Raw genomic sequence first — 138844 nt, 5'->3', positions numbered from 1 at the left:
AGGGTAGGCTCAGTCCCCAAGGAAGAAGCACAGCAGAGGGGAAAGCAAGCTGCAGTGGCCCAGCCAGCTGGATGCTTCTCCCGTTTGCAGGACGATGTTGCTGGTCACAGGTTACCAATGTCCAAATATTATTTTACTGCTCCTGTCTCTTCTCCGTGCTGCCTAGAAAGGGGATGCTCGTCCCAGGAATGTAAACTCTGCCCAAGGCCTCTGAGGAAATAGCTTCAGACCAGGAACAGGATTGCACTCGGCAATTAAGGGCTGCTCTCCCCAGCCGCACAGCTCCTGAGGGAGAGCCCTTTGCTCCAGCACCAGAGGCTGGCCTTGTCTGAGAGGTGGCCCCGAGGGACCTTCCTGCAAGGACAGCCATGAGGCCCCATGTGGTCACGGCCTTCGCAATAACAGGATTCTGTCTGTCCAGCGAGTTGGCAGCAGCTGCTGCTCAGGGCGGCCTCTGGTCCGGGTTTTCAGGTGGGAATAAACACTCCCTTCACCCCCCAGTCTCAAAATCATCCCTGGGGAGATACGTGTGTAGGTCCGCTTGGCCCGGGAGAGTCTGTAGGGTGGCAGAGGGGGAGCACAGGCACACTCCAGCCATTGTGGTGGGGAGGTTACCTGCTCCTTGCTGCCCAGCCAGGGGTGAGAGCATGAACAGGCGCCGAACGCCGCCCCAGCAGCCCCCCGGCAGCTGCCGAGTGATGATCTGCAGTGCACCCGGACCCCTGCGAGCCGGCATTTCTGCGGGCTTATCTCTGCAGCATCTCTCTGCTAATTTGCCAGGCCCCGCTCCAGAAGCTTTCTCACACGGTACCGACGCCTGGAAGCTCCAGCCAGAGCTCCGCTCCCACTGATGCCTGAGCCCCTGCCACCTGCATGGCCTGGCGTGGTGGGGGACAGGTGGCTGGCGTGTCCCACATCCCCAGCGGACGGACCCTGTGGGGCTGGGGACAGGCCACTGGCATCCTCACACCACAGGGAAGGACCTCACACAGAGGTGGGCAGGGAAGCCCCGGAGCAGCTTCCCCACTCTCCCAGGAGGAAAGAAACGTGAATCACGGCACAGACACAGCCCGTTATTTCCCTGGGACCTGCTGCCCGCAAGGGATCGTGTTGCCCGCTGGCATCTCTTCCCTCCCCACCTCCCATAGCCTCAGCTTCCCCGGCCGCTGCGGCTTAAAAATAGAACAGCAAATGCCACAGAACTCCTTTGGGTCTGCCCTTGGCAGCAGGGTTTGGCCCCAGACTCGCCTCAGGGACCCGCTGTGCCCCTTTCCCTCCTGAGCTGGAGGGAACCCCATGGCAGATCGCCAGCACTGGGCTGCTGTCCCCGGGGCTGGGAGGGACGGAACCCCCCTGCCAGGGCTGTGCCAGCGGGGGCTGGATGGGCAGCTTGGGCAAAGCGGGGTGAGCGGCCAGGGCGTGGGGTGCCGGCGTGGGGACAGGGCAGCAGCATGGGCGTGGATGGGAAAGGGGCTGCTGGACAGGCGCGGGGCAGCGGGGTGACACAGGTGGGCACGGGTGGGCACAGGGCAGCGGTGGCATGGGGTGGGCACGGGGCAGTGTGGTGGGACGGGTGGGCACAGGGCAGCGGGGTGGCACGGGGTAGCACGGATGGGCACAGGGCAGCGGTGGCACGGGTGGGCACGGGGTGGCACGGGTGGGCACAGGGCAGCGGGGTGGGCACGGGTGGGCACAGGGCAGCGGTGGCACCGGGCAGCCGGGTGGCCGCACGAGCGCGTCCCGGGAGAGGCGGGCAGGACCCGAGGAGCGCAGCGAGCCGAGCAGCCCCGGTGCAGCCCCGGCACTCGGCGGCCCCGGGGAGCCGCGGGGCGGCCGCAGTGGGGCTGGAGGCGGGGGCTCCTCCGCGTCCCGGGGGCACCGGCCGGGGCCGGGCACCTGCTCCCGCCCCGCGGCGGGGCCGGGCCGGGCGGGGGCGGGGCGGCGGCGCTGAAATAGGCGGCGGAGCGGGCGCGCTCCCATGGCCCGGTGGCGGCGCGGCGGGGCCGGGGCGGGATGCCGGGCGGGGGGCGGCGGCGGCGGCGCTGAGCCGGGGCGGCGATGCGGCTGCTCGGCGCCTTCCTCCGGGCGCTGGCGGCCGTGGCGCTGGCGGTGCCGGTGAGAGCCGGGGGGCGGGACGGGGCGCGGGGCGGCGCGGGGGCCGCCGCTCCGGGGAAGGCGGCGGGACTCCCCGCATCGCCCCCGGCAGCGCCCGCCTCTCCCTCCCCGCAGGTCCCCGAGGCGCGGGGCGCCGCCGGCGCGGAGCCGCCCGGTGAGTCGGCGGCGGGGGCGGCCGGTGTCCCGACGGGGGTTCGGGGTTCCCGGGGCGCAGCGGGGGCTCGGGGCAGCCCGGGCTTCCCGGTGCCGGCGTGCGGGGTCCCGGGCAGGAGCGCTCGGCTCCGGCTCCGCCCGCCCGGGCGTTTGGGGGGGGACGCGGGTGCCCGGGAACGGGAACGGGGAGGTGGCGGGCGGGTGGAGGAGGCGCCCATCGGGGTGGATGTGGCCGTGCGATCCCCCGCACCGCTGCGGTGATGGAGCCACGGGGGGTTCCTCGGCATCCCTGTGCCTCGGTGAGGGGTGCGGAGCGCCCGGCTGTGCTCAGCCCCTCTGCCGCAACAACCGAAAGCCCTCATCCTCATCTCTTGCAGTTCTGAGCTTCCGAGAGATCTGGAATCGTAGTTTCTGCCGGCCCCTGGAGCAGATGGTAGATGTCATTGCCGAGTACCCCAACGAGGTGGAGTACATTTTCAGACCCTCCTGTGTCTCCCTGCAACGCTGTGGAGGCTGCTGTGGGGATGAGGGTCTCCGCTGCGTCCCCGTGGAGACGAGCACGGTCACCGTGCAGGTGAGTCCCGCTGCTGGGGGGCTGCGGCGGTGCTGGGGGGCTGTTGGGTTCCTTGTCAGCTGCTGGGAGGGTAAACTCAGAGCTTCACATTCTCCAGACATCGTAAAAGCGTGGATAAGAGAGGAGGGGACTTACTCGTAACTGCTCAACTACATGCTAAACCTGGAGAGTCCCTCTGCTCACTGTTTGGGCCAGGCGACACCCCTGGTGGTACCGGCTTTGCTCCTTACTTCCCTACCCTCTCCTCTCTTACCATCGCCTTTCCAGACCTTCTCTGTTCTGCAATGGAGCTTGAGGTGTCCCAGTTGCCTGTGACTCTGCTGGGATAAAGCAGGTGCTACCCCTGAATTGTGGGGAGAAGCAAAGCTCGTGTGTGTCAGGAGATGCCTGTGGTGGTGCTGGCAGTGAATGTGGGCTGGGGGCATGGTCAGTGGGAAGGGCTGCATTTCCAGTCCCCACTGTGAGAGCTGCGTGAGGTGGGGTGGTGGTTCCCGGGCTGCAAACAAGCTGCCGGTCAGCTCTTCCCTGTGCCCCAGCAGCCTTTGTCCTCACACTGCAGCCCTTGTGCTGCCAGAGATCAACTCACTGCCACTGCAGGGAAAAGCTCTGCTTTGCTGTGGGTGGTGGACTAGAAAGCGCCTGCAATAAATTGCCAGTGATTTTGGTCCCTTGAGGACTGCGAGCGTGTTGGAAGTAGGGTGGGAGTCTCCAAAAATTCTTCACTGAGGTGGAGCAAAAGCCTGGCTTGAATGGGAGGCACAACTCTTCCTCCATGGGAAAGATCCCACTGCCATGCGTGGGGTGGCAATGCCAGGCATTTCCGTGGGGACTAGTGTGGATCACGCAAATCATGGACATACCCGGTGAAGCCCCTGGGCTGGGGGCTGACAGGTGACAGGAGGGCAAATCCTGCCCTCCTGGGCTGAGGAGGCACCGTAGTACTGACTCCAGGCTCAGCACTGTCGGAAAGGGGGCCAGGAGGAGGCACCCGCAATGGGAATAGTCTGGAAAACACAACTAGGGGGATATTTCCATCAGAGAATGGAGGTGTGCAAAGCGGCCAAATATGTGAAAGCTCTCCACAAGGGCAGAAAAATCTCCTCTATGACTGGGAAATCCCAAGACCACAGGATTTAAATTACAGCCCTGAAGACACAGGGTGACACTAGCAAAGCCTCCCAAGCTGCTGGCGTAGCCAGGCCTGAGTGCGCAGGTGGCGTCTTTGCTGCCGGAGGTCCCGAGGAACAGGTTAGACACGCGTCTGCCAGAGCAGCCGGAACCCTTCCAGCCCCATCCTACCGCCCGCCGGGAGGTAACCTTTGCTCCTCTTTCAGCTCCTGAAGATAAAGCCAAACGGAGAGGCACCTTACGTGGAGATGGTGTTCACGGAGCACAAGCGGTGCGAGTGCAGGTAGGAACCTCTGCCCTCGTTTTGTACCCCTGTGTCCCTCCAGCAAGTGCGACCCTGCCAGCTCACCCTGTGTGGAGGACAAGGATGCCCTGGGGCACCCCTGCAATACTGGGGTTTGCTGGTTCTTACAGCCCTTGCTCAGCTGCAGGCTGCTCCCCACAGCCCAGGAGGTGTGTGTAGCCTTGTCAGGCACCAGGCAGAGCCGCTGCAGCGCCGTGGCTCTGTGAGCAGGGATGTGCGTGCCCCCCGTCCCTGTGGCTGCCTTGGCACGCCGGATGGATTCTCCTCTGGCTGAAGGAGGTGCCTGTGGGTAACAGAGCAAGGCTGGTGGCTCTGAGGCAGGTCTTCAGTGTGGGGCAGCACGTCAGAGGTGGTGGCTCGGCAGGAAGTTCCATGACTCGATATATCTGAGCGCAACTGTGACGCAAAGAGAGAGCTGAAGGGCTGGGTCTCTGTTTAAGGGAGACTGCCCCATCTGGGGCTGGGGAGCAGGGGTTAACATCCAAGACAACGAATGAATGCTTAAAACGTGCAGTGTGAACCTGGCATGGTTATGCAGCACCGGCGTGGGATGGATGCACGGCACCAACTTGCCACAGACTCCTGGCACGTAGGTGACCCCTTGGGGTGCTCGCTGTGTCCCAGAAGCAGTGTGAGCTTGGGTAGGACGGGGCCTTTGCGGGGGGGCTGCAGTGCTGTGGGAGCAGGAGCAGCTAGTCCCTGCTGTAGAGCCTCCCCAGCAGTGCCTGCCTGGGGTTCCTGGCATTTGCTCTCCGTCATGGCCCCAGGGCGATGCAGTATTGCGAAAACTGGGGACTGAGCGTCCTTCTGAGCAGCTGTTAGACGTGATCCTTGCCTGGAAGAAGTGCCTGAGGATCCCTGGGTCGGTATTCCCCTGCAGTTGTAAGAGCGGCTGTGCTGGAGCAGACCCAAGGACCATCCAGCTCAACGCTTCTCTGGAGCGTCTGTTGATGGATGCAAAAGAGAGACTGGGAAGAAACATGTGTTATTTTCCCCGTCCACTTCCATCTATTTTCCATGCAGGGAATTTTCTGAGCCTGTTGTGGTTTTCCTAGGGTAACTCCCAGGGGATCTCCTATGAGTACTTGTGCAGGCTACCTTTGAATCTGTGTAAATGTCTTGCTTCTGCTTTCAGCACCTTTCAGCTTTTCCCTATGCCACCTTCCACACCTTTACATCATTCCCATTTGAAGTTTAGTGTAGGCATGGTGGATGTCCTGGCCTCGGCTCCTGTAGGGGGAGCTTAAGCCAAGTATGTCACAACTGCTGTCTGAGCACCACTACTGAGACTCTGCAGCAAATCACACACGTGAAACAGAACCTCTGCCTCCTATCCTCATGGGCAAAGCCTGGGAATCACCAAAGCCAGCAATCCCCTGCCCCAATGCTGTCTCTGCCTTTTCTCTGCTTGCTGCAGTCAGCTCCTAGCTGAGGAGTTGATAATGTGGAGAGAAGACGTACTGGGCTTGTTTTAAGGATGAATGATAACAGGTAGATTGTGCTGCATGCTGAACCACCTCAAAAAACCACCTCCAGCAGCTCAACAGACAGCACTGCCCAAGTAACCACTTCACTCTGTCCTTTTCCTGCCCTGCAGGCCCCGACAAGACCTGATGAGATTGGGAAGGTGAGTGGTACCGGGGGCGGTGTTACCGGCTGGGGTTGTGGGTCTCGTCTCCCATACATCAGACTCTTGTGGTACTTTGCTTTTGAAGGAGGAGGTCCAAGGGCCGAGGTAAGAGAAGACAAGACAAGAAGAAACGTAAAGACTGTGAACTGTAAGTGAGCAGGGGTGTCTTCTGGGCTCTTTTTTTCAGGATGAGCAGCTTCATTAAGCCTTTAGACCTTTACTGATGCTGTGAGCAGGGAGAGGTTTGTGCAAAGCAGACACGGGAGGAAGCAGGGCAGAGGGGACAGTGGGTGACTGAGGGGAAATGGGCCTTTTACTGAAGGCTTAGTAGGTGCTTGCTAGTCTCCAGGCTCAGCTGCACAAAGTTGCCCAGTCCCACCCAGGTTGGGGATGGATGAGCAGAGTAACTTGACAGTACAGACAACACTGGGTTTCCTGGATCCATGAATTTCCAGTTTCAGCCTCCTCGTGCTGCCAGCTGTGTCCTTCCTGCAGTCCTTGGCTAGTTCTTGTTTGGGTTATTCTACCCTTCCCCTCCTTATATTTGCTGACTATCTCAAACCTCTTGCTGTAACGGCAGAGGCCGCACTGTCGTTGCAGACGCTTTTGGGGTATGGTGCCTGTGGCTGGTACTTTCCTGTTGTGTTTCCCTGTTTTGTCTGAAGCTCTCTGCTTGGGGCTTAGCCAACCCCTACAGCTCCATCACCCTCTCTCCTCCGTGTGAAGAGGCTGTCTGCAGTCTCTACCCCATGGTTTGGTGCTGGAGAGGCTGAGCACAGGGAGGGAGGACCTAGGGCAGAGTGAGGGAGCCTGGAGGTCCTGGTGTGTCCTTGTTTCCCCCAACCCTATCCTGGCAGCGCTCAGCCTGTGCCGTGCTCTCTCTGCAGATGCGGCACGCCACGCAGGTAGCTTCCGCTCTGCCCCTGGCCTTGCTCCTGCTGCCTGCGTTTGAGCCAGCTGTGTTTCCCCCTGGCGTGGGTGACTTGTGGAGCCATGGCCCTCCAAGCAGTCGTGGGACTCCAGCAGGGAAGAGCTGATTGGACCCTTGCCTGGCCCTGGTGGGAACACAGCCTGGAACCAAGGACTGCCTTGCCCCATCTGCAATGCTCGCATCAGGACAAAAGGACCCATGACCAGGCCTGGGACTGACGATGAGGAGCTCAAGCAATGTGTTGCAGTTGGAGGGCATCCGGGGGCAGCGAGGAGCGGAGCTGGTGGATGTGCTGCTGGAGCTACTTGGGACAGCATGATGTGGGAGATGAGCGGAGATGACTCGGAAAGCTGCAGCTGCAGAACTGCTCTGTCCTGCCAGTGCACTGCAGCTGGTGAGGAAGGAAACCTGAGGCAGGCAAGGCTGCAGGGCTGTGTCTGTCCCAGCCTTGGCACGGGGCAGCCCAGAAGGGCGCCAGGGAGCTTGCCTGGGAAGCTGCCCTAATGGGAAGGGGGGGGGAGTTGATGTTGACAGTGCTCCTCACTACACAAAGCCACACCCCAGCCATGTCCTGCTCAAAAAAAACCCTGATGGTCAGACCCAGGAGCTGGCGGTGTGAGCACTACTGTCTGCTTTCCAGCAGCTGCGGGCAGGGCTCTTCCCCATGGGCACCCACCCAGGACTGAGGAGGGCAGTCCCATGGTGGCCCAGGGCTTGTCCACAGCACCAGCTCCTGCAGCACCCAAGGGGCTGCCCTTCGTGTGATGCTGGAGATGGACAACCGGCAGGTTAGGACCAAGCTGATCCCTAGGCTGAGGGTTATCCATGTGCTGGAGCTCAGGTGGGTACTGGGAGACCCTTGGGGGAGCTTCCCTTCTCCACACCATGGTGTGTGTAGATTCACCATCCCATCCTGTTCTCACCCCAGTCCCAAAATGTCTGGCTCAGTGTTCTGTGGCTTTCCTTCTCCCTGGCTGGGCTGATGCAAGGTGAGGGCAGCGGGGAGCAGGCTGCCTGTGGGCCTTTCTCCCCAAGAAATGCCCCAGCATGGGGGCAGGCTGGCCTCGGGACACCACCTTTTACTGGGAATATACTGGAGCACGTAGGAGTCTGGTGGCCCACATCAAGGAGGCTGTGGATGCTGCTGTTTCCTGCTTTCCCCACTCGGCCAAGTCTGATGGGCAGCTCCAGCCCTTGTTTCTTGTGTGCCTTAAACAGTCCCCGTGGGGTTCTTCATCTCCCCTTTCCTGCGAGCGTGGGGGCCGGGGCAGGCTGCCAAATGCATCCTGTGCTGCTCCGAGCGAGCCTTACCCTGTGGAGCAGTGCACACAGCTGGAAGCCCCGAGGGCAAGTTAGCCAGCAGCGTGCTCATGGGGCACCCCTGGCACAGGGTTAAAACAAAATCAAGGGCTATTCTTGAAACTTGAAACAAAAGACTGGAGGCCAAGATGTGCAAAGACTTCAACCTTACCATCAAATGAGGTGACCTGCAGTTTATCCTGCATAGAGGAAGAGTGGACTGTAACATAGCAGGTTTTGGGGTCCAAGGCGTCTCCTTGCTACGTCTGCCATGGCAGTGTGTAGCAGGGGGCAGGTGCTCTCAGAGCCGTCATGCTGGTGCCACCACAATGACGTGGGGACAGGGCAGGTCCTGTGGCAGTGGTACTCTAGCAGGGAAAGCTGGTGGTGGGTCTCAAGCCTCCGTGCTGCCACCATGCAGCATGGCATGGACTGGGTGAGTTGTACCCATGCAGCCGGATACATCCTCCAGGAGATTGCTGGATCTCTTTTAGACCCCATTTCCATTTCTGGTGTCCTGGGGCACATCCTACGTGGGCTCTGCCTCAGCAATGGTCCTCCTTGGCTGCCTCATGGATGAGGGGGACTTGTTGCCCCCCTTCCTATGCTGCTCAGGACCTGCAGGGGCCGTGTGGCACCCTGGCTCTGGGGGTCTGTCCTGCTCAGTACAGGCTTTCAGCATCCTTGTGTGCTATTTCAGCCTGGCTGGTTGCACTTTGAGGCTGAGGAGAACTGTGTGCAGCACTTGAGGGATGTATGTAATGGTTTCTGTATTGTTTTTAACCATAAAAGTTTCATCACAGTAGTATTAAGCTTTTAAAAAGGAAGTTACATAAACCCAAGGGTGTTACTTAGTAAAAATAAGTTTGTCAAGAGTGCTGATTAGAGTTTAAAAAAAATCATTCGAACTCCTGGCCCGTGGCCTTTCCTAACAGTTCCTGGTGTCTGGTGTCACCTCTTTAGCTGCTGCTTGGCACTAAGAGTTTTTCTCAGAGAGCTGCGTGCCAGCCTTGCACAGCCCCCCCATGTCATTTCCCTCTCTGCACTGCCCAAGCCCCCCTGGCTGCCATGTGTGCCTTCATCCTTTGCTCCTCCCGTGGCGTGGGCTGTCAGAGTGGCCAGCAAGGACCTGGGTGCCTGAGAGGGATGTGGCTGTCCCACTGTGGCAGTGAGGAGAGGATTGGCAGGGGACAGCACTGCCAGCATGGGAAGTTTGGAAGCTGCATCTCCAGTTTTCAGGAGCTCCCTCCAGCTCCACGTGGCGCTTCTCTGGTGAGGGGAACCCTTGCAGCTCCTTGGTGCTCCTGGGGCTGCTGCAGGCATCATGCACCCAGGGGAGGACTAGCTCCATTCCCTGCCCCTCTGTGTGCTTGCCAGAGGGGAGAGTCCTGGGATCATCCCAGGGTAGCAGGGACTTCCAGCAGGACATCACACTCCACAGTGCTATGATGGTCACGGTAGGGGCCTGATGCCCTGAAGGGGAGAGTTGGGCTCCAAGCCCTAGACCTTGTGGTCACCACCCATGCTCCTTCCCAAGAGGATCAGCCCCAGTCTGCCTGTCCCCCTTCAGTGTTGCTCCCAGTTGTGTGTCTGGACGCTTACACCTCCCAAACTGACAGTAACTCCTGTCAGCCCTCCCTGGCCACCATGGATTGTGTCCTCTGAGCACCCTGATAAGGTTAGGCTAAGTCTGCAGACCCCACATCCCCGAGGTGCTGCAGAGCAGTGCTGTAGGAGGGGACTGGTTCCCTTGTAAGGGGACCAGGACTGTCCCTAGCCCCAAAGCCAGCGGTGAGCAGAACAACCCCATACTTATCCACCCCGGACAGGCAGTAACAGCGCCTCAGCCCTGGTGCTCCCATATTCCCCACCTTTTCCTGCCTGAGTACCCCTTGCAGATGGGCAGCTGCCTCCCGGGAGCAGCGTGCTGCTGCGTTATCAGCATCCTCAGCCTCCCTGCATCTCCCAGCCCCTCAGAGCTAAGTTTTGTTGAATAAGGGTTTAGGAGCCGGAGCTGCAGCAAGTTGGTTTAGAAGGAGAGTTATAAAGGAGAAAAGAACATAAGTTGGGCTCCAGGCTGCACTAGGAAAAAAACATCATATATTTTTGGGGTGTGCCTGAAAAGGCAATATGCACGTGGCACCCAAAGCGCCTGGGTGTTGCAGAGGGAGGAGCAACATGCGGTGGCCATGTGAGGCAGGCACTAGGTCCTGCCAGCTCTGGGCAGAGCCACCTGAAAACTCTCAGTACCAAGCAGCAGCCAAAGAGGTGACGCCAGAAACCAGATCAGCCCAGGGATGCAGCACAGTGGCTGATGGATCTCTGCTGTTGGAGCTTTGCTGTTAACCTCCAGCTTCCCCTAGCGCTGCCTGCCTGCTGCATCTCCCCACGCATGCCAGCGCAGGCGTTCCGCATGATTCTGTGCAAATAAAGTGCACTGAAGCCCTAACCTCTCACTTCTGACTTACAACATTTTGCATCCTCGCAAAGCTGTGCCTAATCTTTCTGGTTGTTGCAGCCAGCAAAGTCTGCATTCTGAGAGACTCTAGTGCATCTGTTTCGGGCTGTGAGAAAAAGGGCAGCTCTCGCTTCCCTTTCTGTTATTCCTTGACGCCAGTCTTGCTTTGGAAGTTCCCACTTCACAAGGGACATGGGCTGTACAGCTGATCTAAAAAAAAAATGACCCCCCAATTTAGCATCCTCTTGCCAGCACTGACATGGGAAACTGTATGCCCACAAGGAAGGACCACTGTGCCTCAGGGCTGGTACAAATCTTCTCCCGTCGCAGGGCTCTTCCTTGCAGCCCATCCTTGGGGCACGTCTCCTTGCCAGGGCCTTTGGCTCACTCTCTTCTGCACTGCCCCTCGTCCCCTTCGCTTTGCTGGCCCTGCAGTGTGGCTGCCCAGGGCTGAGCTGTATTGACCAAACTTGGCCCTGCTTGGCTCTGCGAAGCTCCCCTGTCAGCTCCCAAAAGGAAATCAAACCACTGTCTTCCAGCTCCTCCCTCCTCATCCAGAGGGGACACTACTTTAACTGTGTCAAGCAATAAAGTCCTTTAAATACGGTCCTGGTGTGACTTTGAGTAACGGCTGGTTTATCTCTGCAAGGGCTGAAGGAGGTGTTTGGCAATGAACATAGCAAGGTTTCGTTCCCCTCCCAGTGATTTCTCTTCGGTGCATCCCTCTGTCACGATCAACTCCATATCCAAATCCCTCTACTGATACCTTATGCTGGGTTTTGTGGTTTACTTGTGTTCTGTGATCTCTCCAGGCCTATCTCGATCCGCTGAAGTCAAGCAGGTGCTCTCATCATAGTCCTTGCTTCATTTCCTGCCTGCTCAGACTTTTCTCCTGAAAGAGGACCCCCTCAGGCTCTGGTGGGAATTAAAAGAGCCTACAGACTTGTGGGAATAAACAGGCTGGGCAGAAAATAATTGGTCTCTGTTAAGTAGAGATTGGTGGAAAAAAAGAAGCCTGGAAGTGTTTTGAGAAGCAACCAGAGAGTCATGCGCATGGATTGTGCCTGGGCGGTAAGTTGAATTACAAAGCAAACCCCTTTGCACCCTACCAGACCTTCTTTCTTAGGTGTATGAGTCTTCTAGACTGTGTTGTGGATAGAGTGATAAGCTGATGCACCTTCACTTGTGAAAGAGAAGCAGCAATGGGTTTATTGATATAAAACAGCAATTTAACAGAGTTTGATATTAAATGTGATGGTGGTTTAGCATGATTCAATAGCGAGGTACAATGGATTGTTCACTGCATAGAGTACAGGGTCAGAAGTAACTCTCAGGGAGACCCTTCTGTTGAGTCACAAGGTTCAGAAAGGACCACTTTGCTTTCTGAACTCTTTCTCAGAGAGGAGTCCGGGTGTGGCTGGATCCAGACTTAGTCAATGGTTTTGTCTAAAACATCGTATAGGCACAATTAAACCTTTGTATCACTTAGCTAAGATTTCATAGTTTCAGTGCACTTATTCCCAGTTCACTTACTGAGGACCTGTTGCGGCAAGGATTGTCTCAACCTTGAGGAGTAACCTTGAGAAGCATTCCTGCTTGAGGGGAGGTCCTGACATGCAGCCCACTGTTATTTCAGGAGAGCTGAAAGGGCTCTTGGCCTGCTCACTATTTATGGAGTAAGACGACTGACTCATAGTTGCGTACTGACTGCAGATGCCAGTTTCTTCCAGATCTGGCTTGAGTCAGACCCTGACCAGCGCTGTGGCCAGGTGGGTGCATCACCATGGATTAACCATCACCATCGTGACCGTCACCAACCATCGCGATCACCACTGGTGGTTACAGCTTGATGAGGATTGTGGTAAAAGTCCAGGTTGGAGAGGGGGGAAGCACATTGTTACGCACTCCCAAGAAAACAGTCTTTGTAGGAGAGTGAGTGTTTGAATGGTGAGCGCTGCACTGAGCTGTGGGCACAGGGTTGATTTTTCCTGCTGTTGTAAACGGACTGAGCTGTGCAAGAGAGCTGCCCGGAGGAGATGAGCCAGGGGAGATCCCCTGCCATCAGTAAACACAGGGTACAAAGTCATGGGTCAGCAACAGACCGCTGTCGGCATCCTCACCTGGCTCTGGGGCCTTCGCTCTGCTCTAGGCTCAGCTGCCATCCGGTTGCTCCTTGGGAAAGGCTGCATCCAGCCCCATAGCAAATAGTGTGTCCAGCAGGGGCTGAACGCCCTGACTGTCCAGGCTGTGATGGCACGGCCTCAAGCCACCTCCTGTTGAAGTGAAACCACCTTTTGAAGTGAAACTGCCTTTTTACAAACATTTCCTGTTGCAATAAGGACACACGTGCAGGTTAGCAATGGATGGACAAAGATGCAGGTGCCTCCCTCTTCCCAACTGATCTTAGCGCAGTCTTTCCCAATTATCATTGGGATTTAATTCCAGCTTTCCTCCCTTTGCAGGTCCCCTGCCACCCCTCCAGAGAAAGGTTATTTGGACCTGGACAGAGCATCTCATTGGCACTGCAAACAAACTGGCCTGAGCCATAACTGGTTGAGCACTCCTGACGCAGCAAATCTGCGTTACTAATAAAAATTGTGGGGATCTAGCAGGCCCCGGAGACCTGGCCTTCCAAGAAAAAGCCAGGCCAGGATGCCAGGAATGCGTGCTTCTAGGTTAAGCCAAAGAACAGTGTTTTACATGTGTGTTTGTTAACAACCAGCTGTGATCTCGACTATGCTGTCATTTTGCTGAGCTCAATCCAGCTGTGCAGGTGCTCCCAGCTCTGTGTGTCTGAAATTAAGTTGGTAAAACCAAATGACTCTGCAAGAGCCGGTGAAGAGCCGGCTGAGAGCTGCGTGGGGGGCAACGACACCTGCTGCTCAGGGGCAAATCAGAGTCAACGGTGAGGGGCGGGTCCCTGGGCCTTAAATGGCCCAGAAGGAGCTGCTGGGAGCCCCTTCGAGAGGCAGGTAGAGGGAAAGGCTATTTAAAACCCGGCTAATTAGGTGCTACGGGAGGGAGAGAATACGGTAGCAAAGGCGGTACTTAATGAAAGGCAGGTTTACTCATTAAGGATAATTATTGGTGAATAAGGATGATAATAAAGCAAACAGCGCTACGCGTGGCTGCGGAGCACTTGCGGAGGGGCGGGGAGACCCCAGTCGGGACCCTCCGTCTCCGACATCCCCCCCGGGATGGGGGCAGCCCCTGCCCGGGACCCCGGGGGCGGCCCCGGTGGGGGGCGCAGGGGATGATGACCTCATCCGCAGCCAATCCGCGCCGCCGCCGCCGCCGATCCATCATCAGCGCCCCCGCCGCGCACGGAGGATGCTGGCGGCAGCCGGAGGATGCTGGCGGCTCGCCCGCGGGGGATGGGGGGGCCCGGCCGGGGGGCGATGAGCCGGGCGGAGGCCGAGCCCTGCTCCCGAGCGCTGGCGCAGGCCCGCGTGTACCTGGGGCAGCTGCGGGGCCGCGTCCCGCCGGCGGGGCCCGAGGGCGGCGGGCGGCGGGATTACCTGGTGGAGGCGGCGCGGCAGCTGCGGGTCGCGCTGGAGAGGGACGTCAGCGAGGACTACGAGGAGGCCTTCAACCACTACCAGAACGGCGTGGACGTGCTGCTCCGCGGAGTGCAGGGTGCGCGGGGAGGGCGGGGGATCCCTGCGGGGAGAGCGGCGGGAGGACCGGGGCATCCCTGCGGGGACCGCGGAGAGCATCCTGCAGGGAGAGGGGACCGGGACATCCCTGCAGGGACCGCGGAGAGCATCCTACAGGGAGAAGGGACCGGGATATCCCTGCAGGGGCTGCGGAGAGCATCCTACAGGGAGAAGGGACCGGGACATCCCTGCAGGGACCGCGGAGAGCATCCTGCAGGGAGAGGGGAGAGCATCCTACAGGGAGAAGGGACCGGGACATCCCTGCAGGGACCGTGGAGAGCATCCTACAGGGAGAAGGGACCGTGGAGAGCATCCTACAGGGAGAAGGGACCGGGACATCCCTGCAGGGACCGTGGAGAGCATCCTACATGGAGAGGGGACCGGGGCATCCCTGCAGGGAGAGGGGAGAGCATCCTACAGGGGGAGGGGACCGGGACATCCCTGCAGGGAGAGGGGAGAGCATCCTACAGGGGGAGGGGACCGGGACATCCCTGCAGGGAGAGGGGAGAGCATCCTACAGGGGGAGGGGACCGGGGCATCCCTGCGGGGAGAGCGGCGGAAGGACCGGGGCATCCCTGCGGGGAGAGCGGAGAGCATCCTGCAGGGAGAGGGGAGAGCATCCTACAGGGAGAAGGGACCGGGACATCCCTGCAGGGACCGTGGAGAGCATCCTACAGGGAGAGGGGACCGGGACATCCCTGCAGGGAGAGGGGAGAGCATCCTACAGGGGGAGGGGACCGGGACATCCCTGCAGGGAGAGGGGAGAGCATCCTACAGGGAGAGGGGACCGGGACATCCCTGCGGGGAGAGGGGAGAGCATCCTACAGGGGGAGGGGACCGGGACATCCCTGCAGGGAGAGGGGAGAGCATCCTACAGGGAGAAGGGACCGGGACATCCCTGCAGGGGCTGCGGAGAGCATCCTACAGGGAGAGGGGAGAGCATCCTACAGGGAGAGGGGACCGGGACACCCCTGCAGGGACTGCAGTCCAGGGACAGCATCCCACAGGGAGAAGGATGAGGGTATCAGGACACCCCTCTGGAGAAAGCAGTGAGGGGGCAGGTCAATCCCTCGTGGTACCTTGGCAATGGCACTGGCGCATGGCTCATGGCCTGCCCATCACACCTGCCCTCTGTGCCAACTGCAGTTGACCCCAACAAAGAGCGTCGGGAGGCTGTGAAGCGGAAGATCACGCAGTACCTGAGGCGTGCAGAGGAGATCTTCAACTACCACCTCCAGCGATCTGTGGGAGGTGGCAACCCCACTGCCACGGTGAGGGGCTGGCTGGCGTGGAGCAGCGCGGGTGGGATGGCAGCAGATCTGTGGCACTGGGACACCTGGGGGACACACAGAAATCAGCCCCCTGAGCCTCCTCGCCCACCTTTGCTGGGTGTTGTGGTAAGATGATGTACACAAAACAGCAGAGACATCAGCTGCAGAGCGTCCTGGTCAAGAGACATCCAGCTGATGTTAGGAATCAACCCTGGTGGTTGGAGAGTTGTCTCTGGATGTTAACGAACGTGGCAATACTGCTGCCTGCTCTGGAAAATGTGGGGACTTTTCCCACCCACTCTTATAGAGAGCACCTTCTCTCGGTGCCTCACCCTCTTTTTTGCTGCTTGCAGGGTTACAGCAGTCTGCGCTTCCGCCCCATCAGGACACTGAGCTCGGCAGTGGAGAACCTGAGACGGTGTAAGGTTGTTGGAGTGATCGATAAGGTAACGGCTTGATCTGGAACGGGATTGGGGAGAGGCTGAGGCTGGACATGGGGACCATAACCTGGAGGGTCCTGGCAACTAGGATGAGGGTGGCAGCACTCACCCACCAAGGAACTTGAGGGTTAGCATCCACACCGCTCCCACTACAGAAAGTTCACAGATCCTTTAGGGAAAGGAAAATCTGTTAATACCCCCATTCCTTTTGCTTACAAGGTCTCCCAAGATATTTACAAGGAGGTTATTGCATCTGGTACTTGTCCATGTGTGGAATTGTGCTTGATGCTTAGGTACCGTGGTGGTGGACTCCTATGGATAATCTAGACTTCAGCAGAAGACAAGATGTATGGATGAATCAACTGATTAGTAGTTCATGACCTTAGGGCGAAGATGGCTTACGATCCTCCTACACACATGGCACGTTGCTCTCCTCTGATGTTCCCGCATCTCAGTTTGTCAGGACTGATGCGGTCCTTCTGTCCTGCTGAGGCACAGGCTGGCAGCCCAGCACACCCCACGGAGATTGGAAGGAAGGAAGGATAAACCACGGTGTGGGAGTCACCTCTTTCTTTAATTAACCCTCTGTTCCCTCGCTCTGTGGCTATCTCATTGCTAACCTGTGTTTTGCCTTTCAAGAGTAGGGGTTTGAGCACCAAGCTCCTCTAGTTGAGTGAGAGTTTGTTGATCCAGAGTTGAGACCCTGGGTCATTCCTGTAGGCTGTGTGTTGCGGTAGGAGCATCCGCCACTTCTGACTGGTTCGGTATATATTGCTCCCAGGTGCAGATCGTCCAGGATCCTGCCACTGGTGAGACCTTTATACTTAAGGTGAGTGTTTCCAGTCTCATCTGCCTCCTTGTCCAAGCAAATGGCTGGAGCAGGTGAGAAACCCAAAAATTAGCAGATCACTGAAGTGTAAGAGCTGCTCATTGTTCATAAAGCTTCTTTTGGCTTCTTTTTGCGTCTTCTGTGATCAGAAAGGGTAAATGGTTCTCAGCCATCTGTTTTTCTGCCTTGTAATGCTGCAAGCCAAGCCTTACTCCCATGTTAATCTGGGTCAGCCCCTGAACCGGGTGATAGGTGAAGTGTGGTCAGTATAAGCCCTGGAGCATTTTCCAGTGCCCTTGGAATTTAACATAAAGGACTTTAATAAATGGACAAGGAGGGTCTGACATGACAGGGAGAAGGGAGAGGAAATAGGGCCGGGAGGATGGGCTCCCATTTGAAGGAAGTAGGGGCAGTTATGGGGAAAGGCCACTGCTCCGGACCAGCAGTGTCCTCTGGGTCCCGCAGTGCAGGTGGGGAGTGCTCTGCGGAGCTCTGCCTCGTCACAGCGGGGCTGAGGGGGAGCTGCGTTGCAGGTGGCACAGTGGGACAGCCCTAGGTGTTAGGAGATGGCCTGCTGCCTTTCTGGCTGTCCTGCCCTGCCGGGTGCTGGGTTGCAGGGAGTCCAAGCCTTTACTGTGCTGTAACATCCGTCTACCTGTAACTCCTCAGAGCCTCCCCAAATCCCACGTTGAGACCCGTGAGCGACAGACCATCATCCCTCATGGCGTGCCCTTCATGGTCAAGCTGCTGTGCTACTATGTGAGTGAGGACTCCATCTTCCTCCACCTGGAGCACGTGCAGGGTGAGTAGGGACAGCATCGCTGCCCAACGGTGGAGACCCTGCTCTTATCTCCCCCCTCCCTTTCTTTAAAGTCTCAAATATGTTTCTTCTGCTTGTTTGGGACTGTTCTTTGTATTGACAGCACAAGCTGTCTTCATAGAAGGTTGGTGGATACCAGGGCTTGGAGACTTTGTGGAAGGAGCTGTTAAACTGTATGGGGGTTTCTGGAGGTTTGGTAAGAGCTGGCTTGGGAAGTAACCCCAGGAATGGAGACCTTGCAAGGAGAAAGAGATTATGTGCATAGGAGTTTCACGTGGCCTTAGGGACCAGAGTCCATGGGAGGGAATAGTCATGCCTTGAGGTAAAGAGTTTGATGTGGTCCAGTTTCTTGAAAAGAAAAACCTCTTCATTTTACTGGTATCGTTTATCCATGACAGTAAAGAGATGGAGAACCAAGTGAGGTAGTTCACCTCGGTGTTGTTGAACAAAGCAGTCTTTTGATAAGACATTCATAAAACATATTTGGTTACAGAAGAAGAGGCCACACCGGATTTTGAGATCGGACCAAAGAGAGGAGATGGAGAACTGAGACATAAAGGGCAGGGAGCACACTGGGGTTTGGGTACCAGAGGGAGATGAGCTTGGGGATTGTTCCAGATCCTGAAGTAGAAGTGTGACAAGGTCACACTTGTCCCAAGGACGTTCTTTGGTCTCTGCTGGTTGCATGGATGTATAGTGTCCAGCAACTGGAGTCCAGCAGTGACAAACGAAGGCTGACGTGTGTTGGAGAACAGCCTCATCTCCTCGTGTGTTGCTGTAGGATGAATTTGCAGAAGGCAGCCAGCGGCTGAACGTGGTGAAGCCGGGAAGCCCTGGCGGTGTGCGGTGGGCTCCAGGGCTCCCTGCTCGGGCTCCCTGCCGACCCACGGGCTCTGTGCCATGCTGTGGGAGCTCTTTCGCATCGCTGTCACACAGGGACGAAAGGCTTTCAGGAGAAAGTGGGCATGGCGGTGGGACGAGGGGCATGTGTGAAGATGTGGCTGGCCTGGGAGGTGGAAGGGGCAGAGCTGGGATTAAGGAGACTCTGCAGAAGGCAGGGGCTGTCGCTGTGCCAGGGCCCAGGGCAGTCGTGGCATTGAGCGTGGTGTGTTTGTAGGGCTGAGCGGTGTTCTGCATGGACTTGAGCTTTGCTGCAGGGGAGGTCACAGTGCTTGGTCACGTTCCAGCACGCGGGCCTTGCCCTGTGCCTGGACGGGCTGTGTCCGCAGCGGGGGCAGGAGGGACGCTTTCTGCACTGTCACTTGTTCTTGTCTCTGCTTTCCAGGGGAGACACTGTGGTCTCACCTCCGCTCCAGGTACTGTGTCCAGCAGGGTTCTGCCGATTCCAACACCACCGAAGCCCTGGGGGATTGTGGCAGAGAGGATGGCGTGGGAAGCTCCCAGGGCATCAGCCGAGCCTCCACTTTCTCCGCTTGGACAGGCAGTGGCCTCCCAGGGTCTGTGGCCCACCAAGTATTGGGAAACACCAATGCTTTGCCCCTTCCAGAGCAGTCCCTGGACCTCATGGACCCCGGCTCAGGGAACCCCTGCTGGCTTCGCCTGGCTCCTGCCAGTGGCACGAGGGCTGCGCCTGGAGGGCAGGATCTAAGCATGACCCAGACTACGTCTGGCATGGTGGACTGTGTTCCGGCAGCATCAGCCAAAGGGCCTGAGCACCTTACCGACCAGGGCCTGGTCATCTACCCCTGGGATGCTCTAACCAGCGGCGTGGGCTGCGTATCGGAGAGAGCAGCCTCCCAACAAGACCCCAAGCCATGTGCTGGTGAAAGGCTTCTCCAGACACCCGGCCCCACACCAAAGACTGTGAGAGGGAGCCCAACACGGGCAGGGGAGCCGCCGTCTCAGCAAGTATCTGAGGTCCCCTGGGCTCAGCCTCTCCTGAGTTCTTCAAGTCAGAGGCAGCTCCATGCAGGAGTTGCCCTGTCTGGCTCTGACAAGCCCCATGGGCCTGACCCAGCGGCAGGGGAGCCCTCCTGGGGCACAAGCCTGACCTGCCGCCAGCTCGGGGTGCAGCCGCTCTCGGGGCAGCGCCCGTCTGTGGCTCCCGGCGGGTCTGGCCAGAGAGCGTGGGCTGTGAAGGAGGAGCAGGTACAGCTGTGGGCAGCAGAAATCCTCCTGGCCTTAGAGGGACTTCACCAACAGGGTGTATTGTGCCGGGACCTCAACCCCAGGAACCTGCTGCTTGATACAGCCGGTAGGTAGTGCCCCCGCACGCTGCCCGGAGGAGGAGGAGGTTGGCCTCAGCTGGGAGGCTGCCGTTTGCCCCATTTCCAGACTTCCTTGATTTTACTTTGGGGAAGGACAGAAGTTTGGGTGTTTCTGAGCCTAGAAGTATGGGTTCAGCCGGGATTTCCAAGTGGTTATTAGATGAGATGGCTCTGCAGTGGAAGAGTCAGGGGCTTCAGCCGCAGGAATGTGTTGCCTCTGCTCCCTTGACGGGGCTGTCTGCCTGGAAAACCCCGGCATGGGGGAAGCTGGGACCAGATGAACTGTGCCTGAGGTTAGTGGGATTGCAGCTTTCCCCTGCTTGTAGTTACTGCTTATGGGGGTATTCTGGGACCTGCCCAACCCTTCAGGCCACTGTGAGTGCAAGCCAAGTGCATATTCCTGCTTGGCTGGCACCAGCTGGGGCAAAATGGAGAGCTACAAATTGCTTAGGAAAAGAAAAACATGGAGAGCTTTGCAAAGGGAAAGCTAACTTTCCTCCCTTTGTCACTGCTTCACTACAGCCTGCCCTGAGATCTGTGAGCTTGGAGCCCACCTAACCAGTCCCCCCAGCTGCGCAGGCGTGGTGGGCACCTGGGGCAGCACTGGGAGGCCAGGGGGTGCGCAGCACCTCTGGGGTTAGGGCACAGTATGGACCTCGTGCCCTGGCTGTTCCCAGCTGCAGAGATATGGCTTGGCTTTGCGCTCCGACCAAAGTTCCTGGCTTTATCCTAACCTTGCTTTCGGCTCTGGTGCTGCTCTGTAGGTCATATCCGTCTCACCTTCTTTGGCCAGTGGACAGAGGTGGAGCCCCAGTGCTGCAGCCAGGCACGGGAGGACCTCTACAGTGCCCCAGGTAAGAGATACGTCCCCTGCCTTCTGCCCTCAGCCCAGTGCTCCCTGCCTGGGCAGCAGGGACTGCCGCGGGCAGTGAGATGCGCTTGGCGCTGCGCAGCCGCCAGTGCTCCCTGCTTCCAGCTCTAACGCCTGTCTGGCTCTTTCCACAGAGGTTGGGGGGATCATGGAGCCCACTGAAGCAGCCGACTGCTGGAGCTTTGGCTCTCTCTTGTACGAGTTGCTGACAGGAGTGGTAAGAGGCAGGGGAGAGGGAGGTGACCCCCTTGCACAAGGGCTTCCTGCTACACAGGGTCCGGGAGGGTGCTTTGCCCTGCTGGCACTTCACTGCTGTGCCAGGTTGTTTCAGGCATGTGATTCCTGGTGCCTGCATGTGGGTTCTGAGTGTTCCAGGGCCCTGATTTTAAATCCTGCCATGCACGACTAGGGTTGTGTGGCAGTGAAGGCTCAGCAGGGTGCTCCTACCCTCCTCAGTGCCTCTGCTGACCATCACCCTCTGCCTTCTGCAGCCGCTGTCCCAAAACCATCCTTCAGGGATTCAACCTCACACACCGCTGCATCTACCAGAGGGGCTCAGCCTGGCTGCTACGTCACTGCTCACCGAGGTGAGGGGCTCAGGTGGATGGCAGAGTACAGGGCTGGAGGCTGGGGAAAGTCAGGATCCAGGCTGGGTAGCTTTTCCAGTGTCCCCATCTCTCCATCCTGCTGTCCCATCCCCTTTCTTTGCAGCTTCTGCAGTACAACCCAAAGCAACGTTTGGGCTCTGGAGCAGGTGGCATTGCGAAGCTGAAGTCCCACTCCTTCTTCAGCACTGTCCCATGGAACAAGCTGGTGGGCTAAGGCAGGCTGTCCTTGTCAAGAGCTGGGCACAGAGCCACTGTCCTCGGCATTTGTGTCCCCAGGTGGCACTGGCAGCTCTGCCTGCGAGGGCTGCCCCGGTGTGGGGTACACATGGGGCTCTGCAGCCTTACGTGTTCTCCTGTCTCTGCTTGTTTGTGTTGGTGTCTCCAAGAGAGGAGGCGGCAGTCAGGGCCAGGCTGTCTTCTCAGCCTTCCCTGGTGGGACAGGAAACCCAGGTGCCCTCCACTGAGGAGAGGCTGTGTTCTCCTTCTGGCGCATCCCTTGCTCAGCACTTTGCCCTGGGACTCCCTTCCTATGGTTTTTCTCTTCTCTGCTGCTACCTGTGACCTTCCTGTCCTGCTGTTTTTTTGTGGCTTCCACGTGTCTCTCCTCTGGGCTTTGCTGGCCGGTGTCCAGGCCTGGGGTCTGTGCCTATCCCCAGCTGCACATGCGTGTGTGGGGGGAGTAATGCCTGCTGTTGGGGGTGAGATTGGAGGGAGCCGTCTGCTCTTCTCCCTCTGACCCTCTGGAAAGAGAATAAACCACTCCTTATCACTTGCAGAAGCGTCCTTTTGTTTCTGAGCTGGACTAGGATGCTCCTTTCTGCTGGCAGTACTGCAGCCCCCTGCTCCTGCTCTTGTTGCTGCATTTTGAGCACCGTCATTCCTGACAAACAGTGATGGTTTAAAGGGATGAACTCTGAGAACCAACACTGATGTAAGGTGGCCAAGAGTTAAATACAAGCCAGGACTGAGCAATGAGGCATGAACTAGAAGGTGTCTGCTAACAGCTCACGCCAGAGGCTGCCAAGCTGATTCGTGCAGGACAAGCCATAGGCTGGAGGATGAGCTAGCAATGCAGTGGTGTATTTTTGGCCTCTCCCAGCACGCAGTCCCATTGCTCACTCGGCCCCAGTAGTAAGGAATTAATGGCAACATTAATTGCTGCTTCCAGCAGCTGTTTGCCACTAGTGCTAACACCTGGCTCTTGGGCAGCAGCAGGACTGCTTGTCCACCAGAGGGGAGCAGAGCCTAGGAGAAACGCATTTCTGAACCCAGCAAAGGCAGGGGACACCCTGAAAGCTGTGCAGAAGCAAAAGGACTAACCAAGGAGCTGACCATGAACGCCAGGGCAGACACGATGCTGGAGGCAGCCAGGCCTTGGGCTTCCCTCAGGCAGCCTGCGCAGGCTGAACCCATCAGCAATGGGCCTTGGCCACCCTTGGCCACCAGCCTCCTAGTCCTGTGATTCAAGGGTGGCTCAGCAGGACTGACTCAGGCCTGCAGCTGGAGCCACAGCATGGGTTCTTGCAACAAAGCACCCTGGGCATCACCCAGGAGGAAGCTTCAAGCACAGCAGCTGTACGACCTTCTACAGCGAGTCCCAAGAGGAGAGCTGGGCAGTTTTCTGGGCTGCATCATTTTAAGAGTTTGACTACATTCACTTCCTGGGTAGTCCAGAGGCCTCATTTATTGCAGCTCCAGTAAGAACACAGGCATTGCCTTTTGCCTGGCTCGTGTACGAAGTCAGGGTGGGCCGTCTGTATTCTAAACCAGCATGGAGGGCAGAATGCCAGCAGCATTTTTTAATCAGAACCTTTCACTCAACACATTTGTGCAAGGGCAAACTCGACTCTTTCCTTTGCAGCATGGGAAAGGTGGTTTTTCTCCCTCTGCTCTTCATCTACTTCAACCCCAGACAGTCAGAGGAAAGCTGACTTCAAGCACGGGTATCTCGACAGCTGCCAGGAAGCTGGAGGAACCAGTACTAGGAATTGCTCTCCTCTTTGCCAGCGTGACAGCTGTGAGTGCAATCATTTTCTGTGAAAAGGGGCTGCCTTCTTCACTCGTAGTTGAGAAGGGCAAACAATTTGCCGAAGTTGATGTCAGAGCTGGAAAAACCCTGCTGTGATCCAAGAACAATTTCATATTGTTCCAACGTGAATAGCTCCTTGGGGAAATGCTCTCAGCACCACAGACAGCTTTTACTTTACAATTCTTTGATCTTGTCTCCTTCCTCTCTCTGCAGCCCCTAACAGCCTTTATCAAACTTTCATGATTTACAACCAGCCTGGCTCCACACCTTTCAGAGCCTATCCCAGTTCTCCCTCTTGGCCATCAAAGCATTTAGCAAACACTGGGATTTCCTTGGTATCTGTAACCGTTAAGTGGCTAGACCAAGAAAAGGATCATTTCCAGCCCTGAAAACTTCATCTTTGCTGGGAAGAGTCAATTCTGTGCCAAAGAGGTTTTGAGGACAGTATAGTTCACAGCCAGAGAAGCCTCAGTTTAGAACCACCAGGGATGGGTCCATCTCCCATTCCCTCTTCTTTCTCACCATTAGCTAACATAGATGCTTATGCTACACTAGGGATGCTGCTGATGCCAGAGTTCTCACCCAGGAGCTGCCGCTCACCCCTCAAACACACCTCACCTTGCAGTCATTGCCCAGTTTTATTTCATTTAAAATCCGCTGTGTTAAACATTTTAGTTACAAGTTCTGTGTAGAGGGTAAGAGTAATAGACTCTGCAGGCACTAGCAACCCCCTCACTCCCCAATACATGTGTGCGCTATCGAATTAAGGACTGCCCCCCTCCCCCCAAAACCAGCAGCCGTGGGCTGGGACATACATTACATTTAAAGACCTGGCCCTCCCCAGCTGTGTCTCTGCTGGTAGCAGGCCAAGCCCTTGCACGCAGGAAGCCAGCAGTTAGATCCACTGTCAGTGAGCCATGAATTCAAGGACAACTGCTAGGGCTTGGTTCTCATCACCGTGTTGGGCCTGTAATGGTGAAAGGGTTGTCCCCCTAAGAACAGTGCTACCTCCACAGAAGTCCCGGGCTCTGCCCACCCAGACATGAACATTCATGCCACAGTGACCAGCCTGGAGAAAGACAACTTCCAAGGGAAAGCCGGGGAGCTGCCACTGCTACATTCCTGTCTGTGGAGGGAGTGTAACTAGGGCACTGACAGGGGCGTGACACCTACCTCGAGCCCTGCTCTGATCACAACTTGTGCTGCAAGTGGCCCAGAGGTTCCCAGACTGCCCTTGCGAGACAGACGAGTGTGAAATGTTTTCAAGCAACACAGAGACAGAACAGTGGCTTTTCCTCTCCTCTCACTCCCAGAAACCTCAGTGCTAGGAAATAAAGCTGAACCCGCCTTGAAGCGGCAGGATAGGGTACCCTAGCACAGCAGCAATAAGCAGTTTCCAGTGGTATAGGACAAGCTAGAGGTGAGAGTTTGGTGCTTTGAGGGAGAGGATGCCATACAGACGGCTCTGGAAAGGCAGTGCCATTCAGTGGTTGGCCCACTGCACAGCAATCCTCGTGAGAGATAAACTTTGTTAAATAGAATAGGAAAGGAGGTAGGAGCTATCCCCACAATTCCCTCTAGGACAGCTCCGCTCACAGCGGAGAGAGGGAGACTGGAATGACCCCTACCAGTTCCTGAATGCCCTGCATTGCCCCTGCTGGTGCTGCAGCCCTGCCCTGGGCGGGTTGTGTGGGGGTGTGGCTGCTCTACAGGTCAAGCAGCAGCACGCGGGGATCCTCCACTGCTGCCTTGATCTTGCGCAAGAAAGTCACTGCCTCTCTGCCATCAATCAGCCGGTGATCGTACGTCAGCGCCACGTACATCATGGGCCGCACCTCGACCTGAAGGGAAGCAATAAGACAGGCATTAGTGAGCTGAGCCCTAACACCTGCATGCTGCCCTCCTGTGAATTCAGGGAAGAACTGGCTTTTTCCTCTCCCAAATCCAGGGCTCAGGACCTCCTGGATGTGTCCTGCCTGCAGGACTACCCACCCACACTCACTCCCCCAGGCATCGACCACCAGCCAGGCTAGGTCCACACCACACAAGACCACGTCCCTTTCTGGAGCCGTTCTCTAGCACAAAGGCTACAGCCCCCTCCTCCCCGCTACACCTAAGCAGGTTTTCCAGTTCTCTCCCGCACGGATGGAACAAGGTGCCCTGCACACCTCAGGCAAGTACCAGTGCCAGCAAAGCTGTCCTACACCCATTCCTCCCTGCTCCTTCTTCACAGTAAAGCCTTTTAGAAGTTGACGCCAACCTCCTAGCAAAAGCACATGGGCTGTGGTCCTCCTCCCACTGAGTGCTCCCCTCTGTTCACTGAAACCTCCTGTGGAGCTCCACCTACCTTGCCTCCCACCGCCACAGGCCTGTTGACGATGGCATGCATGCCTAAGATGGCAGATTGGGGTGGGTTAATGATAGGTGTCCCAAAGAGTGACCCAAAAACCCCTCCGTTGCTGATTGTGAAAGTGCCACCATCCATGTCTTCAATGGCCAGTTCATTCTTCCGTGCCTACAAAAAGAAATAAGGTCTTATGAAGCCACATAGATCACAGAAGGCAAAAGACAAGGGTTTGGACATTCACCCTCTCCAGGAATAAATACTGATGGCAAGAGCTTCACTTATTGATCTGTCCAGCTGAAAACCAGCACAAATTACTCGAAAATGAATCCTGTCTTTAGATGTGAACATTTACTGGCTTTGGGAAAGGATTCTCTTGCCTTTGCTTATGATTCCTGCTTTTGCAACAGACACAGGGACTTCTACCCCAGGGCATTAAGTCTTGGCCTCTAAAGACAAAGGTGAAGACACACCATGCCACTAAGATACAGTCTGTGGTCTTCTGAAAGGGCAACAAGGAGATAGGCCTGCCCTGTAAGGCATGGACACAGCTACCGATGTAACTGGATCACTCCTCACAGCACGACTGAGCGTGTTAGAGGTCAGTGATGACGACACAGAGGGACTGAATTAATTCATGCCTCTCCAGCACCCCCAATTCTTCCTATGCCTCCCAGCCACTTTCAGGAAAAATCCCAAATTTCCTTACCTTCTCCCCCAACTCGTAGATAGCACGCTCGATGTCAGCAAAGTTCATGTTTTCTACGTTCCTAACGACAGGGACTACAAGACCCTACGGAGAAGGAACATGCATGATCAGCAAATTCACCACAGCGACACACGGCTAACCGTTATGTGGCAGAAGCCTGGCCTCAGCCCAGCAGAGCTCCTGCCTCCTTCTCAGCACACAGCAGGTGGCTAGCAGAGCTGCCTCGTGCCCTGACAGCCTGCTGAGAAGCCTGGCACGACACACACCAAGGGCCGACACCACAAATGAGACATCATCTTTGCCTTTGTAAACCTGTTACATAAAATCAACCAGGTCCGTTTGGATCCAGCTCCATGTCCATAAAAGCAGGCAAGGCACTGGGCAGAGTGCAGCTGCCGCCTCTTTCTCTGCAAGAAGAGTGAAGTCCCTTTATGCTGGACCTCCTCAAGACTTTGGGAGCAGTGATAGGACTTCAGTCCTGGCCAAACCTCTGACACACAACAGAACCAACTAATTCATCTGTATCTCCATCCCACATTCTCCCTGGACAGGAACATCTCTTTGAAGTATTAATGTCATTTACAGAAATGGTGGAACAGCACAGCAGTGTTAGTCAAAGGACAGGACACACAAAGCTTTTGCTGTCTATGCCATATCCTCATGGATCCATGAAAAAAAAAAGGGTTTCCCTAACTCAGCCCTACTCATTAGCCAATGACAGCTAGATTGACCTTGTACTACATCTCCTAGTACAGTGACAGAATATTCTTGGTTCTCCATCTTCTCCCAAAACCCATCTCAGCAATCCACATTTAGAAGATCGGTCTCATAAGTTTCTGCTGCAGCTGAGCTGGCTCAAAGTATGTGACCACCCCAGCCCCAAGGGTGCACAAAGCATGGCCAAAGCATCCGAAGTACCTACCCGGGGAGTTGCTACAGCGACACTGATGTCCACATAGTCCCTGTATACAATCTCTTTGGTCGTGTCATCAATCACTGGAAGGAGAAAATAGCTGTGTTAGACGTGCAGTACCCAATATCAAGGGCTCATCAGGCCAGAAGTAGCCATAAAATGGTAACAACTCGCTCATCTCTAGCTCAAACATAGTCCAGAGAAGAATGAGCCCTCACTGCACCTGCAGAAGCATCAGAAACGAAACACAGTCGAGACAGGTCAAGCCCCCTCAGACATCCCCTTGGTTATTCTCCTCTTCTGAGTTTCAGCAAGCAACTCTGACATCCCCAAGGAATTGCACTACACCTACAGCAGCTACTTCTACACCAACCTGCAGGCTCTGCCCTCTGCGGGAAGCACATACATGGCCCCAGACACATTCCTGGCAACCCCTTCCTAATAAAGCCCCTCTTAGCAAGCTGTCCACTACCTACCTAAGTGGCAGTAGCAAGATCACCAGCAGCATGCAGCACTGTCCTCGTTTTTCCTATGTATTTGACTTGATTGTCCAAGCTATTAGCCCTGCCATGGACTTGACCACCTGCTTTCCCCAGCTCTGCCACATTCACTGGTCAGACGTGCAACTCACCAGCACGGGTCACCACTCACCTGCATTCACAACGGGCTGGTCCTGCAGAGCAAAAGCTGCAGCTTTCACAAAAGCTGACATGAAACCTAGTTTCAGGTTGTGCTTTTTCAGAAAGGGATCCTTGTGTACAGCTCTCATCTCCTGGATGTTGCTGCAAAAGAGATAATAATGCCAGTCAGCAGGCAGTCCAAGAAAACACTGCTCCTTTACTCTGTAGAAGATTTCAGCACCAGCTCCAAGAACTGGAAGCGTGCACCACCAACTGGCAAAACTCTGGTCTACTGAAAAATCCTTCTAATGTCACAGGTGAAGTTGGCTGAAGGTGGCTCGAAGGCCCCTGCCAAAGGATCCAACAGGAACTGGTCCTGGACCACAAACTCAACAGGACAGGGTTAACGGGGTTAATCTGTGTGGCCCATACGGCCAAGCAGATGGGGCGTGGCATATTTTCTGATTAGGCCTGATGTTGCCACCAATTCTCTGGAGAAACCAGTGCGGCACCACAGACGGCAACTGCAAGCATGGCTGGGCCAACCTCAGAAGGGTGAAAAAAAAAAGGAAATGCCATGAGCAGAGAAGATGCACGACGATCGAGGGAAAATATTTAAATCATTGTGCAAGTCCAGAGCCAGTCAGTGTGATGATGCCTCCATAGCCAACTCTACAGCATTGTGAGTTAAGTGAATATGAAATAAATCTTCCCAGATGCTATGGCAGTGGGTGCCAGCCCACCCACAGCCAGACTAATCATGTTTCCCCGCTGTTTAGAACGGAAGCCATTTACCAAAAGCCAACCAAGCTGTGGCTACAAGCTCTGCTTATTCCATGCTAATACCATATGCTGTGGAATTACGTCGTAGATCTCTCCCCACTCCAGAGACCTTAAGTCTTTGAAAAGACCCTGCAGCAAGGGGCAGGGGTCTCCATGGTTTAGAGTGTTTGTTTTCCTGCATCTAACCTTGTTTAGAGCTAAGATTACCACCCAAAGACATTAGTGCCTCCCAAGACACAAGAACTGCAGCAATGAGGACAAGGTTTGCTATGAAACCAGCTCATTAAGGCTTCCTCCTTTCAGACGCTGCCCCCCTCTTGGGAAACAGGAGGCCCCAGCACAGGTCCTCACCAGTCAACCTCACAGCAATCAATCCAAACCAGATTACCAGATGCAACGAGAGCCTCAGGGCAGCGTAAAGCGACACCTCGATGAGCCTCTGAGAGGAGATAAAGCTGCAGCACTTCCCCTCCAATCAAGACTATTTTGCCAACCTTATTGTTCTGAGACCCAAATATTTACATGTTTTGTCTTAAGGAGGAGAATAGGATTTCACAAGGCAATTTGATTTGGGCACAATTTCCCCTTAATGCACTGTAACATAAGCTGTCCACCCTCCAAAGCCATTAGTGCGCTCAGTCCATGCAAGCACTTCGGTCAGGAGACCCCCACACGCCCGGAAGGGATGAGGAAGGATGCTAGTCTGTCTCCGGAAAGCTGCACCATCCAACAGCAGAGGTTTCAGATCTATGTGATGTCCACCTGAAAGGCTGAGGAGCCTTGTGGAATCACCTCATTAGAAATTAAATATGCCCACCTCCAAATGTAGTAGCCTGGTTGTGGTGGCAGAAAGGAGATGCTACAACCTGCTACCTTCTAATAGCCACTATACAAGTGATACTAGTTACTCCTGGTCTTCCGATTAACATCGACCAGCCCTCAAACAAGAGCCAAACAGGTGAGGAATCAGACTGCCCCTTTGATGAGCAGCAGACGACTCCTGAGGAATGACAGGCCATTAGGCAGCTACACTGGAACACCAACATGGCCCTGACGAAGCTGCACAGACACTGGTACACATAAAAGAAAGAGGTCCCAAAAAGACACATTGCCAATTTCTCCAAAGAGAATCAGCAAGGTCTTGACTGCTGTTTAAAGATGACTGCCTGCACCTGTTTCTACTTGTAAGGGGAAAAGAGGTCTGCTCCTCACCTCATATCGATCTCATTGAAAGTGGTCAGCATGGCACAAGTATTCTGAGCCTCTTTCAGCCGCTGAGCAATACGTTGACGCATCCTATTCATTTTCACCTGAAAATTAAAAAGATATAAGCAGAAGCTGCCTCAATTTGTCCAAAGGGCAAAATCCACAAGAAACTCAAAAGGCCCTTCTTCTTGCTGCCTGGTTCACTAGTAATAGACCCATAGGGCCAGGGTTTTCACTTCACATCTCCCTGAAAAGCATGACAGTCTGAGGAGTTGATTCCACTACAGAGCTGCCCAGCTCAACACAGAGTTCACTTGAAAAGCAGTGCTGAAACTCCTCACAGCATAACTACTTCTGATCCTATGTGTTCCTCGGGACCTCCAGGCATGCGTAGGTTTAATGTGAGAAAAACAAGACTGCTAAGAAAGTAGGCTGCTGAATCCAGTTTTCTGAAGAACATACAAGGCAGCTGCAACAGCCTCAGCCCTTTGCTGAGGGTTCATGGACAGACCAAGCAGATCACACTGAGCCTTCTGCGCTCAGTCAGCAGAGCTGGAGACAAGATTTTTGCATAGAAAACACCTCTGTCAGATTGGACCTGGCTCTTCCTCCACCCCACCCCTAAACGGTGCCCTCCTGTAGAGAATTTTCCCATGTGTTAGAGCCCCACTGAGCTGGATGAGAACAGGTAGGTACGGACACATCTGGGAAGCTCAAGGCTTATGCCAGAATAGACTGTCGCTCAGCAACGGAAGAGCTGGCAAGGCCCCTATTCCCACAGCTTACCCTATGCTCTGATCTGGCACCTTTGCTGGGCACTGCCTCCCCAGGAGGGGCTGCCGCTGGGGCTGCAGCCGGCTTCACTGCAGACACTGAGGGTAAAGAACACATCAGTCAAAAAGGGAAGCCAGGGCTTCGTCACAGTGTCCTGACGTAGAAAGCCCATTTGAGCTCCTTGCTCAAGCAACACATCATGGAAGAGGCCTTGGATTGGGCTGGGCAGGTTTCAGGCATAGCTGAGCTCTCCAGTCTGGAGCACGCTGGGAAATAACTCGGGGAGGCCTTTACCATAAACGCCAGACCGGTTGCTGTCTTTTACCTTATGTGCTCTCTCCAGGGAAGAGAGGCTTGAAAATAGGAGAAAATGGTTGTTGCCTCACCTGGTTTGCTGTCGATGGGCTGAGGTGACACAGGCGGCACTGGTGGCATTGTAGTGGGAATCGGGGCTGCCGGAGGGGGAGGAGCAGCCGCAGCTACAGGTTCAGGGGTTGCAGGAGGAGGGGGGGCTGCTGCTGGTTTGGCTTTGGCGGGAGCAGCTGAAAGACAACAAAAAAACATGGTAAGGGCAACGACAGCCTCCACCGTCAAGGATCTCTGTGTTCAAACAACCTATCAGGAGTTAATCCTCTGGCAGAGCACCTTTATTTTCTAAACACTACTGAACTGACAGGAGCTACCTGTCAGTAAGAGGATCCGATGGTGAACGTGTTTTACTCATCAACTCCTTAGGTCTCCTCACTGTGCAGGAGACTGTATACTGAAGAGAAGGCGGCGGATAAGGCAGTTATATCAGGGAAACTCTCAACTAACTTTAGTCTCCTCCAGAGAGAGCAAAAGGAAATTTCCCTCCTCTGAAGGAATAAAATTATGATTTTCTAATGGATAACAGAAGTATTTTCTTCCAGCTACAAGAGACAGATGGAGGAAATATTTAGCCTTTCTCAGGATCCCTCTAAATGTCTCTCCTTCCCATCTTCAAAAAAAGACTGGTGGAAACAGAAAGGCCTGTACAAGTTATACATGCCTGACTTACCTCCAGTTTTCCTGAGTTTGAACAGAGGTGTCCCCCCTTCCACTTTGCCACCATCAGGTACCAGAAGGGCTTCAATCACACCAGCTGCTGGGGCTGGAACTTGGACTGATGTCTGCAAAAAGGAAATTCAGTGAAGTTCCCCCAAACACTGGATGGAGAAAAAGTGCCCAAATTAAGATGCCAATATGTGCAGGCACACAGTGTAGTTTGGCACAGACAGCCGTTCTCTCTTGCACCATTTGCACCAGTTTTCACACCCTCCACCAGATTTTGTGCCAATACTTAAAAGTTTTAGGAGATGCCACCAATGTAACATATAGTCTGATCTTTCTGCTCCAGGGTACAATCAAGAACTGACCTGCTGCCAGCATCTTCCTGACAGCAACATGGGAAGAAGAACTTGCCGGGGAGCTTCAGCAAGAATCTGAAAGCTTAAGAGTCCTCTAAGGAGTGAGTAAACTTAAAGGCTAAATTTAAAGCAATCCGAAGACATCCCATGGCTCTGCAGATTTCTCCTCTGTTTAAAAACAAACAGGTTTCGAAGCTTAGAGCACAGAATTTGGAAGAAGGAGTGGAATTGCAGCTCCAACAAATATCAGCACAACTGATGCTTAATCAAATGTATGAGGAAGGAAGAGTTATCAAGTAATTCTTACTTAAGGCACAGCCAGCTTTCATGCTAGATGAGAAAAACTTTTCTCCATGAGCAGGAGACACAGGTAGGGCCTGTACGCTCTAGGAACTCTCAAGCAGGAGAGAAGCCATACAGGGTACCCGCTACAGAACTAGAAAAAGTCTTGGTCCATAAAACTCCTACCTTGTCTGTTTCAATCTCACACACCACTTCATCTTCCGCCACTGTGTCTCCAACAGCTGAATGACAGATATGAAGACCACTGTGAGGAGGGAGGTGTGCTCCAGCCTCCCCTCTTAACCCACAGCAGTTTCCCACACTAACCCAGAATTTTCTTACCGTAGTTCTCCACAAGTTCTAAAGAAAAAGTCTAGCTCAAACAATTGATCTACTGCACAGTCAGAGTCTGATTCCAGTCTAAAATACCACTCTTCACCCAATATTACCCACAACAGAGAGGTGCCCAGGCAGTAACTGCAGTTCTTGCCCCTTCGGACTGAAAGCCACAGAGCAGGCTGTCAGCCAGTGAGCTACAATCCACCCCTGAGCTGTCCAGTGCAGTGGCAACGGTGCTGAGAATTTTAGGGAAGAGGCAACTGCTTACCTTTCTCCCACCTGACATCTCCTTCTGTGACTGACTCTGCAAAGGCTGGTGTGTTCACCGTAACCACATCGTCTCCTGTGAGAGAGAGAGACAGACAGACAGACTTGAATACATCCAGCGCTCAAAACTTATGTAATTGTTTCATTCTTGTCATCAAGACTTTACTAGAGGGTGTGGGTCAACAGATATCAAATGCTGGACTTCTCCTTGCTTCAACACTGTTTAACATCTAAACACAAGAGAAATTCCCATCCGACTGAAAGTCACATTGTGATAGGAATGCATGACAAAATCTTTAGGGCCCCAGGACACAGGCCCTCAACTACCCACTGAGGCAGGACAGCAGTGGGTCTAGACCAAGGATTGACGAGGTAGCTTCAGCCGTTGTCAGGACAGCAACAGGTAGCACAAGAGCCATCCCGCCGACTCCTGACATTTTACTTACTACGTACTGCAGTGGTTCTGAAGTAACGGACAGTGAAGACACTGGAGCTATTTACTCTGCAGAGAGAGAGAAAGGTATGAACACAGAAGCACGTTCTTCTGGAGGCTGCTGGCACTAAGCTCAAGTGCAGAATTTACATTTGCTTAACTGATCCGAAAGGCTGCTCAGCTGTTCTGATGCGTTTGTTCCAAAAGACTCCTACTTACTGTTCAAGCTGCAACAATCCCACTAAGAAGAAAGGAAACATTACAGCTTACCATCACTAGAGTTCTTAGAAACTTCGTGAGAACTGACATTTATGGGATTTTAATTTAGGGGCACAACCCAACAGAAACCCTGTGGTTTAAATACTGACAACAGGCTGACCTAGCCAGCCAACGCTACGCCCAAGACTAGTGCAGTAACCAGTTTTTACCTCCAGATCAGGCCTGCCATCTCTACAGAAGTTGCTAGATTGCTCAAAAAAAAGAGAAAGCGCCATAAATTGCCTATGGAAACACATCCAAGAGATAGCTATTTCTCTCCACCATGTCCTTTCACAGGGACCTGGTAATCCCAAATGTCCCAAAGGATGATTTTTATAACAACCGACACCACATTCGAAAATCTGAAGCAAATGAGCTTTAGCATTTCCTCTAACACAGGCTGCTTGGTGCAAACAGATCAACATTTCAGGCTTTTACGTGTATGATCTTAACATTATTTCCCCAAATAAACTTTTACAAGACCAGTTCAGCAATCCAAACCTTGACATATGAACAAGAGTTCCCTGAACCACACTACTTCTCCTGACACAAATCCTACCAGGAGGCCAACACAGAGCAAACAAGACTTCTAGTCAGATAACCAAAGGCTAGAGATCCATTTATCAGCAGTCTCCTCATTACTATCCCTTTCCTGCCTCAGTGTCTGGTTCCAAACAAAGCTTATTTTCTTTAAGCGTTCCACAGTTTCCGATCTGCAAAACCTGGATTCTGTCAGGGCTAGCTCCACACTCCTACGATGTGCACAGGGATTTTATGACAGCCACCCATACCCTGCCTTCCAGCGCTTAGATCTTACCAGGGCTAAGGCAGCCCCAGCCCCTACGCATCCCAGCTTTCCTGGGGATACTTACACAAGCTTCCGGCTGTTGGTGTAAGCCAGTCCCTGGCTCCCAGCCACACCTGTGAATGAGAATGGTGTTAACCCAAAGGAATATTATCCAGCCATCCAGCCCTCAAATGTCCCTGTCTGGTAAAAGACCGCAGAGGACATCACTGTCCGCTCTGAAAGAAGCTCGGGACTAACTGGGAATACAGCCATATAGAGGCACCTCCACGCCATCAAACCTGCTCAGCGCTTGCCAAGAACAGTGGCCTTGTCTTCATCTAAATTTATAGAGATGGGAAAAAAAGTTGTATCTTGACCTCAAAGCTAATCAGGATAACTTTGAGAAGGGTAAACAAAGCAGCAGCTACTCCAGTAAGATCAAAACCAGGGAACAGCTAGGAGGCAAATTTCCAGGACTGCTAAAACCTCAGCTGCTGCTGAGTTACCCCCACCAATACAAAGGAGTTTCTAATAGGAGCAAGGCATCAGTCCCTTAAGCGGTATCCCCAGAAAGCCTCGCAGCTGCACAGAGAGGTAAGGAGGAAAAAAAGAATAAAACAGAGTGCAGGGCAGAGCAGCCACCATCATCCCTCTTCTCTGTCCATCCTGTAACAAGAACACGTCTTTAAAACTCACAGCAGCTAAGTACATGCACAGCTTCCCAGTTTCACATATCCCACTGTCCCCTTCCCACACTGCTCACATGCCCTGATACTGCAATTTTTATTACAAACTGAACTCCTGTCCTTTGTCTCTTGCAGGGCACTGGGCAGTTTTCCAGACTAATCTTAAAGAGAGTCAGCATAGCAACTGGAGAATGTAATCATCTCAATTACACAACACCTGATTTTTTAAAAAAGGCAATACAATTTTGACACCATCCCCTACTAGAGAGCTGACACTGGAACTCTAGAAATCGGAATAGGTAAGCAGATTTAACTGGTTTCTCAAAGTGGACTCAGAAGTGAGTGATGTAATGCTATGATTTTTTTTTTTTGTGCTAGAAAAAACAGCTCTGGAGAAATCCAGTTTAAGCACCGAAAAGCAGTTCACAGGCGTACTCGATTTGATATGCCACTTAACATCCACCCATCATTTTCAAAGCAGTTTTTCAAAGAGCTAGGCCCTCCAACAGCACGCGTTTCAGGCACTGCAATGCTTGAAATACAGTGTGCTGCTGCTCCGAAATCTTCACCAGAGCCGAACGGATCGGGCAGCATGTACACTGCACAAAGGAGGCACTCATATGGAAACACGGCTCATTTCACCAACTCTGTCTTCATGACAGAAATGACAGAAATAAACCAAAATCAAATCTATTACAATTTCCATCATCTGCTTTGTTCTGCCTAGGTAGTTTGAAGTGAAACAAACACGTAAGACTCACCAGACAGAGAGCATCTTGCCAGAGTACAGTTCCCCTGTCAGAGAGAAGAAGAACTATCAGTATTGCAAAACGACAGATCCACCCTAGGACAACTTTGGTTTTCCCACAAGACCTGGATCAGAGATGGAACCCACCATTTCCATGCTGCAGGAATGCTACTTTCCCACAGCGTGCAAGAGCAGGAGATGGTAAGAGCACCTACACTTTTCTCTTTGCTTTGTCTCCTTCCAGGATGCTTTCCCGTGGAGTGATGTTAAACCTGATGCACTTGGTTTTCAGTTGTGGCTCCAGCTGGTTTGACCTTCTCACTCATACTTTCCTCTTTAAGAAGGAAAAGATTTCTAAAGACATGTTCACTAAAATTTGCTAGGAATGAGAAGGTCAAGGCTTGCTACTGGATACAATGAAAAAACATCCCATGATGTTTAGTCCTACAAACACCAATGCAGCACCTGTCGGGGGGAGTTGTTTGTTTGTTTTAAGGCTATGTAGCCTCTGAACTACAGAGACCAGAATTTCCATTGATGGCAAAATTTCTACCACCTTCAGTGAGCCAGAAATTCCATCCTCTGGTGATTTTTCACTTCATAACCATGTAATCATTGACTGTGCACCTAGCTCAGTGTAACCATCCTCAAAAGTAAAAGATACCTCAAGATATACGCGTTACTTTCCCTATAGTCATTATACATCTAGTATTGAACCGGCAGTTCTGAAGAACCTAAGAACTCTTTGAAAGCTATACGAAAAGATCACAGTAATTATGAAGATGACTCAAATACATTGTGAACACTTCATATAATCAAAACTACTAATAGGCCTGGGATTGACCCCTTGGCTGTTCCATTATCCAGACTCACTGACGGATCTGGCTTCTTGGATATTAATGCACAGTCGACTCAGTAACTGATTGGCAGTTCAACAGGGTTGATAAGCTGGGCCGAGGATGCAGGCAGGTAGGCTGACCTGCTGCTAAGCACGGGTCCAGCAGAGCTCGGGAGCTGCAGCACAGCGCCAAGCAGCTATTCTGCTGGCTGGTCCACCGCAGGGACTAACAATCGCTGAACGACAGTCCTGCAAAACCAGCTTCCGCAGGGTCTGCTGGAGAAGGGAAAGCAGGGAGCACTGTGCAGTCTTTGCAGAGTCATTGCAAACGCTACAATACTTTATCTCGAAGCAGCACCGGCCCCCTGTTAACTCAGATCTGGTTCCTGCAGAGCCAGCCCAAAGCTGGGATCAGTAAGAAAAACTTCAACTTAACTCCGCTCGGTCAAGCATCTAAAGCACTACAATCCTCAGCACATACATTAGTTCCTGCTTTCCGTAGTGCTCCAGACAAAATGAAGTACATCACAAATAATGTGTCAAGTGACCCGAGTTCCCCTCTACTAATTCATGTTTTCCTGGGTGCTTTATAACAACAATTGTTAAAGGTATTCCTAGAATTCCAGACAACAACTTGTTAAGAAAGAGGAACAGCCTCAGACTGAAGCAGAAACAGCCAATTTTATTTGCTCGGGACCAATTTATAAGGTTAAAAAACCCCAAAACTTAGAAGGCTTGTCCTAAAATAAATCATTGTGAGAACACACATCTGCAGTGCCCTTCCATGAGAGATGCCAAGTCTGTGCCCACAACTGCTGCAAAATTAAGCAAAAAAATGGTATCACTCTACCCTTCTGTCTCCTAGGGTAATAAATGAGAGAAAGAGCTCTAACGTGAGGAGGACGCCACTAATAAGATATTGAGATTCCTCTGTCTTGCGTTCTGTGGAACCACTGTGTGTCCATCTCTTAAATACAGCATCGCCAGTACGCCTGTGCAGCTCTAGGAAATGCCTGACAGGACTGCTTCCTGTTTCCTTTTTTGCCGAGGAATCACCTGTTCCTGGTATCACATGGCTAAATCTGCCCTCTGCCTGATTTTGGAGCTTCTTCAGTGAAAATGGAAACATTCAGGTTTTTGGTAGCTGGTATTAGAATTTTGGGTCGCTTGAAACAGATAGCCTTCGCTTGGAGAAATAAATCTTGGTCTAATTAGCTAGTGACTCATGTACAAAGTGATTAATTTTTCCCCCATGCTCACATGACTTCTGAAAAGTGGTTTTATAACTCTTATTATCTCAAAGTGACCCTGGCACACATCGTCCCAGACCACACCTTTCAAGGAGCAGTCACCTTCCAGAAGGTCACTACACACTAAAATAAAGTACGGAACACATCAGCTAAAGCGACAGCCTGTAGACCTACAGATTTCTTCTCCAGCAGCGTGAACGTGGATCAGTTCAGGTAAGGACGCAAAATGAGCAGGAGGGTGCCATTAATTTCCACACTGGCAAAAGAGATTTAGCCAAAAAACAATTCCGCACTGGACAGCTCTGACGACAGGCAAAGCAACCATCGGTTCTCCATCCCTGGCTTCTTCAAAGGAAAGAAGTTGTTGCTTTAGCAACAGGGACGAGCACAAACCACTGCTACATACTAAAAACCCACTGGACATCTTTCACGGCTTTTAACACAATGATATATAGGATGACAGAGCAGATGCTGAGACAGGACGGAGATGATAATTCTGAGTAGTAAAGAACATTGTAACTAAGCCAACAGTCTGGGAACTCCTCCAGTACACGGGGAGGATCAAAAGGGAAGAAAAAGTTCTTTACAAACTCTTCCCCAGATAAACAGAATAAACTGATTCTCACAGCATTGAATACAGCTCGTGATCAAACCATCGTTTTTCAGATTAGCCCTTGTCTGGACTTATCCAGGTCATCCTTCAACAGCTGCCCCCTCCACTGAGTCTCACCTGCTGGGATGCAGGCTAGTGATGCTCGTGAGTTCTACTCAATATACAAATCCAAGGCCTTTTTGTATTTATGAAACCATCAAAATCCAGCCAACCCTTCCCTACCTTTGTTATTTCTTGCTCACTCACTGTTCTCCCATTCAGCCCTACACCTCTCAATTTCACGTTTCTCATTCTCACTTCTCCCATCAGAGGTTTGCCAAGCTGGCATTTCATTCTCTCTCCTAAAAGCCTTGTCAATACTTACTTCCCACATTCCTACTCAAATGGAAATCAAGCTACTACTGCCATCTTGAGTTCTCAACTTCTTTAGTACATCTACCGGGTTAACTAAACTTACACCCCTGCTACACATTGTTGACCTCCCGAAGCACAGACTGCTTTTGTAAAAGTCTGAATATTCCACCTGGCTTCCCCCTCCCTGTTCTGTATAATTACACAGCACCACTGAGAGCAGGCAAAGCTATTGTTAAAACGCTGCTTCAATAAGCTTATTTTAAACCACACTATAATTAGTTTGTATCTACATATAACACAATGTAAGTATATAGTCGGTTATAAAGTGGTTATAATGCAGTTTTATATACAGGCACATATAAACAGACATCTGCAGCGCCCAGAGACAAGCGGTTAACACACAGCAGCCCGATGGGGCAGCAGACAGCGTTAAACGGCTCCGTTACAACCAGCTGTCACGGTTCGCTCGCCTGCATTCACACGAAGGCTAAAATCAAACCTCCTGCTTTGAGGCTTCACAACTGGGAGGCGACCTCCCTCCTGCTGTCGCTGTGCACGCACACACGCCCACGCGCACAGCCCTCCGTGCACGCACACGGAGCGATGCCCGTTCGCCGTTTAAAGGGGAGCCGTGGCCACAAGCCAGCGAGCGGCAGCTGCCGGGGCGCAGCCCGGCGCGGATAGGAGCGCTCCCAGCGCGGGTCGCTGCCGTTTGCATCCGTCCGACGGCTGCTCTGGAAACGACGGGCGCGGGAGAGCACGGCCCAAAGCAAGGGGTGGGGGGTACAGCCGGGGGGCGCGGCCCGAGGCGGGTGGGGGTGCAGCGCCGCCCGTGTCCCCGCCGGGGCAGAAGCGGGGAAGGAGACGCGTCCCGGTGCCCTTGGCGGTGCCGCCCCGCCCCCTCCCGCGGCGGGGCCGTACCTGCCGGAGCGCGCGCAACGGGCGGCCCAGCGCCCGGCCGAGGCAGCGGGACCGCCACAGCAGCAGCAGCATCGCGGCGGCGGCGGCGGCAGCGGCGGCGGCGGGAGGAGCCGGAGGGCGGACACCGGAAACAGGCCCGGCGCGAGCCGGAAGCGCGAGCGGCCGAACCAACCCATCCGGAACGGGGGGGGGAAGAGAGCAGCTGGGGGGCGGTACCATCGCGGGCTGGGGGGGAGCGGGCAGAATAGCCAGAGCAGCTCTATGGCAGAGGCTGTGGGGCAGGGACGGGGCTGTGGGGCAGGGACAGTCCTATGGCAGGGGCTGTGGGGCAGAGCCGGGGCTGTGGGACGGGGACAGGCCTATGGCAGAGGCTGTGGGGCAGGGACAGCCCTATGGCAGGGGCTGTGGGGCAGGGATGGGGCTGTGGGGCAGGGACAAGCCTATGGCAGGAGCTGTGGGGCAGGGACAGCCCTATGGCAGGGGCTGTGGGGCAGGGACGGGGCTGTGGGGCAGGCCATGGGACCTCAGGAGCCGCCTGCTGCACCCCAGTCCTTCAGAGCGCTGCGTGCAGGGCCGGGCGGGAGGCAGGTGGCTCACTTGTCCCTTGTGTCCTGGTTGTCAGAGCCTTTGTGGGGCTCTGCCTGTCTGGGCGCTGCTCAGGCCCCGGCACATGTGGGCACATTATGAGTTATGTGCATAATCTACCTTTCATGTTCCCTGTGACTCCTGGTACATAAACAGACTCGCATATTCCAAAAAGGTGCTGTTTCGTGGTGCTCTTCATTGAATCCAACTGGGATTGCTGCGGGGCAGCTGTACTGGTGGCCTTCCTGCTCGCCTTGACAAATTGTGGGGTTTGAGCTCCTATAGGATGATATTGCCCCAGGCGCTAGTGGGATGTTGCGTGGTTAGGAATTGGCAAGGTGATCTCACCTTGGCCAACAGGCAAATGAGCCCACAGGTAAGCCTCATTCCTCAGGTGTGGTCTGTATGTCAAAAACGTTCGAGAATTCCCCCAGCTGGCTTCTGTTTTCTGCCTGCTTCCAGGTAGGGAACCATTGGTGGAAGAAAGCCCAAAGAATCCATTTGCAGAATTTGAGAATTAGCGTGGGATAGTTATTAAAGGCTGTCTGGCAGCCAGGCATTTCTCAAGGTTGTGCGCGTATCCTTAATCTAGCCGTTGCTTAATCATTTATGAATGGTAAACTGCAACCTTCAAAATAATCCCCCAATATAGATTCACAATTAAAATCCTTGGGATCATTTTCAGAGAAAAGAGGTTGAATAAAAATCAACAGGGAATAATCTCTGAGGCTTTGAGGATGTGCTGACTGCTTTAATAAAAAGCAACTTAGCCAAGAAAGGCTCTCTGCCAGGGATTTCTCTATGATCTTTGTCCTGTGGGCTGATAACCTTCAACAAGACTGCTTAGCACCGACTGCTTTTAACCACAGTCTTTTGTCTACCAAGTGAATCCACCAAACCTCCCCACGTTCGGTAAGCCTGTTGAGGTGAACTAGACGGAGCCCTGGGAGTGGCTCACGTGGCTGGGCTGTGTCCACCTGCCTCACGTCTTCTGCATGAAGTGTCTCACAATAGCGTGTGCCCCTGGAGCCGGTGGGTTCCTTCTGGGCTGGGCTTGGCACACGCTCGGCTGGGAGCAGTGCTGGCTCTGCTGGCTGAGGCTAAAGCACCTCGAGATAAGGAGGGGACTCAGTTTTGCTGCTTTTTCTGTATTGTTCCATTTCCTGGTCACGTCCTGCAACACAGACCTCCAGACCAGCTGGAATGCTTCTGTGTCCCTGTAGTGGGGTGTGCTGGAAATGCCCGAGTGCTTTCCATGGGAGCTGGGCAGCACGTGGAGTTCCAGGCTGGCTCCTTCCTTGCCTGTGGCACTGCTTGCCTTTAGCCCAGTGGCATCACCTCACCAACAGTTCACCATCCTGGGGAGCAGACCAAATTGCCGGCCAGGCCCTCTGTCCTCCTGGGCAGCCGGTGGCTCTGCACTACCGTCTGCCTGCCTGACCCCAGGGACTATGAGTCTGGGAGACAGCAGAGCAGCAGGGAAGGTGGCTGGACTCCAGTGCTGGACCTGACCTCCTGGATGTCCATCTGCATATTCAGAAGTCATTCCCAGCTGGTTGGCTGCCTCCAGCCTCCCCACTCCCTCTTTAAAGGACCTGAGCGCAGCAGGAGAACGTGCCAGCGCTGCCTCTGCAGCATCCGGAGCCCCCAGATGCCTGCCCTTGGGGCACCACGCTCCTGGAGCCAAGGTGAGTGGGGTGCAGAGGTGGGAATAGCTTGGGTCGGGACCCTCACTGAAGACAGAGGGATGCGGCACCCGGTGGATGGCTCTGGAAGGATATTTGCAGTGCTGGAGGGACAGCAGGCTGCTCCGTGCACGGCTCTCCCACTGAGGAACACCTGGGGAGACCACGTAGGGTGGCTCCCATTTTGGAAAGGACACACTTGCCTTCTCTTCTGAGCATCTTTGTTTCACTCCTCTGTTTTTATCTTGAGGTAAGAGGATCCTTGACTGCTTTTTAGTGTTTTAGAAGGTGGCACTGGTGAAGGCTGATAGTAAGGAACCAAAGTAGGCATTTGCTTGCCCAGTGGGGAAAGGGCTGCATCAGCAGGAGCAATTCCTGCGGGGCACGACCTCCTGTCCTGCGGCACTGGGGATGCTGTGGGTGGGAGCCACGGCCACCCACGATGGGCTGCCATGGCCTGGGATTGCAGGCTCTGATCCTGCTCTTGAAATCTCTGGCGGAAAAATGGTGGTGCTGGAAGTCTTAGGCAAGTGGAGGACTTCTTGCTGGCTCTGAGTCAATCTGCTTACAAGAGGTGTATCAGCCTGGGTTTCTGGGGCTAGGAAGCCTCAGGGACAGGTAAGCTCCCTGACCTTGTGTTGAACACAGAGGAGGTGACAAATTGTGACCAGGTGCCAAAAGAAGGTATTTCCATAACAAACTGCTGCATCCAAAAGTGAGGCTGCGGGACCAGTTGTTTTGTGCCCGTGCCGTGCGGAAAGGCTTAAGGGTGGATGAAGTGTGTGCCTGTCTTGCATTTGCTGCGTGGTTTTGTTGGAAGCTGCTGGCAGGCTAAGAGGCAGCCTCGGGCGACGGTGGAGCTTGTTATAGAAGCGGGTGGGGGAGATGCTGAGATCTGCGGGTACCCCAGCTTTGCGCGGGCTGGAAGTAAACCAGAAGGAGTTTGAATGTCCCTCACGACAGACTGTTGTGAAAATGAAATCCTAATGGTTGGGAGGGGTGAGGAGACAACACGAGAGAGCAACAAGTGGTGTTGGACAACCCAGAAAATACTTGGTTTGTCAAGACTAGAGTTCTGCAAGAGGTAGAGCTCTCCCAGATGCCTCCCTGGAATAAAAGGCTGTTCAAAGAAAGGCAACCTGCTAAAAAACAGTGATTAGAAAACCATTTTCTACAGCTGCTTATTAGCCTGGGGGTCTTGCTGTGGGGCTGACAGCTGTGGAGACGAGAGACTCACGGTCTTGAAAATTATCAGACTTTTCTGAGTATGGCAAAAGAATCTTAGACCCTTTAAAGGTGTCTGGAAAACATCTAAACCACTCTACTTCAGTGATGTAAAGCTACTGCTAATTAACATGGATGAGGAAGAAGTGTCCCATAAGGACAGTTATTCCATAATTGCCCGGGATAAGAGCTTGTCACCTTCTTTACCAAAGCTGTTGGAGCGAGTGACTGAGCAGAGTGGGTGGATCCCTGCCTGGAGTCAGCATGACAATTTTAAGCTGGGAGCTGCTGGCTCAGTAGTTTTTCTCTTTCCCAGTAATCCCATCCCCATTCCTTTTATTCTGTGTTTGAACAAGCGCTTCGGAGCACTGTGCTGCGTTAGCTTGAACGTCCCAACGTGTCCTGCTCACAGCAGGTCACATCACGCTTTCACCCTTATTATGCCCCTTCCCAGCAGCCTGCCTGCGCCACGCTGCCCCTCCAGCACTGCCTCCCATCCCCGTGCCCTCAGGGCTGTGGTGGCCACTGCTGGGGCTTGAGAAGCCGTCGGAAGCGCACAGCAGCCACGCGCTAACCTTTGCCAGGGATGTGGCTGCCTTCCTCCAGGAGCACCCGAACCCACCTTTGCCCACGCGCGCACGGCAAAGGGCTCCGACTCGTGCTCGCCACCCTTGTACCCGCGTCCATGAGCCCAGAGGGAGTTTCCCAGAAGGCGTCGGGTGCAGTGATGTGGGAATTCTGCACTGTGAGGCCCATTCGGGGCTCATTTAACGAACTCGAGGCACCACGAATGCCTGGCTGGTGAGTTTGGCAGCTGTGGCAGCGTCCAGGGTGTTGCCGGTGGTGTGCAACACCCAACAGCCTGCTGGTGAGTTTGGCAGTGCCTGGAGCAGGGAATGATCTGGTAACGGGTATGCCCTGGAAATCTGGGAGGAAAATCTCTGGCAAGTGCAGAGCTGCTGTGTGATGTTTTTCTTGCTGACATTTCTTGCTCTTTCTCCAGCTCCACTCCTCTAGCAGGCTGAAAGCTCAAACGCCTCGAAAGCTGCTGGTCCATCACTGGAATGGTCCCTAAACAGCTAAAGGTCAGCTCTTTGGTGTCCAGGCAGGAAGAAGAGACAGTGGATGGCAGCGCTGTCTCTGAGCAGGACAGAGACCACGCTACTACACCAGGGCGTAGCCCGGGGCTGAAGATGGAGCCCTGCTTCCAGACCGACTCTCTCTTGCCTTCCCCCAGCACATCCCTGATGTCACAGCTCCTGAGCCACCCAATGATTGGCAGGAGCTTAGATCCTTGCATCCTTTTCCCTTCCTCCCAGGCAGCAGCCCTGCCCCAGGACTATGAGCGTGGGGCATCTCGTGGAGAAGGAGCGCAAGCCCTGGGTGTCCCCAGGATCTGTGTCTCGGCTTCTGTGTCCGGTGCTGGTGACAGGGACCAGGTCTCCGACCGGCACCTGCAAGCCAAGCGGGCCAGGGTGGAGAGCATCATCCAAGGCATGAGCCTACCACCGCCCCTGGCATTTGGCACCAGCCTGGAGGCAGCTTTTACGCGTGAGAGAGAGCGGAGTGGTGAGGTGCCCGGGGAGAGCAAGAGGAAGCCAAAGCCGCCCCAGCAGGGCGCGGGAGCAGCCAGGCGAGTGGGCGCCCCACGGAGCAGCTCCCGTGCCAGGGGCTGCCAGCAGCTGAAGGAGCAACTCTGCTTTTTAGAGCAGCAGCTGAGGAGGCTTCAGGAGAAGTTCTCCCAGGTCTGTGACCCTGAGGACACTGCCCAAACCCAGGAAGGTACCAAGGAAGCAAATCCACTGCCTGGTAAGCCTGGAGACAGACCAGACAGGGACAATGCCACCGCCACCCATGACCCACGCAGAGTGCCTCTCCAGAGGAGCGTACCAGGGGTGCACAGGCAGGAGGAGGATGAGGACAGAGGGGGCACAGGTGGTGCCTTGCCCTCAGCCGCAAGGGTCCTCTCACAGGCTCTGAAGCACGAGCTGGCTGGGGTGACGTCCTGGGTGGTAGACTCCGTCCTGAAGACCGTGTGGCCAAAGGCAGCCAGCGACCTCCTGCAGGAGCACCACAGCCTCCCGGCGCCGGGGCGAGGTGCCAGGAGGGAGTATTTTGCTGCTGGGAAATGCAGAAAGCCACATGCTAAACCAACCCCTGCGAATGCACTGGGCTCACCCCAGGCTAAGGCCGTATCTGGAGCTTCAGGGAAGAGCCCAGGCTCTCACGCTGGCTCCTTCAGTTCAAAGGCAGTCAGAAATCCCTGTCAGGTCCCCAGCATGGGTTATCTGCCGGGACCGTCTGCCTCTGCCCAGGACAGCCAGGCGCTGCGCCAGCTGCCGGACTGCAGCCAGCACAGCCCCTGGACCAGCAGCTCTCCCTGGAGCTCCTCTGCTCCGGAGAGGAGTCCTCTGGAGCCCCTTGACTTGCAGTGGGGAACCGTCAGGCTGAGATCATCGGTTGTGAGACAGCAGCAGCAGCCCCTGCCGCTGAGCCACGCCAACGCGGAGAGCCTGGCGCTGCTGCCAGCTGTCAGGGATGGCTGCGGGAAGCTGCAAACTGTGATGGATGCGACACCCTTCACCTCCACCCATATATCCTTTGGGGGCATCTGGAGAGGTCCCCGGGCTTGGCTGTGCTTACCTTGTCCTTCAAAGCCACAGCTTGCCACAGCCCTTGCTGGTCTCCCCAAGGCCAGGGTTCTCCTTGCTCCGCAGGAAGTTAAAAGGGGTGGGCAAAAAGGGGTCCTGAGCCGTGGAGGGGCACTGCTGCTCCTCAGGGCTGGATCGATGCTGTAGCATAGCTGGGGATGCAAATTGGGATCTCCCAAGTCTGCTTTTAGGCCATCCTGGTGGTGCCATCATCCAGGAACGGGCGCCTCATGGATATCCCTGTTCTCACTAGCCTAGGAAATGCTCTGGGGAGTTGCAGCTTTCCCAGGGATGCTGAAGGGAAGCCAGTAGCTGCCTGGCCAGAGACAAACCCCCTCCACCCTGCTGCCAGCCCGTGGAGATGGGTTATCTCAGGCATCGAGCACGTGCCTTGGCCAGTGTGCAGGAACACTCCAAGCTGGTTGGGCAGCTGCATGCAGGCTTTCCTTGACCCCGAGGCAGATGCAGGAGGCGCTGACCCCCAGCCACCTGAAGAAAGCCAAGCTGATGTTTTTCTTCACCCGCTACCCCAGCTCCACTCTGCTCAAAACCTATTTCCTCGATGTCCAGGTAAAGCGGCAGCCGGCGGTGTTGGTGCCAGGCAGGGCTCCCGTGCGGTGCGGTACCCAGCCCGCATCCCTGGGGAGCCACGGGGAAGGGGATGCTCTCGCGTGTCCTCCCACCTCGGTGGCCTGAGGGGACTGTGCACGCTCCAGCGTGGGCTGCGCTGGCGCTCGGGGCCACAGCAGACCTGGGCTGCCAGGTCTTTGCTCTGAGCCATCACGGGTTTAAAGCACACCATGAACCTGCCTCCCTACGGCAGGGCTCGCGGCATCCAAATCTCAGCAGAGAGAGGCACCGCAGCCACCCTGTGCTGCAGTCCTGGCTGGTGCTTTTGCCCCCCGCGTGGCAGGGCTGGGTTTGGGGCTCGGCCAGTGGCTGGGCTTACCAGGAGCTTCCAGGCTGGTGTAACTCCTGTTCTCCGTCTCTCCTCCCGGCAGTTCAGCCGCTGCATCACCTCCCAGCTCATCAAGTGGTTCAGCAACTTCCGTGAGTTTTACTACATCCAGGTGGAGAAGTTTGCCCGGCAGGCTCTGCTGGAGGGTGTCGTGGACGCTGGTGCTCTCCGGGTTTCCCGGGACTCAGAGCTCTTCCGCGCCCTCAACACACACTATAACAAGGGAAATGACTTCGAGGTGAGGGGGGCGCAGGGGTGGTGGGACTGGCACAGTTTGCTGGGGTGAGGGGCAGCTGGTGACCTGGGGGTGCTGTGGCTGATGTCCATCTCGTCGCAGGTGCCAGGGCAGTTCCTGGAGGTGGCCAGTCTGACGCTGCGGGAGTTCTTCAGTGCCGTCAGGGCGGGCAAGGATGCCGATCCCGCCTGGAAAAAACCCATTTACAAAATAATTTCTAAACTGGACAGTGACATCCCGGAAGGTTTCAAAGCCGCTGGCTGCTCTCAGGAACTGCTCCACAGCTGAGTCTCCACAAAAGCAGCCCCAGGTCCTCCGTGCAGCCACGATGTGTGAAGCACCTCCTGGACACTCTGTACAGCATCCATTATTCTGACTATTTTCTCTCTGTCCTGTAAGACAGCCCTTTGGGTGAGGTCTGTTGCTTGGAGATTTATGCTGTGTGTTTTTTCCCCTGCTCGAAGCTGGGGGGGGGGGGTCCTGCCAGAGACCCACAGAGGGGAGGGAGGAAGGCTGAAGTGCTGCCCCAGCTGTTCCCATGACCCTGGGCAAGCTGCCTTCCTTCTCTTTTCCACAGGGCCACAGGTCAGGGAAAACAGCCTTTCTGTTTATAGAGCAGCAGAGGTCCTAGCAGCGGGCAAAGTTTCCTTGGCACAGCAGGCTGCAGGGCGTGCCTGGTCCAACAGCAACGCCTCGATTTCTGTCCAGATACAATACACCACCGTCCAAAGAAAATAGCTGGTGAATTCCAGCATCTCAAGCATCCTGTGAGGATGGTTGACCCTGTCTGGGAGATGCAAAACCAGCGTTGGTGTCAGCCAGCACGAACACCCCGTCCCATCCCGTTTGGGAAGAGCTCTGCCGGACAGGGGCACACCGCGGCCAAGCAGGTGAGTGGCTGTGCTGGTGGAAACAACCCAGGAGCAACCGCTCCCCCGCGGCATCGCCCGTGATACGGGGAGAGCGGGGTGTGCAACTGGCACTGCTCAGCCCCCCAAACAGCCCCCACCGGGCTGTCACCGGAGGAGAGAGCGCTGTGTTAAACACCCACCCACGTCCCCTTGCACCCTTCTTCTCCTCTTGGCAAAACTGCCCCAAACACCTCTGCTCTGCGACCTTCCTGCGGCCAATGAGGAGCACGTTATTTGGGACCTGTCAGTCCCTGTGGGGTTTAACACGAGCTGTTCCTGCTGGCGAGGAGCTGGTCCTGAAGTTCGCATCCCATTGCTGTAAGGGTATAAACCCACAGAGGTTTCTTTTCCTTCTGACCAGGAGTCAGTGACCGCTTTTCCACCCAACAGAGAGCGGCGAACCATTCGTGCATTAAGGGCTCTCATGTCCTGTCGGGGGCAGTGGTTGGGAGGGAAAGGCTATGAGGAGGAATGAGGTCCTGGGAGATGTACAGGAAGAAGCTGTGGGAGGGCAGCAGCGCTTAACTGTGGATGAGAAATGACACGGCCACGCAAAACGTTGGGGGAAGTCAAAATGTTGTTTGCAAGGTGCCTGCTGGGTACTGGTGTGTGGCAAGTGACGTGGAAGAAGAAAATCGTGGCTGCAGTATCAGTCAAGTGCATGGGGTGATCCAGAGGCAGCACGGCAGCCGGGGTAAGGAAGCACATGATAATGTCAGGGCAGGATGGAGCATCCGAAAGAGGGGCAGTTTTTACAGTGGGTCTCCCCATCACGGGTACAGATAGCCAGATTCCCTTCTTGTGTTTGTATGGTCACTTCTTGAGGTTTGTATATTTGATGAGTTTACTCAATACATTTTTAAATAAAACACCTGTAGAGACCTATTTGATAACTTCTGCTCTAACGCGTTACCCTGGGAAGTTCTTGCTGTTTGTTGGGAAAAGGGGAACACTGTGACAATAGGACCCACTCCTCCTGCCAGCATGTCTGGGGGGGCAAACAACCCCCGCTAAGCGATGCTCTCACTTAAACCCTCACCCTAATGCCTCTGGTCAGTCTGCCCTGAACTGTGACTCGAAGCAAGTGTTCAGCAACTGTCGGGAGACATCCTGAAGTTTACAGGTGCCGGACTCAAACATACAGCGTCTGAGACGCGGTGCTGTTGGCCATAAGCACTGCAGAGCTGAAGCAATGCGTTGGGTAGGCAAAACCAACGCCGATGGAAAAGGAAACGATGACCTGGCTCAGGGAAGGGGTTAGGAAATTATTTTGGGTGTAGCAAAATAATTAGGGGACATAAGAAACAGGTTTACTCCCTGCTGGAGCAAAGCCCTTTTATATAGGCAGGGAGCAGGTTCTTGCTGCTTCTGTTGATAGGGATGTCCGTGGGTGGCAGTAAAGTTGTGGCGCTGAGGGCAAAGCGATGCCCCAGATCAGAGAGTCATGGAGTGGCTGAGCTGGGAAAGGACCTCTGGAGGTCATCAGGCCCATCGAGAGGGGGGTGCTCAGGACCATGTCCAGATGGCTTTTGAGTATCTCCAAGGAGGGAGACTCCACAACCCCATCGTTAATAAAGATGACGAACAAGATTGGACCCAGCGTTTGGAGCAGTATCGCTGTTCCAATATTTGCCATATAACTACAAGGAAACAGGGATTACAGAGCTGTTTTACACTGGCTTTTGTGAAACCCAGCTCTGCGTGACCACGGCAAACAAGGCCCCATATCAGTTGTCCTTTTCCTGTGACAAGGCCTCACCACTCGTAGCCAGGGGGTGAATTCTGCCCAGACTCATTTTCTATCCATAGAAAAAAGCAAAACAAGCAGAGCTAGAGAGACTTGTGAAGGACAAGAGGACACGGGGCACCTTCCCCAGCAGCTGCTCAAGCCCCTGTCCCCCTTCAGCCGAGTGTGACGGAGAGCACAGAGCCATCAGGGATGCAGAGGGAAGGATCTACCCACCTTTCGGTCACCCCACAACACTCCTCCTGCAAGCACAGCTCCTGTCTGGGGAGCCCAGAGTGCAGCTGCCTTCTCTGGGGCTTCTCATCTGTGTGGATCCAGCACAGCTGCATCCTGGCGGGCGCTGCTCCTTGGGAGAACTGAATCCCGGCACCCGTGCTCCTTTGACACCCTTGGAAAGCAGCAGCCGGATGGCAGAGAAAGAAAGGGGGATCCACGCTGCCTTCCTTCCATAGAGGTCATGGGAGCACCAATACGGAGAAGGCAGCATATCTGCTGGGATGTGGTGAGCCGGGGCTACTCGGGGGGCGATGGAGCCTGCAGCATGAGGGAAACAGGGAAACTGGTTGCGCTGTGCAGGATATGGTGCGTAATTTCATTTATATTCTAGTGGTGTCCAAGATCTAGTTTTCAAAAAAATCCGGTGCCTGTTCCGGGAAGATTTTCTCCTGCTGAGGTTTGGCTGCTTGGGGCTTTGGGGCAGGGAAACGCTGCTGCTCACACTGTGACTATGGTCGTGACCCCCAGGCTTGGGTGGCTCTGGCTTCAGCATTTCCCACTAATTACCCAAGGAAGAGACGGGGGCAGTGCAGTCACCTACTACTGACTCGGTTTCATTTAAAAAAGAATCCTTTCCTTCCCTCTATCCAAATTTCTGTGGTATACGCAAAAAGCCCACAGCCAACCGTAACTGCCTCCTCTGGGAACAATTCCTCGGGGCTATCCTTACGCATTTCCAATCACATTCATAACCCACACACAGAATCGCACGCAGTCCACACGGCTAAACAGCAGCAAAGATTGCTGAGCACTAAAAACGCCGTTCCCTGTGTCTGGGCAGCTGCTGTCCCGCAGCAGCAGCCGAAAGAGGGTGATGTGACCACACAGACTGAGCTGGAGATGCCTCCAGAGCCCTTCCGCACTCTTCTGTTATTACTTACCCTCAGAGCCCTTATTACGCACGTACAGCGAATTGAAAGCTTGAAGAAGTCTTTAGTGAATGTTAACCCTGCATCCCAAAATAGTTCGGAGGGAAACTCTGACAAGCAATAAAACATATCTGTTTTTTTCTTTACTCCTGCGAATGAATTGGACCCGTCTGCAGTGGCTGAACCACCCCTAGAGGTTCCCAGCTCAAGCAGATGCTCTTTAAAGGGACCTTCCCGCAAATCCACATCTCGGATGCCTATTTGGCATCGGGGCAGCTCTGTCCAGGTCAGCATCCCCTGGTGAGCCGGTGGCCTGTGCTCATAAATTCTCAGCAACTTGCGCCGCCCCGTTATATGCACTAGAAGGATGGATTAATCCAGGTTACAGTATAAATAGCACAACTGAGGGATCCCACCCCCCTGCCCCGTGCTGCAGACCCAGCACCACTCCCGGGGGAGGCGAAGCGATGCATGCCGAGATTGGGGAGAGTCTCAAGGACAAAACCTCTTGTGGGGTCCCCCCAGGATACCTCTGCTATCTCTAGCTGGTAGCAAAAACTTCTCTTTTTTTTGTACTCCATGAAATATTATATTAGCGTGAGCCATGGACCAGGGGATGGGAACAGGGAGTGGGGCTGTGCCAGGTGCCACTTTCACAGCAGCAGATGTTACAGTTGAGCTGTTCTCCTTTGACTTATGCCCCGAAAAGCTCTGCTTTCACCAGACAGTGGCAACGGAGCCACACAGACAGGGCTGCGCTCTCCCCTCTTGGGGTCCCCCCAGCTCAGCAGCCCACGGGCAGCAGCTCCGGCGCAAGCACTAAAGCTTGGGTGCAGAAAAGAGGGTGGAGAAGGGAGATGCGTCCCAGGGAGTCGCCCGGGCAGGGCAGCGCAGGCGGGCACCACAACACGGAGACCACGGGTATTTACTCTAAAGGATGGAGAAGAGAGTCAGCATCCACTAGAAGCTGAGTGCAGACTCACCTCCACCACCCAGACCCTGCCTGGGGGAATGCTCGTCTTGGAGGAGAGACGGCTGCGGTGGGAGGTGACGGTGGGCAGGCTGCAAGGCAGCAAGCACCTGTGCCCAATGCAGGGGTAAGGACCAAACGAGCAAATCCGGTTTTAAAAGCAGGACCGACCTACAATGCTTGGGAACGGCTGTCCAAGTAAAGCTCAGCAACAGCTGTGTGGATTTCAAGGAAAAGCATATTCAGGTCAACGCTCAACACGTGAAGGTACAGCCCGTAATTATACACCAATTCCTTCTCAGCTAACTGTGCAGGCTGCCGAGCGGCAGGTGAAGTCCCATGCCATTAACTCCCATGTCATGATTGACTTTTCCCTTTTTTGATAACATACAAATATTACAAAGACTTAAAATATGAGAAATTTTCTATCCCGTTTCATTTTGAGATGAATTCCTGCACACCTGCAGTCAGCGATCACACCTACTGTCAGCCTCTGCGGTATTTCTGTATTTCCCAGCTGTAGTGCTTCAGGGTTTTTGAACAAAAATTCATAGGTTAATCTTCATTTTGTGTTTTAAGGTCAAACACCATTCTTGGGTTTGCTATCCCAATAAAACAAGGCAACACAAGACACTTTCTGTGGCTATTTCCCATTACCCACTAAGCAAGTTATTACAGCATTAAGTCTAACTGGCATGAGCCAAACACGGCAGCTTCCCTCCTGGCGTTTATTGCACAGGCATTTACTGTTTTCTCGCTAGTTGTTCTACTAGATTAACAAAGGTAATTCTTAAAAGTGCCAGCTTGTACCCAACAGGATCAATCATTTTAGCTCACTGCAGTCATAAGCAGCTAAAAGCAAGTGGTGAAGTGAAAAGCTGCGAGTATGAAATAGATAAGACAGAGGAAAAAAAGAAAACTTGGAGGAAAATATTTTACTAGATTTCCCAAAGCAAGTATAGGTCATCCAGAGCTTTACAGAAAGAACAGAAATTATAAAAAAATACAAAGTATTATTTAGGAAAAAACTAAGCTAAATACCTGACAACACGTACGTGAATATACATAGTTATACATCTCTATATAAAACCCATCTTCGTTTGCCTCTCAGAGAGTGAGCACAGAATATTGAACAGCTTAAGTAATTACTCCCCAGTTCTAATTTCCAGGTTTGTGAGTAAGAAACAGTAGAAATAAGGGCAACTTTGGAAAACACCATGAATTCTTGCTCAAGGGAAGCGGGGCCAGCCCTGCCCATCTCCGCGCCTACCGAGTCCCCGAGACCAGCAGTGCAACCCGTGCTCAAATAAAACACAATGACAAAGGCTGTTTTTAGATAAAACACTTCAGGAATAGCAGCTACAAAAAGATAATGCTGTAGAAATGGTATTTTAAAAAGCCATACTGCTCCCCTATAAAACAGAAGATCATCTCTTCGTGGTTCGAAGCGTCCCGGGCTGCAGCTGCGAGCATCATGCCAAGAAAAAGGTGTACTTTTTCAGCTCTGACAGCTGCCAGCACAAAGGTTTTCCTGTTTGCCGTATCTTTTGCGGAAGGCTGTGCCTGTAGGATGGCATTTCCAGGCAAGCACAGAACACAGGGGGCTTTGTCTTTGGCAGTGGACTCCTCAAAGCTCCAGAGAGGACACAAAGCCCCGTGTAGCACATGGAGTCACCACTGCCATCAGAGCTCAGGTAAAAAGCCCTTCACTGCATTTTTCCTTCGTCACACTGCAACTTTGATACCATTTATTCTGTGACTGCTTCTAATCCCTGAGCTTCAAAGCCGTCTCACCTCAGTCTCTGACTAAATTAACGAACAAGGTTATCCAAAAGACCAGAGCAACCTTTGCAGGAACCGACAGCATCTGGAGGTTGGAAAACACCATCCCAGTACCAGTCCAGTCAGTGAAGGTCTCTGTGTCCGTGGCACAGGGTCGGGGCTTCCCAAGGCCGCAACATGCCAAGGCAAGGCAGGAGATTTTGATCTGGTGACAATTTGGGCTCGGAAAGGGGCAGGGATGTGGTGCTGGGAGGTAGATGTGCCCACATAAAACCAGTCAGTGAAGGTCTCTGTGTCCGTGGCACAGGGTCGGGGCTTCCCAAGGCTGTAACGAGCCAAGGCAGGAGCTTGATGGGGTAATAAATATTCTGTTTCAAGAACTTCATGAAGCTTTGACTATTTTTTGAAAGGTAAAGGAGCAACACCCATATGCTAGCACTTAACTAGAGACAGGTCTATTAACACCAGACCATGTCTTTGTGTGAACATCGGCCATACCTGCAATGTAACCGGGTGGCCACGCATTTGAACCGTCACAGCAGCTGGGGAAACAAAATCATTGCAGATCCTGGGCTTACCCAAAGATGATTCCACTTTATTTTTTCAAAAGGGCCACCTCACGCCAGAAGGAATTATCTTTGGATCACTGTTTCTTGAGCAGTTACTGTAGGGAACACCGCAACGGCACAGAGCATCTGTTTTGCGCTGCACGTATTGTTGCAGTGTGAACTCTGGAATAGCTGAGACAAAAGTACAGAATCCTCTTTCTCCCAAGTTGTTGTAAGCTTGTTTCCGTGGAACTGCATTGTGTATTTCAAACAAGACACCAATTTCTTTCCTTTACACACTTGGGAACACCAACGGCCGGCTCTGTTCCCTGCTAACAGCCTACGGTCTGGTCTGTCTGCACCAACACGCTCACAGCCAAGCCCATCATCTCCTCATGATGCTGATTTACTCAGACCACCACACCACCACCTGTGACCATTTGCCCCCAGTTTACTGCTTATGTAAAAACAAGTGTAGCTATTGAATGAGCCGTGAATCACAGGCCAACATTTCCGTGGGAATATTTTCACTTCAATTCTCAAGATTTACTTTTTAACAATGGAAACTAAGGCCTCAGGCAGTCAGCAGAGTGGCAATTCCCACCACCAGTTACCACCTCTCAATACCATTAATACCAATAATTGTGTCAACCACAGCCAACCACCAGTTTCGGAGCCGTCCAGCCGTTCTCACCACAGTTGTTCTCTAGGAACTAGTGGCAGTAGCCATCCTTCACCGACCAGCTCCTCTCTTTGCAAGTGATGCTGAAACTAGAGTGGAAGGTGTTCCTTGGGAGCACGCACTAACATCACCTGAAAGCAGCCTGTGATGTCCCAAAGGACTTTCCAGAAAAATGTACCAGCCCTTACATCCATCCCAGGAAACGCTCCAGCGATCCAAGGATCTTGCAAAACTCAGTTCAACATCTCACGAGGCTTCTCCCACGAGTCAGTGGGTGATCCAGTGGGTCCTTTCCAACCTGGTGATTCTGTGAGCCTTCCGGTGGCAGTTTGTCTTTATTCAAGATTACTGAATAATTATTGAACGGCCACCTGTTTGCAAGCACTCAACGGCTTTTTTTTCCACTGGAAATAAACCATAGAGTTGAGGCTCATGCCCAAAACACAACAGCACACGCTGGAAGCTAAAGTTGAGAAAGGATTCTCAGACATAAAAAACTAACAATTAAGAAAGCTGTGGCAGAGGAAGGCAGAGATAATAGATCAATGCAAGTATCGTAGACGTAGTTCTGATATTATGCAGGTGTAAAACAGGAATACATAAAAGTAATGGAATAAGGACAAGGTAAATATGGCATTATGAAAAAAAACCCAGGCCCTGCGTGTGAAAGATGTACACACAATAGCCCTAAATCCTGGTACAAATAAAAGAGCACTGAGATTACCAGGGAGGAAGGTTTTACGCAGACACCTTTTCAATGCCTGTTTTCCCCACAGACATTTAAACAGAACTGCAGCAGTGGGAAAATCCCCTCCCACGACAACTCAGTTCTGCCCTGTTAAGATTTAGCACACGGGTATGTTATCCATACATACAACTGTAGCACAGCTCCGGACATTCAGGGTGTTCCAGCAGACGAATCTGCAACATCGATGGTTCCAAATTACATATGATTACATATAACATCACATTACGTACAACACCATCCCGTCGGAAAAATGAAAGAGGACTGACTCAAGACGGTAAAGCCCCAGATAAAGATCAAGTCGATTAGTCTATCAGAAGTTATACGGTGATTTCTGAGAAGCGTCACTGAAGACATACGCCTTTGTGCCATTCCCTCTCCGGTAACGGGGCTTATCTGCTCCACATTAACTGTTCAGAGTTGGGCTCAGACGTGTCCCGGGCGCAGGACGCAATCCCTGTGTGCATAGGGTTTAAGGGCAACATGTCAGTGACGCTGCTGGAGGTACGATGCTGCTTTCAAAGGGAAAAACTGCTCTTAAAATAAACTAAACTCCATGACAATGACATCAGGAAAAAAAGAAAAAAATCCCAGCTGGTAACAATCAGCGAAAAAAGAAAAAAAAAGGAATTTGACATTGAAAGTTGAATTCCAACTCTAACTTTTCACAACGTATTTCTATGCTTTTATACTTTCCAAAATCCCTTAGAATATTGTCCAGTCTTGATTTTGCTGCTAATTTATACCCTCTTTGCCAGGGAAGATGTTGACCAGGTGTGCATTTGTAAAATATTTTAATAATATTAACAACTGTAAACTCAATGCGATTTTAGCACCATTGTTTCCAGAGGTCTTCTTTCTTCCCAGCTGGTGTATAGACGGTAGGGAACAAAATAAAACCAGTAATAGTTAAAAAAAACACAAACCAAACCCCAAAAAACATACAGAGCAACCTATATATTAGTGAAACAGTTTCTACCATCCACAGATGCCATCTGTACATTCAGCTACACTGAACTCTGTACTCACCAGGTCTATACAACTTGATACAAACACAGAGGGAAGAAAATAACCTCAGTAAAGACTGAAACTTGAAAAATAGCAATGCAGAAGGCCCTGGAGGCCACATATGGGTCTTAAATCCCTGCTTGGCTGGGCTAATCCCCGAGAGAGACGAATGTAAAGGGAACCAATTGCAGCATCGCACATTTTTTTAAGTTTTATATAATATATTTTATGAGGCGCATTATATATTTGTTTACTATCCGTGATAGAAAATGTAGAAAGAAAGAGTCCCAATCAGGTGAATTATCACAAGGAGAGATATACATTATTTGTCTCTCCTGTACAATGAGGCTAACAAGCAGCTTCCACTGCTGAAAATAGATTTCCCTCATCTTGATGCATATAGCTACGGACAAATTAAGATAAAAGGAAATGCCGCAACGGTCCAGAAAAGAAAAATCAATGTGTACCACAAGAGATAAGCTACGCATCTTTATCCTAGAAAGGTAAATCTCCTAAACTGAATGAAATAATACACCAAAGTCTCAACCCAATGCATTCATCTAAGTAAGAGACTGATAATAGAACTGCTGAGGAAAGAATATTTTCCAAAGCAATGACATTTGAAATCAATCCCTCTGTGAATAAAAACACCCAGATGAAGAATGTACAAAAATTAAACTCCTGCAAAAACATAGTCACCTTACCACTAACCTTGGATGCCACACCAGTTGTGCAGATTTGTAAGGAATTTTAAGCGTATTTCTGAAGTTCTGTTTCATTGGAATGGTAAACAACTGCCCACGAACAAGAAAACAGCACTTGTATTTTGTATTTACAGAACTTAGCACCAAAGAGCTCAGACACTGAGAAGAAATGTCTGAATGAAGAGAGACATTTTGCAATACTCCTCGAGAAAGATAATCTCTATGAGACTGCTCAGCCGTAACAGACACCGTCGAGGAACTTATCTCCAAAATTCTGACTGCGCTGGTTGCTGCTGCATCAGTGTATGTAGTGGAGAACAGCCTTTGAGAGAATCCAAATTCTCTGGACAAGTGTGACTTTTCAAATGAAATTCAAGACTATGATTTAGACAGAGAATGCCAAGAAACTATTAAAGCAGATTGCGAAGTGAGGACATGATACAGTCAGCATTTTTGCATTTAGCAACACATAAATCGTGCCAGTCTTAACTTCCAGATAGTCCTTTCCTTCAACATAACACATCATAAGTCTAACTTAGGAACGTGGGAAGAATGAAAATCCACAGGACTGAGAATCTTCAAGCCGGCACTGGACACAAGTGACAAAGGAGGTGATAGAGAAATATTTATGACTAAATGTCTTACCAGCTTCCCAAACTAATCCAAAGCCAAACAGTCACTTCTGGTTTTACTGAGGTAAATCCAGATTTTTAGTTAGATTTTTATTATGCTCCAAGTTTATCTTCAGGTAGGAGGTAGAGATGTGCACTGTTAGCACACTACCAGCAACGCAGCGTACTCAACTCTATTAGTGTTTCTCCCCAACAGATTTGTAGATAAATCGTTCGAAGGGTTCTGAATATTCTTCTCGAGCTACATCTGAAACATATTTACTGCAATGAGGATATAACAGACACACTCATGCAAAAACGAGAAAGTTTATATCCCAATTTACTTCAGGGCTATCCCTCCAGCCTTAGAGCGGATTCTTTGCCTGCTGGGAGAAGAGAATGGAGATACAAATCACTACGTTCCTAATAAGGGAATATCTAGATTGTAAACTCCTTGGAAATGGGTATTCACATTCCTCCTTCCTCCTTAACTATGAAGTACGTAAGGCAAAACGTGCAGTAATCACATCATACGTTGTGCAAACCTGTTTGAATCGCTCACGTTAGAGCTTCAAGTATGTTCCTCTGTGAGAGATCTCATTGTTTCTGATCAAACTAAAGTTCTGAGACTGCTGAGCCAGAGTGAATTAGCAGGTTCTTCTATCAGAAGTATTTTTAGTGCTTTGGTTTGGGTATTCATCCTTATTTTAATTCATTCCAGGAGGAAAAAAAGTGAAAGATTGAATAAGAAACCTTGGAAGGCTTCAGAAGAATTATTTCTTGCTACAATATATTTAAAGACTCTACAATCCAAAAGCAGCTACTAGCAAGATAAATCCCATTTTCCATTAGTTGTCAGCAGTTGCCAGGCTTTCAGTAGGGTATAAAAAGACCATTTAATTTCAGTGCTGTGCCTTAATGCAGGAGAAAGGTCTTGTTCCATGTTTATGCAGCACGTATGTTAAATGGAGCGCAAAATCTCGACTGTGAACTGTGATACTCCACATAATAGTGCAATATAAATCCACTGAATTTTTTTCCATAGAAAAGTGGTGACTTTTTCTTTCATGAAATTAACGGTTTAAAACTGCATTGGACAATATGAAACCACAAAAATTTAATTATAGTGGAAACAATTTTAATCTTCTGGTTTTTCTCCCATTTAATCCTAACATGAAATCACAGCGTTAGTGCCATCTGGTTGTCATTATTTGAAAAATCTTGATTTCTGTATGACTTGAATAGTATGATGAGATCTGCTACCAGACAAGTTAATCTGTCCATGTCTTCTTCAAACAAAATAATTCGGCAACTTCAGTTCAAAGGAAACAGAAAAACAAACACTTTAAAGAATAGCAGTAAAGACTGATCGCTTGGCACAAGAATTCCAAGCATCTAGAGGTGAGTGACTTGAAACAGTGTCGGTGTTTGTCGTAAAGTTGTATTTTCTGTACCTCAAACAGTAATACAGTATTCTCAAAAACCAGAATTGACACGTACAAAGGGTAGTACTTATTACTGTTTGTATTAGACTTACCAAAACGGAATAAAAAGGTAATTTTAAAACGCTGCTTAAGATACCTTGTCATCCATGTACGATGTACTGCCAAATTAAAGTTATTGTCTGCATTACCTACCTGTCAAAAGAAAGATTTAGGTTTTGCATTTTAAGGCCCTTTACAGTCTGAAGCAGAGAAGAACCGCAGCTCTGTTTCTTTTCTGTGCTAATCTCCAAAGAAAAGAAACATCTTACAAGATTTAAACAGAAGAAATCTTTGAAAGATGCTTCTATTTTTAGGGGGCAGTGTTTCAGTTTACGCGTAATCCATTAATGGCTTGTGCTTTCAAAGAGAATTTAAAAGTACTTCCAAATCGCCCTTTACAGGCTTTTGCAAGACAAACTGCTTTTTAAAGTAATTGTTCAACTTCTGACCTGCAGACAAAAAATAGTAGGAATTAAATTCAAATTCCCCATCACACCAGCTGCTAAAACAGAAACCTCGGACAGTGACGTAGCTAGCACGCTCTACCCACAAAGATTCCAACTCAAATGATTCGAGTAAAACTAACTGAATTCCTGTTTTTTGGTTTATTTTTCTTCATTTAGATGGAGAGTTTTCACTTCTCTGTTGATTTTTTTTACCTTATCATTTTTTCTCTTCTTTTTTCTTAAAGCACTGCAGTTAAAATTCTTTTCCAAAGACAGCAACATCACAGGAATTGGTGAAGTGATAACAACTTTGCAGTCTTGCATGTCTTACCCCCTAAGAACAGCAATTGTTCAAAGACAACTTCATATATAAATATACAGCTCACAGCAGACAGTTCAGATGCCATCCTAATAAAAATCATCAGAAATCTCTTGTGTAAAGCTGAACATCCGTTCATACACGCGTACCTTGACCTGTTAAGGAATCAAGCTTTGTCCCTGTACACACACACACACAAAGGAAGCAGTATGGAGAAATATTTGAATGACTGACGCTACAGAGCACAAGCCCTAGGGAAAAGCCTCACCTCGCAAAGATTCCATCTGAGAGTTCCACAAGTCAGAAAAAATACTATAAAAAAAGTGAAACTGTGCCATTTCCACCCAGACGTCTTTATGGTTTTGCATATTCAAATCTTAAATCCTACAATTCAAAGAGACCGGAGCCTTCTGAGTAGAAATCTAATACAGAATGGAAAACAGAAGCAACTCCAACACTTTTGGTCTTTCCATTTCCATGAACTTGCTGTACTTTTTGTTTGGCAACAGTGCTTGTGCTTACCTGGTTTAAGCAAAAACACGAATAAAAGAGCACGCTCTGCTTCCAAACAGCGTTAATTAGCTAGAAAATGAAACTCCACCTGAATTAAATATTGTTATTGCCAATTATCCAACCTACATGTATGATTTCAGGCTCCAGGCTGCGCATCCAGCACCATGTAAATTTGGAAGTGGTAGAAAGAGACATTGTAATTGCTGGAACACTCTGCTGGTAAGAATGGAACAGAACAGTTTCACCATGAAGAACGAAGTGATTAATCTTGAGCAGAAATCATAAGAATTACTTAGTGTTCCTTAGTTGGTTGAAAGATTCTGACTTGCATCTGTAGGAACTGATGAGCACTAAAAGTGAAAACAACTTTGATTCAAATTTAATAAGAGAATAAAGATAGATAATGGCCCTAGAGACTCGAAATAAGAAGAGAATTGTGCCAATGATACATGTTTCTGTTCTTTCTCATTTATACTGGGATAAGAAAACTAAGTATAAGCAGTCTTACACCATCACGTTGTAAGAACCTGAATTTCTTTTTACACGCTTATAGTTCATGCTGCAGATGTGCAGATCTCAACTGAGATGGTGATCTCTGCTCCTCAAATACATTATCTCACAGCATGCAGGTTGTCCTGGCACAGTTTGAGACTTTTGTCAGTAGACCTCAAGTTCAGCATTGGAACCTCATTTCCCAGAAGCAATCAGGGAAACATTAAGTAATGAAGATGGGCATAATAAAAAGGAACAATGTGCCCACCTGTATTTGGTTTCCTGAGGATGCAGGCCACGTGAATGCTCCACAGGCAAAGAAAACTCTCAGTATCGCTCCCTCTTTCCGGCCCATGGATGCCAAGTTACAATACTTCAATCGAGTTCCTGGGTTTCAGTTCAGTCAACTCCGTCAGGTAGCTGCATTCTGGCAGAGACACTGGGAACTTCATAGGGAAAAACACAACTTCTCTCCAACCAAGCCAAATGAATCATGTTTTCTTCAAGTCTCGAGGTATATCCAATACTGTGTGGGTTTCCAAAATTTTGGAGCAGGAATATTAATCATAAAATGGCATGATCTGCTAAGGGAAATTGTACCTGAAGGGCATGGAATGATTCACCACCATGGCTGCTTTAAATAAATGGACAAAGAATATTTTTTCTTCTGGTAGCATTAAATTTGTTTAGGTGGCAATAAGCTGTCCCACAGAGGCTGAATTATTCATTCCTTTGAAAAGGATTCTCAAGAGTGTCCCAATGATGTTCAAATCCCAAATTGGGAAAAGCTGATTTTGGCTGGTAAGCTCATGTTCTCTCTCATTTAAAAGCACACTAATGACAGACTACTCTTCTGCAGGAAGCACGCTTTCTAATGTGACTTGCAAATCACGATTCTTCATAATTTTTAACTATTTAACTGGATTAGATGTAGGCTTTTTGGGGACAGTTAACATACTTGTTTCAGTGTAGTTTTACAACTCTACTTTTCCTATTCAAACCTTTTGTAAAAGCCACTACTAAAATCCTACTCAGGATCTCCATGGTACGTGAATAGTTGTCAAGACATTAAAAGGCTTCAGAGTTAAACCAATGTTAAACCAAACAGACAATGTTAGTTAAAACAATACCTTACAAACAGACAATATTAGCAATGTATTTTGTTTACCAACAAAGTAGGGAACAATTAACAGACAGGGTTCACAAAGATAACTTATTCGAAGTTCAAAGGATAGCAAACCCAACCCCACGAGTGAAAAGCAAAACTTTAACTTGTACCAAGACCAATTCTTCCCCTCTGAAGACTGGGAACTAATAATGCGAGGCAAGTTGTTTATCTGTGTTGATGTAAATGTTTAATAAAAAGAAAACCATGACATTTTCAGAATTGATATAAGAGTCTATGCTGTATTTTCACTCCTTCATACCACAGTCAGAGCATCATGCTTCATGAGCAATCCTACAGTAAAACACAAGGTTAACAGGACATCTAAGCTCTATTCACGTATCAGTAACACGTCTTAGGTCACACATCCCCTTGCAAAAAGCATATGTACTTCTACCATGAGACAGGTAGTTCTAACATTCTTGAAAAAGCTGACAATTTTGAGAAAAATGAAGTGCCATTTACTTCACAGAAAACACTGTTTTAGCAGTCAACTCTGCTCAAGAAGCAGCTGCTCCATCCTGCAGCAGCTTATGGCTTTTTTCAAAGTGGCATTTTTAAACGTGATACACCGCATAGGCACAGTCCAACTTAAAGAGTCAGAGCACAATTGCATGCATGGTCAAAGATGGATCATTATCTGAGAGTGGTGGATGCATATTCTCTCATTTAGCCATCAATGAAAGTGGGTAATCTTCCTGTTCAGCACTGGGAAAGATTCTACTGCCAGTATCAGTGACCAAATGATGAAGAAGAACTAAATGGGGATCATAACTTTCTGGATTCTGTAGAGAAAGGTTTTCTAGACAAAAGAGAAATCACTAATCACCAGCCTCTCACTATTAGCCGATCGTGGGACTACCTCACCAGCCTCAGTTTTGTCAGCAGCAATGAAGAATATCTCCTTTTTACTCGATTTCTTCATCCACTGAATGATTACGGTACGTAGGATCTGTTACAGGTCGTAGTGCTGGCATAAGTTATTTTCTTTGAATGCCACTTCCCATCAAGTAGATTAAGACTGATGTCCTAAACATTCAAACCAATGGAATTAGGATTACAGAATTGTGTTTCTGTACTACAGAAATTGAAAAGTTCTGAACTTTACGGAACCAGGAAAACAACAATAACAACAAACCCCAAGCCCTCTGTTCTGCTCAGACAGTCTGACGAACAGTCTGCAATAGTATGTTTTCATAACTAAAATTTTGCCCTAAACTTAAGACCAATACCCTTTTCTCTCTGTTCCCATTAAAGTATAACTTTATGTGTATTCTCTGTTCATCTCTCTTTAATTCTACATGTGCCACAGAACAAACAGCGTGACCCATCCCGGCGTTACCTGCTAAAATAATTTTCAGATTGTTAAAATCAGTAAACAACATGATCAGTTCTGTCACATGCTATCCATTTGCATTCTCCAAAGATATTATTTAGCCTAGAAAGGAAAATGTTAGAAAAGGATCTGGTTCGGGTATATTATCAAAAATACAGACAAAACCATTACCAGTTCTTAAAAATCAAGAAACAGCATTGACTCATTAACAACTGTGTGCAACAAGAACACCAGTTTTGTTACGGACAGCTGAAGATAGATTGAAACCCATTTTACACATACCTGAGAGAGCAACTCCACCAGTGAAGCTTGCCTGATTTCCACAACAAACACAATACAGATTCCTTGTTAACCACTAGTCTCTCTTTGCCAACAATTCTCAGTCAGAATTCAGAGAGCACTTAACAACATTTAAAAAAGAAAGTATATATGCTACAATAATAGTATGTGCACACAGTAGATGCATAGTTATTACCATCTATTTTAAAAATGCTGCATTTAGGGAGCTTGATTTTCTTGTGTTAAACACATCCAGGGCATAACAAAAGCTCAGGTATTCTCCTCTTTAACTAAGGAGATTTCAATCATGCACCACAGACAAGACCGAGAAACATCCAATAAACCCAAACATTAGAAAAGCAAACAAAACCATGTCTTGGCACCACAGCTCTCCTTTAACAGCATGTACTCCCTCCACACCAGAACTAGTTGATTTACCAACCGAGATGCAAACCACAACGTAATCACTCAGCAGAGCCACAAAGAATAGCACAGTAGGAAATTCAGGATCTCATATTCTTTCCTCAGAAAGATCGGGGGAAAAATTCAATTCATCAGTAAAGCAGCAATTACTTTCAAATTCTAACACCTTGCTTGGTTACAACATTGTTAATATCAGCCATATGCTTCAAAACCCGAGAGGACACAAGAAAGTTTTCATCAGCAAACCTGGTGCTGTGCTGAAGCAATATATGAGCATCTATGAAGAATCTGTACCACTAATAGTGTGGGCTGCAGTTTGTTTACCTTACTTAGCAAGCTGAACATGTTTATTAAGGGAACAGAAGAGCATAACTTCTGGTCTTTGTTGCTTCTTTTAATGAGGTATCTCTATAAGACAGCAGACATGAATGGAATGAAATACTCTGATAGCGATTAGTGTTGACTGAAAGACATAGTAAGACCAACGTGAGTTTTCTAGACTGCCCTTCAGAGGACTCCTTAGTACCTGTTTTCAGGTTGAGAATTAAAGAAACGTTTTTCATAAATTACTACCTTGAGTATTTCAGAGCTATCCAACAGAATTTATACTCGTGTAGTAATGGAAACTTGACATAATTGAGAGACTAGGATCCAAAAAATAATGATCATTCCTGCTCTCCAGGAAGAATGAGACTGGTACGACTCCTAAAGGCCTGCAAAACCTGGGCCTTAATGAAGCTGTCTATGTGAAGAAGAGCAGGTAATAAACCTAGAAGACAGGACACACTGCAGAATACGACCACAGCACCTCTTCCAGGTAAGGATGGTTCTGTCAACATGTGAACACAGACCACATTTAAAATGTCAAACAAAAACCATACTATATGGTCCACCAAGAACACCGAGTTTATAGTGAAATTTATTGTTCTGCTTCCTAATACAACAAGCTACAAGGTACATACAGTATAAAACGAGAACAGCCACAAAGCAAAGGTGATAAACATCCTGTGACGGTACAGTGGAGGCAACATCTGTCTAATCCTTCCACTTTATTCCACAAACAGCAGCTAAAACTACTGGCCCGCCCTCCCTCCCACCCCCCCTCCAAAAATATTAAAAAGTAAACTGTCTCTCTCACTTAGGAGCAGTGGGATTCGTTGGTTTTTGTGAGGGCACTGGTTATCTGCCAATATCTCAAGAAAACTGTTGAAACTAAAGTAACAAAGAAAAACTGTGAAGGTGGGAGTGACATGACACATGCAAGATGCTCATGACACCTTGGTTCACTTCTCCTCAGAGCAAATGGCCTGTAAAGAAAGGAAAAGTTTGTTACACCAAGTAAAACAGCAATTAATGTAGTCAGAGTTAAGATATGGTAAGCAAAATCTAAACTTTGCAGGACTAGCCACTCAGCCAAACTACTCAGTTAAACAAAATATCCTCCTATTAACAAGGCTTAGAGATTGATAGCTGTCAATCCCTCTCCTTTTATTTTTAGACACTGTACAGGAGGGTGCACATTGACATGGGCACAGCTGCCACCTATAAGGCTCCAAAGCAAATAATCTTTTCTGGAAGAACGCTTAACAAGGACATGAACTGCAACCTCTTAAAAACATCTAAAATCCATCAAGCCTATAAACACGCAGGAAGACTGAATACTTACCTTAAAGGCACAAAATTCCATTTCACCTCTTTTTCAAATATACTTGGTGCGGTTCAGGGCTCTCTCAGCAAGATGACCACTTTCATCTGTTATCTTCTCCCAATCTGTCTGTCCAACAACAAAGCCAATGGCCCTTTTCCTGTCTGCATCTTTTTTTTCTTCTAGATCCGCCCACCGCACCTACAGAGAATATACAATCAGTAGTACAATTTCTTAAGAAATCCTGAGATTTCTAGGTTTACCACTACAGATAAGAGTATAAGAATTCTAGTTTCTATTCATTTTCATTCAAACAGGTAAGTATTAATTTGTTTTCCAATGGCTAAAGATGGAAACTACATCAGTTACTCCATCTCTAATTGAACATCCTATGTGTTCCATGGAGTAGAAGAAAGGTACAGGTGATTAGCCTTTTCCATTTCAATTCTGAGTGCTGAAGTGTAATTTCTATCATTATTTCTCTGTTCAAAGCAATGCTTTCTGCAGGAAGAATTATCAAGGATTCATTTAGTGTCTTCATTTTTTGTACAATCTGTCTTTCAACTGCATGGTGGAAACATCTAGAAGATGACTATGAAACTGCAGAAAGATGGTGTTAAAGAGCAACCCTGCAATGAATTAGTGAATGATAGTTTTCTCCTCTATCTTCTGTTACATATTTTTACTTAAATCTTTCCAGTACTACTTTACATGAAACTTCTTCACGCATTTGTTATCTCCCCATCTTTACAGCTGCAGTCACCTCCTTTGTGGCACTTCATGGTCACGCAGACAACTTGCATTCATCCTGTTCAAACATATATAGTCACTCCCTTCCTCACAAAGCCAGAGACATCAATGGAAGGAAGTGCAACAGGGACAAGGGAGTGAGGGAGGTGATAATGAATGGCTACAGTCCAGAAAGTCAGCTGGAACACACCATGGCAGGACAAGAAAAATCAGTAAGCAAAGGAGCTCTTCTTTGACATCCCAACTGATCAGTTCCATTCAGGCTGATTTGTAACTTAGGGACACAGCTTTTTCGCCTTTCTGCCAGCACTTCCGTGTCCCACATTCCACCTGGATTTCCCTGGACATTCCTGCTGATAAACAATGTTTGCTTTCTTCCACCATCACTTCCTCTGCCAATGCCTTAGTATCTCCATTTCTCTCACGCATGCTGTCCAGTACTACCCATGTTTCCTATTTGATGTTACAGAACAAAACAAAGCCCAAACACCCACAGTTAAATTACTTTTAGTGACAAAAACTAGTCTTTCTTTTTCAGGGGGGGAAGTATTACCTCTTCCTATTATCACTCTTTCATGTTCATCTATGATTTTTTCCTCTTTTTTTTCTCAACAGTACTTGAATATGTACTATTTTATGTTCAGAACAGAACTACAGATAAAGTGGTTGAAGCCAACTTTCTATACACCATCTCCCAAGCTTTACGCAAGATATATGCAGGAGGTGATGTCTACAAGACTTAATTGATATAAAACCTACATAGCTGATACTTTCCTCAGCTGAATCTTTTTGAATATAAGAATACTGTACTATCTCTCTGCCTACTTATTAAAAACTCTAAAAAAAATTAGCTTCATAAAATAATTGTCTTGGAATCTGCACTGTATATCACGCTGTTGCCTTACAAATCATACAGAGTACAAGAAATGGACTCTACAGTTTGCTCTGAAACAAAGCGCATCATCTCTTCCAGCAAGAAATGGGCTATGATTCCATTCTCAATCTCAAAAGCTATGTCATGCATAGTTAATGATTATTATCTAAAATTCTTCACTTTGTTATAGTTGTTCTGTTAACCTCTGGACCCCACTTTTAAGAATATTCTTACAGAATGGATCAGCAAAATGAAAAGCGAGTGAAGCTTCTATATTCATAGATAGAGAATGACTTGATACTTTTTTACAGAGACATCTATATGGTCATATACAGATAGTAAGTCATTTGAAAGTTTATTACCCTTTTCTTTCCAGGTTCAGAAGCACGTGTATCATAGTCATCTGGAAGCTGTAGAAAATCTTCCATTCTGCTGGCAATTGCTTCCCAGTCACGTTTCCTTTTAGCGCCAGTCCGCAAACCATCCAGCTTGTCTGAGAACAAACAAAGAGCCTCAGAGTTAAAGGAGAATTTTTTTTTTATATGTTATTCACACAAACAGGACGAGAGTGGAAAAAAAAATTGCAAAAGAATGAGCAGCAGAACTTGTACATCCAGCTCGTCTCGACAGGTGGAATGGTCGGAGTTGAAATAAACTAGAGAAGACTCAACACCATTTTCAAGTTTTATTGATCTTTCACATTAACTGTGGGGCAATAACACTCAGTCTTGTTACTTGTATGAAGGAGAAAAGCTTGCTTTACGGGATGTTCATGCTATATGGAGTCGGTCCTTACAGATACAATATAGCCATCAACAGCTAGTAACCACAGATCCACCTTTCTGTACTTGAACGCAATACTAAAGCTGTAGCAATTTCCCCAATTCTGGGGCTTAATATTGTGTCAAACGTGGTATACATGCAGTATCAGGGAACATGTGATGATTGTATAATTTAATGCATCAAAGACAAGCTTTTGAGATAGTGTTTCTGCTAAACAAAAAGCTCCTTGGAAACCCTGATCCCCCCCTCTTCTTTTCCTCTCCTCACAAGGAAAATATACTCAGAAATCCTCTGGGACTGGAAAAAAAAATTCAGAATGTTTTGTTTTATGGTGTAAGGGGTCAGTCATGAATATTTGAGCAGTACGTTGGTCCAACAGTCATAATTTTCTTCTTTTTCTTACTGAACGAATAAGGCATAAGGAGGAACAATAACATTCCTAGGTTCTAAAATTTCATTCCTCTTTGGACACGTGTTTTCTGTGACAAAACACCTTTAAATTACGTGGCAAACTGATTTTGGAAAGGAGATGAAGTATTCATTGTACGATTACGAACAACAAAGCATGAAAATGAATAACAGCTTCACAAGTCGAAGGAAATCCTAGTATTTCTGTCAATGTACGACTCCATCCTATAAGCCAACAATTCAAGCATATGCAGGAGGAATGGTAAGCTTGGCAGTTACATTCTGTAAACCCTTTCCAGTGATGCCAGTAACATTGTTTCAGAAGTCACTGATATAATTAAATTTACACACAAAAGCCCTCAGAAATAAACCAAATACAAGGCAGTGTATTTTCTAGATAGCAGAAGAGGATGTTCAAAGTTACGTATTTAAAAAAGTTCAGAGATGAGAGTTTTTACTTAATATGAGAGAGAAAAGAGCAATGATGGAGATAAATGTGAGACAATGGTGATGTAGACATGCTAGTGTAATTTAAATGCCATAAACTAACGATGTACTTTCTCCCTCATAAAACTCTCAAATTTTTAAAGACTCCACCTTTTCCCTAGAGCAGATACAGAATTTCTTCTAGGAAAACATTTTAATCCCCCTCTGCCTTTTTAATTAAAAAACCACAACATTTAACAAAACTGTGCAGAATATTTGTCTCTGTTACACGTTATCTTGTTACACGATTCAGTTAAGATTCTTCTTTTGTTTTAAGTTAAATCTGCCGAATTTGAAGTTAAATCTCCACAGAAAGGCAGCATTCCCTCTAGAAGACAAAATTGATACATACAACATTCCTCTGTTATTCCAGCACAGAATGTACTTGCACTGTTCTTCAGTATTACTCTCAAGCAGCGTTGATAATTCACAGCACATAGGTTTCCAGAAAAAAAAATGACATTGAAAAGGAGAGCAACAAATCCACCAAGGAGCATGAAGAACTGAAAATTCAGGAGCTCTCTTGTTGGCAAGTACCTGTACACAGACATATTCCTGTTGGAAGGCAACACGCTACAATACAAGCTCATCTGATCACCAGTGTGGAAGGAAGAGTTCAGTCTCCCACTCCCTGCTGCACACAGACCAACTGAAAACACTGCCAAGAAATATGTAACTCTCCAATGTCAACAGAGGAGTTCAGGAGGTGTTCAGAGTATGAGGTTCCCCTCTGTCCCTTTTTGTTATTGCTACACAGAATTTATTTTAAAATGTTTTCTCCTCCCATGTTTGAAGTTGGATTGCCTTTTCAGAGGGATCTGCTTCCATCCATACTATGTGGTCCAAGGTACGTGTGCCATGCAGTACACTCACTACAGAAATGTCAAAAACCTACCACAAAGCGTTATTTCAGAATACTCTTTTCCAAAAATGAGATAAGGTTTCATGTTATAACAGTGAATATTGCTCATGAATATTTATGTCAGATGATTATTTAGTGCTAACACTATCAAACATCATTTTACCATTTCAATTTTACAACCAATGAAGCAGCAGCAGCATTTCTGAAAACCCGCAGAACTTAAAAACTCACCTTTAGTATTTTAATAATAAAGCATATGACAGCAACTGACTTAATCAGCTCCTTCAAAAACTAAATGAATCAATCAGCTAACTTGTGCCCTTTCTTATACAAAAGCCACATTGTTTTATGTAAAATATTGTGTGTTCTAGAGAAACTTTTAGAATGGTATCAAAACTTCAGCTATGCCAGAGCTTATTTCTCCTTTCCAGAAAGTTTGTAGAACTCACCAAGCCACACGCTGAAACAGAGTACTGCGCTAAACAAATAAACTAAACTTCAAATAGTCAAATTTTTTAAAAGCGAGTCCATTTCTGTAAATTTAAATACAAGAGCCCGTGTGCACTATGCACCAAGACAGACCAGTGATTAGACTTTAGAATAAAAATGTGTCTGTGCATGCACAACACAAGGAAATGATACACCACACACAGAGGAATGCATCACTCCTACCAAAGCAAATCTGAAGTAAAGCGAGAGCTCTGGAGTGTACAGTATGGTGATTGTCACAAGTCAATGTTGCAGCTAAAGAACACAAAACTTTTCTGAGGCTTATTACAATCAGTAAGATCTTATTGTGCTTTCCTGTAACAACATCTACTCGGAAAGAAAACAAAAAAGCAAAACAAGACTTACAGTGCTGTCTCTGAATTCTGCACTTCTATCACTTTAGCAAATGTGTGCCCTCTGGGACCAAGATAAAAACTAAAAGCAAGGCCATCTCGCCCCAAATAACTCACCTTTGGAATAACAAATGAATACCACAGTTTATGTGCCTTTCAGGAAATAATTTTAAGTGGTCATCTACAACAAAGTCTTGTTGTGAATTAAATATAATAATTCTCACTCGCAGACTGCAAGTGCTCAGAATGCACACCTCGAGCTAAAAGCTGCCTCTCCTCGCAGAGCAATTTTTCAAAGAAACAGCATTAGTTATACAGGAATGCCTGGCTTTAAGTGCATGTTATGACAGAATTTGCTTTTAATCTACAGTTCTATATACTTATAAAAATTAATCTAGAGTGTATTTATGAAAGTATAACTGTGAATAGTGAGTTTATAGAAAGATTTTAAATTAGAAGTACTGTTACATAGAGTTGTACCACACATGCAGAAGCAAACCTCAACATGTTAAAGATGTGCTGCACCCCATTCACGATACTTTTTACTTCTTATAGGAACGACAGAAAGCAGCAGTTTTATGCAGACTGCATTGGTAAAATCTTCACTTAAAACCATTACCGTTCAGCAACCCACCCCTCAAACTGATCATAAGGACTAGAAATGCCTTTCCATGTGTACACCTTCCACATGAATTTCAGTCTGAAAGTTGCTTTTGACTTCGACAGAATACTAACATTAGCACTTCGGTCTAACAGAACCAGCAGCACTAATCAGAACAAAAAGTGCAGCAAAAATAGTGCCCTCATGCTCCTGTAAAGTCCATTTTGCAGCCTACTAAGAAGGATTCTAGTACTCTCTGAGAACTGAATAGTATCACAAACCCTAACTTTTCAACATCTAAGTTGTTGAAAAAATACACCAAAGCCTTATCACTCAGAATCAACTACAAAGCATGGCACTACTTTGTTCTCACACAGGTCAGTTTTGAAAAGTGAGAAATATCTTCAATACAGTTGGCTACGAGGCATGTTTCCAAGAAAGTAAGACGTTACTGACAACATTTATTCTTGAAAAACAGGTATGCAGTATGAACAAGAATGCAGTGCAATGTAAGTTGACTCCGCTTTTTATAATACAGAAGAGATGAATAAAGAACAGAAATATTTCTTTTTCCAAATTTTAAGATAAAGTACTTTCCTTGAACAGATGGAAGAGCGATCAATAGCTATATAAAATAGCGCTGGTTAGAAAATCATAACTCCCTTGCCTCTGGCAGAAGATAAATTCCTTTTCTGTATAGATGCTCGTGCAGTTTCAGACACGTGTATGAGATCAATACATTCACTTGTCTTTGGTAAGGAGGCACAGTAAAAATGAAAATTCGGGTTTTGCAAACATCATCAGATACCAACTATGAGAAACAGGAAAAAAAAAATACCCACCTAGCTTTGCCTCAGAAGTGTCCATCTCCCATTTGCTTTTCGGAATGTAACCCTAAATCATACACAGAGAGAAGCTCGGAGGATTAGAGAGACACACACATGCATATCACTTTTGAACTGGAAACAGCATTATAACGGGACCTTAATGTATTTCTTTTTGCAAGGTACAATTCTTGTTATCAGATGAAAGAAACAAATTACTCAGTATTTCAGAACTTCTGCATCCGCTTCCCATTCAGTGAGTTTGGCAGCCCTTGCAAATCATTACAAGGCTGCTGCCTTCTGCAAACACTGAACTCCAGAATGAGTCTAACAGACAGCAATGGTGCTTGTGTGCACAGTTACTATATCATTTTATCCCAAGTGGCAACACAACTTATCAGGCATAAAGAATACCCAAAGCTTTACAAATATAAACGAAAGTTACCAAAGTCACAAGCGTTTAAGAATATATTCCCAGATTTACTACACACAAGCTTCACTTAAACCTTTTGAAAGGACACACCGAATTATTGTATGAGTGGTTAGTCCACAACTAAACAAAATGCTTTTTTCAGTTTAAATGAGAGTATCTGCTGAATAACTAAGATTTCAGTATTATTTTTCATTTTAAAATAACCCTCTTAGTTCAATGATTCTTTCAAATCACTTCTTCCCTACAAACAACGTCATCATACGTTTTACATGCAATGATCTTTAGCCAGTTTATTCCTTGTAAATGATCATAAAGATTTTAAATTTGGAAAAAAAAGGTATTTATTTTAGATATTTTGTTATCTTTTCATTTTATACTCTTGGACAAGTAAATCCTTACTCTTAGCAATCCCTTATAACACATTTCAGCTGTTCAGATCGGTATAAAATTACTTATGGTCCTCTGCAATCACATAAAAGGCTCAATGTAGTGAAATGGAACCACTGTGAGAATTTTATTATTTTAAGAATGATTTTTATTAGAGAGGGAAAAAAACTGCTCTAGAAGATTTCAAGAATAAAACAAACAATCCACAGACCAGTTTTATTACACTAATTTCTTTCCTGCTCTGTTTATAGGTTGCCTCCACTGTGGTAAACATATACGTGTATTTGTTAATGCTATGTGTGCAGAGTGAATATCCCAGAGAGCTACACTGCTTTTGATTATGTTCAGCATTGCTCTTCCAAAATCCTTGAAAGAACTTTTTTCTATTGAGCATAGATAAGTGACTTGAGATTACCAGGTCCCTGTACTTTGTTGTTTTCAATCAAGTCTGTAATTAATACAAACTAAGACAGTTTGTGCTGCAATATTTCCTTGTAAGAAACGAATAAGCTTCATGTATGTATGCGTGTCTATACTTTTAAACCACGTCACACTTTAAAATTTGCTCAGAAAGTTTACATCGCAGCTAGAAGCCTGTATTGAAGAAAGTGATGAGTGATACGCTGGTGAGAATGCTAAGTTAAATGCATCGATAATTCATACCATCAAGCACAGAAAAGAATTGTCTAAGTGCTACAAATAACTTTATGGGACTTGATAATAGCAACAAACGAGTGACTTTGATGGTGTGAAATAGCCTGTTGTGTGCTGAATCTGTAAAATATCCTGGTCCTCAGATAGGATAAGAGAAGATTCAGACTTCATCTTTCAGTACAAGATAGCTGGATATTTCAACGACATCTGCCAGACGGCAGGAGCTTGAGACCTCTCTTTTTACAGGAGTAAATGCAGCAAAATGAACTGAAGAACCCTTACCAACTGCTCTCAAGAAGGCAACAGATACCAAACCAAGTGTACTGCTCCACCTTTCTGTCTGACATATCTCTTTCTGAGATTAGCCATGTGACTGAATAATAAAAATTATATACAGCAGATAATTCTTTGCTATTTTTCATCTCTTGTGAATCTAAGTAGAAAACATTCTTATACGTAGATTGCTTTTAGTTACTAATAATTTGCATAGTTTTCACCACCAAGCTTTCTCCATGTTTTGTAACGGCCTACTGTTAAGTGCTGTAAATTAGGACGCTCCCCAGAGCCCATACACACACACACACAAACACACACACAGATTTATGCAGATGTCTCGAAAGTTAAAAGACAACTTTCTCTTCTAGAAAAGATATAGCTCATTTCCAAGAAATGAGACTAGCAGCCATATTCTTGTAAGCATGGATGCTCCTCTGCAATGTTCTAACCACACTTTATGTAGTCTCATACTTTGTGCCAGAGAATAATTTCGTAAAGAGAATAAATGAGTCATGTTGCAAAAAAAACCCAGATGTTTATTAAAATCCACTTTTCCTAAGCTTTTTTTTTTTAAAATTCTGTATTTCAACTGTTTTTTAAACTGCCGCTCCTGAGGAATAGTAAATTCCCATCAAGAAAAACGACTCATCTCAGACATTTTTGGTTACTTCCTGTTATTGGAGTTTAACTGCTTGGTTGTGGGAACCAGGGTTTGACACATTCAACTCATCAAGCACTGACCAGTTGCAGCTCCAACATATACCAAGAAGCTACATTAGGAAGCCTTCCGTAGCCTTTTAAATACATACCTAAAACCGCCAGTCCTCAGGGCAATTGTCTAACCTTCATTTATTCAAGAGACCTAATCCCTCATTCTGGAAATACCTACTGACAAAGTCAGTGAGTCTTAGCAGAGAAAGCATTCTTCTTCATAATTGTTGTCATATACTGTGACAGTTGAGTTCTTTAGACACATTAAAGGAAATAAATTAATCTTTGGCCACTCTTTCCATCCCTCCACTTAGTGTAATTCTTATCTAATGTGGAAGACAGTGCTATAGCGTACTGCAATTTACAAATGTCTGTAGGAGGCATATTGTCACGCTCCGCTGATAATGCTGTTTGTGGCATATCCTCAGAGATTCTTAAAAAAAATCAGTTAGGAATATTGTGATTTAACATTAAAGTTTTCCTAGAAACGTTTAAGGAACAAACTATTAGAAATGTGTGTATTAAGATCGCATTGTTCAGAATAGCAATAGGCTGGCATTTATAAGACTGAGATTCTCCCTCAGACACATTAACAAAGACATTTTTAGAGATGGCTGGTGTGTCTCCTACCAGTTCACTTTCTTCCTCCTCTGCTGTATCCTTCTTGACTTCTTCTTTCTGGTCTTCAATATTTGCATCAAAATCCTCCATCTCCACCTGTTCCAAAACACAAGAACCAATTTAAAAGGCTCTGCTTGACTTGTAAGTATTACTCTTTTAGCAGAGTAAATAGAAGATTCCAAGTTCAAACAGAAGAGCAAAGAAAAGATTCATCTTGAAAAGTATGATGATGAAGTATATATATGAATACTGTCTCCACTTTAGCTTCTTTCAGAAGGACATTCCCTTCTAGCTAGAGGGACAAACTGGAAGACACTTCTCTTGCTTCCCACACAATCACATTTCAAAACCCGAAATCTCAGTCAAAGATCTTAAACTCACCATTTACGCATCACTGGAATGGTGTTCTCTGCATAGAACATCTCTATCAAGCCTTTATCTTTTATATATTTAAATATCATAATGACGAGTGATAACCAGAGATTAACATAATTAAGAAAATGTATGCTTTAAGATATACATCCAACTCTGCGCATCTAATGGAATACTTTCTGGGGTCCACATCTCCAATGAGGATTCACATATACTGGGGAATACCTAAAACTCTTCAAGTACTTCTTCATACTGTGAGTAAAACCTTGACGCACAAAGTAAATCCCAAGTCTGCCCTTCTCTGAGTCTACTTGGTTGCTGAGCCTTTTGCTGTCCTCTTTAAGATGACTATTTTCCAATACAAATAATTTGAAGCTTCAAAAAATAACCTGTTGACCTTATGACAAACTGCAAACAGTAAATGCTCTTCCTACATCAGCAGTTCACCAGTTTCTATAGCAAGAGCTGTTCCAACAGCAACGTGCAGATATGGTACATTCACAATGACCATACAATTAACACATTAATTTATTCCCAAAGCTCAATGCAACAATACAGAAAGCTGACATACCAAAGATACATGTCATGGCAAACTGCAAATGGAATAAAAAGGTAGCACACTTCTACAACAAGTGTGATCTTCTGCTACATGTTAGTTATCTACTTCTTCATTCTCTGCTATAGGTCTGTATTTCTCAAAGCAGAGACTGAGAGGAGTACTAATTTGTTTATTTCCTTATTTATATTATCAACTGACTTCCTCGGTTATTAATCCAGTAATCTGAAAAAATGCTGAGTTTCATCTCAGAGCACAAAGATGCTCTTTAACAATCATTGCTATAGAGGAAAGTGGCTTCAACTCTTCCTCAAAGATGTGTAAGGTGATAAAAAGTAACATGTACCCTCACATCTGAATAATTGATAAGAATAATGGAATATGCTTGTCTGACACAGCGATTCTGGCTTTCTACAGTGCCAAGTACAATCGCCCTGTTGTGATCAAACATTTCTCTGCTTTGTATTTTCAGTGGAGTCACACCTACATAATTTGTAATTTTAACAAGCACAGAGATTCCCACCTCTTCGATAGCAGCATCCTGCAATAAAGAACGAATGTCCAGGCGCATCATGTGACGTGGTGCTGCCTCCCAGTGATCAGACATCTAATAAAAACAAACAAAAATGAAGCATCTTTAAAAATGTAAGATTCAATGGAAAACTAGGTTTCTGATCATGAACGAGAGATGTATCTGTACTTAAGTAATTTCAGTCAATCCCATGAAATAACTACCAGCTCTTCTTAGATGTAAGCATTATGTAGTCTAAAAGAGGTGAATAGTTTTCCAACAACAACAGGCCTAAGAGCACAATGAAACCTATAATTAATCCTATGACTCCAGAGGTATACAGTTACCCTGCTGATTTCCTTTAGCTTGCGTCCATGAATATTCCTCTTGGAACAAGTCTGGTTATCGGCACTCATTTCAGCTAAGTATACCTAGAAAGAGAAAGACAATATTAAATATTGTAAATAAATCTGAGTTCTTTTTCTACCTGGCAATATGCTCTACAGTTGTACATTCTAAGAAAGGCAAATTTGTAACTGTAGACTGCAGCATTTTCCCTGAACGCTGGAGAGACTTCACATTGAAAAGTTTAGAAATACCAGCATATGGATGTTAGCAAGCTCAAATGCTTCTTTCAGGCTCCATTACCTCAAAACCTTTGGTTTTTGCAGCACTCCAAAACTGTTCAAAATGTCGCACTCTATCATTGATAGCATCAAGGATAATGAAGGGGAAGAAGCCATCATCCAAGGTCTTTTTGAATGTTTTGAACATGCTGGTACGATAGGTCTCTTCCATTTCAGCTTCGTATTCATACTCCATCACCTTTATCAAGGACAAAAGCATTTAAGAAAGAGAACGCCCATTAAATTGCTAATGTTCAACTAATGAAAGTCATGACCACAAGGTGCGCTAGTATAAGGAAAACATCAACTAATGAATGTCATGACCACAAGGTGCGCTAGTATAAGGAAAATATCTTTCAGGTCAACTTTAAAGAATTTGACCATTGTGCATTTAAGTTATATTCACTTATTTTGAAAAAAAGAGCCCAGAGACCTCTGCACTCAAAGCCACAGACTGAAATTCAGATTGCCACTGTGTTGCTCCAGAATATTTGTTTCTTTCTCAATATAGGCAATTGAACTAGAAGTACCTTTTTTTTCACTTTTTTCCCTGTATCTGGGTCTCTCTCCTCTTTTTCCACTTCAGTGATAAAATAGTCATCCAGGCTGAGCACTCTTGGTGCAGGTCCGCCACATTCTACTTCTTTATCCTGGGAGGAAAGCAAAAAACAAAACATACATTCTTGCTGTAAAAATTCCATTCTGCTACAGAGGATCTTCAGAATGCTTTTGGCAAACAGTAGTTCCTCTGTATTCAAAAGAAAGAGAACAGTATCCCTCATGCCTGCTAACAGTGGAGGGGATTCACACGCATATGAAGAAACAGAACATGAAATAATAACAGGCTGAAATTCCAGACAAACAGAAAGGAAACGGCAGAGGAAGTGCATATAAAAGACAAGCAACACTACACAGTGAGCAGTTGTTTACATACCCTGATGAGTTTTGCTACATGTGTCTTTCCACTGCCAGGCAGCCCTCTCATTATGATTACAATCTGAAACAAAGAAGATGTAAGAAGATCCGATACTGTACTACCTGTAACAGAACCTTTTATGGCAAAAATTTTCTTCCAGAAAATTATGTGCTCTGGGCTCATACTTTTGCATATCATCAAGCAAAGCTAGTATCATGCCTCACTGCCTATTTCACAAACCAGGTTGTGGGGAATGGTAGTAGTTCCATAGAATAAGAGTATATTGTGTTAAACATCTCAGCACCTTATACTGCATAAGACTTAACAGATCCGGTTAAAATAAAATTAACTGAATGAAACTTGTCTAAATGCTTTATAGCCTGGATCTTGTTTGTTCTTACTTTATATGGTGCACTGCTAAATCGTCTACTCTGTGTAAAGCCAAGTCTTCCCTCTAATACACCAAAAACCCAAGGTGAAGATCTCAGAAGAGTCTAAAATAGATTAGCGTTACCCACTAAAAGGAATTTCATCTTGGCATTCCCAAGAAGTTTACATCTCCTATGGACTCCTAATAGCTATGCTATAACTCTCCAGGCATCTGCAAAGGAACCAAGAGAATTTCCAGAGTTTCCTTAAACGCAGGCTTGCTCCCAACATATTACACTCATAAGCGTTATAGACCTTGTAGAAACTGACTGTTGCTCTCAGAATGCATACTCACCCTCTCTGGACGGCTATCTCGTCCTGGTGGCTTCAAAATATCATCTACATTTTTAGATTCTGGCTTCCTTTCCACTCGTGGAGCAGGTGGTGGCTGACGAGGCATTGATGGAGCAGAAATAGGAATCCTTTCCTCAGGGTAATTTCTACGATCACCTTCAAATTCCAGTGTTTGGACAGAAGAATTTTCTTAGTTCAGTAAAACAAAAAAAATTAAGATGTTCATACCCAGCTGAGGTGATTTAAACAGACTTTCATTATTTTAGATAAATTAACAGATTTACCCCCAAAATAAGTTAAATTTCTAATCTTGAACCTATTGCAATCAAAGACATTTTTTAGTGGAGTTAATAACTGTTGTGTTCCTGATCTCACCACCACTGAGAAACAAATCTATACGACGCTATTTAAAAACATTTTCCTGAATTATATCTGAACAATTCATCTTCTCCAAATTAACCTTCACCTCTGTGAGCCTGTATTTTTCATAATATTCTAGCACGGCTTCAAGATTGAGAAACTGTACCTCCAAACATGGGAGGACCATGATCATATGCTGGACGATCCGTCTTTCGTTCATAAGGTGGTCTTTCAAAACCACCTCGCCTGGAGGGAGGATGGTCTTTCTTGTCACGGTAAGACTGAGTCCTTGTAGGTGTAGTAGGAAGAACCCTGCCAAAAGAGTATTTTGTGTAGTTCAAAAATTTATAGTACGGATTCTCAGAGAGAAATGAACATGTACCTCACAGGCAAAATGGACAGCCCGATACCCAATATAGCCTGAACTGAACTGGATTGATTACAAGTGTTCTGAAGCCATGTACCTATCATCTCGTGGATGCCGCTCTTTTTCAAATCTCTCCCGTTCATAGTCCACAGAACCACGGTCTCTGTGCAATTCCCGCTCTCTCTTGAAATCCCGATGATCTGTGTTGGAAGTACCTTGACGCTCAAAATAAGGCTCACGATCTCTTTCTCTGCTGTAACGACTGGGATGCTCTGAAAGGAGAAACCCGTGAAAATCCAAACTCCTAAAACATACTCTGAATTTTGTATTATTTTTGAAGGAAAAGCAACAAACAAGAGTGCAGGAAAGTATACTTTAAACTTATGATGTGAGGGCTAGAATTGACTTAATCAGCCACTAAGTTTCTTTTCCAATCAGTAAGAGACAACCATATCACAAAATCCTACTTAAAGCTACGAAATTGAATTTTAAAGTGGCTGGGTCATTGACTGCATTACTCCTCTTGACAATATAAACTGCTGTTCTTACGGGCCTCTGAAGAAAATAAAGCGTTTCTAGCTTAAACAAGAGTTACTTAGTTTAAAACACGCTTTTAGTGCCTTACAGTTTTTCTTAAGAACTAACTATCTGTCTAAGAACTAGCCAAGCGCTCCCTACCTTTTTGAAATGTTTGCCTCTCCGGTAGAGGTTCCGGACACAGGGTTACCCTCTCCCCATATGGAATCTGTTCCACTTTACTGGTGGTTATATCTGGTTAAAAATAATACAAAAAAAAATTATCAAGGTCTTAAAATATTCCTCTTCCATTTCCTTTCCTCCGTTGTGAAAAGCAATCAGCCAATGGCATTTAGAAGCGACTGGAATAACTTACTAAAATTTATTTTCATGGGTAACGCAAAAAGAGCTATCCATAAATACACCACACCTTGGTTTTGAAAGTCTGAAGCAGGTTTGTGTGTGTGTATGTGTACCACATATCTTAAGAACGAGACTTCTGCTTTCTCAGAGGAGTTCAGGTAGCACGCATGGACAGAAGACAATAAATATTAAAATGCTCTGAAAGTTTTGATAACTCATAGGACTAGTGTAATGTCAAGAATATCAACTGAAACGCTCATGTCAGATTCCTAGCAGTGACAATTTTTCTAGCAGCTTTTAGGAAAACATCTACTTAAAGAAATCAATATGGCTTCAACTCATGTTACAGCATCTTGGAGAGAAGAAAAACAAGCTCTTGAAATGACAATGCACAATTTAAGAATTTCTTTAGGACATCATTTCACTCCTATTAAAAACTAAGAGTACAGGAAATAATTCTATTATTATTTATTATGTTAAAAAAAATTCAGAGCCTGTTAAAGAGTGCACACCCTTCAGAACCAGAACGTTGCCTCCCTCCCTGCTTAGAGGGTACCTCACACCCATTTAGACACATATAAATAATGCAAACATCAGTCACACTCTGCTTCAAGTTACTAAGTCATATCTAAGCACTGTAACAACCCAAAGTACTTTCTAGCACAGTTATTTCCACACTCAGCTACAAGGGGATTAAGAGAACGTATCAATATCAATCTAAATATAAACACACTGATGTAATCACATTAGTTGGTGTTTATCAGAAGGAGGAGACCTGGCTACACACCACTCAGTTCACATGAAACAGTTCATTAGCACAGCATCGAAGAAAAATCAAACTACAGAGTCCTTAAAACTGCACTGCCTATCATTAGATCACAATGTTTGCAGTCTACAGGTCAGCTGCCAAACATCTACAGCATGCTCTGCATAGCACACTCCTTTAGAAAGAAGCCAGTAGGACAAATTAGCTTTCCATGACAGATCAAATAAATACGCTGTAATATTTACCTCGCCCATGGCCATAATCCACAGTTTGCTGTATCACAGGCGCTTTAGGAACCGGTGGAATAACTGGAGGAAGCGACACTGGTACCACTGACGGAAGAGAGGTGTGAACAGGAGGTACTTTCACAGGCGAGGAGACGGGGGGAGGTCTCATTGACTCCTGTTTACACAACTGATACTCCATATTCGCTCCTTTATCCTCATTTGTGTCCCAGAGACCATGGAAAGAATCCTCATCCCAGCGTTCCTGTTCCATAGCAGAAGGTGATGGTTTTAAAGACTGATCATGACTTTGGGTTGTAGTTGGAGTAGAAAGTGGAGCATGTGGCCTTGTTATAGGTGCAGTAGGCCTTGCCAGTGGGGCACTTGGTCTTGTCACAGGGGTGGACTGTCTGAACAACACAGCAGGCTTTATAATAACAGCAGGAGAAGATTTAATAGCTTGGGCCTCTACTGGTGCCTCTGAAGATAGCTGAGAAGAAACCTAGATGCAGAAAGCACTTTTAATGTAGATCTGTAAACTAAGCTTCCCTCATCCTCTGCAAGTCTGTAAGCACAATGGCAACCGGTAATCAAATCATAAGCAGTTTCTAGCACCTCCATCAAGGTGTTACAGGTCGGAGGACAATATTTCAAGAGTTGTTGGCCTGAATTATTTTGGTGGTTGTTCACTATGCAGAGGCTTAAACACTATTTATTTTCTCCTTCAAAATAACCTTACCAATTTAAGGTCCGGTAGGCCTATCTCAGCTCAAAAGTGTCTATGGTTTTATTACCAAAGACTCCTGCTGTCTGTAAAGAGGCTGAAAAAGTCTGAAAGCAGGGCAGCTTGGTGATGTACAAAAGGACTGATAAGGCCAGCTTCTTTCTGGAAGTCACTGGAAAAACTCTCAGAGAGCAGAATCACCTGGAAATCTCTTAACAAAATCAACATCAGATCAACATAAGAAATGGGGAGGTCTTGTCCACTGGAAAGAAACAACAAACCAAAACGCCTTCATGAACCAAACATTCCCACGGAATCCCACATGCTGTGCCACAAGAGCCTTCTCAGCATCACAGCAGATGCCAAGTTACAGGCAGCTTTAGCAGCAACATGCATCAAAACCTCCAGAATAGTTATAGATACAAAGCTGATCTTTGTAATAACGGTTCAAAGTCACAGCAGAAGTCTGAAGACAAGAATCCCAAGAAAGTCAACTGTTTTTTGAATACCTCGGGGCAGATGGGTGAAGTAGTCAGAGATACAAAATATCAAAGCTGAGTAAAGTCACTTCCTAAAGACATCAACATAGCTACAGTTCTTGCTAGCAAATCTGTTCCATCTTTTGCAAAGATAACTTTTTGCTTTTCCATTTTTTGCTTTTGCACCGTGAACACGGAAGAAGTCAACTAGGCAAAAAGAAAACTTGCAGTGCCTCATTCACTGCATAACACTTCTCTGGAGGAAAGGACAAACAAAGCTTGGTCTGGCTGAATGTCAGACCTGGAAAATCTCTTAACTAAATTTAAATTAGCTAAATTTATTGGTACCAATAACGGGGGTTAAAATGTAATGAAGAATTAAGACTGTGCATTGACTGGAGTATCTCCTCTAACATACATTTAACAAAATTCCTCATTCATTCTAGGACGGATTTATAAACCTGAGATAACACAACTGCACGAGTTCAGCTGGTTTCTAACTGGATCTGAATTATCAAAAAAACAAATATATTTCTCTCTTTAACGTCTCCAAAGAGGAGATAACTCTTAAAGTAGAAAAAGCAGAGCAAGATGGGAATTAAGATGGTACCAGAACCTAGTTAGACAGGGAACAGAAGGGTCTTCACAAGAGCCCCTGTTTTGAAAGAGCTCTCACATCATACTATGTTTCTTGTACGTCATCCCACAGCAGTCTAGGCTGTTGAGCCTCATGTGCTACTGTCCCCAGGGGGTCATGCTCAGAAGACACGATGGACTGAACGAGTAAGAAAGGCTTAGGAAAATCTAAAGAAACCATGGAGTTGCTTTGCCTCAACAGAATATTGATGTGAGGGCTGCTGGGGAGGCATTCCACAGAGAGGTTTTGACCATCAGAACACAGAACTGATCTGACATGCACATTAACACTAATTGCTACCAGTATGTCATTAAGTCAACACAAGATGAATTTACCTGAAAGGCACCTGGCCTCGTGCTTGTGGTCTGTGATCTAGAAGAGTCCTGTGTGGAAATGTCAGGTTTAAACTCTTTCAACTTCTGTAGCTGTTCTTTTTGCTCTCTGCACATGAATCACAGGAAAGTGTTATCAGTCTGTAGCTTAAATGAAAAACTAAAGAAATCAACATTCACAGTGAAATCCATGGTGACAGTAGCTTTTATTCCCTTGTCTTACTGACCAAAATGCTACCTGGTCTATGGAGCAGAGACCACGACCAGTACTGAACACTACAACCACTGGAATACGAAGATCTATTCAGTATGACCTAAAGAGTCTGAAAACAAACCAGCTTCAATTAAAGTGCAAAACGTCTCTGTGCCTTTCAACATGGTTTAATGTAAATGTAATACTGATAACTAAACTTTCCTTTAAATTGCCCATTATTTTAACATATCTTGCTTCTCAAATTAAATCTCTGTCTTTACTAGGCACCAATCCATAGCTATCTGTCAGTAACTCAGAACAGGATGGACCACATGAGCTGCTGTTTCTAAGATGCTTCCTCTTTTCTTTACAATTTCCTCTGAAAGATCTTATTTACTGAAAATAGAGAAAGAAACTCATATTTTAGGTTTATCTTTTTTTTTTAATATAATTAATGCACCTAAACCATGCCCCAAATCACAAAGATAGGATTTGAATAGATAGTATGTGTTCATTCATTCTAATATTACTGATTTTACTGAGCCCTAGGATATTTCTGATATTTAAGAGGATATTCGATTATTTACTGTGAAACAAACAGCTAATAAAGCCTTAGGGCATCTACTAGCTGCTTTCTAAAACATAGTCTTCGTGAACTCTTGTGTTTATACCTCCCTGGTTGTTATCACTGCTGGTATGCTGATCTTCAGAAATAGAATCAAACAAACTTGACAAGATTATTCACTGATGATGCTGGATTTCAAATGACAGTGCATCATAAAATGAAAAAAACCCACATATGCTTTAATTAAAAAGTAAGCAGTATCTACAAAGTAAATTCACACAATGGGACCTATTAAGAACCACATTAACGTAGATCTTGATGTGTAAGTATTAAAAAGCAATTATAACATGCTCAACAGACACTAACAGGAAGACTGAAAAGCAATTATCAACATGCTTATTTGGGGATAACAAAAAGATTGGTCAGGTGATATGGACAGTTGTCTTCCTGGAAAGTAACAAACAGGGAATGCCGTATTCATGGGGAAAGGGACGACCACCTATTTAAAAAGAAAAAGCCCACTCACAAAAGCTGTGATGGAGGCATTCTAGATTAATTATCCCACATAAGCTTTCACTATTATGATGTACCAGAAAGAAATGAAGTCATTACTGGGTAAACAAGAAATGAATAAGGAAAGGAGCACCATATCCACAGAATGGGATTCCCACTCAAAATGATGGAACCAGGCAACTCACCGAAGCATTTTGAGCTCCTGGGCAGCCTTCAGAATTATCTCATGCTGTCTTTGGCTAAGGACCATCACTCCTCCCAAGGACTGGTCAGAGTCCAGGTTTGAATCCGACCCCAGCATATCAGAGGAATGTGAAGGTGGAGGAAGGGATGAATCTGAATGATCATCCAAAGACCGCAGTCTGTCTCCATCATCTGGATACCACCTATCTGACAACCGTTCCCTCTCCCAGTCATTCCTTTCAGGAAGGTAGTCTTGCTTCTCCCGCCATGTGTCATATCTCTCTGGATACTCTCGAATCCTCAGCTCCCCCCTGTCTCGGAGGTCTCTGTCATAATGGTCTCTGTTCCTATCATCTCTCCATCTGTCTTCACGGTATCTGTCCAGAGGTGGAAGAGGTGGTAGTGGTGGTAGAGGGGGGATATCCAGGTCATGATTCCCCATTTCTCGGTCACCCATAGGTCTCATGTCCCAGTCTCTGTCCCATTCCCTGTCTAAATCTTGATCATAAATGTCTGAAGATCTTCCAGTTCTATCTAGATCTCTCTCTAATTCCCTCTCTCTTGGCCTTTTCCAGTCATCCCACCATGAATCTTGTCTGTCATGATCAGATGATAAAGGAGGTAGTGGTGGCAAGGGAGATAATGGAGGCAATGAATGGTGGGATTGCAACCTGTCATCTCTGTCATACACTTCTACAGAATCATCCTGGTAATCAGAGCTGTGATCTCTCCAGTATCGTTCTCTTTCCCAGTCATCCAATCGCTCATGCTCCATAGAAGGGTCATCTTGACTATCTAAAGGAAATTGCTCCTGCATTCTATCATCTTCGTGACCCCAAGAACCCCTGAGTGTCTCATCTCGATGGTACGGAGGTAATTTGTCAGGGTCATCTCCTAGGTGAATGGGTTTATTTATGTTGCCTGTTTCAGATCTTCCTGCTTCCCTTTCCCGGCTACCTGCTCTTCTCATAGGACCCCTCTCCCGGCTACCTGCCTGTCTGATAAGGACCCTCTCCCGGCTACCTGCCCGCCTGACAGGGACCCTCTCCCGGCTACCTGCCCTTCGCATGGGTTCCCTCTCCCGGCTACCTGCCCTTCGCATGGGCTCCCTCTCCCGGCTACCTGCCCGCCTGACTGGGCCTCTCTCCCGGCTACCAGCTCGTCCCCTGTCTCGGCTGCCTGTCCGTCCAGCTAGCTCTCTGTCTCGGCTAGAGAATAGCCTCTCATGGCTATCTGATCGTCCACCCAGTCCTCTCTCTCGGCTGCTAGATCGTCCGTCTGGCATCCTCTCCCTGCTGCCTGACCGCCTATCTGGCATCCTCTCCCTGCTGCCTGCTCTCCTGAACATCCCCCTGCCACGGATGGATGCCTGCCTAGCCTGCCCCCTGCCTCTGTATACATATCCTCTGCCACGGCCATCGTCCATCCTGCCCATTCCCCGGCCATGGCTATCGTCCATCCTGCCCATTCCCCACCCACCGTCCATCCTTCCCATCCCTCGACCACCATCCATCCTTCCCATTCCTCGGCCACCATCCATCCTTCCCATCCCCCTGCCACGGCCCATTCCCCAGCCACGGCCATCCCCTTGCCCTCTGCCACGGCCATCACCCAGTCTGCCCTGGCCCCTTCCTCTGCTTACTGGTCCCCTGCCTCTATCTTCATGCATAAATGTCCCTTTCCCTCTGCTTTCTGTTCCAGGCAGGCCCTGGGTGCCATCTGAATCAATCAACTGACCATCTGATGAATCCAAATCCTGATTTCCTGTTACAGAGGTTACTTCATCGCTTGTTCTTGTGATACCTGACTCCAAAGCTACAGCATTACTAGAATGGGATGTTGAGTTCTGGTTCTGAATAGGCGGAGTAGGTGCTTTGGACTCCTCTGCTTGCTGGTTAGGATCATGTGAACTCCATGTCCACTTTTTAGGAGGGTCTGAAACAGTTTCTTTGACTTCAGGTTTGGATGGCTCCTGTTCAGTGTTTGTCAGGTCCTCATTTGGCTCAATGGAACCTGTACTCTGTGCATCAGAAGTCGACTGCGTTCTGCTTACAGTTTGCTGATTGCCAGCTATGTCTGTAAAAGGTTCTTTGTTTTCTGACTGTGAGTCTGTCTGTGACTGCTGCTGCTGCCCCAAGTGAGGCCTGGGCCCCCTCCACCGTGGACCACTAGGTCGGGAACCATGTCCATGTGATGCATTTGTTGAAGTATAAAATTGTGCTGCTGGTCCTCGTGGAATAGTCCCCCATCTACTCGAAGACTGTCCGTCTGTATTCTGTCGGTCAAAACGTGACCTGTATCCTTCTGAGCGCTGAGAATCAAAACGATGCCCTCTCTGCCTTGAGCCTTCAAACTTGTCATATCCTCTTCCTCGAGGACCATCAAATCTATAGATGACATAACGGCAATTTTATTCAAATGAACACATCAAATTAAAATCCTCTAAAAGTGTATTTCATCCCCCCCAAAAGTCACTTCTAACTGATGAATCCTAGTGTGCCTTAGGATCAATCCCTACTGAACCAGTGCAGAAGCACAGAGACAATTCTGCAATTCAATATTGTCCTCTGAAGACCAGTTTAAGCCACCTGCAGGTTATGTAACCCTAAAAGAATATAATAACCCTGAAAGAATAAAATACAGCCTAAATATCTCAGGACAGAAATCTAACTGATAAAAAAAGCTGGCAAACTTGTTTGAAAAAATCCTTTCAACTTCTGCTTAACGGAAGTTTTGTTGCAATCAACAACGCTTGTTGATCTTTTGTTTTGATAGCATATAACAAGCCTACTTTACCATAGTGATGATGCCACCTAGAAAAATCTTTAAACATAGATCCTTTCAGAAAATACAACAAACTGATACTGCCCAGTTCCATGCAAGATAATATACCTAAACCAAATCAGGTTTTATTGCATCACTTTTTAAATTCCTTTTGCGAGCAGCTACAACTGCTATTCCTTGAATATAAGGAAATAGGTCAAGCAAACTAATTCAGAATAATTCATGCAGTCATATATAACAAGGCTATCTAGTAAAAGAATCCAATCTTTAAGCGTATGCTCAAATGCTGATTTACATAATAGATTAGAACAAATCAAATTCATTTTACACAAAACAGAGAACTTGTGTCTGAAGTCAAGTTGCTTGGATATTTGAGATTCTCAGTTGTGTCTCACTGGATGGGGTCTCTAAGGCCAAGGCGCAGCTGGAGCTTAACTTGGCAATGGACACAAGGGTATGTCAGCCAGAAAAGGAAAAGTCAAAATAAATGTAACCACCCTGATGAACACCATTGGCAAACTGGTAACAACAGATGAGAAGGCTGAAATAGTCAACAACTTTTTTTTGCCTCAGTCTTCACTGAGGCAAGTTTGCAGATGACACCAAGCTGAGTGGTGTGACTGACATGCCTGATGGATAGGATGCCATCCAGAGGGATCTGGACAAGCTGGAAAAGTAGGCCCATGTGAACCTTATGATGTTCAACAAGACCAAGTACAAGGTCCTGCATCTGAGCTAGGGCAATCCCTGGTATCCATACAGGCTGGGGATGAAGGGATTGAGAGCAGTCCTGCTGAGAATCACTGGTGGATGAAAAGCTGGACATGAGCTGGCAATGTGTGCTTGCAGGGCAGAAAGCCAACTATGTCCTGGGCTGCATTATAAGTACACAGATTTGTGGGAAAGCTTTGATAAAACCCTAGAATGGTCATAAATCACAATATAGGAAGGTACAAAGGTTACAGTGTTAATTAAATATTCTAAGTATGCTCAAAACCAGAGCACCTAGACATTTTTGATAGCCTGTCATCGCAAATCACTGAGCTCTAAACCAACACCCACAAAAGACATGCACTAGCAAATAACGAAAATTGTGTGCAGAACTGTACATAGAACAAATTCCAGGACCAGAAACAACACTTTAAAGAACATTAGGAGGTAGAAAGTTATTCAAGGTTATAAGAATTCATCTACATCACTAGCAATTCATGACTGATCACTTCCAACACAAAGAGAAGGAAAATAAACATAAAGATACAATTGCAAATTCTAGCAGAGTATGTAAGGATAGAAACAATTTAACAGAACATTGTTCTTTGATTCAGTAGGCATTGCATCAACCTGTCTTGAAATAATGACCAGAAAGAACAGATGTTGTTTTTGCAACCTGATATCATGTCAAATATGAAAGGAAAAACACTCCAAAACCAAGATCTTGGATTAAACCATATACCAGGTATAAAATCACATAAAAGATGCATAATGCTGGCTATTAGAGTAGCTTTATGTTAAGGCAGCAGGCCATTCAGCTAGAACAGATCCATAGAATCACAGAATCATTACGGCTGGAAAAGACCTCCAAGATCATCAAATCCAGCTGTCAGCTCACCACCACCATGCCTACCATATCATGTCCCAAGTGCCACATCCACACATTTTTTGAACACCTCCAGGGATGGAGACTCTACCACTTCCCTGGGCAGCCTGTTCCAATACTTGACCATAATAATAAATAGCATCTAAATTGCCAGTAATTAGCTACATTAGTATATTTAACTGAATAATTACCTGAATACTTCCCCGAATCCCTTTCAGAATGCCTATATTAAAGTGCTACTATATACAGGAAGACCTTAAAAACAATTATTCAACATTTTTGCTTTAGATTTTCTTAAATTGTGTTTCAAGTACCACACACAAAGTGCTAGGAATTTAGACCACTTTTCATATACTATCACTCCTTCAAGGGTGAGTTGCCATCTTCTAAGGACAGAAAAGATGCATCCCCTCTTTTCATAAAAGGGATATTGTCTCTGGGATTGGAAAGGGTGCGAGGGGCCCAAGTATTTTACCAGAATAAAAAGCATTCTTGTCTAGACAATGCTCAGGTCAATGGCCTCTATCAATCTTTGCTTTAATAACATAAATACAGAGCACGGTGTATATACATTAAAAATACAGCCTCCACCAAACAAGCACACTTCACACAACCTCTGTAAGATTTGACAGTAAGACATACGTTTCATTTTTTAATACATCACTAGAAGTCTTGTAGCCTGGAATACGCAGAAATCAACAAAAACATCCTTACCTAGGGCCTCTGGGGCCTTCAAAACGTGCTGATCTGGGGGGATCTGGAAGCAATCCACCTGACCTCACTGGTTTATCCTGCATGGTAGGTGCATGTGTTGAAGACACTGCAGAGGCAGCTTTCAGTTCCCCGCATCCTTGCTCAGACGAAACAGAGCCAGTTTGTTTACCAAGATGAACTTGAGACTTTCCGTGGTCCGAAGAGCCAAAGGACGAACTTACTTGAGAATGATAAGGTGAATAGACAGTCGAACTACCTATTTTTGATGCATAGGTACCAGGAGTGGGAAGCAGAGCTGGCCTTGGTGTCTCAGTAGATTGACTGCTTTGAGAACTGGATCCTGAAGGGACAGAGGAATTGGGTAACTGAGAAACAGAAGAGAGAGGCGGGGGGACCAGTGGTGGAGTAGTTGAAAGTAAATTTGGAGGCATAATAGGAATGCCACCTTGACTGGTTTGAGAATATGGAACAAATGGAGGAGGCAGCGAAACATTTGCAGGATACTGATTCTTCAGATTTTGTAGTGAGCTCACTTTCTCCTGTAGATGGGACTGAGTGACCTTCATCTGTTCATCCCATGCCTTCCATTGCTTCTCATACTCTTGAAGCTGGTCTTTGTGAGGGTAGGTTTGAAGCTGATGCTGCCACTGTTGGTTCATTGATCGTTCCCAATCTTTATGAAGCTGCTGGAACTGTTTTTGCTGTGCCTCATAATGCCGCAGCTGCATCTCCACTGACATTGTCTGCAACGAGAACATACGAATAGCTTCAAAATACCACCTGGGATATTTTCAGAGCCACATTTCAGTATTACTTGCAATATCACAACTTCTGACTTGGGCACAAGCTTGAGGAAGAACTACATTGCAACAAGTGCAAACACCAACTGTGAAGTCTAAAGTCATTATGACAATTTACACATTTTATGACTAGAGGGCATTTATGTATAAAAGGCTGGTTTCTTATTTGGCTATTTTTTTTTTAAGCAGGACAGTCAACGAAAGCTATACTCAAAGGGCTCCAAGCTGTATTATTATTGGATGCTAACAATGGCTAAAAGCCCAAATCAGCCGTTACCATTTCAATATATACAGTAAGTGGTTGTTCCTCAAGGTTTCAGTTTCCGCTATTAATCTGTTCAGAGTTGCTTCAGCTGACAGCAATTATTTTTCTCTAAGCCTCTGCCAAATCTTTTAATTTGTACAATGAAGCTTCTTTCAAGGAGGTACTGTCTTTCATTATGTGTAGATACAGGTCCTAATATACATGGCCTCATCTTATCTGAAATTTTTAGCGTTCACACTCGGAGACATTTTTTTTAAAACAAACAGACAGCTCAAGCTGCAAAGCAATGTTAATGTACAGGCTCCACCAAGCCAGTAAAAGCTGACTCAACTCTCTAATACATAGTGAATTTCTACTTAAAAGTTTAAAGATTGCAAGACTGATATAATTAGCCAAACTTGTTATTAATACTTTTTATTTTATTCCACCAAGTCAAAAATAACATGTGACAGTGATTTTCGTAACTACCTTAACTGCAGATTTTTGGCATCTATGTTTACTTCATCATTGTACATACTTATTTTTGTACTATGCAATATTGTAAAAAAGAACAGCTATTGAATTTAAATGCAATCATGTTTACTTGACCTTTCTTCTGAACTGGTTCTCCAGCAGTAAAACACTCAAAGCTGAGTAAACTCAGTATTGTGTTCAGCTTAGCTCCTGTATCACTCAGGTATATCTCAAAAATCTTATGACAAGTGTAAATGCTTGTATTTCTCATCCTCCTAAAGCTTCATCACCATCTGTCAGTTCCTTTTTCACTCTGAAGTTGAGTGACAGTAAGAAAAAGGGATATAGAATTCTACCCAAGCAGAAAAAATAGCAAGACAAACGAGCCAATCATAACAAATTATTCAACTATTTGTTTTTCAGCACATCATGAGTGTTAAGTCACCCAGGAAGTATATTAAGCACTATCTCCTTAGCATTTCACCTGTAAATGTGGAGGCTGTTGCATGATCTGTTGATACTGCTGTACTATCTGCTGCAGCTGGGCATGCTTCTGCATTATTCGCTGATACTGAAACCCAACCCGGTGCTGGGGATGCTGCTGCCATTGAGCTGCTGCCGCTTGCAATTGCTGCAGTCTCAAATCTTCCTCAGGGTCATCGGGAGGTTCAATATTGAGCTAGAGAAAAAGGCAAACACTTTAAATAAAGGAAAGCTCCCTCTGTCAGATGAAAAACCACTTGGTCTCTATCCAGTTTACAGGAACTTTCTCAGTGGTTGTTATTTTATCACTCTCTATTTCAGTGTTCTTGCCATCCACCACTTCTGGAAGGCTAACTTTTATTTAATTTATTCTTAATGTGAACAGTCTGATGTAAACGTTAGGCTGATGGCAACACACAGAAACTACCCAGAGAAAGAGATTAATGCAGATCTGTCATCTGTTACTAACAGAAAACACGAGACAACAGTTCTTTTTCATGATGAAGTAAAGTAACTGCAAGTGCATTATTTTTGCCACTTGGTAAGAACTCACACACTCTAAGCTGACGTGGAGCACAAGCTGCAGGGTCATCTACCACCCCACAGTGATCTGTCCAAACACCAATCACGACCTCCATCCATCATATAGTAACTGTTATTAAGCATGCCGACAAACATAATATGCCATGCAAAGTTCTCGGCTTATAGACAAACTATAACACACAGAGAGTAGGGGAGTCAGAACTGACAAACTGCCACAGAGGAATTACGAAATAGTGTCTTAAAGATAGCATTCCTCATCTAACAAATACTTGGTTTTACACTCAGGTATCACAAATCGTTTCCAATAGACAAAAATGACAACGTTGGGGAAGGTGTGAGTGAGTCAAGCTTGAACTTGCTTGGTGCATGTGTAGGTGACATAAAGTCTATAAACAAGCAGTATATTTTCATTTTTTTAATTGGTGCAGCCTAAGCAAATATTCTTTTAAGATTGCTTTACCATATTTAGTTATTGTTATATGGTATACATGCGAATTTGACGGTATTGTTTTCCTATTTCTTCGTCCCATCTAGCACAACAAATGAGTGGCATCGTTTTACAAAGCATACCTGAGTTTCAGTGGATGTAAGAGAAGACTCATCTTCTTTGGAAGCTGGAGGCAGGGGTTCATTAAGTGGAGGAGGTTCAGACTGCTGAGTTGAAGCACTTATTTTCCCTTCTTCAGACTTTGCTCTCTGCTCAGATGCATCTATCACCACTGAACCTTTCATTTGCTGCTGTCCCTGAGCGTGGGCTTTCGCCCTTTGCTGCAGGCTAAGCAGGTGCTGCTGGTACCAGTACTGCTGCTGTTCCTACAACAGACAGACATCTTCTAAGACAGCTTTCATGGGAAACACTACGAAAATAGTTCATGATAGCCGTGGGGAGCATACTCTATACAAGTTTTTAAACCTGTTTTGAGGGAAAACTCACTTGATCATCAACTGTACTGTAATGGATGTCAGAAGACTGAATCGAAATTCAGAAACCACTATGTGAGGCATAGTACCTGCAGCAGAATTTATTTCCTGCTTCAGAAAACTTACTGTTAAAGAGAACAATAACTAGAAGCAGAAAGATGGCCAATAACAAGCCAAATTACTACAGATGTGATTAGTACCATATTTACTATTTTCAGTGCTTTTTATTCCTGGAAACTACAGTTACTTATTATAAGATCAACTTGGGTAAAATGAAGGAAAAATGGAGTATGAGTAAAGAAGCAGTAAAGAGAAACAGAAGGAAATGTACAAAAAAGATGATGAGGAAGAACAGAGAAGGCAGAACAAGTAGAGTGAAAAGAAATTGTGATGGAGATATTGGAACAAAGGCTGAGGAAAGGAAAAAGAACAATCAGAACCAAGATACTCTGAGGATTATTTATCATCTGAATTCTCATTAATTCTGATTCATTCAGCAGCTGAAGAGGTAAATAGATATGGCACCCAAAAATTACCCATTTAAGAAGTAAACTAAGAAGTGATGAACCCTTCAGCATCAAATAATTCAGGTAGAATTACAGCAGATGACACTAGCTTCAAAGCACTGCAAGCTGTCACCAACATAAAGAACAAAAGACTATAGGTATCTCAACACTTAAGTAGTAGTGCATCTTAAAAGAGCTAGGAATAGGAAATGACAATTCTGTATCTCTTCCAATATAAGAAATATTAAGCATCAACTCGGATTAGCAGGACACAGACTTAAAACACATGAGAGGCAGCTTTTCGCCTGACATGTCCCTGTCAGAGACTACTGCAAGGACTAAAATTTTGTGAATTCCAGACACAGCTCCATAAGCTCACAGAAGAAAAATCTACAGATTTTAAAAATAAAGACAGCAGTCACAGCTAAGGCAGCTCCTATATTTTCAGGAAATATCACTATACACTTAATTTTTAAGTTATTCTCTTAGCACCTGCTCTTAGTCACTGTCAAAGATAGAAAGATAAAATACAGTACTTCTGTCTGACCTGGCGCAACCATTCTTATGCTTTCATATCAACTCCACCACCTCTGAGGACATGTGACTGCTCTACATCTTTTATATCCTCTGTTCTTCCCTTCCATCCAAGTACATGCACTTGTTGCATTGTACAAGGAACACTGAAACCAGCACTATCAGCTCCCAGGGCACACTCCAAAATACTACTTCACATTTAATTTAGGTGACCCTAGGCCACAACTTTACACCTATTTTGGGGGACACAGTCCTTTTCTGGTAAAGACAGCAAAAGAATGGTTTAGCACCCTTTATGAAACAAAGGAAGGATTTTAAAGAGTGCAGCAGTCTGTTGAAAGGTGACAAGGTAAAGCTAAGGTAGCTTTAACAGATGTAGACAAATGCATATTTAGGGGTACAGAGGCACCCACACATAGTTGATTACTATTGTAAATAAAAAGCAGCATACAGTATCCAAATATCAGATGAAGCATTAGTGAAATATCACAGATATTTTAACAGGACTTGACAAAAGACACATCTAATTGTAGAGAAACACAAGAATTCTGCAATTTAATCCAACTGTACACCCACATAAGAAACTACACTAAACTCACAATACTGTCAAGATAAGATCTGCATCTTATCTTTAGACAGGAAAGGGAAATAATAAAACAATAACTCATGGCAACTTGCGTAATATTTTCTACAAGAGAAAATCACTGATCTATTTCGCTGCAGCCACTGTTACTGTGGGATGAGAACAGGAAAAATTGTTTTCAAGTATCAGTTTAAACAAAGGCTTAATAGGATCTTATAAAGAACAAATTAAGTATTTATCTACACAGCTTCTAAGATCATTACTAAGAAAGCATCAATATGCCTTGATTTTCCTGTTGAGTAAAGACTTGTTCCTCAATCCCTCTCATTTTAACAGCCTAAGATAGCCAAAATTCTATCAGTTACAACAAATTTATGACCAGCAAAACTCCATATCCCTTTTGAATTAACACCCAATTGTGCACAACAGCAAACAAACTACCCAAGATAGAATTTGTTTGTATGAATACTCATAAACCAGACAACGTAAACTCCAGCAGTATTCTGGTTCTTCTGTGTGTGCACCACAATAATGCATTACTTGTGACTCTTCTGAAAATGAGAGAGCGGTTGAGGAACAATTCAATAACATTAATGAAATTTCAGGCTACGTAAGGGGGGAGGAATTACACTTTTACTCGATCTCGAGTTCAATAATCTAAGTCAGCAAGCAGCCTCAACACAGAATTATCATTGCTTCTCTACACCTGATTTTTCAAGGTTTTGAGTCTGTAATTAAAAGATGTAATTAATCCCACTTCTATCACTATAAAGATCAACTAGTACTGTCCAAAACCTCTGTAAAATAAATTAATGAACTGAAGGCATCACTTTTCAAGACAGTGATTAGATATACGGCACAAACTTAAGAATTATACATTCCCGAACATACTTTGGTATTGGTATGAAATTTAACGGATACAGCTGAAAAGGTGTGCTAACGACTATCGAATTCCATGTGCCACAACAGGATTTTTGCAAACTTAGCTTCAAATCAGACTCCTAAGATCAATCTGCCAAGCTCAGATAGCTTTTAAACTTAACATCAATTTAAAGCACACACTTCAGCTTTATTGCTGCAGCTGGATCTCTACAAGCCGACCCTAAAACCGTGCAAAAGCCTACGTGAATGTGAGTGACATATACATCGCTGAGGACCTCAACAGGCGTCTCTTTGTGCACACTTAACCTTAAGCAACTGGATTGTCCCTAACTTAACACATACGAATGATCATATCAAGTTCACTGGAGCTGTTCACGTCTTGGAAGTGAAGCCTGTGAACACTTTGCTGGCATTTTGGCCCTACTGTACACATAAAAAGTACGCAGCATTCACAATATTTTTCACCTTAAAAGACGTATATTCTGATATTTCCCTTGAGCGCCCCATACAATTTTATGCTGGAAGAAAGATCAAGCACATGTAGCACAAAAGGTGTAAGTCAGTCTAAGTGAAGAACTATGCACTATGTACTATTCTGTACTATGACAGAAACATTTTTGAAGCTCTAATTATGTGTGTGGCAAGATTAAAACAGTCACAACTGTACACCCATCAAAATCGACAACTGAAACACGACCCCATGAGAATACTAAATGAAGAAACTACTAAAGACCAGAGGCACTCATCCTGTAACGTGCAATAAGCAAGCAGGCTGCTGTGTCTCACAATAAGCCGTATGAAGTCAACAGAGGTTTGCTGCAGGTCTCCCACATGTTGCACTTTGGAAAACAGTTTTCCAGAGACCAACAGGCCGTCCAAGCAAATTCAATTCAGCCAGGAGTTAAGACTTTCCCCTAAAGAACTCACGCTCTCAAAGAATGGTTATTTGTTACATCACAACGACCACCAAGGGATAAAGAAACGTTTACAGAGCCTCCGAACTTCCAAATCCTTTATAGCCTTGTGCGAATACAGCCGGGTTCACGTACTACCCTTACCGGGAACCCTTCGCAACACCGGCAGCGGTGATGCCCGGCGCCCCCGCTTACCTGGGGAGTCATGGTGGAGGGGTCGGGCTGCTCGCCGCCACCGGCTTCCTTGGCGGCCCCCGGCGCGGCCTCGGGCTGGGACAAGGGCGTCTGGGGCGGGGGGAAATGGGCCTGCGAGGGCTTGGCCGGCGGAGGGACGGAGGGGGGCATGCCGGGCTGAGCCGGCTGGGAGGGGGAGGCCTGCGAGGAGAGCAGGTAGGGCTGGGGCTGCGGCAGGTAGCCCTGGGCCGGCAGGTACGGCTGGGAGGCGGCGGCCGGCGGGGGCTCCAGGTAGGCGGGCGGCGGCTCGGAGAAGGCGGGGGGCGGCTGCGAGGGCTGCGCCCGGGGCAGGTAGGGCTGCAGCGGCGGGGACTGCGCCGGGGGCGGCTGCGCCGGGAACGGCTCGGCTGGGGGCGGCAGGAAGGCCGGGCCGGGTGGCGGGTAAGGCGGGACGGCCTGCGGGGACTGCGGCGGCGACGAAAGCTCCATGTCCATGGGCACCGGCTCGGCGGGGCCCGGCTCGCCCCAGTCCCCGCGACCGCCCGGCGCCTCCTGCCCGTCGCGCTCCCGGGCGGCGGGCGGCTTGCGGCCGGGCTCCCGGTGGGCGAATTGCTTCTGGTAGCTGCGGGCGGGCGGCGGCGCGGGCGGCGGCGGCTGCTGCCACTCGGCGAAGGACCCGGGCAGCGGCGGCGGCGGCAGCCCCGGTGGCGGCGGCCCCGGCGGCGGCGGTCCCAGCAGCACGGACTGCAGCTGCTTCTGGTGCATCTGCTGGAGCTGCTGCAGCTGCGCCAGGTGCTGCTCCTGCAGGCTCAGGAACCCCGATGTGCCGGCGGGCGGCGGCGGCGGGGCGGGCGCGGGGCCCGGCGGCGGGTAGCCGGGCATCGGCATCGGCGGGACGGCGGGGGGCGGCACGTTGGGGGGCGGCATGGGCAGCGGCGGCGGCGGGATGGAGGCGGGCGGCGGCGGGTAGTGCCCCGCCGCCCCGTAGAGGCCCCAGGCCGGGTACATGGCGGGGCCGGGCGGCGGAGGCCGCGGCACTGGCGGCCCTCGGCGCGTGCGGCCCTCGGCGCCTGCGCGGAGCCGCGCCGCCCTCCCGGGCAGTCGAACGCGAGCGGGGCGCTAGAGCGGCGCCGGAGGGCGCGCGCCGCCTGGCGGCCACCGCCGTTACTGCCGGCGGGAGGGAGCACAGAGAGGGGCGGAGGCGCTAGAGCGCCGCCCTCCCGGGCAGTCGAGTGCGAGTTGGGCGCTAGAACGACGTCTGCCGCCGGGTCCCTGCGGGAGGAGAGCCGCCGTCCCACCCTACACCGGAGAGGCGCAGGGGGCGAGCGGGCCTGGCGGGGGGCGGCTCTGTATTGTGCAGGGGGGCGCCGGACATCCCAGGGAAACGTTAAATTCCCGGGAATCCACAGGAGTGAAAACAACGAGAATCTACAGGGAAAACTTCAAGCCGAGTGTGAACTCAAGTTACAAGGTGCCAGTCTTTAAGAAAACAATCTTAATTCATTTAATACACGTAGAACTGTATTTCCTCATCTTCAGTATCTTTTCATCTAGAGGTAATTATTGATCCTTTTCTGTCCAGGGTGGTGCTTCTCCAAGATTTCTCTTGCAGTGAATAGACTTCCAGGTGAGATTTGTCCTTTTAGCCCTCCTCTCCTCCACATCATGTACGTCCTTAACATTTATATCCCCAACCTCTTTGGGCCAGTTTGCTCTCCCACTATGCCTTTGAAAGTCTGCCTTTTCAAAATAGCAAATTCTTGTTGCAAACATCCTTTGATTTATCCTCCCCATCAATTCACTTAAAGTCAATTCTGTTGTTGTGGTCAGTTTGCTCAAGGTTGTTTCCTGCAGGCAGCTTTCTCCCAATATTCTTGCTGTTTGTTGTGGTTACTTAAAACTGTGAAGGAACCCGTTACTTCCCTTATGAAGAAATGCTTATACTCCACCATTCTGAGTAGCAATTTTTTTCCAGCCTACATTGAGGAGGCCAAAGCATCACTTCCAAACAAGTTGACAGAGGCTTTTGTCGACACCTAAATCTGGTTTGGGCAGTAGCAGAGTTTACTCCTGCCAGCCAACATACATTGGCTTTACCCAGTGTTATCTTGTCCTAAAGCAACCCTTTTAAGTCCACGTTATGCCCTCTTATTCTTCTACAGTTTGTAACGGTAACGTATGACATCATGCTGGTTTTAGTTAATTTTTTTTAAATAGATTATATTCTTGCTACTTCTACCACATTTCAGTTATCTGTCAATTAACCAGTGTCACAGCTTGGATCAGCAGCTTAAGCTTCTTCTCATCCAGTGGTAACACTGCAGCCATCCTGGGCCTTCGGTGGCCTCCAGAAAGGAGCAGAAATTATTTTCTCTCATTCTTCACATAACTTCAGACCTTCTTTTTGTGGCTTTTCTGATCATTTTCTCTGTCTTATGAAGCTATGGAAACTGGCTACAGCAAGAGACAGGATGTTAGGGGGGAGGCTGGATTCCCTAGAGTTACCGAGAAACATCGCAGGCATCTGTTTGATATCTGATTTGTGTGCAGGTTTAAACCAACTGCCAAAGTTGGGTCAGGAAGGAATTTCTTTTCTGGTTTCGACCAGCAGAATTCTGCATTTGTAGGAACATCAAAGCATTCTCACTTACCAAACTCCTTCCTGTTCTACAGATAACGATCTTTCCTCTGCTGACATACTGCAAGTTGGATCTGAGGTTGGGATGCCACGGTGTGCATGGAGTACATAATTCCCTGTGAACTGTCTGGTGCACAGGCTCCCTGGGACTGCAGGGGAAGCACTCGGTAACTCAGGTGGTCCTTTCCTGCCCTGTGTTTCTCCTCTGACCAGGCTTTTTGAATTAATAACCAAGTTTTTCTGTTGTGCCAATTATACTCAATTTATAAGAATTGCCTGATGTGTTCGTTCACTGCCAATACTTTCTATCTGCTGTTCATCCTCCAACCTTCTTAACACTTATTGAGGAATAGTCTTATGGCGATTCCGGGTGCCTCCTGTTACTAAAACAAAGAAGGAATGTCACCTTAGGGAGTAAAAGACTTCAGTAAATGGGCACATTTGCTTTGATGCCTACCCACAGTTCATGCTAAGTACATATGTTTTGCTGAAGTCCCTCCAATAGACATTCTGCTGGCAGCCATTCCCCCAATTCATCATATTATTGTGCCTTTGACCTCTTCTCCAGCACTAGAAAGACCCCTACCAAATATTACCATGAGCGTCCATTTCTTTCTTGTGCAGTTCCCTTCAGTTCAGGTTAATTCAAGTGAAGTTACTTGCACAGGAACAATTACAGTTAAATCTGTACTTGAAGAAGTCTTTAAAAACTAGAATTATTCTGAAAACCAAGTTACACAGCTCTAATCCTACAACAGTTTCTCAGTCCTCCTTTGACTAAATGTGGTCTTCAAGTGTTCATGACAATACTTAAACATTTAGCTTAAAGAAATATGACTTGGATCGAGAGAAAAAAACTGAAGGGTATTATTTTTGAAATATACAATTATACACTGAGTGTAAAATCTCAGGGTTCTTGGTTCGCCTCTTCCTGGCTGAGGGTGGAGAAAATAAACTCCAATTTTATAGCTTGCAAGGGGCTATGTTTTGAAAGCCTCAGTAGGTTCTTATTTCAGGGATGAGTTTAGTAGGTGACCCTGCAGCAGGCAAAGAGACAGTATAAGGGTAAGACTGATGTGTTCTCAAAGTTTCCTGGAATACATGTAGAGGCAGGGTGCTAGCAAGAAAGCTGTTGGTATTCCAGTGCATTTCCCAAGGACAGGAAATTAATAGCATAGAAGAGGTATAACATTCACTGTAGGCTGCCCAGCACACAGACATCTAGCTATTCGAGTTCAGCTATTCTCTGCAGCCCGGACCAGTGTAAGGCACCACACGATAAAAGCTCCATTAAAGTTTGGAAATTTTCTTAATTATACCAAGAATATAATTTTTCAGTCTCCCATTTTACTATATCCCAGCTCTAGCGTTTTGGCCAGGAAGCACCCTGTAGCATGTTGGCCCCAGTGACCCTCCTATTGCCTCTTGCCTCTCAGTCTTAAGACTTGCTGCAGAACAGAGATCAGAAGATCAAATTATATTGCTAAAAATTAATGAGTAGTGGAGAAGACATGAGTGCAGAGTTAGAGCTTTGAAATATTTTTTTCCCTGCATTTCTCCATGTGGCTTAACCATTTCTCTTCCCTCCCTCATCTGATCGCTTTATTCCCTGCAGCAAATGCTGCAGGTCTCTGTGGGGTTCTCTTGATCTGCAGCCATTGCTCCGATTGCCCCAATGACTCTGCTCCCAGCCCACATTAATACCTTTCAGTTTGACACCTTCCTGTCACAGTCTGATACCTTCCTCCTCTTCCCTGACACCAAACTGAAGGGATAAGGCTTTGAGGTGCGTAAGGGCCAAGCAGACGAGAGGGAGAGTTCTGCCCCAACCCAGCCCCGCTCTCCCACCATCACTCTCCGCATAAGCAAACGGACCAAGCAGCCAACTAACCCAGTACACACACGGGAATCTTAGCAGGATGCTTAACCAAACTTCATTCATTGTACAGTTGAATAAAAGCCCATAAATCCTGAATTAAAATTTTTCAGACCACTGGTCTGGAGAAGGCACACAAACTGGTGCATATTTGATGGCTTTCATCCAGAAAGCAGATTCTGGTTTGCTCATGGGACAGGTGTGAGGGATTTACCAAGAGGAATTCTTGTGCTGCTACAGGTGCAGCACTGAGAAACTTCTAAAATTTCGGTGGTTTCATTCTCAGAGTTGCATCACCAATATTTAATTCAAAATGATGAAATCGCTTTTTCCAATGGTCCCAATGAAGAGAGACTTAAGGATCTTCTGGTTACTGCCATCCTCTTTTTCATCTCCCAGACGTAGGTAACCAGGCCAAGTCAGAACAAGGACCAATAAAACCAGAATCTTCCAAGTAGCTTTTTCGTAGAGGATCAAGCTATGAAGTCAGTCCAATGTTAACCAGAGTCCTAAAAGCATAGTCCCAGCAAAAAAAGAAAGCAGGAAGGCTGGAACCAGAAGGACCCTTATCCTGGCTCAGAGTCCTGGCATCAATCAGTTGGCTGGACAGGTTAGAATCGAGGAGCTCCGTAATCATCTGGCATCCTCTCGATATTGTATCTGAGAAAGAAAGGGAAAACCTATGAAGACAACCTACTCCACACTGGTCCCTTCTCTGTGCAGCAACAGTTGTTGCATTTCTGTCTGCAGCTCAGAGCCTCAGGAGGCTTTTGACTTCCGAAAGTCAAAAGCCTTCATAAAGCTGCTGTTACTCTTCACCTCAAACTCAGAAATTTGGCATTTCAAAACTCTACCTTCTCCAGAGAAGGAAAAAAATTGTGGTTTTGTGATATCTGACTTAGGATTTAAGATTTAAGAGCAGATCACCATGGAGAATAAAACTTAGGCCACTCAACCTACGATTCATGGCCACAGTGTTTTGGGAGAAAAACCTTCAGCCATATTCCAATTACAGATCAGTTAAGATTTTACATATTTATAGCAATCAACCTCCTAATTTCTGACATACAGTTCTGGCACAAATTACAAGACTTACTGTCTTCCCTGCTAGCACAACTGTCTCCTTTCTAGATTGATGCCATTCCATCTGAAACCTTTGGCCTGCTTCCATCCGTGTCCCGACTTCTCTCCTTACCATGCTATGAGACATATCTACCACACTGTGAAACAATTTGGTGTAGGTTCTAAGCATGATAAATCTTCTGGTAGGTAAATTATGTAGAAGGAATATTAAAACATTGGATATAACAAGCAAAGGTGAGTAAAGTCTTCTTAGTCTAGGCTTTATGAGTGCTTTGGAAGGAAGAGGAAATTAATTTAAGCAAATGTTTTTACAGTAGATCACTGGTCCTGTTGCACACTAAAAAAAATTGAAGTGAGCCAGTACTTGCAGGTACCGAAAAAATCTGTTGCGTTGCATTTGCTGCACTAGCCTCCTTCCAAGCTGGCTTGTTTTTTTAGCTAAAAAGCAAATTCTGTCTCTCAGCTGAGAGTACACAAAGCTACCAAACCGAATATGGAACAATAATAGTTCTTTTCCTCAAGAACCTGTAGAATATATTAGCCTGCGTGTTCTGTTGCTGCTGGTGGTAAGCAAAACTGATCTATGGAAATACTGGTCTCCAAGGAAACTAATTTTCCGGGTAAAAGCAAGTGAATGTGAGGACTGAATAGAAGTGGGTCTGCGACCAGTCCCTTCCGAGCAGCAGCTGTGTTTCTACTTTTGTGCAAACATGAAGCCTTTTACTGCATCCTGCGCTAGGGACAATGCACGAGAGAAGTCTGTGGTGGCAGAGTCCCTGTCAGACAAGGATTCTGCCAGGCAATGTTCATCCCTGTCACAGGTCCCTTACCTGTGCCTGGAAATATACATTATAGGCACTCCTGGGATTTTTCGAATTCTCCGCTTGAGCTCTTTATCCACTGTGGCCACAATGTAACATTTGTGCTGCAAAAAAAAAGAGGGGAGTCAGATTCAACACCAGTGAACCCACAGAAAGGAAACAAAGCTGAGCTAAAGCTTCTATTCAAGCGAGCTCATTTAACACACGAAGGCTATGAGTTCTGAGTGAGGCACTACTAGGACTTGTATGGAACTCCACAGCAGACTATTAACACCCTTCCACTCATCAAAATGCACTGGTAGAAACGTCCAGTGTCAGCCCAGCCTTCCCAGCTGACAGCTTTCCCATCTGAGGTGCTTCTTGATGCTGTCCTCTACAACACCAATGCTTAGGGAAGACTAAACCTTGTTTCAAATAAAGTTGTGCTAGAGACAGAAACTGGCTTCTGTCTCTCAGTGAGATTTTACAGTTACTTTGTGGGAAATGTAAGTCATCAGTAACCAGGAGGGTTCAGGAATCTTTAGTATATTAGCACGCTATAGAAAATTCCAGAAACAGAAATACCTGAGTGACCCTCTGCACCAAGCAGTCATCTGCATAGGTTCCTTTGTGCATACATGGCAAGCGTTCAAACCGAGCGTCCTTGGCAATCCTGTGGGGACATGAAAGGCAGCATCGCAGCATCAGAATACAGTGTACACTACAGCACAGAAGAACAGAAATGTCCCTTTCTGTGATATACAGCATGTTATTCTCAAAAAAAGGGCTAAAGGGAGGAGAAAAAAAAAGAATGCTATCTGTCTGGCTAATTATTATAGGTTAAGTATTTCTTAGTATTTATTAGGTGGGTTCAAGATCCCCATAATCTTAGGCTCTGGACTATCTATCGAAGTAATTAGAAACCAAGTATCTGTGGGAAGAACTAGGACAACTTCTAGTATCTGATGTTTCATAGCATGCATATAGGAACACTTGTCCTCTCTGAAGGGGAACATTGAACCTGTTTAGGGGACTATTCAGATACTCTACAATGCAACAGGCCAAAATAAAGAACAATACATCTGGCTTGTACATCTGGCGAGCATAAACTACACTGGACGACATAATATGACTAGATTGTCAGTACGTGCTACCTACTCCTACAGGAATAACATGAGACATAAGTGGAAGGTTCCACAAGACTCAGGTCGCTTCTTTTTTTATTTTTAGAATTTTCTATAATTTAAAGAAATCTATGTATAATTTTGAGAAACAAGAGGAAGTATTATTTTGGAAGTCTCGAGGGGGGGAGTAAAGATTTACAGATCAATACTGTGCACTCATACATACCTTACAGTTTTTAAAAAAGGTCTCAAACGAGCCTTATAATGATCTCATACAGCCAGAGAAATAAAACAATAAAACCAAGTTTGGGACTCTGCAACAACCTAAGCACCCTCTAGTGCAAGGGCACCATCATGGAAAGTGCTTTTAGTTTATTTATATAAAAACATTATGCTCCAAAAACAGCGAAGGACACTCTGCACCTACCTTAATGCCACACGGTACTTCTGTCCTAACTTCTCAATTTCACCCATTACACAATCTGTGATACATGGAATACCTACAGAAAAAAACCCAACAACCTGTATTAAAACCAAGTGGTGTTTCTTCACAGACCCCTACAGATTGCCTGCATGCCTAGAAACTATCGTGGAACTCCGTAACATATTACTTACAGTTTTAAATTTATGAGAACTGACAAGGTTGCAAAGTGATGAAATGTAGAGCCACTGTGTTTGACCATGCCACAGTAATTTTAGATTTTGAAATTACTAATGCTTTACCTTTCTTGAGATTAGCGTTTAAGACTGTTTGACTGAAACCAGAGATAGTTCCAGGGTTACTACAGCCATGAACAATGAGCTTGATGGTTATAGCACGTCTACTTTTTTTCAAGATTTCTGTTATCCTCAGTGCTATGAGGCTGACAAAGCACATCACGAGCGTGTTGGGGCATTATGTGCTCCAGAAGAAGCTGCGAGTGATGCAGACACTCACACTTGGCGTAGAGGCAGTCCATCATTGACTGCACCAGGTCCAGCTTGGCCTTGATAGAGAAGTTGATGAAGTTTGTGTCAACCAGGATGTGATAAGGGGGGCCCAACTGTGTATTATACTGGAAGAACAAGCAAGAAGGATGCTGGGGGCTGCCAGGAAGACAGAGAATTCAAATTAGAGAACTGCAATCAACAACATATCCAATCCTACAACTTGTATAGAACGAAGGAATGACGACGAGCAGAAACAACACAAGACGGCACGGGAGGGTGACCCATTAGGCCTCTGTCCCGCAGCTTCCCAGGCCCAGTTTCTTGGTTTGGGGCTCCATTTCCCACCCAGACAGTTTTGCTCAGAAATGTCTTTGGCGGCAGCCTGTGGTGTGGCCGGCCCTCCCTCCCCAGCCTGCCCGTGGCACTTACACCTCCCGCTCCTTGATCGCACTTGGGTCCTCTTTCTTCTTCACGCGTGCTTTTGCCCGGTTCTTCTCATTACTGCATGGAAACAGGCATTCCTCAGGGAGGGCAGCAGGGAAGGGCGGCCCAAGGCTGGGCCGGGACCCCTAATACCAAGAGTGCTGGCAAATAAACTCTCCTAAGGCTTGTTTTAGAGTTTAGAAAGCAAGAGTTTAGAGTTTAGTTTTAGAGTTTAGAAAGCAATCAGGCCTGGGCAACATAAAGGATTGATCTCCATCAATCGTGTGCAGCAAGACAAGAGCTGTTTACAGAATATGTTTCCCAGTTACATGTACGCGTATAAATTTTCCCAGATATCTTATGTATATTCTCTTACTTTCTAAGGACTAATTTTAGTGTTATTATGAACTTTACAACAGTCAAAACTCTTGCCAGATTTGGAGCTTTGGAGCCAGCTCCGTCTGGCCTTGCATTTGAGATAGGAAGAGACTGCAAACAGAGGTGATTACAGAAGAAGAGACAGTTGTTCCTGATCAGAGTGAACACAAGGCGATACCATCTCCAAAGAACGAACAATGTCTGGAAAACATTGTCTGAAAGAGAACACGCTGTCATAGACTCACAGAATAGTTTGGGTTGGAAGGGACATTAAGGATCATCCAGTTCCAACCCCCTGCCACAGGCAGGGACATCCCACTGGCTCAGGCTGCCCAAGGCCCATCCAACCTGTCCTGGAACACCTCCAGGGATGGGGCAGCCACAGCTTCCCTGGGCAACCTGGGCCAGTGCCTCACCACTCTCATGGGGAAGAAATTCCTCCTAATGTCCAGTCTAAATCTGCCCCTCTCCAGTTTATAGCCGTTCCCCCTCGTCCTATCCCCACAAGCCTTTAGGAATAACCCCTCTCCAGCTCTCCTGTAGCCCCTTCAGGCACTGGTAGGTCTCTATAAGGTCTCCTCTGAGCCTTCTCTTCTCCAAGCTGAAAAAGCCCAACTCTCTCAGCCCTCTGCGAGCGCAGCCCCCCCCGCCCCCCGGGCCGCACTCACAGCCGCTGGTCGCGGAGGCTGATCATGCGCTTCACCGCCGCGTATTTCCGCGCTTTCTTCTGCTTCCCCTGCAACGAGAGGGACACGGGGCTACCGGAGCTGCGGAGGGGCCGGGACCGAGCCCTGCCCGCCGCCCCGGCCCCCCCCCGCCGCTCACCATGCCGCCCAGGTGCCGCCGCCGCGCCGCCCCGCGTCACCGCGCGCCCGGAAGAGCCGGACGTGACGTCACTTCCGGCCGCCGGCACCGGGCAGCGGGAGACCGCGCCGGTCGCGCGCAGGAGCGGGCGAGACGCCAGCGGCGCCTCCGGTAACGGCCCCCCCCCCGCCGCGCCCCGGGCTTGGCTGGAGGGGGGGCGGGCCGGGTGCGGGGCGCTGCCGGCGGGAGGGCGAGGCCGCGGGGCTCGGGGGGGAGAACGGCCCGGCCCCCTCCTCGCCGCCTCCCGCCGCGCCGCGGGTGCAGTGCTGGAGCTGGTGCCGGCGGCGCGGCTCCGTCTCGCGGGCTCCGCCACGGAGCGCAGCCGCTGTCGCTGTCCGTAGCCCTGACCGACGGCTGCGACCCGCAGCGCCGGCAGCGAGCGTGGGTTCAGCCGGGCTGAGCCCGGGCGCCTGTCCGCTCGGGGGGGCGTTCCTCCAGCTCCCGTGCTTGGTTCCTGGTGTCCGGGCAGGGGCAGCGAGCGGCCTCCTGGTTGTCACCTTTCTTGTAGAGCTTCTGGGACCGGCGAGAGCTCGTAACTGGTGGCATCTCCCGAATGCGCTGGTTTTATCCGCTGTGCTGGTCAGAAAAAGAAGCCACGGGACCGATGAGGTGCTATGTGGGAATTTCTTCCTGGAGCAGTGGCCTTTGCGACTAAGGCTCTGATAACGAGGAAGAAAATTAGATTGAAAGAAGAGTTGGGTTCATTAGGGAAACCGCGGCTGACCTTTCCACCTGGGTGATTGCACCAGGCTTAATTGTTGGTTGAGGAAATGCAGTCGCTGGAGCTCCCCTGGTGCTGTTTTGGTGACCTGAGTGGCTCTGGTGAAGGAAATAATCGAGGAGGATGGGGGCAAGCGGCTCTTCCGTGGGTGAGTTGGGTGGCAAGGGGCTCAATGTTGGTATGGCTTGGGAGCAGATAAAGTGTTGAGACCCACCTGAGAGTTGCCATCTGGCTGGCTTGCTGCGTTTGAGGAGGACAGAAAGAGTCATTGGGCACTGGAACAGCTGCCCAGGGAGGTGGTCGAGTCGCCTTCCCTGGAGGTGTTCAAGGAATGGGTGGATGAAGTGCTGAGGGACATGGTTTAGGGAGTGTTAGGAATGGTTGGACTCGATGATCCAGTGGGTCCTTTCCAACCTGGTGATTCTGTGATTCTGTGACAGGAGGAGCCCATAGCCCTGGTGGTGGTTCTGTTGCAATGAAAAGCCTGTATGTAGACTTAGGCAGTTGGCAGAGGTCTCCCATGATCTTTTTTCCAGTTGTCACTATTTTATTTGGCTTTTGTGTAAATGCATATGACAGATTTCAGCCCTGATGGGAACTGTTTTGTGTGGACGCTGGCCGTTGATGTGGCTTTTGTCCTTGACAGCTGATACCAGAGCCTGCTTAGTGCCTTTTGCGCTGACTCTTCAGTCTTCTGTGGGTGTATTTTAACATTTGGTTCCCATGGAAATTCCTTTGTGCTGATTTGTGTGTACTTTAAGTAATGTGAGAAAATCCTTAAAGCTCATGGCCAGAGGGAAATTGAGTGTATGATAGCGACTTCATCTCTGGTGGCCACCTGACTTGGTGTCTACTTTCCCACTTCATGTAGAGATAATAAGAAGTTGCTGTGCTGATTGAGGGAGACAGCTAATTCCCTGCGTCTAGTGAGCTTTGAAATTCTGCAACCCTGTTGAAGAGACTTGGGCTTCAATTGATGTAAAAATCCTTGTAGCTGAAGTGATGGATCTGTCACTTCTTGTGCTTTCACATGAGGGGCTGTGTGGCTTGTGGTGCACTTTACAGAAGGGAAGGAGTTACGGACTGAGGCAGAAATAACTTGGCTAGATGAACCTCGGGGTGAGTTTTGTATTGATTTTTTTTTTTTTGTGAGATACACACACCTTCCACAGCCAGGCCACGCTGGAGCAGGGTTTCAACCAGGCATTTGTAACACATCTTGGATATGTACGGTAAAAACCATAAAATATCTAGGAAATTGCTAAGTCTGTCATTCTTAATACACAGAGATATGAGTTTAGAAACCTGAAGCTGCATCTAGGAGGAAAATGAGAACTTATGCCCTGGGAACTGCAAAATTCTTCGCATAGGCAGAGGAAAGGAAAAAAGTAGATGAGTGGGTGGGATTTTCCTTGAAATGTGCAGAAGGAAGAGACAATGAGAATCTGGTTGCTTCAGCAGCGCACAAAGAGCTCTGCACAGACTTACCTGTTGGTTTTCATATGTGTTAGAAGGTTTGGTGGAAGTGTGCAAAGGCAGCCAGATCTGTATGATTATTGGAATGGAGGGAAGTAGGAAACATCTGAAGAGAAAGGTAGATAAATGGGGGAGGAAGGAGGAAGTGGCAGCTGAAGTGGTGGTGTGGCAAGCAGCAGGAACACGTCACTTACATCCACAGTAGAGGTGACTGTCTTTATAGACAGTTGCTGTGGTGAGCCTGCGTCTGTTCATTTTGTTCTCATGTCTTTATATAATCTGTGTTCTGAATGAGTAGATACTGACTGTGTAGGTTCTGTGGCTTTTCTTCTGGCATCTGTCCTGGTTTTTGTGGGCTGTATCGTTTCTTGCTGGATTTTTTTATCTCAATCCTGACAGTAAACTGTAATTTAGTGGATGGTGCTGCTGAAACTGAAATGCCTTATGAGGATACTGGTTTCCTGAATACCTAAAACACCAGCAAAAAAAAAAAAAAATCTAGTTTGCTTTTGAAAAAATTCAAAGTTTTTTTTTTTTAGGTTTTTATTCTAAATAGCCCTGGGAAAAATCAGCCTCAAAATAGGGCATGGCATGTTGTGAGTTGCGAAGGCTTGAAGTGGTACCTGATCCTTAGCAATCCTCATGAATAGTATGCATGTTCTTAGCTGCTCCAGAGATACCATGAGCCCGATGAAACCTGTGGAGGCAGGATGTATCTTGTTCCATCTTGAACCTGCTAGTTTCAAGGCGTCATAGAATGAAATGAGATCGTGACAGGTGGAGGTTGAGGATATGGTGAAGCCTGGCACCTTGTCGACAGCAATACCTTTATAACACTTCTATGGATTCGATGTCTAGTGATAATCTTGCATCTTAAACCTGCCACGTTTCTACTTGCTAGATTTGTCTGCAACAGTTGAGAGATGCAATTTTTCTCTCTTTTTTTTCCTTTTCCAGGGAAGCCAGCAAACGACAGGCTACAGGGAGCAGTATTGCAGGAGAACCCTTTTCCACAAAGTGGAAGAAATTGCTGAGCTCCAATCCTCACCTTTCAGCAGTGATTTTGTGATGCAAGTTCCAGTAGTTTCTCTTTCTGTCATAATCACCTTTATGGCCTCTTCTTACTAATGTTTGCCCCAGTGCTGGGCACAAAGAAGAAGGATGCTGAAGAATGGGTACCCCCCTTTTGGCTTTTAGAACATGGGCACTTGTGTAAAGGTATGTGATTGTTCTTTGACTGAAGGGATGGAATATCTATGGAGACCTGCAAAGGGGATTTGCTGGGCTGGAAAGTTGTGGCTATTGTTGGGGGGAAATACCTCATTTAAGCTTTCTGCACGCTGATGTCCATTGCTGCTGCTGCTGAGATGACTGATGAATAACTCCCCTTTTGTGTTGTTTAGAAAAAAAAAAAAGAAAGAATAGGAAAAGCAGCTTGAATGCACAATGTAGCTTCTCACTGACTGAATGATGACATGACGAGCTATATTGTATGCATCGGTGTGTGCCAAATCGTTTGTCTAATTGTCACACATGTTCCTTGCTGCTGCTCTTGTTCCATCTGTCAGCTCTGTCTTATCAACCAAACAGCATGTTGTTGTTCTGTGTGTGGTCTTTTTACTACATGTTTGTTTAGCAGTCCCCTCAGTGAGAGCTCGATTCTGGATTGGTGTCTCTAAAAACTGCTGTAAATTTTAATAGAGTACAAACCCAAGGTTTTAGCTTGTGTGTTGATCAGCGAGAATTTCAGCGGAGAGGCTCCACTTTGCAGAAGTGGGTGGGAAAATACAGATGCACTGTTTTCCAGTTGTATTCATACTTTCTGTAGTAGAGTTACAGGGAAAAAAATGGATTCAGCTCTGCCCTAGAAGGATTTAGTTTGTTCTGAACATATGAGGATGTATTCCATAGCTTTTTCTTCTGAGGTTACTGGTTAAGGGTCAACTTCTGTCCATTTTGATGATGGCCCTGTGGTGTGCATTTGTGGCGGACTAGAAGTTAACCTTGTGACTTGCAGGGAAAAGTAGATGTGAGAATTTGGATGAGTAGCTTTCAGCCACTACTGCCAAAATTGGTGATCCTGCAAAAAGTAGTTCCTCCTTGTAGTACCCAGAGACCACTCTCTCACTGGTTTCTGAGGATACTATGTTGTCCTTTTAGATCCCAAAATCTGAGCGTGCGATGGAGAGAGAACGGTTCCTTGTAGCATGCTGCGCTGTTTGCATATTTCACAGTCTTACGTGATAATGCTTTAGGGATGTCCTTGGAGAGGAAGGTAGATGACCAATAGGTCTGAGGAATCCTAGATTAAATTTAGGCCACTGCGTGTGAGGAAGAGTCATTGGACTGGACTTGGCCTATTTTGTGTTCTAGATGCAGCTGTGATCCTCGGCTGTGTGTATCATCGAAGGGACCTGATGTTTTACATTATTGGTAAGTGAAGGAAAGGCTGCCACTGTATTTGTTGACCTCTCCATAGATTTAGAAGAGTTTCTTGAACTCCTCTGCTTTCATGTTAGTTGTGTCTACCTGACAAACATGAAGTTAACTGTCATCCTGCACTGTGCCCTCCACCTAGCAGACTTGCTTCTCCACCATTCTTATTGTTTCTAAGTCCCTCCATTGACCTCATTCCTAAGCCATCCACTGACTTTTTACTTCGAGAAGTAGTGCAAGGTTGTTGCAGCTGTGATGCTTCTTAATCCAGCCTTATTGAGGTGGGCAGGGGTTTTGTGGTTATGACTGTTTCCCTTAAAGGAGTCTCTGTAGTTGTAATTTGCAACTCAAAGGGAATTTTGTGCTTCTGTTGGGATGTCTGTTAGCCATGCCTGAAATTTGTACCACTTTTTCCTATTTCCTCTGTTTGCAGTCATTTGCGGAGTTTTAAGGGACTTGTCATTCTCTAACCTTACTTGTAGCATAACACAACTGTAAAGGTTCACACAATAGCTTTTGCCTTAACCGTCTAATTTGCAGTTGAGTAGAATGTCATTAATAAAAGGCATGTTGGGCCGATAGGCTGATGCAGAAGGGATTTTGGTGCCTGATTGAACCGTGCTGCTGCAACCACCCTCTGTTCTCTCCTTGCTGCAGGTGGGATCACGGTATCTGTGGTAGCTTTCTTCTTCACCATTAAGTTCCTTTTCGAGCTTGCCGCACGTATAGTCAGCTTCCTTCAGTATGAGGACCGGGAACGCCGAGGGGAGCGAACTATTTATGACTACGTGCGAGGCAACTACTTGGATCCCCGGTCCTGCAAAATCTCCTGGGATTGGAAGGACCCCTATGAGGTGGGCCATAGCATGGCCTTCCGAGTGCATGTAAGGGAATATTTTTGTTTCCATGCAGCTTTTGGGGCAGGAGCAGAGGTCTGAGTTAGAGATGGGCTGTTGGAATGTTTTTTATTGGGGTCAAGCTGGTTGTAACTTAGGAGTAGGAAAGCTATCTGTTTATGTCTTCTGCCCCCTGCAACTGTATTGGAGAACTCTGTAAGTGCATGTCTGAAGTTTGCACAACTTAAAATCTGATCTCCCCCTTTTTAGAATCCTCTGAAGAGCCAGAGGCACTCAGGCTTGTCCTATCTACTGCTTCTGTTACTGGGAAGTGAGTGGGCTGAGCCTTGCCTTCAGCAGACTTGGTGCTATCTTTTGGTTGCAAAGCTGAAGTTCAGAGCGTGGGAGTGGGCTTTTTACCAACCCAAGGGCTGTAAAGCTTCATGGCTGCTCCCTATTTCTTCAAAATTGAGTGTTATTCTGTCTGACCTGGAAAAGCCTGCCAAGGACTTGTTTCCGTCCAATGCCAAAAGGCCAAGTCTAGGGTGATGGGACAAGTATACAATTAAGGTGGATGAGGGGCCTGGACACTGAGAGTTTGGAGCTACATAGATAAGATTTGAACAGGTTTTTCTGGGCTTATGTGCCTACCTCTCTGCCCCACCTTCCTCACCCAGAAAGGTATTAAAATAAGAAAAAAGGTTGAGATGGATTGCTATACTCATCCCTTCTGGGAAGACCAGGAAAACCCTTTTGCTTGAGGGTAAGTGAGGAGTTCTAACTCCAGGGCAGAACTGAGGGGAAAGGGACTTGTTCTGTTCCTGCTCTTTAGATTTATTCCCTTCACTTTACTGACTGTAGCTCATGACGGCTCTGGCGTGAAGCCCTTGCACTTGAAGCTCCTCTCGCATTTGCTTAGCCGTTTATTCATCAACTACCATTTAGTAGCTGTTGCATGCACTGATTTCTCTCACTGACAGTCATGATACATCCTACTGCAGACCCCACACCCTCCCTTATTTAGAAACAGGGAATAATGGTAACCTTTTGCTGACTGCAGGCTGGTTACAGATGGCAGGCAGGATCTGGCCCACAAGCTCCTGGCTCTTGAAGAGCCATGCACGTAAGGGTTCAAGGTGCAATTTTTTGCTTGTAAGGAAATAGCAGTCATGCTATGTTACCTTCTTAAATTGTCCAGTAGATCACTTCTGTGAGCTGAATGCGACTTGTTCATGCTGATGCTTATCAGTACAGAGTGGGTTAGCTCCTTAGGTCAGCATCTTCTCCACACTGCTTTCTGTGATAAATTGGTGAGAGCTTTTCCAGAGCTTAGCTGTACAAATGAACAAGATCTGCTTGTTTCTCTGAAAGGATGCAGCTTTGCTTTTTTCCTTTCAGTAGTGGGTTCTCTTGGTTTCTGCTCTGAAATCACACTAACAGTGCAGAGAAGAAATGCCTAGAGGCATGTTCTTTTCAGGGCACTCATTTGAGCCCCAGCACAAAAGAGAATGAGACTGTTCAATGCCTACTTGTGCCCTGTTCTCTTGGGAGAACACAGCCTGTGTGACAGAGCTGGCTGTGAATTTTTTTTACTTTGCTGGGCTGGGGTTCTTGCTCTTGTTTCCCTAAGGTGACTTGTTTTCTCTTCCTCTGTGCACTGCATATTTTTGCTGACCTGGACTTCTCAATTTCCCCTGCAGTTATTCTATAAAAACGGGCAACCCTTCCCTGCTCACCGGCCTGTGGGGCTGCGAGTGCACATCTGCCATGCGGAGCTAGCAATTGATATTCCTGTGACCCAGGAAGTTCTTCAGGAGCCTAATTCAAATGTGGTGAAAGTGGCCTTCACTGTGCGCAGGGCTGGGGGATACCAGATAACTGTAAAACTCGGTGGCTTGAATGTGGCTTACAGCCCCTACTACAAGGTGTTCCAGCCAGGTAAGGTTAGAGTGTGTTTCCAACTAAAATGGGTAGATGACAGGGAGGGGGTTACCCTTCACCGTATCTTAAGATACAATTACTTGTATCTTAATTGGACATGCTGTTGTGATTTGACTCTTCCTCTTTTGAGTACCCTGCTCTATTCCTTCAAGCTCCTGGAACAGTTGATATCCTTGAAAAAAATATTTTAAAATCTTTAAAACCTTTAAAACCAGTTCCTTTTTATCGACTTTGTATTTGTTTCCTTCTATTTTTGTTTTTCGACCCCAACTGGCATCTTTTATATTTCCCATACATGTTCGTTGAAAGTACCTCTGTTCCATTGCATTGTGAATCAATACAAAGCTTGCTAAGATACCCCTTCAGAAAGAGTAATCTCAAATTTAGCTCGGATAACCTCCAGGCTAAAGTTTGTTTGGTAAGATTAATTTAGAGATTCCCTGGGGTATCAGATGACAGGAGCAAGTTCTTGAACTGAAGGTTAGAATGGTGGAAAAACCGTTCTTTATAGGGCTAGTAATTGGGTATGCTTTATCAATCTTAAGTTTCTGACCCAAACAAACCCTGTGCTTCGCAGCCATGAATTTCAGTGCTTGGGCACTTTGGTTTTGGAATGTAGAGGCATAGAACGTGTTTAGATTTGATCCAATTTTAAGAGTATCGTGCCCTATTTGCTTTTCTTTTGCTCCTTGTAGCTTCACCTTGGAATTTGTTTGACTCTGAACTATTGTTATCTGCTTTAGGGATGGTGGTTCCCTCTAAAACCAAAATTGTTTGCCATTTCTCCACTCTGGTGCTGACCTGTGGGCAGCAGCACACTCTACAGATAGCTCCTAGAGATGAGTATGACAATCCCACCAGCAATTCTGTGTCCCTCATAGACGAGCACAATTACAGCCTCTCCATCCACGAGGTGAGTGCAGCCTTATCCCTAGCTGCGTGACTTCAGGTGAGCTAGAGAGCCCCCGTTATTACTTTGTTTTCTGTTTAGCTGGGTCCTCAAGAAGAAGAGAGCTCTGATGTTGTGTTTGAGAAGTCTGTGGTGTCCAATCGGCAGACTTGCGAAGTGTTCTTCCGACTCACCTTGCACTGTAGGGGTTGTTTCCATGCCTGCATCTCCTACCAGAACCAGCCCATAAGCAACGGTGATTTCGACATCATTGTTCTAAGTGGTGAGTCAAGAGCTACTTGGTATTCATTCTCCAGGTGTTCTCTTAGAAGATACTTTGCACACTTGTGTAGCAGAGGTAAATATAGCTTCCCTGCAGGTTATCAATGCTTAATTGCTCAAGGAATGCCTATTCTTTTAAAAATGCTATGGTAAATAAATTTACTGCTGACAAGGAAGATCTCTGAAGGCTGCTACTCTGTTCTATCAGCAGATAAAAGCACATGTCTTTTTTCCCCGTCTCAGGAATTTTACCTTGGAAATTAAGCAATTTTTCGTGCTTGCTAGTACTTGGCATCTGAGCCATACTGAAAGTGAGTCATGTAAGGTGTGTTAAACCATGTGGATGAAGAACACTGTGTGTAACCTATGTGCTATATTATGATTTTATAATTCCTGGTTTCTTCAGGAGTTAAGTCAGTCTGCAGTGTGGCCGTCAAGAGGCTACGCCTTCAGGCTGGTGCTCTGAGAGAGAGGTTCCGTATACCTTTTTTCTTTTTAATCCAACCAGTCACTCTCTGAAGCCAAACAGACAACTGGGGTCCTGAAATCTTTTCATCCCACTCCTGGGTTCCCTTTATCAAAGTTTAACTTGAGCACGTTTTCCTTTGGATGTGTAGGTTTTTCTTTATAATCACAGTAACTAATTTGGTGGTGGTCTGTGGATTCTTCGCTTTTTAATTCTTGTCTCCTTTAGGATTTACACAACTCTTTTATATCCATTTCCCTCAGAGAATGAAAAGAACATTGTAGAACGCAATGTCTCCACCTCAGGTGTCAGTATTTACTTTGAAGCCTATCTTTATGATGCTCCAAGTTATACCAACACTCAGTGGCAACTTCCACCAACACATCTGAGCTCCTTCCAGCGCCGTCCTTCTACTGCAACTGAGGACGAAGATGAAGATTCTCCCTCTGACAGCCAAACCCCCGAGAAAGTGAAGAAACCTAAAAAAGTGTACTGCTATGTGTCACCTAAGGTAGATATCACAAAGTTACCACTCTTGAGTGCGTATTTAAATACACTGCAGCTGAAGAGCTTCCTTGCGCCTTTGCACCCTGTATCTTAGCTCCAGATTTAGGTGCCTTATATTTGGTTAAAAAAGGTTTCCCTAAGGCTAGACAACAAATGTGGAGCTCATGACTGAGCATAACCTTTAAATACTCCTTGAGGTTTTAGGACTCCGTGGGTCTTCCTAGGTCTGATCCAAGGCCTACTGGGAATTTTCTCACTGTTTGTTCAATATCTGTTATGTTTGCATTTCCTTTGCTCTGGTCAAATTAGACCTGCAATTCCCTTGCCTGGTGACTGGAACTTGGAGGAAGATAATTCTCAGGTTTTATGCCTTTGTCCTGTTTCTCAAATGTTTCAGGGGAAAAAAAAAGGAAAAAAAAAATTGGCCAGAGGACAAAGAGTGAGTGTGTAAGTAGAAGTAACAGGATTCAAGCAAGTCAAGAGAAACTGAGGATTCTCTTATAGTAAGAATACGTTAATGAAAACTGTTACCTCTTAGTATTGCCTACGGGCATTCAGGGAAACTAGAATGAAAATCCTACTAAATCTACTAATAAACTTGAATTCCCTTTGTTAATCTATCTATCTCAATTCTGAAAAATGCAGTGATAAATATCAAAGTGGAAGACTAATCCACAAATTGCTTTCCTGACGACCGTAGAGGGCTTTGTAACTGTTAACAGGATGGAGGGTGTTGCTAGAGATTTCTAAATCTCTGCTGCATGTGGCTCTAAGAATTGACTTTGGGAATGAGTGCTAGGTCCTCCTCGGTTCAGCATCGTTTTATCTTTGGGGTATTGTTCTGGACTTCCATATTCTTTTCTGTTGCATTACCTGGTAAAGGAGATCACCAGAAGTGGGTACTGCTGCAGGTTCCCTTTCAGCGCCAACGCTGTAAATGCAATTTTGATGCTTGCATGAGTATCCCTGGATATCTCTATATAGAGAGTAGTAGTAGACAGGTATGGTTGGAGTTGATAATCTCTGAGGTCTTTTCCAACGTAATGAGTGTATTGATTCTATGACACATAGAGCATCTGTCCTGTACAGTTGATAACTGTTACTATGCTGTTATTTCTCCAAGGGATTACTGTTCATATGTGCTTTCTTCTCTGGAGAAGTGCTGCTTGTCGCTTTTTCCAATCATTGCAGCTAGAACAGGCTTATGCAGGATATAGTTTTGTGTTTTGTCTAAAGATGCTAAAATTTCTTCTTAGCATGCTCTCCAGAAGGTGAGAGTTCCACAGTTAGCAGTTACTTGTTCTGGCAGAAACACCCTGAGAAGGAATTTCTGCAAATGTCCTGGATTTAGCAATCGCACAAGGTTTTTAAAAGTCGTTTGAAATGGTTGTGAAAATTGGGGAGCAGGAGCAACAGTTCCGTTAGTGTGACTTTTTCCAAAACCTGTTCGTCACTGCATTACAATCTTGTCCTGAATTCAGCCTCTCAAGTGTACTTAACATTACCTTCAAATTAGACTGATGATGTCCTGCTGAACACAGTGGATTACTGCTGTAAAATCTGTTTCATGCTGGCATCCCACAGGAATCATAAATGCACGCAATAAAGCCTTACTGAGAAGTTGCTTATGGTTCTGTGCAGCTTTGAAGGTTTTCATGTATTATGCACAAAGATGTCACCAAGTGCTGCAGAAACCTGTCCCTGGGGTTGGAGGGAGGTCTGGCCTGAAGGATCTGTCCTGTGCAGCCATGTGTTTTAGGGACAACCCTTGACAGATGTGTGACTTCTAACAATTTCTTTTCCTTGTGGTTACTCAGCAATTCTCAGTGAAAGAATTTTATCTGAAGATCATTCCATGGCGCCTTTACACCTTTAGAGTATGTCCTGGCACAAAGGTGAGCCTCTTTCCATGTAGTTGTTATTGCACCTCTGTGTTGTTAGCTTGTGGACCTTGTGAATGACGGTCTGATTTTTCCTTTTGGAACGTTTTGTGGTGTAAAAGTCAACTCTGGAATTCCCTCTCAGCCTAATTTCTGCTAATATTTATGAATAGGAGCTAGTTGTATAACTCCTTCCTGCCTTTTGTCCCCAATGCTAGGCAAAAATCTTGATTCCTTCTGCATTTCTTTTGTTTATTTTCCTCATAACCTTGCTAAATTGCTGTGACTGTCCACTGAAGCCCCCAGGCTAGGATGTGAGGTTTGAAGCAGCCTCCTAACTGGAGTCTGGGTACTAGAAATAGTATTCCTTTTTACTACGTCTGCATGGGTGAGCAAAGTCTTGAAGCACGAGTGGTGTTCTGTCTACTGAACGTGCTGTGCCTTCTGCATGATGAGTTCACGCTTTCTTGCATCTTTTTGCTGCTAGTTTTCATACCTTGGTCCTGACCCTGTGCACAAATTACTGACACTGGTGGTGGATGATGGGATCCAACCCCCTGTGGAACTCAGCTGCAAGGAGAGGAACATCTTGGCAGCCACTTTCATTCGCTCTCTGCATAAAAACATAGGTAAAGGGGCGATGAGGTGGGTACAGTAGTCAGGAAGTTAGTACTTGAGTCTGCTAGTTTCCCTGGGGAATGAAGACTGCCAGCACTGAATGAGCTCTGGTGAGAACTCCGATTCCTGGAACCTCAAGTTCTGTTCTTGCAGATGCTTCCGGTGAATGTATTTCGTCATGCCAGCTGTTCCTTTTCAGTTTGGCTTTTCAGTTTGGCTTTTCTGTCAGGCTCTTTGAAAATGCACCTGTGAGAATCTGAATGTCAGCAAGACTAGCTGCAGACTGCCTTTAGAGTTCTGTCTCCAAATCTTGCTGTAATAAACTTGTCCTTGGGCTGTAGAGTTAGTCTTAGGAATACCCTCTAGATGTTTGAGGTGCTGACAGCTCAGGCTTGACCCATATTGTCATTATTCTCAGGAGGTTCGGAGACCTTCCAGGACAAAGTGAACTTCTTTCAGCGAGAGCTACGTCAGGTGCATATGAAAAGGCCTCATTCGAAGGTCACACTGAAGGTCAGCCGTCACTGTCTGCTGGAATCGGTGAGTGTATAGGTCACTTCACTTAAGTCCAACGCTTCCTCCATCCCTTTTCTTCTGCTTGGGGCCTAGAGAAATCCGAACTGGCATGTGCTAGGGCAACCCCGCTAAAAATCCCTTCAGTTTCAAGGCAGATGCCAGTAGGCAGCTTGAGGCAGGGGAAAAAGAAAACAAAAACTATTCTCAAAGTAGCTCCTCTGTGTTCGGGTTTGGTGTTGTGTGGGGTGTTGCTTTCCTTTTCTACAGCCGGTAAGATCTGATCAATTTCTTATATTATTAAGCCTGTAAAAGCAAGAAATCTGCTGGTACTGTTCTTTCCCCCCTTTACATTGGAACTTGAGGCCCAGAGAGAGACCGTCTGCCTGGGTCATATCTGGGAGCGGAACCTAGAGCTCCTGGGTCTTTATTGACTGTTTTTCTGGGAGCGGAACCTAGAGCTCCTGGATCTTTATTGACTGTTTTTCTGGTACAGAGCTACTTGGTGAGATAAGTCAGGTGTTACTGAGCTGCATGTGTTAAACTCTTGCATTGGTAGGCTTCTAGTTCAATGTGATGATTAAATATCCTGTAGAGTCCTTGTTGGAAGTCTTCACCAATGTTGCCCCGAATTAGTGTGTTTCTTAAATCAAGTTTAGGAGTCATTCATATAATACATTTCTTAATTAACATTTTAAATACTCTGTACGTGGGGCAGGCAGTTATCCTGATTTATTGTTTCCATGTGTGTTTCCCAACAATAATGTTATAAAAATGGAAAAGAACATTTCTGGAGAAGGAAAGAGTAGCTAGGATTTCGCTTGATTTGCACTCAGTAAATCTGTGTTTTGGAATATTTTCTGCACTAGGAGCTTGCAGTGTTTACCAGATTGTTTTGGTTAATAGCTTGCTACAAAACAACTTGTTTCTGAATGGTATTTCCCTGACTGTTTTTTCCCACTATTTCAGAAATTCCTGCACTGTCACGAGCACTGGTGCTACAGCCTAGTAAAATAAAATAAATAAACTGCCGTAATAACAGTAAATCTGAGCTTTATTGTCCAAGGTTGACAGACACAATGAATGTGCTTGCTGCGTGTAGCCCAGAGGGGTGACTAGCATGGTGCTCTAATCTATTGGAAGATTAGCTAAACCAAAGCTCCCTGTGTGACCGAGGACTGCTCTGTAGCTTTTAAATTTTCTTAAACTGGAATTCAAGAATGAGGGCACGGGAAGCTCTAGACACTTGATCTATTTTGTTACTTCTTTGCATCGTGACTTACTTTAAGTATGAACTTAGTGAATCCTTCAAGCTATTTTCTAATGCTCTCTGAAATGTTCTTTTTTTAAATCTAACTCGTGGGCTGAGAGTGCTTTATACAAATTGCTCCTTCCCACAGGCATTTTAGTACTTTAAACAATACTGTACTGCAGTGAGAAGGATACATCAGTGCTGTGCTAAGACTTCATGCTGGTTTTAAGATGAGCTGTAATTATCTGGATAATATGTCTCATAATAGAAAGTGAGGAATTGGCATCTGTGGCTTTGGACCAAAAACAATTAGATCTTAGGAGTTCCTATTCTCAGTTTTATGCTTTACACTACTAGGCAGTTTCTTGGGCTTTTGTTTCTTAAATCGCCCATCCACATGTTCAGGGTTGCATAATGGCTATGGGGTGTCAAGCTGTAATTGCTGCTGCTATTTTCCATTTTGTTTTGTTTTGGTTTTTTTGCAGTCTTTTAAAGCAACACGAAATTTTTCTGTTTCTGACTGGAGCAAAAACTTTGAAGTGGTTTTTCAGGATGAAGAAGGTGAGTTACTGTGTGAATATCTTTAAGGACAAAGTGAAAGAAATTACAGTGGAGTGGTATTAGTCTGAAAATCTGGTTTCTTGTAGTATGTTTGTCCTGTGTAGGCTTTCCAGCCCTTTCACTTTCTCACAGGTGTTACCAAATTATCCTGCCGGTGCTCTTCTATCCTACTTTAGTTAGGGACCTGAGGCCCAAATGAAAAATGTTAGGTCTAAGTTAGGGAGGAGAACCCAGGGTTCTGGAGTCCCTGTCTGCTGTTTTTTGCTGTGGAGCTCTCGTGTCAGGTAATACTGAGCAGCATGCATGAAACTCTTGGAATTGATGACCCATGGATGACCAAGTTTGTTTTCTTTTGTAGCTCTGGACTGGGGAGGTCCACGCAGAGAGTGGTTTGAGCTCATCTGTAAGGCATTATTTGATACCACCAGTCAACTCTTTACTCGCTTTAGTGATAACAACCAGGCCTTGGTGAGTTTGCAGTTCTGATGCTGAATGAGCAGAACTGTGTGCGTTGACGTGTTGCCGGTTAAAAAATAATACTACCGCTAACTTCATTTAAGTGATGTGCAACCTTACCCATTCTTTAGCTTGCCTGCATGGTCACTTCCCGTGCCTTTCTCAAAGCTTTGCTTAATGATCTTAACCCATTGAAGTGTCAAAGAACTGACTGGCTGAACAGCAGATGGTGGCCATTCAGCAGGAAAGGCTGGATTTCTAGGCAAGAGGAGGTTTCTAGAGGTTTTGTTGGATCTGAATGTTTCAGAATCCATTTCTGCTCTCACACTGCTTCTGGCCTATGCAGTGAAACATTTAGACTAGACATTAGGAAGAATTTCTTCACAATGAGAGTGGTGAGGCCCTGGCCCAGGTTGCCCAGGGAAGCTGTGGCTGCCCCATCCCTGGGGGTGTTCCAGGCCAGGTTGGATGGGCCTTGGGCAGCCTGATCTAGTGGGATGTCCCTGCCTACGGCAGGGGGGTTGGAACAAGGCAATCTTTAAGGTCCCTTGCAACCCTAACTATTCTATGATTCTGTGATTTTGTATTCTTCCTAGGCAGGCTCAGGCATTTTATTTCTATTGCTTGGCTTTGAGAATATTCCACTAAAGCTGCTGGGGCAGCCTGAGAGATGTGGTGGCTTGAACTGGTTCCATACTTGCTATTTGTGCTAGTCTTGTCTGGTACTTGGATATTTCACTTCGCTTCCTCTGTACAGGTGCACCCAAATCCAGGTCGTCCCACGTATTTGCGACTCAAGGTGTATGAATTTGCAGGCCGCCTGGTAGGAAAGTGTCTTTATGAATCATCTCTGGGAGGTGCTTACAAACAACTGGTCCGAGCTCGCTTCACTCGATCCTTCCTGGCTCAGATCATAGGACTTCGTATGCATTACAAGGTGAAGCTCTCAGTCTTATCTGAAGCCTGTATTGCTTTGGGGAGTGGTTGGATGTTGCTGTAGTAGAAGCAGATCCAGAGTCCTGCTTAATGATGTATGTTGGTTTTCTTCCCTCTGTGTCCCTGCCTTCTTTTTCTTTCACAGTATTTTGAAACGGATGACCCAGAATTTTATAAATCCAAAGTCTGTTTCATACTGAACAATGATGTGAGTGAGATGGATCTGGTCTTTGCTGAAGAGAAGTATAGCAAAACAGGACAACTGGAAAAGGTGAGGGAGGCAGTTCTTGAAGGTGAGGCAGTTTAACCCCTTCTGCCTGTAGCAGGGGAGACAGAGAACTCTACTTTGTACCCCAGAAATGTGAGCTTAGCGTGGGCTGTAGCTCCTTGCTTGGGTTTATTCTGGTTGGGAGTTCGGATTTAGGGAATGCTGCCGGTCACACTCATATCGAGTGTTCTCCTTTTCAGGTAGTGGAACTGGTGGCAGGAGGGGCTCAAGTACCAGTGACCAATGAAAACAAAATCTTGTATCTAAATCTGCTTGCACAGTACAGGCTGGCCAGTCAGGTTAGAGAGGAGGTGGATCACTTTCTGAAAGGTAACATGCTGTCTGCTCCCTGTTCCTTTCTGCCTTTATGTCCCAGGGGATAGCACTTGTTGCTCTTCTTTCTTCTCTTCCAGGTCTTAATGAACTAGTTCCTGAGAACCTCCTGGCTATTTTTGATGAGAATGAGCTTGAGGTAATTGCTACCTCCCTGAGCATCTCTACCCTTACTTCCTCTCTTCTCTGACAAATGAAGCACTTTCTGGAATAAAACCAAAATGTTTATTCTCTAAGCTTTTAAAGCGTTTGTGATTTGCATGGTAGCTGTCCTTTTGTTTCCTGGGCTCCTGACTTTCTGATTGCAGTACTTTGCCTTTCAGTTACTTATGTGCGGTACTGGAGATATCAGTGTCAGTGACTTCAAGGCACATGCTGTAGTGGTAGGAGGATCTTGGCATTTCCGTGAGAAGGTGAGTCAAAGGGCTTCTCCTTCCTGCTTGCTGAACTCACTTATCCCAACTACAGCAGAAGGCAGCTTGAACTGGAAAGAGATTTCTTGGTCATGAATTAGGTTTCCAGAAGAACAAACTGGAAGATTCATGCATCAGGATTGAGACTGCATGCATTATGAAATTATGTTTACCCCTAGAGATATCCTTCAGCCTGGCCACAGCTGTAGGTGATGCTTAATCAGTTTCCAGCAGGAAAAAAATCAGCAGCAATGGTCATTTTAAGAAAATCCAACAAAGCACTGATTAAGAACAGTTCAGCAGGGAATCAGGGGGAATTGGTGGGAATTACTGCTACTGACGATGTTCATGGTGATATATATATCTCTAAGGGATGCTTGAAGATTGTGATTGCAGCCCACATGTAGAGTTTTTGGAATTCTGAGCTCTGATAAAGACTATTGATGTAGTAGCCTAAATTTGTACTGTGTAGTTGTTCCCATACCTTTGTTCCTGCCAAAACACCCAAAATGAAGAGAGACAGAGAGTACAAGCTTCTAGCTGAGCTGAGATGGTTCCACCTTCCTGCACAAGTAACAAAGGATGTGAAAATGCAAACAATTAGCATAGTGCAAGAATGAACTTCTGCATCGTAAGCTTACCTTGTTGCCAATGCAGGTGTTTCTCAAAGTAAAATCTCTGTGAGGAGAGCAGAAGCCTTTCTGCTTTGAGGGAAAGGACTGAGGGGAGGTGGTAGCATGGGACATCTCTTGACTGCCAGGGAGAAGCTAGGTAGTACTTGCCTTAATGTGTCACCTTGTTTGAAGATCAAAAATTGACTATTAGTAGAGCACATGCTGGCAAGGGAAATTGATTGATCTTCTTGCAACTTGCTTATATGCTTTTTAGATTTGCTTGTATCACCTGGCTTTACTTTTCCTGTTTCCTAACAGGTCATGAGATGGTTTTGGACTGTGGTCTCCAGTTTTACGCAGGAGGAACTGGCCAGGCTCTTGCAGTTCACAACTGGTTCCTCCCAGCTGCCCCCAGGAGGGTTTGCTGCACTCTGTCCTTCTTTCCAGATCATTGCGGCTCCAACTCACAGTACTTTGCCAACAGCCCACACTTGGCAAGTATCCTGGGGTGACAGAACTTTCTCCATTGTGCTTTTGGGAATGACACCAGCTAGTTGCAGTGGGCAAGCAGTGTATATCATGCAATGTGCGTGATGTTCATGTCAGCCTGACTAAAAGAAGATGATGGGGATGGTCCTCTCTCAGATCTAGTCTGAATGGAATTTTTTTGTTTGTTTTACAGTTTTAACCAGCTGTGCCTCCCTACTTATGACTCCTATGAAGAAGTGCACAGGATGCTGCAGCTAGCTATCAGCGAGGGTTGTGAGGGCTTTGGCATGCTGTGATTTCCCATTTCCAAGAGCCCACTTAGCCTCCTGGCTCTTCGTGGCAAGACCCAGGTTCAGTCCTCTGCTTGTTCTCCTTCCCTTCACATGGGCAACGGAGGCAGAGCAAAGACTCTTTAGTAAAGGAATTTGTCATCCAGAAGATGTCACGTGGCCTTTCCGTATCCTAAATATGTCATCAAGAGCTCTTTTTTTTTTTTTCCCTTTCCCTTATTCTCCCTTTGGTTCAATGTGAAACAGCAGAAGGACTGTGGTGCATTCATCAAGGAGAATATTGCACTTGATTTCCCTGTACCCTGTACACCCATTCTTCTGTGAGAAGATGTTTATAGACAGAAGTTGATGAGGTGCAGGAGATGTGCTGAGCTGCCTTTATCGAAGCTCTCTGGGAGGAAGAGTGAAGACCAGCACGGAGCTCTGCTGGAAACCTGGCTCACATGAAGCCTTAGAAACTTTCCATGTCTTAGCTCAAATCCCCCAAGCGATGCACCCTGATGACTCCTCTAACTCTGTGACTTATGAAGAGTACGGCGTTGTCCATCCCTTCAGCACTTGACCCACAAGGGTTTCTGGTTCTCCTTCTCCATCTTGCTCTGAATGCTGCTGTTATCTGTGCCACAGAGGAAGAAGCGCAGTATCCGCTGGATGGAGTAACCCATCATCTGAGAACAAGTGCTGGCCCTGACAGCAATCCTGTACTACCTCCACCAGGGTCCAGCAGCAGAAGCGTCCTTCTCCAGCAGTGGCTGGTAATGAGCCTCTGCAAATGAACTGGAAGAGGAGTTTCTCCTCCATTGAATGTTTCTGACAGTTAATGTTGCACGGGAAGCTGTCCCAAGCCCTTGCCTTCTTTTCCTTTCCTCAGGAGAGAAAGTATGGGCATGAGTGTGATCCCTCAATGCTGAGCACCAATGCCTACCCCCCATTCACCTTCAGGGTATGTATGTTATGTAGTAACAGTGACAGGTCAGTAAGCAGCTACAGTGTGCACTGGGCTTATGTTTATTGTTGGAGTGATGGTACTGGGCAGAACATGGCTCCTCCGCACTGGTATCCCACAGGGTCTTGGCTTCTACCTCTATCATGCAGGAGCCTGAGGCTCCTCTTTCTCTGCTGCATTTCAGGCCGTTTCCAGAGGGGCAGTGGTGCCTGAAAAGCAGCTGGCTTTCTGTCCTTGCAATCTTCTTACCTTCTTTCTTCAGCTTTCCTTTCCTCCTGTTCCATTCAGTGCTGCTGGCTTTCCAGCACAAGATGTTAACTAGATCTTCACTCAAGTGATCACTCAACAGCACTTACCATTGTCTGGCTTGTGGGGAGAGGAGTGGGCAGACCAACAGAAGTAAGCTTGTGATTGGGGTGTGGTTTTGCTGGCAGTCCACTCAACCCTTCCCAGAGAAATAAAGGGATGGGGAATCTGGGAATCTTGATGAGTTCTTCAGTGAAGCAAAATTCCAGATCTTTTAAGTTCTCAACAGTCCCTTAGGCAGTTCAGGTCAGGAGCCAAAGACATACAGCAATCAAGATGTGAGAAATCTGCATTGCTACTGCCTGCAATGTAAGCTTTCACTGAATTACGGAATTGCTGGATTTCTTCCAGAATGGAGTCTCAAACTGGCATCCCCGAGCTAATTTTAGAACACCACCTTAGATAAAAAAGTCAAATCATCCTCTTCAGCCCCACTGCGTGCTGTCCTCAGGCTGAACTGAGCAGACCTCTGCACACTATAGATATTTTAAGATACCGTGTGTGGTTTTTTTCCAGTAAAGCTTAGTTGAATTGACTGGTATTTTAGGGGGAACATTCTACGTCTAGAAATGTTTTTAAGGCAGCATCTTAGTCATTCTTGGCCTGAGTGTGTTACTTCTGTTCTGAAAAAATAAGCCATGTTGGTGCCAAAAAGCAACCAGCTGAGCATTGAGACTACTCGGGGATTTCTTTGCCTTGTGAATTCATCCCCTCACTGGCACCTTGGTGCTGGGAGGCTGCCAGCTTGAGAGTTGCCATTGCTGCGCTCTGACAGATAACTCTGGTAGTGGCAATCTCCTTTTTTTAGTGCAGGCTCCATCCTGCAAGGTCCTGAACTCCTTTGGGTGGAGAGTATGGGTATCGCTTTATTTAAACTGCAGGTGGCTTCCATCATCAGTAGAGTTACAGCTCCTGTTTCCTCCATGCCACCACGTCACTGCTTTCTCCAAAGACTGAGAGGAGGTGACAGTGTTTAGCTTAATTCCTGTTTGTTAGGATGCGTAGCTTCGTGCTGTTTTCCACACTACAACCTTGTTTTGCAGTCTTACCTGGTGAGGATGTTTCCAGTCTTGTAGCTGTGGGCCAACTCTGCCAGTGACATCTTCCTCAGGAATCTTCTCCTTTCTTCTCTTGAGCTGGACTTTTTTATTCTGAGAACATAGTAGGTGGACATTGGGCAGTCCTCTTCTGCTGAAAAGAGCTCCTAAATGCTTCTCATGGCATTGCAGCCAGCACCCCATGTCACACCTCGAGAGGCAGAGTAGGACCCAGAACTGCATTTAAACGTTTACTTTATTACCTATAATGTTACAATTCTAAGTCAAGAATATAAGCTTAAATCTAGACCAAATATTAGCATCCTATAAGGGTTTGTGAGGGACTATACGACCTGTCTGGAGTTCAATGATAAAGTCTTTTTAGATGTTTCCATGAAGCTGCTGCAGGTGAAGTTTTGCAGATTCTCCGGTGCTCGGAGGGTTTGGATCCATGATGTTATGTTGACGTTGGTGGGGGTCTCAGACCAGCTGAGAGGGAGCTCCAATTATGACCCGCTCCTCTTATCCTCTTATAGTCCCTTCTGGAGTAATAACATCTGGGGTATCAGTCAACCCAGCTCCTTATCTTTACCTTTGGCCAGTGATGCCGCTGGTAAGGGACACAATGGGTTACCTTGCCCCACTGCCAGTGCAACCTGAACCAGCATGTAGGGATCCGAAAAACTCCAGGATCATACTTCAAGTCATTTCCAACACACAAAACTCATGGCTTCCATATCCATAAGTCATCCAAGTACAACATATATTTGTTTCTATTCATAAATCTTATTAATACTTCTGTTTTCATGATCACCTCTGATTCTTTGTTTTGTGGCTAAGATGTAACTTTGCATACCTGCCTTGATGTGTGAGAGGGGGTGACCAGGGGCCAATTTGGTCATTGTGATAGGCAAACGAGTGGCAGACATAGTGGCTAGCTCATTCTCCACAACTCATCCTTGCTGCGCACGTGGGCTTTGATGTGGCCACTGATGTAGAGTGGCCACCAGACCTCCGTCTTGCTCCTCTCCTCCCCACAACTCAGCAGAGCAGCAGCTCTCTTCAGCAGCTTCAGGGGGGGAGGGATATGTCACCCCGCTCTTTCCAACAACTCTGCAGATGCCAAGGACTTTTGTCTTAACACAGGTGCATCAGAACTGTGATGGGTGCTCTTAGTCAACTAAACCCATCTCCATTGTTTCCACAGGCTCCCAGCTGGTCCCATGTTCCTGAGATCCATCACGATGTGTCTAAACTTGTCTCTAGCTTTATACCCTTTCTCAGTGCAGTCACTTCTTATGCTGCCCTTAACACTGACAATGGGGATGTGCTTGGGTCACCTATACTGTATGTCACTTCTGGCATAGGATTGTTACTTTTCTTTTTACCCTTTATTTATTCCCCTTTAATTGAGGCCCTTCTATAGAAACCTTTAAGATCCTGTTATCATATCAGACAGATTCAATGTTTCCTGAAGCTGCTCTGGCTTCAGCCTGCACCTGCAGCCCACGTTGCATGTTTTGAGAAACCAGGAGCTGTGGATGATAAGGTCAAGTCTTAGTTCCCTCTGATGAATTTCTGGCACAGTTCAGCCAAAATTTGGAAGCCTGAGGTTGTAGCTGATTTTGTAAATAGTTTGTATAATAAATAAAATATTTTAAAAATGCTGCCTTCTCAGCTCAGCATTCTTTTGGGGCTGCGTAGAGGGAATCAAACTCATTAGTACTGTCTGTGCTTGAGGGGTCTCTCCAGGTCTTTTGAGTGTGTCGCTGAGGTCTGCAGCACTGGGAGAGGATGGTGCCCCACTGGCAGCCTTTCAGGATGTCTAACTGAATGCAGGACCTTCTGGGAAGAGACAGGACTCTGGGATGGAGCTTGCAGGCTACTGTGAGGCCTCTGCAGCAGGCTGGAGAATGAGCTGAAGCAGCTGGTAATGCCAGAAAGCATTTTAAAGGACTGTTTTGTGGAAATTAATAACGTGGTTGGTACAATTACTGTTTTGTCTCGCTGTGTGTTACCTGACTCAGAGCTGCAGGTGTTTGTACCGCTTGTGCTTCACTGTACTGTTCAGAGGATTAGATGAAGCCAGGAGAAGAGGGAGCATTTGAGTCCATTGCACCTTTTCAAGTTGTACAAAATGCTGTCACATTGCAGGGTGGAAAAAATGTGACTGCAAGTGTCTGCTAACAAACAATTAGTAAGTTAGTAATTAGTAAGTTGACAGCTTGTTGACTTCAGGGGCAATATCTAATTTCTGTGGTTCTCTGAGCTTCAGCTGTTCACAGCTGAGGAAAAACATTGCGTTTATCACTGGTTTTCCTGGGACAACTTTTATTTGTTTGTTTGTTTGTTTTGTGACTTAAGGGTTAAAGTTATGACTTTAATAATTGGGATAATTCTGTGATGTCAGTCTGTGTCCATTATCAGTGCTGCGTCTAAAACTATGGAAACCCTTTTCCTGGGCTGGGTGAAGATTTAGCCCGTCTTCTGCCATCATAGCATTTGGCTGTGTGTGCGCCATATAATTAGGCAGATGTTCTCTCATATTACAAAACCAACATCTAGCCTTGATTCTGGCTTTCACGCCATGAGCCCCAGCTAGAGAACAGGGAGAGCAGTGTGTGAGTTTCAGGGACGGCATCTGTAGCATCGTGCTGGGTCAAGCTATTATTTAGAAACTCCTTGTGGGAATAAAGGTATCTTATGCTGGGCTCAGAAAAGACAGAGGTCAGATAAAGCTGTGGTTTTCTGAAGAATCCAGAAACTGAAGTTCCAGCGTCCTCTGAAAATCTCAGAGGCTATGAGTCTGGAGCTGCTGGAATTGGGGTCATGGCACCCGGCATGAGCAAAATGTTGCGCAGCAAACCAGGTGGAAGTGTCTTTACATGCCGTGTCCAGAAGTACTCATGGGAAGGGGTCCAAGTTGAGGCTGGATTTTCAGAAAATACTGTTTGGGTGTGAAGGAGGGAGCTTGGCATGCTGGATTACTTTAGCGTGAAGTAGGTTCTAAAGTTTCTGCCTCTCTTTGCAGGATGCATGATGTCATCTGGCTGCCCACGTTGTCCATCCCGATCACCAGTTTCTTGCCGATGTCTTTGAGAGGGAGTGGTGGCAGTGACCTGTTGCTGACTCCACAGCCTCCATTTATCCTTGCACCTGACATGGACTTGGGGCTGGGAGACAAATCATGCCCATGCACTTCATGCTGGAATCCTACATGCTCCACCTTGTGTCTCCAGCAAAAGCAAGGAGTTGCTTTCATGTCTTCATGTCAGGGATCCTTGATTCTATACAGGGCCACTTGACCTGAGAAGTGTCAAGATGTGCTGCCTGAGAAAATGGATTTTTGGGCATTCAATTCCTCTGCTTAGCTTTCTGTTTGTTTCTCCTTATGAAGAAGGAATTTCTTCAGATACCTGAATGAAAAAATGGGGAAATTATGCTTGATTTGGATAAGATTCCTTCTTACTTTCATAGTGTTATGTCTGAGTTGGTCAGTTGAACTGGGCTGTAACTCCCAGTTCTCATAAATGAATTAAGTTTTTTATGGTTTTGGCTGTTCTGCTACATCTTGTGTCTGACTGACCTGGCACATGACAACAGAAAGAGTTTGAGCATGTGGTTATGGGAACTATAAAAGGAAAACACTTACGGGAAATAGCAAAGTCCAGCAGAACTTCAGCCTGTCTTGGCATCAGCTCTGTGGTGCAGAATCTCAGATTTTAGAATCTTCCTCTTAAAATCTTTTCTTGTTTATTTTTGGTTTGTTTGTTGTGGTTTTTTTTTGTTTTGACTGCGTTAGAAACCATAATTTCTCTTCTCCAAAGCATGAAACTGGTAGTAGGAGGGAGGTGTTACCGCATGAATGTGTTCATTTTCGGACATAATTTGCTATAACTTTTTTTTTTTTGCAGTAAAACAAAACAGCTGTAGCTGAAATTCACCCCGAATTTCCAATCATTCTTTTGCAGCTACCCTTCTGCAGGGATGGCATGCTAAAAAGTATGCTGAGGCATTGGCAGTTGCACACAGGGTTGGAAGTGAGGAGTGAGGCCAAGAGCCAAGCCTCAGCCTCGGAATAAAGCTACAATGAATACCGATAAAGGAAGCAGAGCTCTTGTACCAGATGAGGGATTGAGAAACTGGAATTGGTATAATGCTGCTCCTGAGCTCTCTCTCGGAGGCACGTGAAGACTGGAATGAGTTTGGGTGGTATTGGTGGGAGTGACTCTGCAGTGGCCAAAACCAAATTCTTCTCTCCCTCTTGAGGCAATTCTCTGATAAGCTGCAAGAAGTGTGTTGGCCCATACCCACCCCTTGATCTATAGGGATTGATGCTAATTTAATTCTGAAGGCCTGTAAATCATGCGATTTTCCTGAGTAGTCTTGGAAATCTCATCTCTTACCACAAGGAAGAGCTGCGTGGGGCTGTCCTGTGCTTCAGTAGCTGAAGTGTGAGGTTGCCTTGAGATGAAATGAGATAGTGCTGCTTATGGCAATGGGTGAAGAAAAGCAAAGAAATACAGTTTCCTGCAGTCCTCTTGGAGGATGATGAAACCAGCTCTGGGGGTCTTGGATATGTCTGGAGAAGTGGTCTGGTGCAGAGAGGCTAGCTCTGATTGGCAGAGGCCTTTTATTGTGGGTGTGGAGCAGACCTGGACTCCTGCTTTGGGAAAACTGGCAGCCCCTTCTGCCTCGTCTGTGACTAGAGCAGTCAGCATTGCTACGCAGCCTTCCTTCTCCTCGGCCCTTTTATACTGGGAGCAACACACAATACGCTGGTGGCAATTGCAGTCATTGTTGACTGTTGACTGTTAAAAATTACCCTACAGAAATGTTGCCTTAGTGTCTCCTGGTAAGACATTGAACTGTCATTGTTGTGCTGCGTGTCGTCGCCCAGTGAGAGGATCCCACTGCTGTCTCTTACATTGACCGATGTTGTCTCGTTTCCTTCTGCTCACCCTCTTCCTGTTAATCTTCTGTCCTTTCTCTCCGTTTCATTTGTCATCCCAAAGTGCAGTGAGTCTCTCTGTGTTCAGATATCATATAGTTCCTTGCACAACGGGGCCCTGTTTCGAGGTCAGAGCTTCCCGGGCCGTGCGGTATTGCTGTTAAATATCGAGGACCTGGTTGTAGGTAGCCCTAAGGCTGCCAAGTAGGGAGACAGGGCAGATACTGGCTGATTTGGTAATGAATTTTTAACTTTTTGGAAGATTTTCGTGATGTGTCCCATGGTGCTCAGGTCTGTCACGCTCCCTCAATCGGCTCCGTGCTCTGACGTCTACTGCCCGACGGTCCCCCGAGCGGAGCTGGGCTGGGCTCAGGGATGCTGGAGGTGCCTGGGTGCAGGGATGGGGAGCACTGGGCACCCCTCTTCTGCCCACAGAAGGGGACTGTGGCTGATTGGCCACAAGAGGGGGGCCGATAGTCAGCTTGAGCTGATCAGATTTAACAGCGGCCACCTTCAGTCTCTTTAAACCCTGCAGGTTGTTGTTATTGTCTGGGGTTCTTTTTGTCCAGCAGACCTCTCAGGTTAGCGAATGAGTTCCCTGGCAGATTCTCTTGCTGTGTTTCTAATCCCCAAACTGGAATGTGTAAGAAATGAGCATCTAGGAAGCGTCCGCTGGTTCAGTATGAGTCCCTGCGGCACTGCTCCCCGTTTCCCTTTTGTTTTCCAACAGGCAACGCATTTATGATGCATGAAAGGAAGTTGGATTTACATACATATGACTAACCTGCAGCACTCTCTGGAGACTCAGGACAAATAGCATAGTAAGAATAATGTGCTTAATATGAACAAACAACAGCAGTAACGCCAGATTAGATGTGTTCCCTCAGGATTTGCGGCACAGATTAGTCATGGGTTTGCAAGGGAAGAGTTTTAATACATGGACTAGGAATGCAGAATTGAGCTGATTCACAGAGCGTGCGGATGTTCTCTTTTTAGGGCTCATTATAACGAAAAGGACTTCTTTAATTAACTACAGGCACCACTAGCCTTTCCAGAGAGCCTGGGGGGGTGGAAGTTGACATGAGCTTGGGTGAGTTGCGGTAGGTGACTGGAGCATGCAGTAGCTCCAGGGGCAGGAGGGAAAAAGGACCCTGTCACCACCCTCGGGGAACTGTCCTGAAGTGGTCCCTGTCTTGGACACTCTCTGCGTTGGGTTGGTTTTTGAGTAGAGGTGGCTTGGCCCAGCTAACCTCACGCTTTGCAGCTGGAGAGTCAGTAATCTATTGGAAGTGGCTTCAGAAGGCACTCTGGGAACATCTTTCTAGGAGTTGGGTCTGCAGTGCCTCAGTCCTGGTTCCTCTGAGCAGGGTTGAGCGGAGTGGTAGGGTTTCAGAAGAGGCACATACCAAGCACATTACTGGGGTGTAACACACTTGGGGCTGCAGAGCCCTCTCAGGCCTGAGGCTCTGCCCTTGGTGGATCTGTTCTCCAGCAGTATAGGGAGCAGAGGGAAGGACACCAGGACAAACAGCAACAGCAGAGGGGAGGAAGGTAGCAAAGGGCCGTGGGACTGGTGGTGTTGAACACAAGAGGCAGCTTTAGATTCTAGTACAGAAATACTCATGGATCAAAAGGCATCTCTGACTGTGTTTCTCATCAAGATCTCAAGTGCTCACTTTGGTGCTGGAGGCTTAGGACTGTGTGAAGAGGTAGCCTGTGGAGGCAGATAGAGCACCAGAGCCAGGTATGGTGTCGTGGTGTTGAAGTAGAAGTTTATAAAAGACCTAAGGGTGCTGAGGAAACACACAGCTCCTCCTGATTCCTTTGTCTTGTCAAACAAGGTCAAAGTGGCAGCCAGCAGGGATTGAAAGGTCACAAACACATGCTTAATCAAAGCTGTCTGCTCTACAGATGGACTGAGGAAAGCAAAAGCTTTCCTCCTGGTCCTCCTAAGGGCAAATAAAGTGTAACATGGATGTGGGTAATGAAAACATCCATGATTAAATAAGATTTAAAGCAAACAAACCTTCCTGCTTTGGGGGCAAAGCCTGCCTCTGATGGACAGGAGCTAGAAAGGAGCTTACTTTCTGCTTCTCTTGAAGTTAGCCACTGTCCTGTGCAGGATGCTGACTTGGAGGAGTGTTTGGCAGCTGGTGGCCCTAGGCAGGAAGAGGGAGGCAGAATCTGCTTTAATCCTGTCATAGATTTCATGCTAATTAGGGTTGAGCCAATTTAATACTTGAATAAGGAACAGGCACATCCTTCACAGAATTGGGTCTTAACAGCTTTCTAGAAACCCTCTCCCATCTGTGGGAGGGCTACCCTCAGCATCCTGCTGTGCCTCTAAGAGGGTCTGCACAGAGGAAGGGCTCGCTCTAATGCCTTATGGTCCCAGAGCAGAACACACCACGTTCCTAATGGGTGTATCAATGTAGAGCCCCATGAAATACCCCGAGATGTCTTTAACGTGTTTCCAGAGAACCTGGGTTTCTGCTAGGAGCCAAATTTTGATAGTGTTCTGTTCCTTGGATAGCTAATTTCCTTTATGCTCATCTGTGAGCTGTTGGATGGATGTGAGGTGATGACAAAGCCTCATCCTGGAATGGAGCTGTGTTTCAGTGCTGTGTCAGGGAGCCCCACACCTCTGTTCCTCTGTATCTCAGAGCTGACAGGCTCATGGCAGGGGTGTGTGCACTGCTCCGTGGGGCTGACATCTGCCCTGTAGCCAGGAATCCTGCTTGTAGGTCCAAGAGCACTTTTTTCCCTCCGTGGCCTCAGCTTAGCGCAGGTTTGACGAGAGGAGGGGGTTTCTTCTGAAGCCCATCCTTGCTGAGCCCCATGGAGGAGTGGATGCAGCTGTGGTTTCTTCTTTGCCTCTTTACCTTCATCACTCTCCCTGCATCTTGTCCCCTGCCCAGTTCTCTTCCACAGTCAGTCCTTCTCTGCTTTGTTTGCCAGTGTGGCAGTGGAGAAGGCAGAGTGCCCTGATGCGCTCTGTCTTGGCCTTCTCCCTTCTCCAGAAAGCTACCCAGGGAGAGCTCCCTTCCCGGTTTTCTCTGGCTGTCTGTTGCCTTTCTAATCAGTCATGGTAATTTACCCTGGCACTGTTTGGCAGGGGCTGCACCTTGGCATCATGAGCAGCCAGGGTCAGCTGTCAGCCTCTGAGCCATGAGCCTAATGCAATAGAGCAGATGTAGGTATTTTTTCCAAGTTTTCCCGCGGGCAGCAGGATTAAAGTCTCTGTTCTCAGCTGGGGTCCCCGGTGTAGTCACTTCCCTCTGTGTTACACAACACCCTATTAAGAACAACAGTGCAAACATGTTCATTGGGATCTGTTCCCCCAACCCTGGAAGGCCAAGGAACAAAGGCAAGCGAGGTTTCCAAAGGCTGAGGAGCCGCCTGTTTGGTCCAAGAGCCCTGAGATAATCCTGCCCAAGCATCCCCCTGTGAAAACACCCTGCCGCTCTCTGTCCTCGTGGTGCCAGGGGTAAGAAGGAACATGCCGGGGAGTGTGGGTAAAAGAGCAGTGGGGTCATGTTCCTCTTAAATCCATCCGGTTATTTGCAGACCTGAGTGGGAGCCAATGTAGGGAGAAACTAGTGTGGTTGCAGCATCGCCACCAGTCCTGGTGTCCGCACCTGCTCCCTGAACGGGACACTTCTGAGCCTGCGTGTGTGCAGGAGCAAACATGCAAATAGAAAAGGCTGACGAGGAGCCTTAAGGGGTGTCTTGGTGCTGGGAAGGGAGATGGAGTTAGGGGGCAGCCCATGGTCCAGGCAAACTTTCTTACTTAAATTCAAAAGAGGCCGTGCCCTGAGAACACTCTAGTCTACAAATGTACTGAGGGAACTTGCTGGAAACAAGGAGTCTGTCTGCTCTCTGCAGATACTCCTGAAATGGTTGCCCACAGAGATGGACTGCAGGCACCCTTGGCAAGCAGGAGAGGGCATCCCCAGTGGACCAAAGGGTGCAATAGAATCCATGTCAGCACACACAAGGATCCGCTGCCTCTATTCACCAATTACTTGCTTTAGTGACAAAAGACCATAAATGAACAAAGGAGTTAATTAGGTCTGCAGCAGGCCAGGTTTGGAGGCCTGCAGCGCTGAGACATCTGGAACAGGTTCAAAGGGACAGGGGGAAGAGAAGGCCCAGGAGCTCTGTGAAGCAAACAGAGATGCTGCTGGTACTACCCCTCACGGAGCGCTGTGAAAATCCATCTCTGATCAGAAGGATGGTCCCCAGGAAAGGGGAGAGACCATCTCTTGGCAATATCTTTGTTCAGACCCCTTATGAAGTTAAACAGCTTGTTAATTCACTCTTCTGACCAGCTGCAGACCCTTCAGCATTGCAAGCAACCCTCCAGGGTGGTGTGTGCAGTTGTGAGCCAGCTCCTATGGTCCTGGTGCTCTCAGTGCACTAAAGGATCCCGTGAGCTGTCGGCAGGGCTGAGGAGCTGGAGGGCATGTTGCAGCTGTCTGGCCCATCTCTAGTAAAAAGCTCACAGCAGGTCCTTTCCATCTGCTTTGGCCCAGGAGTGACCCTTGCAAACCTCCTCTCCCCTGCAGTTGCCTCAGCAGATGGTGGAAAGGCAAGACGGAAAGAAGGAAATCTCCAAAGCTATGGTAATAGAAAGGTCTGACCCCATGGAACCTCTCACCTCATCACCCAGGGGTGCTGGGTTCTTGGAGTTCTACCTAACCCCTTAGTCTCGGCTCCTGTGTCCCTCCTCCCACCTCTCCGTGCACCTCCTGCTCCCATCTCTGGACACTGGTGGAGGCTCTGGATGGCATCCAGCTGGAGGAGAGCCTGCCCCAACTCCACAAGCAGAGTGCGAAGGGGCACCCGCGTTACAAGGGGAGCAAAATCTGAGGAATGCTTGTGCTCTAGATGATGTGTTGAGGGGGTCTTGGAGCCTAAGTTTGGGGGGGAGTGGTTCAGTTGTGGTAAATCACTGCAAACCATTTTGGGCGGCTGCTCTCTTAACCCCCTTGCACCCCAGATGCATTGTCTGCTTAGGGAGTGGGGCAAAGGGTCCTTCCCCTACCTGTAATTTTAGCAGACAGCAGGAATTCAAGGAGGTGGAAGGGTGCACTTGGCCCACACTGGAGGAAGTTTCAGCTCGGCAAGGGTGTTTGAGACAGCTGAGTTGTGTATCGCGCGCCAGGCTGCACCAGCTGCTCTGGAGTCACGACTCAAACCACGACCAGACTTGGTCCCTGTTCCAGACTTTTCCTTCACCTCATTCGTTAGCGGCTTTGAATGCAAATTCTGTGGCCGGTATGTGGAGGCCTGGCTGGCCCGCAGGGCTCCGATCCAGCTGCCCTTGTCCCATCCTCCTCCCCGGCAGACCCCGCTGAATGCGAGCACTGGGGGGGAACGTGCCAGGTATCCAAGTTCTGGTGGCCCTTCTCTCCAGGTGACAGCAGTTGTTGACTTGAACAGAGGACAGGCTCTTCTCATAGCACAAGTGAGTTGGATGTGTCCTAACACCACACAGAGGTGCGAGGTTTGCCTTGCAGAGCCAGGTCACCCCCCCTCTTGCATAGCTATGATGTAGACCACGTGTG

General features: G+C 47.4%; 7 protein-coding genes across 21 annotated transcripts; 4 read left to right on the top strand and 3 right to left on the bottom strand.

Moving 5' to 3' along the window:
• The first annotated feature begins 1997 nt into the window (after positions 1–1997).
• PGF (placental growth factor) lies at positions 1998–7572 on the top strand. Of its 4 annotated transcripts, XM_054068414.1 has the most exons (7): positions 1998–2115; positions 2230–2269; positions 2646–2842; positions 4177–4253; positions 5872–5901; positions 5990–6052; positions 6792–7572. In XM_054068414.1, exons 1-7 carry the CDS (start codon positions 2059–2061, stop codon positions 6811–6813), a joined length of 486 nt encoding a protein of 161 aa, XP_053924389.1. In that variant the 5' UTR covers positions 1998–2058; the 3' UTR covers positions 6814–7572. The 4 variants fall into 4 exon arrangements, 3 of the variants coding, with proteins under 3 accessions (XP_053924389.1, XP_053924388.1, XP_053924387.1); XR_008450131.1 differs by having other exon boundaries at positions 2014–2269; positions 5766–5901; positions 6792–6847; XM_054068413.1 differs by having other exon boundaries at positions 2014–2269; positions 5990–6009.
• A 6309-nt stretch (positions 7573–13881) lies between these two features.
• Positions 13882–22077, top strand: RPS6KL1 (ribosomal protein S6 kinase like 1). The gene is made up of 10 exons (XM_054068411.1): positions 13882–14228; positions 15395–15519; positions 15873–15965; positions 16741–16788; positions 17458–17590; positions 18894–19823; positions 20601–20690; positions 20842–20924; positions 21199–21294; positions 21419–22077. Exons 1-10 carry the CDS (start codon positions 13943–13945, stop codon positions 21527–21529), a joined length of 1995 nt encoding a protein of 664 aa, XP_053924386.1. The 5' UTR covers positions 13882–13942; the 3' UTR covers positions 21530–22077.
• Positions 22078–23173: 1096 nt separating this feature from the next.
• Positions 23174–40010, bottom strand: DLST (dihydrolipoamide S-succinyltransferase). The gene is made up of 15 exons (XM_054068372.1): positions 39858–40010; positions 35895–35928; positions 34533–34581; positions 33416–33471; positions 32971–33045; positions 32550–32605; positions 31733–31844; positions 31080–31235; positions 30706–30791; positions 29926–30023; positions 27962–28092; positions 27320–27393; positions 26398–26481; positions 25692–25859; positions 23174–25185 (listed from the first exon to the last, which is right to left on the bottom strand). The coding sequence occupies exons 1-15, from the start codon at positions 39927–39929 to the stop codon at positions 25051–25053; spliced, it is 1386 nt and encodes a 461-aa protein (XP_053924347.1). The 5' UTR covers positions 39930–40010; the 3' UTR covers positions 23174–25050.
• Positions 40011–40616: 606 nt separating this feature from the next.
• On the top strand, positions 40617–48644 carry PROX2 (prospero homeobox 2). Of its 2 annotated transcripts, XM_054069172.1 has the most exons (4): positions 40617–45948; positions 46468–46572; positions 47004–47198; positions 47298–48644. In XM_054069172.1, exons 1-4 carry the CDS (start codon positions 44416–44418, stop codon positions 47481–47483), a joined length of 2019 nt encoding a protein of 672 aa, XP_053925147.1. In that variant the 5' UTR covers positions 40617–44415; the 3' UTR covers positions 47484–48644. The 2 variants fall into 2 exon arrangements, with proteins under 2 accessions (XP_053925147.1, XP_053925146.1); XM_054069171.1 differs by lacking the exons at positions 46468–46572; positions 47004–47198; positions 47298–48644 and having other exon boundaries at positions 40617–42130; positions 44355–46404.
• Positions 48645–65585: 16941 nt separating this feature from the next.
• On the bottom strand, positions 65586–98813 carry YLPM1 (YLP motif containing 1). 4 transcript variants are annotated; one of them, XM_054066891.1, is made up of 21 exons: positions 97763–98812; positions 93798–94040; positions 92686–92880; positions 90684–91426; positions 85591–87975; positions 84138–84243; positions 81984–82227; positions 80772–80864; positions 80191–80365; positions 79893–80038; positions 79368–79555; positions 78662–78724; positions 78258–78377; positions 77750–77926; positions 77449–77532; positions 77114–77197; positions 75672–75758; positions 72599–72650; positions 68137–68267; positions 66172–66351; positions 65586–65812 (listed from the first exon to the last, which is right to left on the bottom strand). In XM_054066891.1, exons 1-20 carry the CDS (start codon positions 98747–98749, stop codon positions 66205–66207), a joined length of 6450 nt encoding a protein of 2149 aa, XP_053922866.1. In that variant the 5' UTR covers positions 98750–98812; the 3' UTR covers positions 65586–65812; positions 66172–66204. The 4 variants fall into 4 exon arrangements, with proteins under 4 accessions (XP_053922866.1, XP_053922867.1, XP_053922869.1 ...); XM_054066892.1 differs by having other exon boundaries at positions 79368–79522; XM_054066894.1 differs by lacking the exons at positions 65586–65812; positions 72599–72650 and having other exon boundaries at positions 66187–66351; positions 97763–98813.
• Positions 98814–102290: 3477 nt separating this feature from the next.
• FCF1 (FCF1 rRNA-processing protein) lies at positions 102291–107885 on the bottom strand. Its single transcript, XM_054067688.1, has 8 exons — positions 107819–107885; positions 107662–107729; positions 106622–106693; positions 106200–106348; positions 105690–105762; positions 104724–104811; positions 104169–104263; positions 102291–102915 (listed from the first exon to the last, which is right to left on the bottom strand). Exons 1-8 carry the CDS (start codon positions 107819–107821, stop codon positions 102867–102869), a joined length of 597 nt encoding a protein of 198 aa, XP_053923663.1. The 5' UTR covers positions 107822–107885; the 3' UTR covers positions 102291–102866.
• On the top strand, positions 107875–132101 carry AREL1 (apoptosis resistant E3 ubiquitin protein ligase 1). 8 transcript variants are annotated; one of them, XR_008450004.1, is made up of 22 exons: positions 107875–107968; positions 111012–111272; positions 112428–112487; positions 113148–113374; positions 115027–115264; positions 116011–116180; positions 116259–116439; positions 117168–117415; positions 119229–119306; positions 119779–119920; positions 120328–120449; positions 122160–122235; positions 122594–122703; positions 123449–123628; positions 123773–123898; positions 124096–124225; positions 124309–124367; positions 124552–124641; positions 125574–125749; positions 125938–126977; positions 130076–130253; positions 131355–132101. XR_008450004.1 is itself a non-coding variant. In XM_054067686.1 (20 exons), the coding sequence occupies exons 2-20, from the start codon at positions 111182–111184 to the stop codon at positions 126038–126040; spliced, it is 2577 nt and encodes an 858-aa protein (XP_053923661.1). In that variant the 5' UTR covers positions 107875–107968; positions 111012–111181; the 3' UTR covers positions 126041–129989. The 8 variants fall into 8 exon arrangements, 4 of the variants coding, with proteins under 4 accessions (XP_053923661.1, XP_053923658.1, XP_053923662.1 ...); XR_008450005.1 differs by lacking the exon at positions 130076–130253 and having other exon boundaries at positions 125938–126789; positions 131355–132084; XR_008450002.1 differs by lacking the exon at positions 130076–130253 and having other exon boundaries at positions 131355–132082.
• Positions 132102–138844: the final 6743 nt, after the last annotated feature.

Source organism: Cuculus canorus, chromosome 5 (assembly GCF_017976375.1).
Source record: "Cuculus canorus isolate bCucCan1 chromosome 5, bCucCan1.pri, whole genome shotgun sequence".
Lineage (NCBI taxonomy): Eukaryota > Metazoa > Chordata > Aves > Cuculiformes > Cuculidae > Cuculus > Cuculus canorus.
The sequence above is the reverse complement of the archived record's forward strand: the minus strand, read 5'-3'. Positions and strand labels throughout refer to the sequence as shown.

What these genes read in the sequence shown, in the direction of transcription:
- PGF (XM_054068413.1), top strand. Translation starts at nt 2,059, where the DNA reads ATGCGGCTGCTCGGCGCCTTCCTCCGGGCGCTGGCGGCCGTGGCGCTG. An exon ending in CGAGCACGGTCACCGTGCAG is followed by an intron (nt 2,843 to 4,176) that starts GTGAGTCCCGCT and finishes CTCCTCTTTCAG; the next exon opens with CTCCTGAAGATAAAGCCAAA. An exon ending in GAGGAGGTCCAAGGGCCGAG is followed by an intron (nt 6,010 to 6,791) that starts GTAAGAGAAGAC and finishes CTCTCTCTGCAG; the next exon opens with ATGCGGCACGCCACGCAGGT.
- RPS6KL1 (XM_054068411.1), top strand. Translation starts at nt 13,943, where the DNA reads ATGCTGGCGGCTCGCCCGCGGGGGATGGGGGGGCCCGGCCGGGGGGCG. An exon ending in GTGGCAACCCCACTGCCACG is followed by an intron (nt 15,520 to 15,872) that starts GTGAGGGGCTGG and finishes TGCTGCTTGCAG; the next exon opens with GGTTACAGCAGTCTGCGCTT. An exon ending in GGACCTCTACAGTGCCCCAG is followed by an intron (nt 20,691 to 20,841) that starts GTAAGAGATACG and finishes CTCTTTCCACAG; the next exon opens with AGGTTGGGGGGATCATGGAG.
- DLST (XM_054068372.1), bottom strand. Translation starts at nt 39,929, where the DNA reads ATGCTGCTGCTGCTGTGGCGGTCCCGCTGCCTCGGCCGGGCGCTGGGC. An exon ending in CGTTGCGCGCGCTCCGGCAG is followed by an intron (nt 35,929 to 39,857) that starts GTACGGCCCCGC and finishes TCTCTCTGACAG; the next exon opens with GGGAACTGTACTCTGGCAAG. An exon ending in TCTACGAGTTGGGGGAGAAG is followed by an intron (nt 25,860 to 26,397) that starts GTAAGGAAATTT and finishes TTCTTTTTGTAG; the next exon opens with GCACGGAAGAATGAACTGGC.
- PROX2 (XM_054069172.1), top strand. Translation starts at nt 44,416, where the DNA reads ATGGTCCCTAAACAGCTAAAGGTCAGCTCTTTGGTGTCCAGGCAGGAA. An exon ending in CCTATTTCCTCGATGTCCAG is followed by an intron (nt 46,573 to 47,003) that starts GTAAAGCGGCAG and finishes TCCTCCCGGCAG; the next exon opens with TTCAGCCGCTGCATCACCTC. An exon ending in ACAAGGGAAATGACTTCGAG is followed by an intron (nt 47,199 to 47,297) that starts GTGAGGGGGGCG and finishes ATCTCGTCGCAG; the next exon opens with GTGCCAGGGCAGTTCCTGGA.
- YLPM1 (XM_054066891.1), bottom strand. Translation starts at nt 98,749, where the DNA reads ATGTACCCGGCCTGGGGCCTCTACGGGGCGGCGGGGCACTACCCGCCG. An exon ending in CCTCCACCATGACTCCCCAG is followed by an intron (nt 94,041 to 97,762) that starts GTAAGCGGGGGC and finishes TGTCTGTTGTAG; the next exon opens with GAACAGCAGCAGTACTGGTA. An exon ending in GGAAAAAAGTGAAAAAAAAG is followed by an intron (nt 77,927 to 78,257) that starts GTACTTCTAGTT and finishes TCCTTGATAAAG; the next exon opens with GTGATGGAGTATGAATACGA.
- FCF1 (XM_054067688.1), bottom strand. An exon ending in AGCCTCCGCGACCAGCGGCT is followed by an intron (nt 106,694 to 107,661) that starts GTGAGTGCGGCC and finishes GTTTCCATGCAG; the next exon opens with TAATGAGAAGAACCGGGCAA. An exon ending in ATGTATATTTCCAGGCACAG is followed by an intron (nt 102,916 to 104,168) that starts GTAAGGGACCTG and finishes TTTCTTTCTCAG; the next exon opens with ATACAATATCGAGAGGATGC.
- AREL1 (XM_054067683.1), top strand. Translation starts at nt 111,182, where the DNA reads ATGTTTGCCCCAGTGCTGGGCACAAAGAAGAAGGATGCTGAAGAATGG. An exon ending in ACATGGGCACTTGTGTAAAG is followed by an intron (nt 111,273 to 112,427) that starts GTATGTGATTGT and finishes TTTGTGTTCTAG; the next exon opens with ATGCAGCTGTGATCCTCGGC. An exon ending in CTTGGCATTTCCGTGAGAAG is followed by an intron (nt 124,642 to 125,573) that starts GTGAGTCAAAGG and finishes GTTTCCTAACAG; the next exon opens with GTCATGAGATGGTTTTGGAC.